Here is a 135,029-nt window from a genome sequence, read left to right as displayed (position 1 = left end):
GCTCGAGGGTTCATGAGAGTTCACCCAACCAGTCCACATGTGCTTTGTGGATCTGGAGAAGGCATTCGACTGTGTCCCTTGTGGTATCCTGTAGGGGGTGCTTCGGGAGTATGGGGTTCAGGGCACTTTGCTAAGGGCTGTCCGGTCCCTGAACGAATGGAGCAGGAGTCTGGTTCACATTGCCGGCAGTAAGTCAGACCTGTTCCCAGTGCATGTTGGACTCCAGCAGGGCTGCCCTTTGTCACCGGTTCTGTTCATAATTTTTATGGACAGAATTTCTAGGTGCAGCCAGGGGCCGGAGGGAATCCTGTTTGGGAACCACAGGATTTCATCTCTGCTTTTTGCGGATGATGTTGTCCTGTTGGCTTCTTCAAACCAGGACCTTCAGCATGCACTGGGGAGGTTTGCAGTCAAGTGTGAAGTGGCTGGGATGAGAATCAGCACCTCTAAGTCAGAGGCCATGGTTCTCAACTGGAAAAGGGTGGCTTGCCCTCTTCAGGTTGGTGGAGAAGTCCTGCCTCAAGCGAAGGAGTTTAAGTATCTCGGGATCTTGTTCACGAGTGAGGGGAGGATGGAGCGTGAGATCAACAGGCAGATCGGTGCAGCCTCCGCAGTGATGCGGTCGCTTTACCGGTCCATCATGGTGAAGAAGGAGCTGAGCTAAAAGGCAAAGCTCTCGATTTACTGGTCAATCTACATTCCGACTCTCACCTATGGTCATGAGCTTTGGGTAATGACTGAAAAAACAAGATCGCTGATACAAGCGGCCGAAATGAGTTTCCTTCGCAGGGTGGCTGGGCGCTCCCTTAGAGATAGGGTGAGAAGCACAGTCACTCGGGAGGAGCTCGGAGTAGAGCCGCTGCTCCTCCACATTGAGAGGAATCGGCTAAGGTGGCTCGGGCATCTCTTTCGGATGCCTCCTGGACGCCTCCCTGGGGAGGTGTTCCAGGCATGTCCCCCTGGGAGGAGGCCCCGGTGAAGACCCAGGACACGCTGGAGGGACTATGTCTCTCGGCTGGCCTGGGAACGCCTCGGTGTTCTTCCCGAGGAGCTGGGCGAGGTGTCTGGGGGGGAGGGAAGTTTTTGGCTTCCATGCTCAGACTGCTGCCTCCGCGACCCGGCCCTGGATAAGTGGAAGAAAATGAGATGAGATGAAATATTATTATTATTGGTGGCACAGTAGTATAGTGGTTAGCTGTGGTGGAAAAGCTTAATAAGACCCCAGGCTTTCAGGAAGAAACAGACAGAATATAAGTTTATTATAGTACTTCTTGCAAGAGGACTTCTCCGAACCCAGATAAGTATTCTCCATTTCCATAGACCCTGTTTTATACTTGCCAAAATAACAATAGCATAACTTGCATATCAGATATCTTCCTAATCTCAGGGTGTTCAACCTTGGTATCCTCTCTATCACTACCTCGCTATCTTCACATGTACACATGTTTACAATAACCTTGCAAAATAAAACAGTGTGACACAAGACTACATTCTTCATCTTATATAAACATGAGACACAGTGTCTGACCTTCTAAGAATCTGAGAGGCACAGATTCTGGAAAAATTACACTTCCCCCATGCAGTGTCTCTGAAGCTTTCTAAAGATCACAAAAGTCATAAGAATTGTCTAAAAATTACATTTTCCTGTACAAATGTCCCCTTTTATCAATTCTTTGATAACTATAATAAAGCAAAAGACTTTCCCTAATACAATTTTCTGTCTCCTGTCCCTCCTATACAGGTTTTTCCAATGGGCACATCATTTACAGGGAAAATAGAAACAATTATACTGCTGTTTTTGTGAGACATAGGCATCTCTACACAAATAGCAAATTAACAGATAAGCAGATTCACATTATATAAATCAAACATAACTATCATGTTATTTCTTCAGCCAGCAATAAGCATAAGCAAAAATATATATAGTTCATAATCGTCCACATTCAAGAAAGGGGGGTTATAACTCTCATACGGCCTCTGAGGCCAGTCCATGAGCCCCTCTGGATACATCTTCACCAGCTGGTTATTTTTCATGACTGCATGCACCATTTTCATCATTGTATCTCTCAAGCATCGTAGAACACACGGTACAATCGGACACATCAAGAACAGTACACACATTACCAGCGTGAGTATGGTCAATAACCAATGTCCCCATCCATTACCCCATTGGAGAAACCATAAGCACCAGGAATCGTTGTTAGGCAGTAGGGCTGTCACTGCTCCTCGCATATGAGCAAGGATGGAGGAGATGCTCTAATAGTTGTCTTAGTAGCTGCCATGCCAGCCTGTTGATCTTGTTTAATGCTGCTGTTGTTCCTCCTCCCAGGAACAGTGACCACCCCACATTCGCTCCAAGTGATGTCCAGGGGTCAGCAAGGACATACCCATTATATCTAGTGGGTGTTGATCTTCTCATCATATGGTGAACTTTCTTTTGAAATGGTTATCTTGACCAATCATTAGGCCAGGGAACACCATGGATGGGTAACAACACCCATTCCAGTTCCAATCTGTTGGAATTCTTGAATATGCATGCGAATCACAAACCCACATAATCAGTGGGTAGGAAGCCATGCTCAACTTTGCCTTGTTTATAGTGATGCTGGAATTAGCAGAGCCGATGCGGCACCTTGCGTCATTCTGGGAGCATTATGTTATGCTTTACATTCAGACATTAAGAGGTGTTGAGCCGTCAGAACATACACACGTGTCTCCTTGAGCATGTAGAACTAGATACAAAACCATGTGTTGCACTGGTTCAGGAGGTCTAGAACAGCTGGGGATTAGGCCATCTGCTGTTTGATGTATACCCTTAGGCATGTTTGTATTATGAAGTAGTTGTCCTATAAAGAGGACTAATCGCATACTTTCACCCACCCAACACTTAGTTCTGTCCTTGTTGAGCTCTCCAGCCATCTCATCATTTAGCAGCACATTGGCCCAGTTTGAATGCAATTAGTGGCATATCCAGCATGAATCACTAATTGATCAATTCTTTGCAGTCTCTACAGCCAGGTGATGGGTGATCAATATTGCAGCACCAAATAGGGAAACACTGATAGGTGCTGTTAGGGGGGAACACTTCACTCTTTTTGACGTATTTTGGTGCTCTGAGTGCAGATAAACCCTTTCGCACTCTTCCCACCTCACCGAAACTCTGTGACACCCCACTAGCCTCACCTACTCACTGTTCTTTTCCTCCTTTGTCTCTGATAGTTTCTCTTCGTTCTCCTCTGTTTCTCCTGGCAATGGTATGCACTTGCAGTGTGAGGCATGAATCCAAGTGGTTCTTCCCCCCAACCTTAACAGTTGTTTCTGTCATCAGCAGCACCTGATATGGTCTCAACCACTGCAATCCTCCTCAGGTCCTTCACCGCAATCCAATCACCAGGCTTCAAATCACGAAGCGGTCTGGACATGCGTCCTTCACCTACTTGTGAGTGATAGTGAGAGCAAAAATAAAAAAAAGAGATCCATACAATAACACAATATTTCATCTATACATAACACAGGGTTTGTGGTTTTAGGCCCTGAGCCCATGCCAGTACTGGGTGGCCTGCCAAACAGAATTTCAAAGGGGCTGAGATTGTTTTTTTTTTTCTCACAAGCATTCTCATATGAAAGAAAACACAATAGGGAGGGCCTTCACCCAATTCAGGTACATATCTTCACAGTATTTGGCCAGTTTATTCTTCAATGTGCTATTCTCTCTCTCTACTGCACCGGCACTTGCCGGGTGATAGGCACAATGGTGTCTTAAGTCAAAGCTCATCACCTCACTTACTTGTTTCAATGCATGATTAACAAACGAGGTACCATTATCACTGATAATTTTCTTTGGGACACCCCAACATGGAATGATTTCAGTCAGCAGGGCCTTTGCTACTACACCTGCTCTTGTCTGGAGGTTGGAAAAGCCTCTATCCACTGAAAGAACATATCGACAATCACTAGACAGTACTTTTTCCCCTCAGCAGGCAAGAGCTCAATGAAACATTAGCACTGTCGCCTCACAGCAAGAAGGTTCTGGATTTGAGCCCAGTGGCCGACAGGGGCTTTTCTGTGTGGAGTTTGCATGTTCTCCCCGTGTCTGCATGGGTTTCCTCCGGGTGCTCCGGTTTCCTCCACAGTCCAAAGACATGCAGGTTAGGTTAACTGGTGGCTCTAAATTGACCATAGGTGTGAATGTGAGTGTGAATGTGAGTGTGAATTGTTTGTTTCTATGTGTCAGCCCTGTGATAACCTGGTGACTTGTCCAGGGTGTACCCCGCCTCTCGCCCATAGTCAGCTGGGATAGGCTCCAGCCCGCCTGCAACCCTGCACAGGATAAGTGGTTATGGATAATGGATGGATTATTATTATTTTATTATTATTATTATTTAAATACACACATCTGACACAGTAATCTTCGAAACTTCAAGACCTCATTTTGGCTGAACAGAGGAGGCTATTTGAATTCATATATACATCTCAGTTATGTCCACTATTTCTGCATCCTTTGCAAACCTTGTGGGTCTGAGAAGTGTAATTTTCACATGATCAATATTAATTTAGCATGGATCACGATAAGTTTTACTAATGTTTCAAACTTTTACGTTCCTTTGTCATCAGTGTTGTTTTTGGCAGCCATTTTTGATTTAGTTTTAGTCTTAGTCTTTTGGACGAAATGCTTATCAGTTTTAGTCACATTTTAGTCAATTCTATCCTTGATAGTTTTGGTCTAGTTTTAGTCGACGAAAACTAAAAGGGTTTTAGTCCAGTTTTAGTCATTCATTTTAGTCGAAAAAATAATAACTTTAAAACATTAAATTAGGCCAATACAGAGATAGGAAATTGTAATTGAGGTTGACAGGTTGTGCATAACATACTCTATATAAACGCTGTCTAGTGTGCATGCTCTCTACATAAACGCTGTCTAGTGTGCATGCTCTCTACATAAACGCTGTCTAGCGTGCATGCTCTACATAAACGCTGTCTAGTGTGCATGCTCTCTACATAAACGCTGTCTAGCGTGCATGCTCTCTACATAAACGCTGTCTAGCGTGCATGCTCTACATAAACGCTGTCTAGTGTGCATGCTCTCTACATAAACGCTGTCTAGTGTGCATGCTCTCTACATAAACGCTGTCTAGTGTGCATGCTCTCTACATAAACGCTGTCTAGTGTGCATGCTCTCTACATAAACGCTGTCTAGTGTGCATGCTCTCTACATAAACGCTGTCTAGTGTGCATGCTCTATAAACGCTGTCTAGTGTGCATGCTCTACATAAACGCTGTCTAGTGTGCATGCTCTCTACATAAACGCTGTCTATTGTGCATGCTCTACACATAAACGCTGTCTATTGTGCATGCTCTACATAAACGCTGTCTAGTGTGCATGCTCTACATAAACGCTGTCTAGTGTGTATACTCTACATAAACGCTGTCTAGTGTGTATACTCTCTACATAAACGCTGTCTAGTGTGTATACTCTCTACATAAACGCTGTCTAGTGTGTATACTCCATTGTTCACAGACTCGTGTTTCTGCCTCCATTTAACATGTCACAATGCGCTGATAGGGCACAAACATGTCATGATGAACACACAACTAGAAGACGACCACGCTGTCCGTTAATGTAAATATGATGGCTAAACATGCTGCTAACGTTAGAGTAGCCAGGTGTGCTGCTGCTCATTTAGACATATTAAGGCACAGCAACAGGGCTGAAAAGCTACATTTCCCCCCGCACGTTTCACAGTAACTCAAATATGGGTCAATATATGACAAAGCATTCAGTTGCTGTCCCACCAAAAATCCCTGCAGGACAAGTTTTACTCATGACATGTTAACTGAATTTAAGTTAGCTTAACCAAGCCAACTTTAGCATGAAGCTAGCAGTCCCATTCATTTTCGCCAGGTCACGGTGTTTTGGAAAACTTCATCGGAAATTCATCACAGACCGATTGTTGAGTGACACTAACCAAAGCTAGTAAACATATACATTATCTGTTAAGGACTTCTTATAACGTTAACTTACCGTCGCAGAAATAGCAGCATGGTGAGCCTTTAGATGCCTCTTGAGGTTGGTCGTATTCTTGCCACGTAGTTTATAGCCACAGCGTGTATCTCTGTCTCCCACTACAAGGCATTCCGTTTTATTTTCTGCTGGATTATGTGTAAAGTATGTCCATAAATCATCATGTCTTTTCCGCCCACCAAGCCCTTGTGCTGGCGTTGCCGCCGCCATGGTCCACGAACTGTGTGTGGCTGCCCCGGTGTGCACTGTGCCCGGACATGCCTGGTGATGGGCGTGACCAAACAAGGACAGGATGCAGGTGCATTGCTGATATTTTCAGCATTTGGCAGACAGATTGCACGCACCATTGGAGGAAACGCCATGCATTTTGATAGTCCTATAGCCAACCCACTAGCATTTTCGTCTCGTCTCATCAACGAAAACAACAGATACGTCTCGTCGTATTTTCGTGATGTGAGGGAAATTTAATGGACGAACATTATTATTCTCTGTGTTTCTGTATGTTGAGTTAAAGTAGCTTAGTGTACTGAGAAAGATGTTTTTCCCATGTTGTAGTCGCCTTTCTGTGGCCTTGGCTGGTGATAAGCAGGGTGCCTGAGTTCTCCATAACTACGCATCCGCCTGCACATACCAGAGCATGCCAGGTGCACGCTTTAACAAAGCTTCATAGAAAATCTTGAGCCAATCACATGAAGATGCAAGCAGTAAGCGAATGCCTTTAGAGAATAATAGATAACAGCCACTAAAACACAACTCAGAGTGCGCGTACTCTCGCATCATCAGAAGTGGTGTCTTCTTCTATTTTTCTCTTTCCTTTCCTATTTTATATATCTGTTTATATGATCTACCATAATAAATGACTGAAAAGACAACTGCTAAGCGTTCTGAAGTGTTTATTAGACATTTCCATTGCAGTGATCAAAGAGTTATGTTTAGCTCGTCACTGTCTTGTTTTAGTCATGAAAAAAAGGTGCATTAACGAAATCATTTCGTCATCGTCATTGTTAACAAAAACAACACTGTTTGTCATCATTTTGATTTTGGCAGATCATCCTGTTTGTGTAAGTTTCTTACCCTCTCAAAAAACTGTTGATGGAATGGCGGTTGCCCTAAAACCAACTCAACAACTTATCAATTTAATTGTCTCGTCTTCATCCGCTTATCCGGGGCCGGGTTGCGGAGGCAGCAGTCTGAGCATGGAAGCCCAAACTTCCCTTTCCCCAGACACCTCAGCCAGCTCCTCGGGAAGAACACCGAGGAGTTCCCAGGCCAGCCGAGAGACATACGTAGTCCCTCCAGCGTGTCCTGGGTCTTCCCTGGGGCCTCCTCCCGGGGGGGACATGCCTGGAACACCTCCCCAGGGAGGCATCCAGGAGGCATCCAAAAGAGATGCCCGAGCCACCTCAGCTGATTCCTCTCGATGTGGAGGAGCAGCGGCTCTACTCCGAGCTCCTCCCGAGTGACTGTGCTTTTCACCCTATCTCTAAGGGAGCGCCCAGCCACCCTGCGAAGGAAACTCATTTCGGCCGCTTGTATCCGCGATCTTGTTCTTTCGGTCATTACCCAAAGCTCATGACCATAGGTGAGAGTTGGAACGTAGATCGACCGGTAAATCGACAGCTTTGCCTTTTGGCTCAGCTCCTTCTTCACCACAACGGACCGGTAAAGTGACCGCATCACTGCGGAGGCTGCACCGATCCGCCTGTCGACCTCATGCTCTATCCTTCCCTTACTTGTGAACAAGATCCCGAGATACTTAAACTCCTCCACTTGAGGCAGGACTTCTCCACCAACCTGGAGAGGGCAAGCCACCCTTTTCCGGTCGAGAACCATGGCCTTGGACTTGCTGATTCTCATCCCAGCCGCTTCACACTCGGCTGCAAACCGCCCCAGTGCATGCTGAAGGTCCTGGTTTGAAGAAGCCAACAGGACAACATCATCCGCAAAAAGCAGAGATGAAATCCTGTGGTTCCCAAATAGGATTCCTTCCAGCCCCTGGCTGCGCCTAAAAATTCTGTCCATAAAAATTATGAACAGATTCAGTGACAAAGGGCAGCCCTGTTGGAGTCCAACATGCACTGGGAACATGTCTGACTTACTGCAGGCAATGCGAACCAGACTCCTGCTCCGTTCATACAGGGACCGGACAGCCCTTTGCAAAGCACCCCCCACAGAATACCAAGAGGGACACGGTCGAATGCCTTCTCCAGATCCACAAAGCACATGTGGACTGGTTGGGCAAACTCCCATGAACCCTTGAGCACCCTATGAAGGGTATAGAGCTGGTCCAGTGTTCCGCGACCAGGACGAAAACTGCATTGTTCCTCCTGGATCCAAGGTTCGACTATTGGTCGAATTCTCCTCTCCAGTACCCTGGAGTAAACCTTCCCTGGGAGGCTGAGAAGTGTGATTCCCCTATAATTGGAGCACACTCTCTGGTCCCCTTTCTTAAAAAGAGGGACCACCACCCCAATCTGCCACTCCAGAAGTACTGTCCCTGACTGCCACGCGATGTTGCAGAGGCGTGTCAGCCAAGACAGCCCCACAACATCCAGAGACTTGAGATACTCAGGGCAGATCTCATCCACCCCCGGTGCCTTGCCACCGAGGAGCTTGCAAACCACCTCAGTGACTTCGGCTTGGGTAATGGAGGAGTCCACCTCTGAGTCATCAGCCTCCGTCTCCTCTATGGAAGACATGACGGTGGGATTGAGGAGATCCTCAAAGTATTCCTTCCACCGCCCGACAATATCCCCAGTCGAGGTCAACAGCTCCCCACCCGCACTGTAAAATCAATTTAATTGTTAATTCTGAATTTGAAAACCTCGTTTTTAGGCTAATGGTTGGATAAGAATAACTGCGGGACAGAGTCATGTATTCCGAGGTCTTTTGTCCTTTAGCCTTAGTTTTATTTGCCCTTTCAAGCTTATCTTACACTTCTGGCATTTCCATCCACTTAAAAGTCAAGGACATCTGAACTACATTATATGAAACACAAAGGCATACTTTAAATTGGAAGACTGCCACCAGTGATGTACGTGAGAGCAGGACAGCCCTTCATTAGCCTCCCCATTGTTCAGTGATTAATAACAACATGGAAGTTAACAGACAGTGTGACATCAGTATGTTCTGACGCTTATGCTCAGGTCTAAGAACCTGACATGATGTCCTACTCTAAACACAGCTTATATATCTCCTGTGACATGCAGGACTCATATTTTTGTGGCTTTTTTAATCTCCTTTAAATTTGCCACTGGATTGTACGTAATGTCTTACACCAGATAAGGACTGTTTTGCAGTGCCCTGTCTTTATAAATCAGGTTCTCATCATGTCTTAATCACAGCTTCATTTATGATTTGAAATGCAGCTTTGAATAGAACTTTAATGTGTGCTATACGCTGTGTTAAATCCATTTCCTGGTTTTGTAACAATGCCTACAGTAGCCTGCTAATTGAGTAGATGTAAATTTGTGTAACATAAAAAAAACCCATGCGTGCTGCCCCAATATTTCAGTATGCCATTTTTCTTTAAACAAAAGTGGCCTGAAATTATAAGCATGTCCATTGAAACAATATACAGTAATAACAATTCCACCATATACAGTTAGGTCCATATATATTTGGACACTGACACAAATTTTCTTTTTTTACCTGTTTACTGAAACATATTCAAGTTATAGTTATATAATGGACATGGACATAAAGTCCAGACTTTCAGCTTTCATTTGAAGGTATCCACATTAAAACTGGATGAAGGGTTTAGGAGTTTCAGCTCCTTAACATGTATAACCCTGTTTTTAAAGGGACCAAAAGTAATTGGACAATTGACTCAAAGGCTATTTCATGGGCAGGTGTGGGCAATTCCTTCGTTATGTCATTCTCAATTAAACAGATAAAAGGCCTGGAGTTGATTTGAGGTGTGGTGCTTGCATTTGGAAGATTTTGCTGTGAAGAAAACATGTGGTCAAAGGAGCTCTCCATGCAGGTGAAACAAGCCATCCTTAAGCTGCGAAAACAGAAAAAACCCATCCGAGAAATTGCTACAATATTAGGAGTGGCAAATCTACAGTTTGGTACATCCTGAGAAAGAAAGAAAGCACTGGTGAACTCATCAATGCAAAAAGACCTGGATGCCCACAGAAGACAACAGTGGTGGATGATCACAGAATAATTTCCATGATGAAGAGAAACCCCTTCACAACAGCCAACCAAGTGAACAACACTCTCCAGGAAGTAGGCGTATCAATATCCAAATCTACCATAAAGAGAAGACTGCATGAAAGTAAATACAGAGGGTTCACTGCACGGTGCAAGCCACTCATAAGCCTCAAGAATAAAAAGGCTAGATAGGACTTTGCTAAAAATCATCTAAAAAAGCCAGCACAGTTCTGGAAGAACATTCTTTGGACAGATGAAACCAAGATCAACCTCTACCAGAATGAATGGAAAGAAAAAAGTATGGCAAAGGTGTGGTACAGCTCATGAGCCAAAGCATACCACATCATCTGTAAAACACGGCGGAGGCAGTGTGATGGCTTGGGCATGCATGGCTGCTAGTGGCACTGGGTCACTAGTGTTTATTGATGATGTGACACAGGACAGAAGCAGCCGGATGAATTCTGAGGTATTCAGAGACATACTGCGTGCTCAAATCCAGCCAAACTGATTGGTCGGCGTTTCATAATACAGATGAACAATGACCCAAAACATAGAGCCAAAGCAACCCAGGAGTTTATTAAAGCAAAGAAGTGGAATATTCTTGAATGGCCAAGTCAGTCACCTGATCTCAACCCAATTGAGCATGTATTTCACTTGTTAAAGACTAAACTTCAGACAGAAAGGCCCACAAACAAACAGCAACTGAAAACCGCTGCAGTAAAGGCCTGGCAGAGCATTAAAAAGGAGGAAACACAGCGTCTGGTGATGTCCATGAGTTCAAGACTTCAGGCAGTCATTGCCAACAAAAGGTTTTCAACCAAGTATTAGAAATGAACATTTTATTTACAATTATTTAATTTGTCCAATTACTTTTGAGCCCCTGAAATCAAGGGATTGTGTTTAAAAAATGCTTTAGTTCCTCACATTTTTATGCAATCATTTTGTTCAACCCACTGAATTAAAGCTGAAAGTCTGAACTTCAACTGCATCTGAATTGTTTTGTTCAAAATTCATTGTGGCAATGTACAGAACCAAAATTAGAAAAATGTTGTCTCTGTCCAAATATTTATGGACCTAACTGTATTTAACCTAAACATCATACAGAACAAATGCAGCCATTGTGGAAACAACATTTTAGCACACTCTTAACAATGCATTTATAATACTGGTAAAGTTATTTACACACACAAAAATATACATACTCTCTGTCAAGTCCGTAACTTTGATATTGTACACACTTTCAGGGAAGCTTAATCTCTGGAACTGGAATATTTAAATGAAGGGAATGCATACTGAATTTTGAGAAGTGGGTTAAGACAGATGGTATCTGCATCAAATCCAACATGTAGCAAACTTGTCAGTGCTACACTATGTATATAAAATACTGTGAAATACTTTTTTCAACATTTTGAACAGTATGATAATATAAACCATGTGAGTTGTCATGAATTTAGCATTAAAATGCAAATAAATATTTAAATTACAGGATTAATTGAAGTATCTTATTCCTAGTTATAGTCTGTATTGCATCTTTCCTATGGAAGCCATGCCCAACTTTCATTTAGTGCACTGGAGGTGCAATTTTCTTGAAAGATCAATAGGAGTGCATGGGAGTTTGTCTTGTGATTGGCTTGGGAGAGTGAGGTCAAAGGTGAACCCACGTGCAGCCTAAGAAACAATGAGGCATTTCTGTGCCACGTTCAGTGGGAATGAATTGTGCTCTATTTGCATGAAGCATAGTGCCCTTTCATTATTCTAATCGACAGAGCTGCACAATACTAAACACAGGGTGGAACCGACCTAACTACCCGTCTCACACCGCCTCAGATTAACAGTCAACCATAATGTACTCAGACAGTGGCTGTGCTTTTCCACTACCTATGTCTGGATGGACGGGGAGACACAAATGTCATGGTCTGGGGAAGCCACACACAGATGAAAGACATATCAAGCTGAGACCATTTACATCTGCACTTGACCTGCACTGTCTGCTGGAAAAGTACTCCTGTCTATGCATGTGTGATTGCTGCGGAGAGCGAACGCAGGAAATGAGAAGGAAAACTCCTTTAATCCCATAGTTATACATAGGCTATAATGCATGAAACATTTCCCACTCAGAATTGCCTCCCCACTCAGAATTATGCTGGCTTTTGGGGTTTTGGCAGCGTTATAAAAAAAAAATAAATCCATCAAAGAGAGGACATCCATGCTGGAATGTGGCTAGAAGAAAATTTCACCAAGCAAGAGCAATCCATGAATGTTTAGGTCAAGTCATTCGTGCTCTCTCTCTCTTTCACACACACACGCACGCACGCACGTACGTACGCATGCACACACACACTACCACCCAGCCCTGAACCCTTACATCAGGACATCAGGGTCAGAAACACAAATATAAAAGATTTATGGTGTTCTTCCCAGAGATTCAGCTCCATGTATACTTTTCAAAGATTTAATTTTGAAGTTACTTTATTGCCCAGGTCTTCAGACGTGGCGTAGGAAAGACTGAGTTACACGCCTGTGCTCTTCTCTTTTCCCTCCAAGGGCTTGCATCCATCAGCTTTTTTGTTCTCTTGGTCAGTCTTTAACCTAAAGACACATTTCACGCATAAAATATATGAAATGCTTGGCACTACTCCGTACTCCACTTGTTAAAGCCATAACTTGTGAGTCATCTCTAATTCATGTCATCTAGCCAGTTTATATAAAAATACATCAACTTGTCAGTCGTTTTTGTAATGAATGTTTCAGCAGGAAAGGCCTGTGTTTGACACCACTTTAAGCTTAATGGTCCGTAAGATTTCATGAAAGATCTGTGTAAGTCACAGCGATGTTGTCCACTGTGTATCTACTACTGTGAGTTCACCACTTCTCAAGGTGACGCTTCATATTTACTTGCTAATAAGTTTTGCACATATGATGAATAGAAGTTCGGTATGAGATGCACAGAAGTGTTATAGTAATTAATACATCTTATGGCATTTTATTTATTTTGTTCCTTAAACATAGATTTTTTTTGTAAAAGATATATGTGCACATCATTAAAATCATCTTTGCAAGTAAAAGACATAAAATATTTTAGGTTGTTAAGGTTATTAGATACAGGTATTAGTTTTTGTTCCTACAAAGGGTTAAAGATGCACCAAAATCCAAAAATGGATCCAAATATTTTTTAGCAACTATTTACATTAAGAGTGGAGACATTTGCCTTTTTTGTTCATGCGTATATTTTCAATTTTGGTTTTGTTCTTGTTTAAATATTGCACTTTATACAGCACTTTGTTCAAGAGACAATAAAGAAAATTGACTTAATTAGGTACTTTAGAATAAACACATTAGGTTCAGTATGTGTTACATTTTCCATTCATTTTGGAGAAGAAGAAGCCTTTATTTGTCACATGCACACTCAAGCACAGTGAAATTCATCCTCTGCATTTAACCCATCTGAAGCAGTGAACACACACCCAGAACAGCGGGCAGCTATACTACAGTGCCTGGGGAGCAGTTAGGGGTTAGGTACCTTGCTCAACACATCTCTATTAAATATATCACACTGAAATTTTAGATTGACTTTTTTTTGTACATTTTTTCCCGTAATACAATATCCTTTATATTAGCCAAATATGTAAATGTGGTGAATATAAAGGATATTGTAATATGGAATTTTAAAAAAAGTTATTAAATTAAGTTAAATTATTTCCTAGCCAAAGGTAAATTATTTCTTTGCCATTTTTGTATTCAGAACAAACTAGATATACCAAGATATGTATGATAAAATAACTTTAAATAATTTTGCTGATATTTCTGGCCCTGTCTCAATAATGTTTGGCTGTATAATAGGGACGTGTGTGGATTTTGGCATTTACATAACATGGCAGACTTTGATGGTATTATTTCATTAGTTTAAGTCACAAGTGGGTCAACAAGTCTTTGTTAGGTATCAGTTAATTACACAGTTACCTTGGGTTTAAATTCACTTCACAAGAAGCCATATAGTGACTTCTAGTGAATTTTACCTTACCTCTTCTTAACAAAGCACCAAATGAGTGTGATGATGAGCAGGATGCCCACCCCAGAGGCCACCACTAAAGAGATCATTGCACCTGTAAGAGTACTGAGTGTGAGTGTATGAGAGTATGTGGTTATGAAACACACTATGACATGAGAGTGAGATGTGTTTAAGTGTGAATCAATGATTAATGATTACACAATAATGCATCTAAAGGCATTTTCTAGAACATACACAGAAGCTGCTTGTCACAAATTGTATTCTGCCTCACTTGTAAGGGAATTTGGATAAAAGTATCTGCTGAATGGTAATTTAGAACAGAGTGGCTTGATCACCTGATGCATGGCTTACAGTACTGTATATAAAAATACACTGCCTGCCAAAAAAAAAACAACCAAAAAAACCCATGATTGTTTGGATTTAAATAAGCAAATGTTTACACGTTTTGATTGGATAATTACTGCAGTGATTTATGTACTTCAGTTGGCAACAATTCTTTTAACCCTAACTGATGCAGTGAGTAGCTTCTCATCTCTTTAACAACCATGTCGTATCCCGTGCTCATGGAAAAGATGTTACTGTGTTTCAGAAGGGTCAAATTATTGGCCTGCATCAAACAAAGAAAACAAGGAGATTGCTGAACTTATAGGAATTGGGTTTAGAATTGTCCAACGCATTGTTAAAACCTGGAAGGATAGTGGTGAATGGCTGACTTTGCAGAAGAAATGTGGTTGGGGAAAAACGTCTTGACTGACCATGATCAGAGATCACTTGAATGCTTATTGAAGTCAAATAATAAAAAAAAAAAATCAACATCAGAACTGCTGTACCCCTATTTCTGACAGTGTACAACATTCTAGGGCAATTAAACTCTGTGCACACTACAGTATAGAAGTACAAACTAACCATTGTCTTTGGCAAATTCAAAATGGGACTTCATACGGCTTTCTACACTTCCATAAAGCTCAGGTTTGTGAAGTGTCCAAGCCAAGGTTGTCTTGTTAGCAACTCCTCTCATCTGAGCTATAGATCTATCCAGCTCCTTCATAGTACCTCTTGGTTACATCTCTGACTAATGCCCTTCTTACACGATCACTGACTTTCTCTGGACACCCAAAGAGTTGAACTTGTGACATATTCTTTCATTTTATTAAATAACGGATTCAATAGTGCTCTGTGGGATAAGGGTTTTTTTTTATTCTTTTTTAAACAAACAAACAAATAAATAAATTCTGAAGTCATATTCGGATCATGACACTTTAATTGCACACACTTGGACTCCAGTAAACTAATTATGTAACTTCAAATGGCAACTGGTCCCAATTAATCCCAATTAAGTCCATCTCAGTTCCAGCTTGTAACTCGACAACACGTGGAAAAGTTCAAGGGAACTTCGCAAAAGTATTCACAAGGGGGTTTAATATTTATGCAAGCCGTTGTAGGTGGCATTGTAAATTAAAGAGACACTAAACATGAAATTTACTTCAATTGCAAGGCATATAATTAACAGCATGTACTTGGACAGAGTGGTATGTACTGTATAGTAAACAAAATAGCTTTGAAGAACCACTGTATGGATTAAAAAAGGGTTTGTTGATTAGCAGTTTGTGTTACTGACCTCACTGTGGTAAGTGCACTGCGTGTAGAGTCATCAAACCATTTATAATTTCATCTTTGAATAAACTAAAACATGTTATTTAGTGATGATTAATGTCATGGTAATGCCTTCTGAGGCACCACCACTTGCCACAAGCACATGTTATGATGGGATGTAAACATTAAATGTGAGTGAAACATGCAAACCCTAAAGCCACTGTGGTATTATATATACACACGTACTTAAAGTAAAAGGTGATTTTGGTTTGGGCCCAGCTCTATGGGGGGGGCCTGGCCCACCAACTCAAGGGGAAGAGAGAGAGAGTATGCCCCCCCAATCTTCCTGGCCCACCCTGTTAGTGAGAGCTGGATCCAGCCCTGTTTTGGTTGGATGCCTTGGAAGTCTGACGAATGTTAAATTAAAAGAGACACAGTTCAGTGGCCATGCATCACTCAGCTGTCTAATACTTCATTCATACACACAGCGCAATAGGTCTTGCATGTCCTTAGAAATGATGTCAGTGAGTGAGGTGAGAGACAGAAGATATAATATTGCTGACGTTAAAACATATCACATACCCCAGCTCCATGGAAAGTCACCTTGGTGAGACAAAAAAAAAAAATCACCTTAGGAACAAAAGAGGAGTATGCTGAACTTACAGTGTTATGCTGCAGAGAAAAAAAGGTTGCAATGTGTAATAATTGTAACTGAATTAACAGATGACTTACAGCACCTCGTGTCCATCATATGTGAAATACTGAACCCGTCTTATAAAGCAAAACTTAAAAAAAAAAAGCATGAGAAGTGAAAATGTAATAAAAAGCAACACATGCAGTTTAAGTGCTTTATTGTATTTTCTTCTACACATTAAGATCAAGATGCTCCATTCAAAATTGTTTGGCACTCCACAAAAGGGCCTTAACTTTTGCTTTTTCTTTGGTCGAAACGCGCATCTAAAGCCACACTTACAGAAAACACAGAAATGTTTATGTAGTCAGCACCGTCATTTTTCATCTTTTGCTACCGTTTTCCCCTTTGTATGTCTGCAATTGTTTTACTATGTAATTATTGTGACACAAATAGACAGAACCCAACCCAATAAAATACAAAAATATCTTCTTTCCAGGAAAGTTATATTCTGTGAATTCTATATACACTGTTTTTGTTTAAATCTTTTCATGTGATCTGCATTTACTTCCTCGTTGAATCAAAATCTGTCTGCTGCAAGAGGCAGGCAATATATACCCAACATATTGCATACATGATTGCAATGTCACACAAATTTGTAAGGGCATTTGGAAGGATTTCTTTGCTAAAACCACACCTGTACATTATAAATATGTAAACGTCTTCAATGCATCAATTGTCACATAAATATCACTAATTCTGTCAATTGTGGTTTTCACTGTCTCTTTCTATAAAAGTAAAAATTTACCTCCTGAGCCCATAAACCCATGGCAGTGTAAAGTACAGTACTACTAACAGTCTGGTTAACTTAACAGAGGTTTTAAAGAACTAAATGTTCAGAGCCTGCAGGATGGATGGTCTTTGATGACTATTATAATGCGCTCTGCAGCCTGTGTTTAAAGCCTCAGTGGGGTTTTAATCCTCCCACTCCATACGCTGCAGTCTATTATTAGCGGGCACCATGTTGTGGCTATTCTTCAGGACAGCAGCTTGGGTCTGCCCTGTTATCTTGGTCAGTGCTGAACCCTGGTACTGTGTCGTGGCTTTCTGTTTATGCCCCTGATTGACTTTGGTCAGGGCCTGATCCAGCTCATTTGCCTCGTCAGTGGGTCTGGAAAGAAGAAGGCATCTGACTGTTTGTAGATCCAAATCAGACCTGCAGTTTAAGTAGCTCTTCAGGTTCAGCTCTGGGAACACAGCTTTTCTCAGAGCTTGGATCATCCGAGCATCTGAATGAGGGCTCCTGAGTGAAACAGATACATTTTTTTCCAGGGACATAAAACATAACACGTCATCATTTGTACCAAACATCCCCATATAGGAGCTTGCATGGGTGTTCTTCCAGACTGATGGATTCTTTCCAGTGGTGTCGATCCCCTTGTTCTTCTGATGTTTCTCAGTGACTTGGCCCAAGTTTTGTTGCTTTGGATTGTTGCCCAACTTTTTAAGAGCCCAAGACTTTCTCTGGAGCTTTGGCAAAAGATGGTGCAGTCCCCCATCTGCAAGATCTGCAAGGTCTCCATTCAGTAGCTGTTGGATGACCAGCCTCCTCTGCATGGGAGATGCCACTGAAGTGGTACCATGCAGCCCCCAGCCTGCACCACACACAAGTTTAAAGAAATTCAAATATGTCATAATCATCTGTAAAGGTGTTCTTCAAGCCATGCGTGTCAGGTTGAGAAAGCAGTAGTGCTGCAGACTGATCATCTTTTCACATAATCACAAAACTCAGCTTCAGAAGAAAGCGAGCGCGCCATGCAGAAAGAACCGTAAGCACCAGTTGAAATTGGGATATGACTAGAAATCATATCTCCATTTGCAGGGAAAAGACACCAAGAATGCAGTAGCTGTTAAGTGATTTTATCTTTCATCATGCCAGTATAATAAAGCTTTTTCACTAGACTACTAACACACACACACACACACACACACACACACACACACACACACACACACACAGTGTTCTCGTGGTTCAAGCCAGAGTTTGAATGGCAGTTTTATGTCCATGGAAGCATCTAATTTGTCATACAAAGCACAGTAGTTCAAGCCACTGAGGCTGGAAAAAGAGCTTGTTGACAAAGAGTACAAGAAAGCGTGCAGCCAGCAGGATATATAACATCCCATAAACAGTGCATGTTAGAGGAGGGGCCTTTGAACAAGCCAAGGCCATTTCAACAGCCCAATTTATACGATCAAACCAAGCAATTCATCATACTACCATTGAGCAGGTGAATTTACCATAAGTTTCCCCAAAGTAAGTATCCTATGCAGTACTCACCCTGCTGGAAGGAGACCAGAACCACTCTGTTGTCCATTCGCTGGGGTTTGCGGTAGTTCCCAAGTAGAGGCATTGGGGCCGATTCTTGAGCACCAGAAGAGAACAGAGCAGTGGCTAAAGCCAGGTACTGTAAAAACACATGACGAACAGAAAAACGGCATTAATCAGAGATGGCTGTAGTACTTTTGTAGTTGAAAATTAATACCTCAATATTAACTTTCTGCATTTCTGTAAAATGCTTTGAGTTATTCATCTTAACTAGAAGATAGAACATTGTTCGTGATGCTCACAATCACTGAAAAAAAGATCTGGTTTCAATGTTTCTGAGAAACTTTGCCCTTTTCTCTTCATTCCCTCTGCTGTGTTATTACAGCATTAAGTAGGAAAAGCTTAAAAATCTCTGCACTTAAGTGTAGTTAAATGTAGGTGTGTCTGGTTTATGCAGTTGGACCTGTCTGAGAGAGATGCTGACTGGATTCCTGAACACTGTCCAGAGCACGCTGGGGTAGCAGGGTGGAGTGGTAAGAGAGCCGTCATAACGGTAATATTCGTCCAGATGAACAGGAAGCAACTCAAGGATGTTAAAGCCTGCCACCTGCACTTTCTGACCTGTGGCATACAATAAGGACAAATGTGAGCTTCGTCTAGAAGTACAGTGTCTTGCAAAAGTATTTAGCCCTCTTGGTGTTTGTCCTGTTTTGTCGCATTACAAGCTGGAATTAAAATGAATTTTTGGGGGGTTATCACCATTTGATTTACACAACATGCCTACAGCTTTAAAGGTGCAAATTGTTGTTTTATTGTGACACAAACAATAATTAAGATGAAAAAACAGAAATCTAGAGTGTGCGTAGGTATTTATATGAAACCCCTAAATAAGAGCTGGTCCAACCAATTCACTTCATAAGTCACATAATTAGTTGATTAAGCTCCACCTGTGTGCAATCAAAGTGTCACATGATCTGTCACATGACATCTGTATCAACCAACCTGTTCTGGAAGGACCCTGACTCTGCAACAGTACTAAGCAAGCAACATGAAAACTAAGGAGCACTCCAAACAGGTCAGAGACAAAGTTGTGAAGAAGTATAGATCAGGGTTGGGTTATAAAATATATCCCAAACTTTGAATATCCCACGAAGCACCATTAAATCTCATTATCTCTAGCTGCTTTATCCTGTTCTACAGGGTCGCAGGCAAGCTGGAGCCTATCCTAGCTGACTACAGGCGAAAGGCGGGGTACACCCTGGACAAGTCGCCAGGTCATCACAGGGCTGACACATAGACACAGACAACCATTCACACTCACATTCACACCTACGCTCAATTTAGAGTCACCAGTTAACCTAACCTGCATGTCTTTGGACTGTGGGGGAAACCGGAGCACCCGGAGGAAACCCACGCAGACACGGGGAGAACATGCAAACTCCCCACAGAAAGGCCCTCGCCAGCCACAGGGCTTGAACCCGGACCTTCTTGCTGTGAGGCGACAGCGCTAACCACTACACCACTGTGCCGCCCACCATTAAATCTATTATACCAAAATGGAAAGAATATGTCACCACTACAAACCTGACAAGAGAAGGCCGCCCACCAAAACTCACAGACCAGGCAAGGATGGCATTAATCAGAGATGCAACAAAAACGCCAAAGATAACACTGAAGGAGCTGCAAAGATCCACAGCAGAGACGGGAGTATCTGTCCATAGGACCACTTTAAGCCGTACACTCCACAGAGTGGGGCTTTCTGGAAGAGTGGCCAGGAAAAAAGTCATTGCTTAAGAAAACACATTTGGAGTTTGCCCAACAGCATGTGGCAGACTCCCCAAACACATGGAAGAAGATTCTCTGGTCAAATGAGACTAAAATTGAATGTTTTGGCCATCATGGGAAACGCCATGTGTGGCGCAAACCCAACACCCTGAGAACACCATTCCTACAGTGAAGCATGGTGGTGGCAGCATCATGCTGTGGGGATATTTTTCATCTGCAGGGACAGGAAAGCTGGTCAGGATTGAAGGAAAGATGGATGGCACTAAATACAGGGCAATTCTGGAGGAAAATCTGTTTGAGTCAACCAGAGATTTGAGACTGGGACGAAGGTTCACATTCCAGCAGGACAATGACCCGAAACATACTGCTAAAGCTACACTGGAGTGGTTTAAAGGGAAACATTTAAATGTCTTGGAATGGCCTAGTCAAAGCCCAGACCTCAATCCAATTGAGAACCTGTGGCATAACTTGAAGATTATTGTACACCAACACAACTCCTCTAACTTGAAGGAGTTGGAGCAGTTTTGCCTTGAGGAATGGGCAAAAATCCCAGTGGCTAGATGTGCTAAGCTAATAGAGACATACCCCAAGAGACTTGCAGCTGTAATTGCAGCAAAAGGTGGCTCTACAAAGTACTGACTTTGGGGGGGTGAATACCTATGCACACTCCAGATTTCGTTTTTTTATCTTGACGAATACTTTTGCAAGACACTGTATATAATACCATTAATGAACTTTTGCAACTATAAGTATTTGAAAATTTGAAAAAGAATTACCTTTATATTTAATTCCATTGAGATACTTGAGAAACCGATCGAAAGCAGGATTGAACTCGCCAATCTTTATTTAAAAAATAAAAAATAAATAAAAAAACACATAAAAATGCAGCACTTTTACACCTTTAGAATAAAAAGCCTTTTTCATGAAATATCAGCTCACCTCAATAAAAACACCCAGCACTGCAAGACCATCAGACTTGTCCACTGCTACTGAGATGTTTGGATACTTGTCAGAATTGAAATGAACCAAATGCATCTGAGAAAATCAGAGAGGAAATGTTAAACAAAGTCATCTTTTCCTGGTGCACTTCATATTACTGAACACAAGGGTATATTTAATGCTATTACATTCCTTGTGAAAAGTTTCTCTATTTTAATGTGCATGTGATCTGCAGCATGCTGATGTGTTAGTGATAACTGATCTAATGTTGGGTGCCATGTCGTCACTGGCAGAAGAACATTTGGCAATTTTCATTTGTGTACAGTCTTAGGAATTAAATCATCAATTAAATGTTTTATGTAGATCCCTACAATACTAGGAGTGTTTCAGTGGCAGAATGAGTTCCAGGTAGTACCCTTTTGGAAGGCTAAGAAGCCTTAATTTTCCAGTGAACTGTTAAAGGTAGACTGACTTTCAGATTTTTCGAGTTCAGGTCATAAAAAGAATTTTCCCTGACACCCAATTATTTTTGTTTAGTGGACCAAAAGCTGCTGAATTCAAATCACAGACTTCCAATTTTATTAGGATTTTTTATAGAACAATTAATGAATTTAGGGCCACATGGCCCTAAATTCTCTGCAATTTTTTCTTTCTTCACAGTGACGCAATACAAGATACTACAACATGCATCACATGGTGGGCTTTCCCTGTTCGCCCAAGGCCTTGTGGAATACAAATTTGAAACACGAAAGGGAAATGGAGGACGTGCGAATGAAACGTGAAAGACCAACTACAGTAATGGAAAGCAAGAAAAAAAGACATGTTGCGAAGGAAAGGAAACGCAGGACCAAACTAATAAATATCGGCAGTCAGCGAGCACCTCGGTGTGATCAGCTGTTCGTTTAGTGACAGAATGATGTAACTGTCAGGTAATGGTCAAAGGTAAGCGTGTGCATGCGCACACCGGACTTCCTCTGTCTGCTGACTGCGCAAAGCAAGCGATTTCATGCACATTATTTGCTTGGAAATCCCCTCAAATTAAAAAAACTTCCCAGCCACAGAATGGCCTGTTTTTTTTTAAGATATTACAGAAATAAACATATATCACAATGACCAAATTTCAGAAGTAACTAAATTTCACAGATTTTATGAAATCAAAAGGTCATCTAGTTTTAAAGAAAAAAAACAACAACCTTTTTTCCCCTAAGAGTGTACTACGGAGAGCTGAGAACAGACGAAAGAATCCTGACAAATCAGGATTTGAAACAATGAACAACTGGTGCAATAAAAGACTTCTAATGTTTGTGGGGTTTTTTGTTGTTGCTTGTTTTGTTTTTACCATGCATTGTGTTGAAGGCAGTCTTCTAAAATTCAAACTTTAAACCATATTCTGGGGGGGAAAAAAGTATTTATAGACTGGCTGTGGGCCTTGGGAAAGGGAAATTCCACCAATTTCGTACGGTGCTAATTTGAAAATGTTCCGCTTCGCTCAAAGCAGAGTTTCTCCATGAACCACCCTGAGAAACTTTATGGTGAACTAGCCAAAGCCAAATATATCCAGGAAGAAAAGCCACCATAAATTACTGGATGACTATACTTTTTCCTGAGAAGACAGACAGACATCACTGATCCTGCTCCATGATGTACTTAAAGATGACGCTGACACGCTCATTCATACCTGAAAACAACCAAATGTGCAGGTGGTGTTCCAAATACTAATATTAGCTTCCTCATGTTCCTAATTAGTCATCCCCAATGCATTCACAAATATTATATAAACAATGCAGGTCAACCTATTTTATAAGAAAACAGTGATGCCTTGTATCATTATACTCTTTCAGGGATAAAGACATGTTTGTGCCTGTTTTCTCAACCTCAAATTACAAATGTCTATCAGCCTAAAATCAAAAAGTTACATATTCTGTTGGGTGAAATATAATCATGGGTTGTGATGGAATCTAAGGTGCAAGACCAGACACCAAATGCACTGTCAATTATAAAGTAAGAACGAGCTCTAAGCTTTTTCTGCCTCGGCTAATGGGTTTATGCTGTGAGAGAGAAAGTAAGTGATTAGTGTCTCACCTCAGCAGCAAACTGTTTGCCGTTGACGGTGTGTTCAGAGCCAGTCGGCATGTTGGAGGAGCCCCAGTGGAAGTGAAGCTGAGCTGCTGAGTAGTGATGAGGCAGACCAGAGAGATGCATCCGGGGTGGCAGAGACAGCTCCACTGTGGTTATTAAACACAAACACACACTTCACCCCTGACTCACACAGGTGCTTCTGTGATATACAGTGATGTCATGATAGGTATGTCGCAATGTATAAAATCAGGAGCTCAAAAGCAATACAGCATCATGAATAAAAGGTTGGAAAAGATACAAAATCTAGTCTGGTTCAATAACAGTCAAACGTTCAGAGTGTCTCTCCCCTACCATCACAAAAGCACCACTGAAACCACAAGGTTGCTATGAGATCATCATCCCTCAGTCACACTACAAACACCTGTCTATTCTAAGCTGTTGAGGAAAGTTTTAATAGCTGCAACCTCAGTACCAGTGTAGGACTGAGTGTGTGCTAAAATATTATAGGCATCCATGTTGCCTGATTAGAAAATGTCCAAGTTTAAAGACAATACACAAAAATAACAATTTACTAAATAAATGCTCACAGAAAGCATGCGGCAGAGAATAAAAATAGGATCCTGTTGCTTATGTGATATTATTTTCTTCTTAACCATGGTTACCAGGGCGATCATTATGCCTTAAGCTTGATATACAACCCAAAATGAGATTGATGCATTTAAGAGATGGCACACACTTTGTTGTTTAACAGATTAGCTGCTGTGTGAGTCACGGCTAAGAACACTCCATACTTTACTTACCTAAAATATAAGCTGATTGTTGCTTTTGCACACATGGACAGTTATCATAATAAGAGGGTGATTACAGAAAATTGCTGTCCCTGACATACAAAATAAAATCATGTTCTCATTCTCTCCATACTGGACTAGAAACGTGGCTTGAGAAGAAAAGACTCTTCTGCATTGTGGCTGATGGACACGTCTCCACTAGTTTAATGGCAGTTCATCATTTCACTTGTCTGTGTATGCATTTATTATGAAAGTGAGAAAGTGTTAGCTTGGAAAGTTAGAATGAATTGAGCATATCATGCCAGTTAAAGGCTTTTGAAGCCTTTACAGTTTACTCGCTGTTGGCAAATAAATACAGTATGAATAAACGAGCCCGTCAATGACGGCGTAACTCACTCTGGCCCCACCTAGTCCAGAAGGAACAATTATAAAGTAGGCCACCTTGCGCAATAAATGTTGCAAGCTATATACACTACATACAAGCCAAATATAGAAGCTATATACTGTTGTGGTCAGAAGTTTACATACAGTGACATGAATGTCATCTTGGATATGAATGTCATGGCAATATTGGGCTTGCACTGATTTCTCCGAGCTGTTTGTTTTCTGTGGCGAAATGAGTGTACAACATATTTCTTTAATAGAAAAAAAACATGAATTTGGTGCATAAGTTTAATTAATTTTGGGTTTTCTGAAATAAACACAGGGTCAAAATTATACATACAGGGTCAAAAATTTACATACACTCACTTATATTATTAATTCAGAAGTGCTGAGACTTCCAAAATGTCTCTTATCTTGCCAAGGCCAAGGCCTCTTAACTTCCTGTTAGTGATCATAATTGACTACAGCTGGTAGCTTCGCTGTGCCTTCATAAAAAGGGTTTGTTGACAGCACTCAATGGATTGACCAACACAAAGTAAAATGGGAAAGTCCAAGGAGCTCAGTGCAGATCTGCGAAAGAGGATCGCAGATATACACAACTCCAGAATATCTCTTGGAGCAATTTCTAAACAACTGCAAATTCCAAGGTCAGTTCAAACTGACCTTGGAAGTTACTGGGAGATGGAGTCACGTTGCCAAGCTACTTTGCTTCAAGAAAACCCAAAGTGTCACCCTCAGCTGAAAGGAAATTGGTTCAGATGGTCAGGAACAACCCAGGCACCACCATGGCACAGCCCTGCCATGAACTGGAAGCTGATGGATCACTGTCTACAGTTCAGATCACCATGGACTAAGAGGTTGCTATCCAAGAAATAACCCCCTGCTCCAAAAACTGACACCTTAGAGCTTAACTAAAGTTTGAAGCTGACCACATGGACAAAGAAAATAAGTCTTCTGGAGGAAAGCTGTATGGTCAGATGAGACAAAGATTGAGTTGTGGCCACAATGACCACCATGTACAGAGGGGCACTGTACCAGCTGATGGTGGTGGCGGGATCATCATGCTCTGGGGCTGTTTTGTTGCCAATGGAACTGGTTCATTGCACAAAGTGGATGGAATAATGAAGGAGGACTACCTCAGAATTCTTCAGCATAACCTCAAACCATTGGAAACCTGAACGTGGTTGGGAGTCACAACAGGACAGTGAACCCAAACACGCATCAGAGCTGGTTGTGGAGGATAAAGCAGGCTAACATTACGCTTAAAACAAGCCCTGACTTCAACCCCACTGAAAATATATGGAGCATGCTTATAAGTTGAGTCCATGCCAAGAAAGAAAAAAAAACAAATTTAATTGAACTCTACCAATTCTACCATGAAGAATCGTGAAATATCCAACCAGAATTCTGCCAGAAGCTTCTCATCTCATCATCTCTAGCCGCTTTATCCTTCTACAGGGTCGCAGGCAAGCTGGAGCCTATCCCAGCTGACTACGGGCGAAAGGCAGGGTACACCCTGGACAAGTCGCCAGGTCATCACAGGGCTGACACATAGACACAGACAACCATTCACACTCACATTCACACCTACAGTCAATTTAGAGTCACCAGTTAACCTAACCTGCATGTCTTTGGACTGTGGGGGAAACCGGAGCACCCGGAGGAAACCCACGCGGACACGGGGAGAACATGCAAACTCCACACAGAAAGGCCCTCGCCGGCCCCGGGGCTCGAACCCAGGACCTTCTTGCTGTGAGGCGACAGCGCTAACCACTACACCACCGTGCCGCCCTGCCAGAAGCTTGTTCATGGTAAACAAAAAATGTTTGGTCAAGGTGAATCTTGCCAAGAGACATTTTACCCAAATATTAGCTGTGCTGTATGTAAATTTTGACCCTGTATGTATACTTTTGACCCTGTGTTGATTTCAGAAAACCCAAAGAAAATTGTGCACCTAATTTTAGGTTTTTTTAAAAGATGCATGCTGTACATTCTGCCACAGAAAAAGAACAGCTCAGAGAAAATCACTGAAAGACCAAATATTGCCATGACATTCATATCCAAGCTGGCATTCATGTCACTGTATGTAAACTTCTGACCACAACTGTACACCCTAGGAATACCGACCTATTTGCCAGAAAGAATCCAAAACGGTGAGGAACTGACAGAGAAGAAGCAATTTTTGTTGAACTGCTCATTAAGGATTAATTAGTCCATAACTGCATTAATAATTGTAATTAAGTAAATCAGGGTAGAAGTTATATGTGCCCTAGGTACCTCTACCTTCATGCCAGAAAGAATCAAAATCAGTGAAGAATTGAGGGAGAAGAAGCAATGTGTGTGGAAACTGCTCATTAGGGATTAATTACTCCATATCTTCATTATTAATTGCAATTATGCAAGTTTGGGTAGAAGCCATATGCACCCCAGGCAGACCTACCTTCCTGCCAAAAAGAATAAAAAATCAGTGAAGAATTGAGAGAAGAAGCGATTTTCGTGAAATGTGGCCACCGCCGGATAGACGACGGACAACACATGATGGCATAAACTCATCGCCTGTTGGCCAGATGAGTGAATAATAATCATCAAGTGTATTTGTATTTCCGGACTTGTCCACACACAGATTTTAAAGGGACTATAAATGAGTGGTTTATTAAAGGAAAGTGCACTTGTTTGGTGAAGCAGTTACTAGAACACTAAGTTACCGTAAGCCTAGACTTGTCTTACACTTAATATCAGAATGTTCACATCAACTCTAAGCCAAATATGCTGTATGTTGCAGGCCTATATGCATTACTAGAATTATGTGCTACAACTTGGATCGAGAATCCCCCCCCCCCCCCCCCCCCCCCGAAATCATTTCTTACTTAGATTTCTAGCCCTATAGTATTTAAATTTCTTGAAGTTGAACCAAAATGTTACTATAAATATTCACTAAAAAACTTAGATATGCTTAACAGAGATCTCTCATACCAGAGTGCCCACTGTTCTTCAGGGTGAGCTGCTCTTTGCTAGACAGGTTGTATTCGTGCAGCTGAATGGGCAGCAGGTTTGGATCAAATCTCAGCAGCTCATATTGGAAGTTTATGGGAGACTGGAATACCCCTCCACAGTATGGGTAATTCCTGGACCAGTGGTGGTCTCCATCAGGCCCTAAAACCAACAGCAGTAAGTCAGAGTTATGCACAGTTTTATCACAATAAGTTATACCTTGCTGCTGTAAATTTTAGATGAAGTTATTTTGTCTGATACTGTGACTGCGCACTTTCTCGGAACTGCTGTTTTTTTTTTTTTTTTTAAAGGAATACGCCACCCCCAAGTGAAATTGAGTCAGTCCCTGCAGTCCCTAGAGTTGGATGAGTGAGCCAAAGCGTTTTGTAGCCGACCCAGCCATTGTCCTGATCTGGAAACGTCCCGGTTAGCTTAGCTTAGCGTAGTCGCTGTAATCCGGCGTGTCCAGCTAGCATTGTCGTTGCAAAAGTGAATCAAATAAGATTTTTTCTAATTATTTCTCATGACCTGTACATTCACATCGAGTACACATATCAATGCAAATTAACACGAAGGGATTTACTAGACCAATTTATATCTGGAACTATTTTCGGCCACAGCACAGGCAAAGCACTGCTGCAGGCGCAAAGACACCACGCAGCACCACAACTTCCGTCAATACACCAGTGTTACCAGGGAAACCAGGGTTTTCAGGTGCTGCGTGGTGTCTTTGCGCCTGCAGCGGTGCTTTGCCCGAAAATAGTTCCAGATATAAATTGGTCTAGTAAATCCCTTCGTGTTAATTTGCATTGATATGTGTACTCGATGTGAATGTACAGGTCATGAGAAATAATTAGAAAAAATCTTGAGTTATTTGATTCACTTTTGCAACGACAATGCTATCTGGATACGCCGGATTACAGCGACTATGCTAAGCTAAAGCTAACCAGGACGTTTCCAGATCAGGGCAATGGCTGGGTCGGCTACAAAACGCTTTGGCTCACTCATCCAACTCTAGGGACTGCAGGGACTGACTCAATTTCACTTGGGGGTGGCATATTCCTTTAAACACTGTTAGACTTTTGGAAAATTGTGTTTTACCTATAACTACTTGTTTCATAAAGCTCAAGGCACCGAGGTTATATAAATGTTTACAAAATGTTGCCCTGTAGAAGAAATGCTCACACAAAAAACAAATAAATAACAGTTCTAAACCAGCATATGTTGCTTGTATATGGTTCGCAAGATGCCCACAAAGATATGCCCAGGCCACGAATATCATGATTCTGAAATGATCTTGTGTACACAAGATGGATTCAAAAATAGGGTAATCTGAAAACTGAAAAAGCTTTGTTTGGATTTTGATCAGAAGCTCTAGAAATTGCTTAGCTATGAGCTAGTTACCCTGCTTAAATTCCAAAATGAATATATAGAGAGAGGATATTACATGGTTGTGTGAAGATATGAACTTTATCTTTGAGTGGTGAACATATTCACAAGTGAGCAAAGCAAACTAATGAAAAGATTTTCAACATGAGAAGATAAACTTCATATCCTCGCACAGCCGTGTAATATCCTCTATATTACATGGACAGATCCACAAATAAATCATGCAAGTTAATCAAAAGAATTTGAATTTTGAACTGGTTCACCATTTTGAAAATGTGTGTCCAGTCAGTGGGAAAACACTGGGAGTGATGTCATCAGAGTGAAATTCATGAATGGATTATTCGTCAATATACTTACAAGTAACATATACAGAATTATTATACATACAAGACACTTTTTTGATGGAATAAAAACATTTATTTTTTTCGCGGTCCGGTTTCCATCAAATGCTGCGCTCTGATTGGCTGGCGAGCGGGTCCGTATCCTATGGTACGGACCCCAGTTACGGACCCCGGATACGGACCTCTTGCGACTCGCTCGTTCACAACAACAAACATAGTAGCAATTTTTGTCAACATTTATTTTCGCATTTCTCAGGAGAATAGCATTAATTTTACAGCATGGATAGCGATAACGACAGTGTTCACAGCGAAAGCGAGTTTTACTGCCCTGAGGAAGAAGAAATAAAAGAAAACATTTCAGGAGAAAGCTAAAAACCTGTAACTGTTGCTAATGCTGAGCAAAAACATGGCTGAATCCTGAATGACTCAATTTTGTCAAAATTGCTCGCCTCAGCTCGGCTCGGTTTCCCGTTTTGGGTGCTCTCGTTTTCTGTTAGAATTTGGTAAAGAAAAAAATAAATATATTATTTACCAGCTTAAGGTCGGTCCGTATGGTGAAATACCGTGACCTAGGCCTTGAATACTGACCTCAGCCCAGAGGGCCTCGCTCAGTACTTTCAAGACCTTGGTCACGGTATTTCATGATACGGACCTCCCAGCTAGTAAATAACATTTATTTTTTTCGCGGTCCAAATCCTGCGCTCTGATTGGCTGGCGAGCCCAGAATGTACGGTACGGACCCCAGTTACGGACCCCGGTTACGGACCTCTGGCGACTCACTCGTTCACAACAACAACAAACATAGTAGCATTTTTGTCAACATTTATCTTTTTTTATAAGATTTATTTATAAGATTTTTATCAAAAATCTTACAAATTTTTGCCAGCATTTCTCAGGAGAATAGCATTAATTTTACAGCATGGATAGCGATAACGACAGTGCTCACAGCGAAAGCGAGTTTTACTACCCTGAGGAAGAAGAAATAAAATAAAACATTTCAGGAGAAAGCTAAAAACCTGTAACTGTTGCTAATGCCAAGCAAAAACATGGCTGAATCCTGAATGACTCAATTTTGTCAAAACTGCTCGCCTCAGCTCAGCTCAGTTTCCCTTTTCGGGCACTCTCGTTTTCTGTTAGAATTTGGTAAAGAAAAAATAAATGTATTATTTACCAGCTTAAGGTCGGTCCGTATGGTGAAATACTGTGACCTCGGCCTTGAATACTGACCTCGGCCCAGAGGGCCTCGCTCAGCACTTTCAAGACCTTGGTCACGGTATTTCACGATACGGACCTCCCAGCTGGTAAATAACATATATGTATTTTATTCCCTTCCCTTCTTTCATTCATTTGGTTTGATAGCATACAATATTGTTATCATATTGCTTATCCTACACATATTACATCACTCTACCCAATGGAGAATGAGCGTACAATATTGTTACAATATTGCATGTTGTCAAGACAACCCGATGTCACACATAGGAGCTCATGTGAATATCCAATGATAAAACTTTTCTGCTGCGCATGTGCACAACCATTTCTTTGTCTGCCAGGGAAGAGAAAGACAAGGTTAATCCAGTGCAACTGCTAGGATTAAGCACTAAATAAATAAACCGAAAACTGAAACTAAAGACGCACTAAACACCCGAAAGGCTACCAAAACGCTGGTTATGAATGTAACCGTGGTTCTATGACTAAGTGGAAGACCGCCAAGGCGGTGCTGAAAGCACTAGTGGAAGGATCTTTGCATCCGCGCGTTTCGAGAGTCGCATACGCTGGTTACGAATGTAACCGTGGTTCTATGACTGGAAGACCGCCAGGGCGGTGCTGAAAGTACTAGTGGAAGGATCTTTGCATCCGCGCGTTTCGAGAGTCGCATACAAAAGTTGTCATCTCATGACGTATGACGTGCATGCCTATATAAGGCAACATCCCACGTCATTTGGCTTCAAGATCATTCTCGCGCAATCCGAGTGACCAAAGACCCTGGCGGTCTTCCACTTAGTCATAGAACCACGGTTACATTCGTAACCAGCGTTCTATTTCCTTCACTCCAGACCGCCAGGACGGTGCTGAAAGCACTAGTGGAAGACGAATACCAACCCAGTCACGAGGAATTCAGAAGAGCATCACCACCTTCTGGAAGAACAGCTGCACACAGCAATGGCATGGACGCAACATTTAGCCTGTAGTACCGGGCAAATGTACATGTATTGGACCAAGTTGCAGCAGCACAAATGTCAGAGAGTGGTACACCCCGGAGAGCTGCCCATGATGTTGCCTGAGCACGTGTCGAATGGCAGCGGACAGGAGAGGGCACAGTACATCCCATAGATTCATAGGCATGGGTGATTGCCTCCACAACCCAATGGGAGAGCCGCTGCTTGGACAGAGGCCTTCCTTTCAGAGCGCCACCAAAACAAACAAACAATTGGTCTGTCGTACGAAAGGCTGCCATCCTATCAAAATAAAACCTCAGAGCCCTGACAGGGCACAACTCAGCACGCAAGTCCGTCCTGTCCGCCGGTATAGCAGTCAGCAAAATCGGCTGGTTGCTAAACTGGGGAGATAAGACTTTCGGGAGAAAAGCTGGGTTAGGCCACAATGAAACACTGTCAAACATAGGGCCCCAACGAAGACAAACAGTACTCACTGAGAGGGCATGTAGCTCACTCACACGCCGGGCTGTTGTGATGGCAAGGAGAAAAGCTGTTTTAACAGATAGCCACTTAATGTCAGCTGCTGACAGGGGCTCATACGGAGGCAAGCAAAGGGATTCGAGCACAGTCTTCAGATCCCATGACGGACTCCGCACAAAATGAGGAGGATTAAGACGAACTGCCCCTCTCAAAAAGGCTACCACCAGCCGGTGGGACCCAAGTGAAACACCTCCAACCTCTGAACGGTGGGCTGTTAGTGCTGCAACATACACCTTAAGTGTAGATGCAGCCCTGCCAAGCTCTAAAAGGTGCTGCAGGAAATCTAAAATCTGTGGAACAGAGCAGCTTAGGGGGTCGATGTTGTGTTCTGCATACCAATCACAGAACACCTTCCACTTGCCTGCATACAAGTGTCGGGTAGATTCTGCACGTGTGTTCACCACAGTGTTCCTGGTCCCTTCTGAACACTCCAGTAGTAGCCCCGGGGCCCCAAGGGCCACACCCAGAGCTTCAGGCGTTTGGGACATGGGTGTTGAATCCTGTCCTCCATCTGCATCAGCAAGTCGGGCCTTCGTATGACAGACCAGCTGCAGCTGACAAGGGGGTCCCACTAGTAGTGACAGCAGGAGCTGGAACCATGGCCTGGATGGCCAATGAGGAGCTATCAATAGCACATGGTGACCGTGATTGTGCACATGGCAGAGAGTCCTCCACAACAGTGGTAGAGGGGGAAAGGCATAAAGGATGGCCCTCGGCCAGTCGTGGGCCAGAGCATCCTGGCCCAACGCTGCCGTTTCTTCTCCCAGGGAAAACCATGTCGGACAATGAGTTGTCTGACTGCTCGCAAACAGGTCCACAGTTGCTCTCCCATAGGTTTTCCAGATCTGTTCCACCATGTCTGGATGCAGTTTCCAATCCCCTTGAGACACCTTACCGCATGACAGAGCATCTGCCACACTGTTTAGGCGTCCAGATAGATAAGATGCCCTTATGGAAAGGAGGTTGTCCTGAGCCCATACTAGGAGACTGTGAGCCACCTGAAGCGCAGCTACAGACCTTGTGCCCCCCTGATGATTGATATAGAAAACAGTTGCCACATTGTCTGTACGTACCAATACATGTTTGCCCCGCAGCACTTCCTGAAAGTGGCGCAACGTCAGAAACACCACCATCAACTCCAGTGTGTTGATGTGGGACGTGTGCCACGGAGCAGGCCAGGTGCCGTTCACACCTTGCCGACGCCAGACTCCACCCCAACCCATGAGGGAAGCATCTGTCCGGATAACCTCCCACTGTCCTGGTGGGGGACCAAGTGGAACTCCACGAGTGAGAAAGTGTGCCTGGGACCAAGGTCTTAGCATGAGCATGCAACGGCATGTTATTCTCACCCTCATGTGCCTGTCTCGCACTGGACACAGACACAGTTGAAGAAGCCATCTCTGAAAAGCCCTTAGCCACAGAAGACTCAGAGGAATGACTACTGAGGCCGCTATGAGTTTCCCCAACAGCTGAAGGAGAGAAACATAATGCTGAGTTCCCCCGACACGAAGGTGGTTCACGCCAGTGAGAATTGAACTTATTCTGTCTGGCGTGGGACTGGCCAGCATAGTGTTCGAATCCAGGGCAAGGCCGATGAAATGTGTTGCCTGGACTGGGCCCAGTTTGCACTTCCTCTGGTTCACCCTGAACCCCAGAGCCGTAATGTGTAGTAGCAACTGGTGAGCATGTTCCCTGGCCTGTTCGGGCAATGCCGCACAAAGAAGCCAGTCGTCCAAGTAAGGGAGCACTCTTATGCCCTCCTTCTGAAGGGGTTCTAGTGCTACTTGGACACATTTCGAGAACACCCTTGGCGCCAGAGAAAGTCCAAAGGGGAGAACTCTGAACTGAAAAATCTTTCCTATGAACGAAAAATGAAGGAAGTGCCTGTGGTCCGCGGCAATGGGTATGTGAAAATAGGCATCCTCGAGATCTACGGTCACAAACCAGTCCTGGTTTGTGACCGCTTGCAGTACATCTGTTGTTCGTAGCATTCGAAAAGGAAGCACCTTCAAGAAATGGTTTAACCTTCTTAAATCTAAAATCGGCCTGAACTCACCATCTTTCTTTGGAACGAGAAAATAAACTGAAAAGAAACCCCCTGGGTGAACAATGGGGTCGACCATCTCTATGGCTCCTTTTTGTAGCAACAACTGAACTTCTCTCGACAAGGCTTCTGCCTGTCTTGGATTGGTTATAACTGTCTGCCTCGCACCCGAATGCATTGGTGGCCGGCGGCGGAATTGCAGGTGGTACCCTTCTGAAAGGGTGGTGAGTAGCCATTGGTTGGTTGTTATTTCGCACCAACGTGCTAGCTGGCTGCCTGTAAAAACTCCTGCCACTGGCCCTGACCCATCAGTGGTCCTTTCTACGTTTTTCGGACGGGATGGGGGGGCGATGACGGCGGGGAGGACCCGTCTGTCGAAAAGGGCGAAAACTCACGTGTGGCTGAGTGCCACCCTGCCTGGCCGAGGGAGATGGGGGATTGGGGGCCTGCTGCTGGGGTCGATGGGGAGACCTTTGTGCAGCTCTAGGGGCCACATGCCTAAAGCATGAGGCAGAAGGGTTTGGCGGAGCTCTGAAGGTGGGTGCTATGCCCACATGATGGGAGCGAGACTCTGTAACAGACACACGTCTGTCAAGGGCCTCTTGTGCTGCTGGCCCAAATACCTGTCCAGGTGCCAGTGGGAGGTGCCTCAGGTTGTTCCTGCATACTTCTGGCAGAGGCGATTGAGCCAGCCACACTTGTCGACGGGCTTGCAGCAAGGTGCCCAAGGTAGTGCCACACTGGTTGGCAATGACGCCCATAGCCTGCAGTGCAAGTTCCAGTACCTCAGCCGCCAGTGGGTCTGCCGATGATGTGTTGAGTGTCGAGTGCAGCATAACAAGCATGTGTGCCAGCGAGTTAGACACCCTGCCAAGAAAGGCAGTAGAGTTGTAAGCACGAGAAAGTAGCTCGTCTGTGCGGCAGCACTCAGCGTTAGGGCAACGCACCTGCTCCCGAAGTGCTTCATCGGGAGACACAATGAGCGAAGCAATGCTTGATTCGACTACTGGCATGCTACCCAAGCCAACAGCACCGGGGTCCTGCATCGCCGCAAGCATGCGAGACATCTGGTCTGGATGGGCAGGTTTCGTAGCAGCCTCCAGGGCAGAGGCCACCACAGAAATAAAGTCACGACACTGTGGAATTACCAGAGAGGCACGCTGAACATGGCGCAGGAACATGTTCTCAGATCCGGTAGGAGGCGCTGGGGTGTCCAACTGCAAACGTGCAAGCAAAGCCTTCAGTGTGGCCTCCACCGAACCCACCACTGAGGCAGACTCCCCAGATCGCCCAGAGGTAACATCACTGCCCGAATCACGGGGCTCAACACCTGGCAGGACTTCGCTTGGTGGCTGCGCCGAGGAAGAAGGCTGACTGAAAAAGGTGTCTGAGGCAGCCACAGACATCACTTCCTCTTGGTCAGGTGGCTGAGAACATGAGCCAACGGATGACAAGGAGGCAGGCGATGCAGGCTGTTCCTCTACAGTACCTACCTGTGCCCCTGCTGTAAGGGGGGGCCTTGCAAGCAGAGGCAGCAGACGCTCCACTGTAGATGAGAGCAGTTCCACTTTACGCTCTAACTCAGAAGACTTAGAGTTTTTGCGCTGTTTTGCATGCACTGGTGGTGAAAGCTTACGCTTACGCTGTGTCTGAGAATCCGAGAGCAGAAAACTGTTAGACGCACGTTCCACACCAGCCAACCGCGCCTGTCTAACAGTAAGCAGCATTAATGCACAGGAAGGGAATGGATCAGACATTGCCTCCCTTAGATGTTGCATGCCAAGGCACTCCGCGCAGTGATCATGTGCATCCAGCACCTCCATTAGATTGGGGCAAGTGGAACACCTCACTGAATCCATCTCAGTGTCTACTCACCCGCAATTTTTTTTTTTTTAGAAAAGAAGCAAGGTGTAGCGCTGCTCGCTAGCCTGGCAACCAAGGCTAGCGAGTTCGCAAGCGCAACTTTACCGCTACAGACAACGATTTACTAGCAACCAGAAAACCGATGCTCACGTAAAGTTGTAAGTACACGTTAACGTTATTGGCAACCAATTCGCTAACTCACTCAACACTGACAAACCTGCCGGCAACCGAGCAGTTTGTGACAAGACCGATATAATAGCCGCCCCTGAAAACTTGGCAGCCAAGATTCAGTGACTATCAATGCATAAAACAAGTTACCTTAGCGACCAAACAGCTCGCGTGGAGTCGAGTCCCACTGAAGTCCTCTTCAGTCACGAGCTGCACTGTAGATTGTCGCAGGTATTCCCACAGTTAACTGATAGCACACACAGAATTCCAATAGAAAAGATGTGATTCCAACGCGAGAAAAAAGAAGAGGCCAAATGATGTGGGATGTTGCCTTATATAGGCAGGCACATCATACGTCATGAGATGACAACTTTTGTATGCGACTCTTGAAACGCGCGGATGCAAAGATCCTTCCACTAGTGCTTTCAGCACCGCCCTGGTGGTCTGGAGTGAAGGAAATAGAACTTCATTATATATTCTTCACGCATATTTACAAGAGAAAAACATGCCAGCGGACATGGAAAAACTGGAAAAGAGACACGTCGAAGACATAAAACTTCCACGTTAGTGAGTGACTGTGACAATCTGTAAACAAACATGGCCTCCAGGTTTGCTTTGTTAAATACGGAAGATTTTGAGAGAATTTTGGCTGCCAGGTCGCTCCGTTGTGTGTAGCTGTTGATGTTGATTTTAAAAGTAAGTAAGTAAATTACACAGGGAAATGAATACTTAAGTATGAGTGAAAAATACTAGGCCGAGTGTGTGTGGAAGAAGAGTCTGGAGACAAAAATCTAACACCACTGCTGAACACTACACCAAATGGAAGCTGAGAATGCTGATATGAAGAGAGTGTATATGTATAATAATAATAATGGCTTTTTTTCATGGTATATCAGATATATTCCATTCAGCTAGCATGATACTGAACTTGTCTTTGACTTGTTCGGTATCATGCTAGCTGAATGGAATATATCTGATATACCACTCAACGCCAGCCAATATTATTTAAATATGTCACTCAGGTCCATGATGTATTTCGTATGAAAAATGTGAGTTTTTCAACATGAAAAGATAAACTTCATATCTTCAAGCCAATGTGTGATGTTCTTTTTGTTATACAGACACATTCACAAACAAAAAAATACCCAAATTTATCAAAACAATTCATCAATTTCCTCATGAGTGACATGTAGAGATTTATGCCATGGTTTTGGTTCTCAATGTCCCGGATGTAGCGCGTATGAAAAATACAAGTAGTGTATTTCCCTGTAAAACACTCATGCCCATATAATATAATATCCAATCTTTTGTTATAAAAGCCACTAAAATAAACAAACAGTTTTGGATTAACTGTGGTATAGAGGAAGAGGAATTTGGTGGTTTGTTCCAAAATGTTTACTAAAATGAGGTATGACAACATAACACAGTAGCATATGACAAACTGTTGCCTTTGCCAAAAGAGGCCATCTCTTTCAGACCCATTCAGTTGCTCAACCACAAAACCAAAAAGACACCTCTGGTGTATGTAATAAGCCTATAGGCCCATAAGCTGCCAACTATATTGTAATATAGGACATCGCTGCTTCCGTGATGGTGGGGTCATGATCACCTGCAAGTATTAAATCCAACTACAAAGAGTAAATGTATCAGTTGGTAATTTCCTAACAAAATATGCTGCAAAATAGTAAAAACATAAAATAAAACTTTTGCAGAAATAAGAAGACAAGATACATAATTAGCTCCAAGTTGCCAGTTGCTGATGTCATTATCCTCGACACAAGTCCTCTTAAATGCAGGCAACCGGGACTATTAAAAGCAACATGCTCTCTTTTGGGTATAATTGCTCACTCTCCATCTCATTTACCAATTTAATTTGGTTTAGCTACAGCACTGTATTCATACAAAGTGCTTGTGGTTAACCCATAATGATCTTTGGTACAGATGACATGGCACTATGAATGCATGAATTCGGAGATCCCTATAAACAATTCCACACACTAAATGAAGTATATACCTCAAAGGATACAAATTATGACAACACAGCAAAAACAACAGTGTTCTTACTGAAGGCTTAGGATTTTGAGCTGTAGCTAAAAGTCTGATGACATAGCATGATGCAACCTTACAGTCACAAGCAGTTCAACGATTTACGTGGCTCAGATATATAAAGCCACAAACTACAAGTTTCCTTTGGACGTTGTCTCCGAGAGATTAAATGGTATTCATCCTGAAAGCTTAAAAGAGAAGTATTTTGACTCATCCGGACTGAGCAGATCCTGAGAGCCAGTAGTCTTAACAAAAATGCAACTAAACTCAACTTGATAAGGAAGGAGAAGATCCCTTTCATGTGTGTTCAAGCCAAGCCTCAGACCATCCTCTCATGGCACAGCCCTTTAGGAACAGTTCACTCCAGTATTGTAAAAGCAACATCCACAACTGTGCAACTGTGTTATACAATCACCGGCTTGCAGATATTCTGTTATGGCATCTTATGTTAACTACGTGGTGAGCAATTGCTGGGTTTCAGTCACATGACTTTTCTTAGCGGTTTTACCGGAAGTGAAATAGCTGGTGGTCTAAACGGCTGCCGTAGTGCAAACAACTAACGATAACTTATCAGAGTATGCTCGTAATCTAGAAGCCACTGCTCGCTTTAGATATATTCAGAAGATTGCTGTGTGTAATGGAATCGACCCCTATGGTCTGGGAAAGAAGGATTTGTCATACGATCTTGAAAACTACCCTTCAGTCAAGTTCCCAGACATCTCGAACTATCTGGTGTTGCAGACGTCCTTCTACACCGCAAAACAGATGAAAGCGTGGAAGAGTATGGAGGCTTACAACTTTTTTGTATGTGGCTGGGTAAAGGACCTCAGTATCAAGTCACTGCTGAATGAATCCTGTATTGTTTTTGCCCGTGTAAGTAGGTTTTTAAGCTTTTCGGTCACGTCTTTACAATGAAACACTGCAAATTGAAGTGTAAACAAACAATGGTTCACTTGATTCTCACTTGTGTTGGCTCTCATCTCTCAGGTAAATCATTCACAAAGATCAAGAGAAACCCCTTTAAAGACCTGGATCTTAGTTAAACAAGACGGAGAAGTGATCACGGCGCATTGTAACTGTATGGCTGGGTAAGAATTTTGGCGCGACCTTCATGCATATGGACTTTGTGAGGAGGAAACAAAGAAACAGCTGGGGACTTTAGCGCTTTGTGACGAAAAAAAAAAGTACCATAAAATAACGACACAAAGCAAGAAAAGTCCTTGGAAAACACTAAGGCCATAGCTGAGAGGGAGATACAAACCTTTCACCAAGTGATCACTGCAAACTCAAGCACGCTTTGACTCGACTCCCTTCGATTTCAGTGAGAGGTTCAAAAGCCACCTTTCTTGACATCTTTTTGTGAAATCCTGTGTTCGTTCACCCTTTTCGATTATGCTGGGCATACACTGTGCGATTTTTGGCCCGATTTTCACTCGTGCGACTATTTTGGAGATCGGGCCGAGTTTTGGCTCAATCGTGCGTCTCGGATCGTGTAGTATACATGGGGTAACGACAAGCGATTAACACCTCACGACCTCCTCCCGATCAATCGGATGAAAATCAAACCTGTTTGAAATCCTGAGCATCGGATCCGAGCATCGCATCCGAGCATCGGGTCGTATAGTGTGAGAACAGGAATCGTAAGCTGCGTGCTGTTTACCCCTGCGATTCACTCGTACAGTGTGAGCAGGAGCTGAATACCGCGATTGAAAAAAAATCGCACAGTGTATGCCCAGCTTTAGTTCACAGGGAATCCTGAAGAAATTTTTCAGTTTCACGGTTTAATCAAATCGAACAACCTAAAACAACGCAAGTGTAAGGCATTTTTCATGCAAGCAATGCACCTTCTTCGTACAAACGTTTTGTCAACTGAGCTTTGGTAGACCACCAGCTAAAGTTTTGAATAACTAATGAGGCGGATGTGACGTCACGTGAAACCCAGCGATAGCAGTGAAAATGACGAATTTTATTTATTATAAAACTTGAAAGGATATTTCAGAAATCCTTTAATTTACCTCATGTCTCTTAGACTAGCTGTGAAAAACAACGTTTCTGAACAGGATTTTAAATCCTGTTGGGTGGCTAAACCCAGTCAATTTAGCTCATGTTAGTGAAAACACTCTCACTAATTTTGTCAGGCATGTTTGCGTTATCTAACCTTAGAAGTAAAGAGCATGTCCATATATGGTGACCACAGCTGAGAAAAAAAAATCCTGTCAGGTTATCTTATTCTAGCTGTGGAAAAATATGTGAGCATATTATATATGATATTACACGGTTGCATGAAGATATGAAGAAGTTTATCTTTGAGTGAATTGCATATATTCATGAGTGAACAAAGTGAACCAGTGAAAATATTTAACACAAGAAGATAAACTTTATACCTTCAAGCCAAGGTGCGATGTTCTTTTTATTATATAGACACATTCACGAACAAAAAGTCCCCAAATTTATCAAAACAATTCATCGATTTCCTCACAAGTGACACACAGAGATTTATGTCATGGTTTTGGTTCTCCATGTCCTGGATGTAGTTTGTATGAAAAATACGAGTGGTGTATTTCCCAGTAAAACACTTGTTTCTATATAATATATGACTATATTACATAGACACTAGTGTTTTACTGGGAAATACACCACTCGTGTTTTTCATACAAACTACATCTGGATGGCAACCATGGCATATTTGTCTTATGTCACTCGTGAGAAAATCGATGAATTGTTTTGATAAATTTGGCTACTTTTTGTTTGTGAATGTGTCTATATAATAAAAAGAACATCGCACCTTGGCTTGAAGACATGAAGTTTATCTTCTCGTGTTGAAAAACTCATTTTTCATATGCAATACATCGTGGATCTCAGGGACATATTTCCCGATATTTCACTCAGATGACGTCACTCCCAGTGTTTTCCCGCTGACTAGACACGTGTTGTCAAAATGGCAAACTGATTCAAAATTAAAATTCTTTTGATTAACGCATTTTTTCAGTGGATGTGTTTATGTAATATAAAGAACATTACACAGTCATGCAAAGATGTGAAGTTTCTTATCATGTAGAAAAATATATCACTCATTCGCTTCGCTCACTCTTGAATATGTTCCCCACTCAAAGATAAACTTCATATCTTTGTGCAACCATGTAATATCCGCTTTGCATATTACTTGCCAAGGCTTCCAAATATGGACATGGCCACATTCCCATTTATAGTGTTTAAGACATTTACACTGCTAAACACCACCATCATTTTCATACATGGACTCCAGCACCACACTAAAATACCCATATAAAGATTAAAAAGACACATCTTCACTGCTCAGACAGACCTTAATTTAATAAGGCAGCACATTCATTTAAAAACTATAAAAAGTCCAGTTATGCCATCAGAGAGAATGCATTTCTCAAAATAAAACAAAGACAGCATCTCATTCTCACAGCTCAGTAGAGTGTTATTAAAATTGTCTCCAACAAGGCCAAGTGCTCAAAGGAACTTTTAATAATCTTAAGGGCAAAACACTGCATTTAATTTTACTTTAGGAGCACATGAACTGACCAAAGGCAGTTTCGCTGGGTTGGCTTAATAGATGAGGGCTTAGCAAAAACCAAAAAAAAAAGACAGACACTATACGGAATGGTGCTTTTAAGGCAGCCTGTGCAAGATTGACCAGGCTCAGAAATTAGAGAACCAAAACGCTATGTGTCCACAAGCAGTGGTTAAGAGAACAGTGAAAACAGCCTGTCAAATAATAATCATAGCACCGAGGGGCAATGAGTGTTGCCCAGAACAGCTTTAGTAAATGAAACTTGTCTTCATATGGTGTATGAACCAGGACCTGAAGTAAAATAAATAAGCCAGTGGGTTAAATGAGAAGAGGAAAGGTTCTTATCCATAGTCTTTATGGTATATTCTGCTTCAATCTTCTATCCCGAGACTGTTATATCTGGTCTTTATAGGGCTAAGCATAATACCATCATCTTTTACTACTATTGTATAAGCATATCAAACAATACTGTACTATTTCACTTACCATCATATGTCCATTTTCCACCTGAGAGAGAGAGAGAGAGAGAGCGTCAATAAAACATTCTGGATCCAAAAACAATCTTAAATGAAGTCTGGGAAAGAGCTATTACACTTAATAAAAAGGTCTTTGTCTCTGATCTACTCAGGTAATGCATAAAGAGACTCATAAATCAGTGAAAATAATGCATTCCAGTGCCAAACCAGTGTCTCTGGTTGCAGCATGAATGCCTGATTAGTGACAAATGTTTCAGACAGTCCTCCTCTCCAGCTGAGTGTCTGACACCCAGTCATGTTCACTGAGAGATCCAAGGTGATTGATGAGAACGTTAACGTAAGGACTGAGATCTGCACTTAGGCATCTCTGCTGAGAGATCTAAACCAATGATCATAATGCTGGAATAAAATAATAATAAAGGTGATAAAGTTAAAAGTGAATCAAAATATCCACATCAGAGCTTGCAAAAAGTTTGAATGCATATAAAACTGCCTCAGATAATTCAAGTCTGTGAGGAGAAAAATGTTTGAAAGACAGGAGTCACACGAGTACAGTGAGCACGGGCGTGTTTTTGAGTGTTGTGGTGAACAATCTCCTTAACTGTTATCATTCCAATTATATTTCTAATATAAGTTTCCTGGGGCAGCACGGTGGTGTAGTGGTTAGCGCTGTCGCCTCACAGCAAGAAGGTCCGGGTTCGAGCCCCGTGACGGCGAGGGCCTTTCTGTGCAGAGTTTGCATGTTCTCCCCGTGTCCGCGTGGGTTTCCTCCAGGTGCTCCGGTTTCCCCCACAGTCCAAAGACATGCAGGTTAGGTTAACTGGTGACTCTAAATTGAGCGTAGGTGTGAATGTGAGTGTGAATGGTTGTCTGTGTCTATGTGTCAGCCCTGTGATGACCTGGCGACTTGTCCAGGGTGTACCCTGCCTTTCGCCCGTAGTCAGCTGGGATAGGCTCCAGCTTGCCTGCGACCCTGTAGAACAGGATAAAGCGGCTAGAGATAATGAGATGAGATGCTTTCACCTTACTATTAGGAAGATCAGAAAAGCCATTATAGTTGAAATACCATGCATATTCTACATTACTACGACTGCTATATTGTTTAATGGAAACTAACACAAAAGTCTCAACTTCATGCTGTATAAGATCTTGTTTCTATGGTTACTAGTTCTACATCAGCACATTCCGAGAATGATCCACAACAACACTTGACTGTTTTGAAACAAAATGTAGTTTGAAGCATGCACAAGTAGACAATGTCAGTCCAAAAGCAGAATACAGCTTAGGTTTAAAGCAGCAGCATCAAGTCATCAGCAATACTCGAGCAGTATAAAAGCATGCAAAACAGAATATCTGAAAATCCCAACCTTGTAAAATAGGCTTTTTTTTTTTTAACTTACCACTTGAGGACAGTGGAAAGGCTATCAGGATCATTATTAGCCAAGGACATGACATGATGCCCATCATGACGAATTAAATCTGTTTCCTCTCTCCTCTGTTTCTTGTCTCATGAGAGGAATCATAACAAAGGTGTCCAGAGGCGCCTTTTATACCAAGCATGATGCTGTCTTCTGTCTCGCCATGACGTCACCGCGATGTCGGCAGACTACTTTTTTTTTTTTTTTTAATCTCAGTGTTGCCTCAGAGTTTGCCCCTCAATTTGATCCAGTCACGACGTGTCGAAGCTCCTCAGGAGAAACAAACTCATTAGTGTTGTAAAGGACAAGTGGAAGTTTGGAGGGCACGACTTCTGCAACCAGCAGGGGGAGACAAAGAGGAGGATATTACTCTCAGGAAAAAATATATTAAACTGTTATTACAGCTTGAAACCTTTTTTTTTTTTTTTTGTCGCTGGGGTGGTACCCTCAAGCACATGGGTTCTCAAACTTTTTTTTGTACTTTTTTTGTACTACTATTGACCTTTAAAGCATTGAATGGTCTCGCACCACAGTACCTGAGTGAACTTCTGGTCCTCTATTGCCCCTTTTCCACCAAAGCAGTTCCAGGGCTGGTTCGGGGCCAGTGCTTAGTTTGGAACCGGGTTTTCTTTTTCCACTGACAAAGAACTGGCTCTGGGGCCAGAAAAACCGGTTCCAGGCTAGCACCAACTCTCTGCTGGGCCAGAGGAAAGAACCGCTTACGTCAGCGGGGGGGGCGGAGTTGTTAAGACCAACAACAATAACAAGGCCGCGAAAGATCGCCATTTTTAAGCGACGAGAAGCAGCAGCTGTACAAACGCGAAGTCATCCATTATTATTATTGTTGTTGTTGCTGCTGCTGCTGCTTCTTCCGTGCTGTTTTTGCTTCGATATTCGCGCCAAGGTTTATGCAGACGTAGCAACGTAACTGACGTGTACAATGACGTAACTGACGTATACAGCGACGTAATGACGTGGCTTCCCTTAGCACCGCGAGCTATGGAAAAGCAAACTGGTTCTCAACTGGCTCGCAAGTTGAACGAGTTGTGAACTAGCACCAGCACTGGCCCCGAACCAGCCCTGGAACTGATTTGGTGGAAAAGGGGTATATGTGACCCGCCACGCCTACTTAGATCAAAAGGTGCAGGCTATCTGCTGGTACCTCGTATAGTGAAGGCTACATCAGGGGGCAAAGCCTTTTCTTATAAAGCCCCACAGTTATGGAACAGCCTTCCGAGTAGTGTTCGGGAATCAGACACAGTCTCAGTGTTTAAGTCTAGGCTGAAAACATATCTGTTTAGTCAAGCCTTTTGTTAATGGTGTTTATGAGGTAAAGGTGTAGATCTGGAGGGTTCTCAGATCTAGAGTGTTTTGGTAAACTAGGATGTATGGATGCTGTCAGTCCCCCACTCGCTTGCTCACTCGAGTTTTTTGACTGTGTAGTGGCTGGCTGCTTTATGTCCCGGGGCTCCCTCATGCTTGTGTTACCTTCTGGCTCTCCCCTTTTAGTTATGCTGTCATAGTTAGTTGCTGGAGTCCCTGCATGTACTCAGTGCAATATTTATACTGTTCCTACTTATTCAGGTGACATTGGGCATACCTAACAACCTGTGTTTTCTCTTTCTCCTCCTCCCCCCCCCCCCCCCCCCCCCCCCCCCCCCCCCCCCTGCAAATCTGTCCCTCTGAGTTATATGTCGGTCCTGGAATCGAGATGCTGGCCTCTTCTGCTCCTCGGACCTGCCTGGTCCATCCTGGTGCCCTGTGTCTGGTTGGAGTCTCATCGCATCGCTCCTGTGGAGGGCGGCCCCATGTGGACAGTTGGGGGTCACGCCTGGAGGACTCTCTGGACTCTTGCAGTGGTGTTTTTGTGGCTGGGGACTGCAGTTGACTTGCTGACTTTAGGACTGCAGTTGACTTGCTGACTTTGGGACTGCGGTTGTCGTGAATGGTTTTGCACTTGGGTTTCCGTTAGTGGGGGGTTTATAGCATCAACGAAGCTGACTTTGTTAGGACTGTTAATGTTAGTCATGTTGTCTGTTGTTGCCCGGATGGGGATGGGTTCCCTTTTGAGTCTGGTTCCTCTCGAAGTTTCTTCCTCATGTCGTCTGAGGGAGTTTTTACTTGCCACCATCACCACAGGCATGCTCATTGGGGATAGATTGGGGATAAAATTAGCTCATATTTTAAGTCGTTCAAATTCTGTAAAGCTGCTTTGCGACAATGTTTATTGTTAAAAGTGCTATACCAATAAACTTGACTTGACTTGACTTGGCACCCCTTGAAGTGTAAAAAAAAAAATCAAGGATATTGTCAGCCCAGATTTATTTTTACAAAGCTATGTACAAAACTATTCAAAAAATGAGGCATAAAATGTGTATCATAATAATAATAGCAACTTTGATAACAGTGGGTTGTGGTTTCCCTCGATGTTACATAAACTAGATAGAAAGAAAGATCCAGAACGGGTTCAATCCTAACTTGGGTGACTGTCTGTGTCTGTGTGGAGTTTCTGTGCATGTTCTTCACATGTCCATACAGGTTTCCTCCGGGTTCTCTGGCTTTCTTCCACCTCCCCAAAACTGGGATGGATTAGCTAAGCTAAATTACCCCTAAGTCTTAAAAGTAGATAAAGAGAACCCAGTTAAACAAGTGAGACAAAAAAAATTGTACTTGGTCATTTATTTATTGAGGAAAATTATCCAATATTACATATCTGTGAGTGGCAAAAGTATGTGAACCTCTAGGATTAGCAGTTAATTTGAAGGTGAAATTAGAGTCAGGTGTTTTCAATCAATGGGATGACAATCAGGTGTGAGTGGGCACCCTGTTTTATTTAAAGAACAGGGATCTATCAAAGTCTGATCTGCACAACACATGTTTGTGGAAATGTATCATGGCATGAACAAAGGAGATTTCTGAGGACCTTAGAAAAAGTGTTGTTGATGCTCATCAGGCTGGAAAAGGTTATAAAACCATCTCTAAAGAGTTTGGACTCCACCAATCCACAGTCAGACAGATTGTGTACAAATGGAGGAAATTTAAGACCATTGTTACCCTCCCCAGGAGTGGTTGACCAACAAAGATCACTCCAAGAGTAAGGCATGTAATAGTTGGCAAGGTCACAAAGGACCCCAGGGTAACCTCTAAGCAACTGAAGGCCTCTCTCACATTGGCTAATGTTAATGTTCATGAGTCCACCATCAGGAGAACACTGAACAACAATGGTGTGCATGGCAGGGTTGCAAGGAGAAAGCCACTGCTCTCCAAAAAGAACATTGCTGCTCATCTGAAGTTTGCTAAAGATCACATGGACAAGCCAGAAGGCTATTGAAAAAATGTTTTGTGGATGGATGAGACCAAAATAGAACTTTTTGGTTTAAATGAGAAGCATTATGTTTGGAGAAAGGAAAACACTGCATTCCAGCATAAGAACCTTATCCCATCTGTGAAACATGGTGGTGGTAGTATCATGGTTTGGGCTTGTTTTGCTGCATCTGGGCCAGGACAGCTTGCCATCATTGATAGAACAATGAATTCTGAATTATACCAGCGAATTCAAAGGAAAATGTCAGGACATCTGTTCATGAATTGAATCTCAAGAGAAGGTGGGCCATGCAGCAAGACAATGACCCTAAGCACACAAGTCGTTCTACCAAAGAATGGTTAAAGAAAAATAAAAGTTAATGTTTTGGAATGGCCAAGTCAAAGTCCTGACCTTAATCCAATCAAAATGTTGAGGAAGGACCTGAAGCGAGCAGTTCATGTGAGGAAACCCACCAACATCCCAGAGTTAAAGCTGTTCTGTATGGAGGAATGGGCTAAAATTCCTCCAAGCTGGTGTGCAGGACTGATCAACAGTTACCGGAAATGTTTAGTTGCAGTTATTGCTGCACAAGGGGGTCACACCAGATACTGAAAGCAAAGGTTCACATACTTTTGCCACTCACAGATATGTAATATTGGATCATTTTCCTCAATAAATAAATGACTATGTATTATATTTTTGTCTCATTTATTTAACTGGGCTCTCTTTATCTACTTTTAGGACTTGTGTGAAAATCTGATGATGTTTTAGGTCATATTTATGCAGAAATATAGAAAATTCTAAAGGGTTCACAAACCTTCAAGCACCACTGTAGGATAGGCTCTGGATTCACCGTGGCCATCCTAACCAGGATAAAGCAGTTACTGAAAATGGATTTGAGTTAGTGAGCGATAAATGTAACTAGGATGACTCAAAAAGATACAGTTTTATACCTTACATTTTTAAGGTACATAATATGATTTTTTTTTTTATGTGAAAGGTACATTTAATTGGTACAAAAGCAAGAATTTCGGAAAGGAAATGCACAACAAGGAAAGGCAGATATAGAATATCATGAAGAAAATGGAACATTTGTGAAATAACAAATGGGAGGTGTCTTGAAAATGTTTTCGAAGACATAGGCTTTATTGTCAACATCCGGATGGGCAGATGTAGGGACAGGGAGGAGCTGAACAAATCATTAACAAATTCATTACGTCAAGTGTATTATCTGACAAAATCTGTCATGATAATGAATGTTCAAAAGCGTACACATAAGAAAGTCTTTATTCTGATTTTTTTTTAAAGAATCAACAATTTACAGTCAGACATCACTGGTTCGGGATTATATATGTTTTACCAGCATGCATTTGTTGAATAAACCAATTTCCTCTTTGTTAACTGTCCATCTGTTTTATTATCATGAAAAGGTACAAAGTTCAGCATGATCTCTGCTCTTTGCAGTTTATGAGCCTTCATTTACTTCATCTTCATCACTACACCAGAGAGCACACCACCATGAGGAACTTCAGCAAGTTTTTGCTCATTTTTGCTCTATTTTATTGCATCAAGGGTCAGACCACAAAACCAGGTAAATTCTTGACCCATTGTCTGAAACATACTCTAAACCATTTCTCTTTGCTTGTATTTAGTCTTTTGTATTATCATTGCATGCATGTTAAAGGTATTGTGCTAAAAGTGTATTTTTGTTTTCCCTGTTTTTGTTATTAGACTGACTGGGTCTATGTTCTATTCAGTTTCAGTTTCTATCCAAGTATTTATTACTCAGAGACAATTCACTTTGTGTGTGTGTGTGTGTGTGTGTGTGTGTGTGTGTGTGTGTGTGTGTGTGTGTGTGTGTGTGTGTGTGTGTGTGTGTGTGTGTTGGAGGGGTGGAAGCCAAATAGACATAAAATGAATATCAGATGTATGTATGTATGTATGTATGTATGTATGTATGTATGTATGTATGTATGTATTTACTTGCTTATTTAACAATCAAAATTACCTTTGGAATTTTTCCTCAGTGAAATGGGTTTTCAAATACCACTTACTAAGAAAAAAAAGATTGATTTCAAAGTATTGAGAAATTAAAAGATATCAAATGGATAAATTAAGTTCACAAGATCAGCAATGAAAGCAAAGTTATTGTGTGAACAATTCACAAAGTTGTATTCCCACCTAAAGTGTGGCTGTTCATTCTGATACAAGATCCTACCGCATAGTTAATACTTTACAGTGCGTGGGCCAGATTACTTAAAGCCATAAAGCACCTGAATTAGGGTTTAAGATCAACTTTAATATTAAGTTTAATCTCAAGCAAATCAGCAGGGATTTACCAGACTGCTTTTCACAAATAGCAACATGTAACAAATATGACTATAGAGCAAATTTATGATTCATAAAAAATTCACTTGCCCCCCAAAATGTCTGTGCACGCCACTGTTTATGAACAGTGTCAAGGTTCAGGAACAAAAGGTTTTGGGTTTTTTTTCTTGTTTGTTTGTTTGTTTGTTTGTTTGTTTGTTTGTTTGTTTGTTTGTTTGTTTAGTGTATGGATAAAAAGAAGGTTTTAATCCTGAAATCCAATGTGCTTTTTTTTCTTTACAAAAATTACACAATACAATCAATTGTATTCCCTCATATTTACGTGTGTGTGTGTGTGTGTGTGTGTGTGTGTGTGTGTGTGTGTGTGTGTGTGTGTGTGTGTGAGAGAGAGATATTTTTGTAAAATTGTTAATCCTCATTAGAATGAAATTATTTAATCAAAACATTGTTGATGTGGAAGTTTACATAAATACTGACTGAATATGTATCGGTTTGAGTCACAGCTATAACACAATTGCTGCCATAACCAAATCAGAGTTTCATGTTCCTAGTTAGTTTATAGACACCATAAAAACTAGGCGTGGGCTGACTGCAAATGCTTTTTTTCTATGTGACTTGCTGACTTAATGCAATGGCACAATTGATTGATTGATTGATTGCTTTATTCTGAACAGTAAAGAAGATATAAAAACAAAAAAATAATAAAAATAAAAAATGCAATCATCAAAACATCTTCATAAACAGAATAGCGTAGCCACAAGGCAGTAACATGTTCGGAAAGGATTAGGAAGAAGTAAATAACTTATCAAATCCTAACCCTCTATACCACCGTTAATCAAACGTCACTTTACGCCATAATAAACTATATATACAAAAGAAAACAAAATCAACAACAACAAAAAAAACCAACATACCAAGACATACCAACATGGTATAATATCGCCCAAATCAAATCATATATATACAAATACTTATGCTGTGCATATATACACACATACAATACATATATACAGTACATACATATACACATACCTATAACTAAACACATCCATACGTACACAGACACCCACATCATAATTATGCATATTATGCTTATATATATATATATATATATATATATATATATATATATATATATATATATATATATATACACACACACACACACACACACACACACAAATACTTCCTATATAATATATCCGTATGTACCCATACCCACATATATACACTTTTATATTATCAATAGCATGTTATTGTAATTCCTCCTCCCTATACGTACCTCATAAAGATCTGTTCCTTATACCTTTTTTTTAACTGGTTTATAGTTGTACATTTCATGAGCTCCACATTCCATCGAAGCTCTTCTCTTTCAAACTATAGATTTCTGTGGCCTGCCAAAAGATGAAGGCACCAAATCAGACAAAGACATCCGAGCCTACTTGTATTACAATAAGACTGCAGATAAGTGCTATCCGTTCCGCTACACGGGAGCAGGTGGAAACCAAAACCGCTTCAATTATGATTCTTACTGCATGAAAAACTGCTCCCCCAGTGCTGACCGACTGTATCCTACAAACAGTGAGTTTTATCTTTATTCACTGCAACAGCCTATACTGCAGTTGCCAAATGGATGCTTTTGATTTGATTTGTTTTAAATTTCACTTCTATTCCTTTGCCTTCCTTCATCATGGTAGAACTTAATTATTGGGATATGACACCACCTACTGGAAATAATAAAGAATGGATAATATCTAATGCATTTCCCCTTCTTTGATAACAGGAACTCAAGCTTGCCTCTTGAAAAAAGCTCCAGGTGACTGTTTGGGCCATTATGTAAGATATTACTATGATGCTGTTAATGGAGAGTGCGTGATATTTTCCTGGACTGGCTGTGTGGGCAATGGAAACCGTTTTTTGGATTTGAAACAGTGCAATGCCACATGCTTTGGAATATTAGGTATTTTAATATTTATTTATTATATTACATATTTATATCCAATATATTTTATATATTTATTATAATATTTTATTATTTATTAAAGTTATTTTATTTTTGTATATTTATTTACACAGTGAATGTAAATGTAATTTATGTGCATCTTAAAGTATTTATGTGTGTCTGCTTTGAATAGATACCAACGGCGATAATAATAGGGACGGTGCTGTGGAAAAAGACACACCAATTGGTGAACACCCCCTTCCCTTTTTTTCAGTGACTGAAATATACAACCTCTGACTGGACTGCTCATTACTATTGTCATTATAATGTTGTTCTTGCTGTGCCCAGGCATCATTTTGGGAGTTCTTTTAGGCGTTATTGGAGCCATCATTCTCATAGTTGTGGGGGTTCTGGCAGTGACGAAGTTAGTGTTTTTTTCAAAACTAATTTACTAACTAATTTCTATTCTCTTTTCATAACCAAATGTGTAATTTTTTTCCATAGTTCGAAAAATGGAAAAGTCAACATAATAAAAGCAAAGAAGGCAAAAGTGAAAGAAGACCCAAAGTCTGTTGGACCTGAAATACCTCTTCAGGTTACTGAAAACGCATAATGGACCACAAAGGAGCACCCAGTGGCAACATTAATACCATACCTCCATAAACTTGGACATCAAAACAAGACTTTTTTTTTTTTTAGAAACAGGGTTCATCAAGGGGTCTTTTTATTGTTTTCTGGGCTTCCTAAAGTGGTTTCAACTTGGAAATATCTGTGACAGAGAAATACTATTGTTGAACAACTACCATTTAGAAACTTTAAGGGTTCTCCCCACCCCACCCCCCAGATGGACAGGACATGGAACTAGGTTTTGAAGTTTACCTTTTTCTCAGGGTATAGGTAGTCACCTCTGAATATTTGGCCAGATTGGAAATGTGTTTATCATGTAAACTGAGTTTCAGGATATTCACATATTTATGTTGAAGAATTAAGAGAGTACAATTATTAATGTTGTCATTTTGATGGTATATACGTTTTATATTGTTCATTTTTGGCCCTAAACTACACTACAAAAGAAAACGATGCTTTCTAATGACTTAAACTTTGTTTTTGTAAAAGGTGTTGATGGTAAATTTTTAATAAAAAAAAAAAACAACTCAAAATTCTGATCACAAATTCAGTTCTAAAAAATGTGACCTCACTAACTTTCATTACAGCCACTTTCGAAAATCAGGGGGAAATGAGCAATTGTTCATTCTACACTTTGAAAATTAGTACACTACTGTTTCATAATTATAATGAGGAAAACATCATTTCATAATAGAAAGAAGCATACTCATTGGTCACTTGTGTTGAAACCCATATTTTTTATGCTGAATAGTATATTTTTTAATGTGGCCATTGGAAAAATGTCCTCACTTTTTTCCTCATCAGGAAGTCCAGATTAATATGATTTGAAATTCCCCTAACTATTTCCACTGGTACACTGGTGTACCAGAAGTCAGGCATCATTATGCATAGGCTGTATTTGCATATTTGGACATTATAAGCTCTTATATTTTATGAATCAAACACTTGCCTGCCACACTAAAGCGGCAGCTACAATTATCAATAGTCCATAATTATCGACACCTTGATTTACCAATTAAAAAAAAAAATTAGGTGAGTTTCAGTTACAACAGTTATTATTGGTTAATTAATCAACCGGAAGACCCCCCTCGCCCTTTGATCTTGTCGTCTGATGACACAGCTCGTTACCTGAGATGGATTTTTTTTTTAGCACGATCAGTAATTTGAGGAAAACCCAGATGTTATCATCACAGGTAAGCATGGTGGAAAGATCATGGACATGTTTTTAATGATCAAATTCATCTATATTTCATGATATCCTGTCTAAACCTACAACCCCAATTCCAAAAAAGTTGGGACAAAGTACAAATTGTAAATAAAAACGGAATGCAATGATGTGGAAGTTTCAAAATTCCATATATTATTCAGAATAGAACATAGATGACATATCAAATGTATAAACTGAGAAAATGTATCATTTAAAGAGAAAAATTAGGTGATTTTAAATTTCATGACAACAACACATCTCAAAAAAGTTGGGACAAGGCCATGTTTACCACTGTGAGACATCCCCTTTTCTCTTTACAACAGTCTGTAAATGTCTGGGGACTGAGGAGACAAGTTGCTCAAGTTTAGGGATAGGAATGTTAACCCATTCTTGTCTAATGTAGGATTCTAGTTGCTCAACTGTCTTAGGTCTTTTTTGTCGTATCTTCCGTTTTATGATGCGCCAAATGTTTTCTACGGGTGAAAGATCTGGACTGCAGGCTGGCCAGTTCAGTACCCGGACCCTTCTTCTACGCAGCCATGATGCTGTAATTGATGCAGTATGTGGTTTGGCATTGTCATGTTGGAAAATGCAAGGTCTTCCCTGAAAGAGACGTCGTCTGGATGGGAGCATATGTTGCTCTAGAACCTGAATATACCTTTCAGCATTGATGGTGTCTTTCCAGATGTGTAAGCTGCCCATGCCACACGCACTAATGCAACCCCATACCATCAGAGATGCAGGCTTCTGAACTGAGTGCTGATAACAACTCGGGTCGTCCTTCTCCTCTTTAGTCTGAATGACACGGCGTCCCTGATTTCCATAAAGAACTTCAAATTTTGATTCGTCTGACCACAGAACAGTTTTCCACTTTGCCACAGTCCGTTTTAAATGAGCCTTGGCCCAGAGAAGACGTCTGCGCTTCTGGATCATGTTTAGATACGGCTTCTTCTTTGAACTATAGAGTTTTAGCTGGCAACGGCGGATGGCACGGTGAATTGTGTTCACAGATAATGTTCTCTGGAAATATTCCTGAGCCCATTTTGTGATTTCCAATACAGAAGCATGCCTGTATGTGATGCAGTGCCGTCTAAGGGCCCAAAGATCACGGGCACCCTGTATGGTTTTCCAGCCTTGACCCTTACACACAGAGATTCTTCCAGATTCTCTGAATCTTTTGATGATATTATGCACTGTAGATGATGATATTTTCAAACCCTTTGCAATTTTACACTGTCGAACTCCTTTCTGATATTGCTCCACTATTTGTCGGCGCAGAATTAGGGGGATTGGTGATCCTCTTCCCATCTTTACTTCTGAGAGCCGCTGGCACTCCAAGATGCTCTTTTTATACCCAGTCATGTTAATGACCTATTGCCAATTGACCTAATGAGTTGCAATTTGGTCCTCCAGCTGTTCCTTTTTTGTACCTTTAAATTTTCCAGCCTCTTATTGCCCGTCCCAACTTTTTTGAGATGTGCTGCTGTCATGAAATTTCAAATGAGCCAATATTTGGCATGAAATTTCAAAATGTCTCACTTTTGACATTTGATATATTGTCTATGTTCTATTGTGAATACAATATCAGTTTTTGAGATTTGTAAATTATTGCATTCCGTTTTTATTTACAATCTGTACTTTGTCCCAACTTTTTTGGAATCGGGGTTGTACTTTGTTTCTTACTCTTTCATTTGACTTTCGCCTTTTTGTATCTAAACGTGCGTTTGACAAGTCACGTGATGTTTCGATCATCGTGATCACTTTCACCAGTGTCCATCATTATCGACACCCTGTAGAATTAGTGACATTTACAGCTGTTACATATCAATCTTTGTGTAACATTGTTGAAGTAGATGAAGTACTTTAAAAAAATAAAAGTGCTGTGATTTATATATTTTTTTTCTGATTCATAACAGAATGGAATGATTATAGAGCATTTGGAATCCTATTGCAATAAATAGAATTAGACCAGAATTAAAGCATATAAAAAATACGTTTGAACTATTCAGATTTTTCTATTCCATTCAGAAAATATTTTTTTGCAGTTTGTTGTAAATATCTACCACATATTACAATTTCAGTAGACTTTTTACATTTTTAGATGTAAAAATATAGTTTTGGTTCAAGGAATGATGTGTGACCTTTGACCTGGATTTTCACGTGATTATAATGTCAGTTTCCTCTTGGCATTTATTGGTAAACTACAAAACTAGAAATTAATACAAACAACAACGAATGATTAACAAAATGTGATCTACGAAAATACTTAGAAAATGGAACAAAAAGATTTTCTGACAGGTTAAACATTATCAGTTAATTTATTTACAAACATTAGAATTACTTCCTCATTTACGTAAACAGACAGATATATATCTATGTAAAAAAATTTTAAATAAAAAACTATGTTTTGTTAACTTAATACCACGATTAATTTTATTTATAAATAACCATCTGGGGCGGCATGGTGGTGTAGTGGTTAGCGCTGTCGCCTCACAGCAAGAAGGTCCTGGGTTCGAGCCCCGTGGCCGGCGAGGGCCTTTCTGTGCGGAGTTTGCATGTTCTCCCTGTGTCCGCGTGGGTTTCCTCCGGGTGCTCCGGTTTCCCCCACAGTCCAAAGACATGCAGGTTAGGTTAACTGGTGACTCTAAATTGACCGTAGGTGTGAATGTGAGTGTGAATGGTTGTCTGTGTCTATGTGTCGGCCCTGTGATGACCTGGCGACTTGTCCAGGGTGTACCCCGCCTTTCGCCCATAGTCAGCTGGGATAGGCTCCAGCTTGCCTGCGACCCTGTAGAAGGATAAAGCAGCTAGAGATAATGAGATGAGATGAGATAACCATCTGGATGTCGATAACTATGGACAAATGTATCGATAACTGTGAACTGGTGTTATGTGATCTGATACGCTAAGTAATCAGGAATCAACTCTTTTTTTTTTCCCAGTGGAAGTTTGAATAATTATTCATGCACAATTTACATCTTGAAAGTCTTTTCTACTTTTGCAATCGCCAAAATATCATTAAGGTGTCGATAATCATAGCCGCTGCTCTAATACAGATTTTCAGCTCCTGTGCATTGTAGTAAAACCGCTGCACTGTCAGTTTTCACACCAGTATGTGGTATAGAACAGAATAGAATAGAATAGAATAGAATATCTTTATTGTCATTATAACATGTACAACAAAACTGGAGTGCAATCCTCATCAGTGCAAAACAAACTAATAAAAGGATTTAAATTAAGCTAAAATTTCAACTATATAAAAATTATAAAAACAGTCAAACTCACAGAGACAAGTAAACTAACGAACTAATAAACTAAAAAACTAATATTAAAAAAAGAAAAAAAAACTAAAACTTAAAAACACTGTAAAAGTTATAAAAACAAACACACACAACTACATTCAACCAGAAACATTGCACAAATCCCTTATCGCACAGGTCCCTTATTGTACAGTATAAAAAGACATGGACACTAAAAGCAGGCTAGTGAACCCTGACCTGATGTGTTGAATTTAGAGCTTGTATGGCAGTTGGGTAGAAGCTGTTCTTGAGTCTATTTATTGTAGCTTTGATGGACCTATACTGTCTGCCTGACGGTATATCCATCCATCCATTATCTGTAGCTGCTTATCCTGTTCTACAGGGTCGCGGGCAAGCTGGATCCTATCCCAGCTGACTATGGGCAAGAGGCGGGGTACACCCTGGACAAGTCGCCAAGCCATCACAGGGCTGACACAGAGACAAACAACCATTCACACTCACATTCACACCTACGGTCAATTTAGAGCCACCAATTAACCTAACCTGCATGTCTTTGGACTGTGGGGGAAACCGGAGCACCCGGAGGAAACCCACGCAGACACGGGGAAAACATGCAAACTCCACACAGAAAGGCCCCTGTCGGCCACTGGGCTTGAACCCAGGACCTTCTTGCTGTGAGGCGACAGTGATAACCACCACACCACCGTGTTGCCCCCTGACGGTATATGTAGTGATATAACTGGTTGCAGCTGCTTGTGGAACATTTTAAGCACATTTTGGAGAAATTCAGGTGTATTTATATCAGAATATGAACCATCAGTTCAAATAAATCAGGGTAACATTACAGTAAAATCGTTTTCCCGAAAGTGTTTTGAGTATGTGGCGTGTATGCACCATGGTGGCACGGTGGTGTAAGTGGTTAGCATGGTCGCCTCACAGAAAGAAGGTTCTGGGTTCGAGCCCACTGGCCGGCGGGGGTCTTTCTGTGCGGAGTTTGCATGTTCTCCCCGTGTCTGTGTGGGTTTCCTCCGGGTGCTCCGGTTTCCCCTACAGTCCAAAGACATGCGGTTAGGTTAATATGGGACGGCCTTGGGTTGAGGTGCCCTTGAGCAAGGCACCTAACTCCCAAATGCTCCCTGGGCGCTGTAGCATAGCTGCCCACTGCTCTGGGTATGTGTGTGTGCTTGCACGGTGGTGAAGTGGTTAGCACTGTCGCCTCACAGCAAGAAGGTCCTGGGTTCGAGCCCCGTGGCCAGCGAGGGCCTTTCTGTGTGGAGTTTGCAAGTTCTCCCCGTGTCTGTGCGGGTTTCCTCCAGGTGCTCTGGTTTCCCCCACAGTCCAAAGACATGCAGTTAGGTTGATGTGATGCGGCCTTGGGCTGAGGTGCCCTTGAGCAAGGTACCTAACCCCTGACTGTTCCCCGGGCGCTGCAGTGTGGCTGCCCACTGCTCTGGGTGTGTGTGCATGTGTTCACTGCTTCAGATGAATTTCACTGTGCTTGAAGTGTGCATGTGACAAATAAAGGTTTCTTCTTCTCATTGCTCATATGTGTGTTCGCTGCTTCAGAGAGGAATTTCACAAGTCTCGTCTCGTCTTCTTCCGCTTATCTGGCGCCGGGTCGCGGAGGCAGCAGTCTGAGCATGGAAGCCCAAACTTCCCTTTCCCCAGACACCTCGGCCAGCTCCTTGGGAAGAACATCGAGGCGTTCCCAGGCCAGCCGAGAGACATAGTCCCTCCAGCGTGTCCTGGGTCTTCCCCGGGGCCTCCTCCCAGGGGGACATGCCTGGAACACCTCCCCAGGGAGGCGTCCAGGAGGCATCCGAAAGAGATGCCCGAGCCACCTCAGCTGATTCCTCTCGATGTGGAGGAGCAGCGGCTCTACTCCGAGCTTCTCCCGAGTGACTGTGCTCCTCACCCTATCTCTAAGGGAGCGCCCAGCCACCCTGCGAAGGAAACTCATTTCGGCCGCTTGTATCCGCGATCTTGTTCTTTCAGTCATTACCCAAAGCTCATGACCATAAGTGAGAGTCGGAACGTAGATCAACCGGTAAATCGAGAGCTTTGCCTTTTGGCTCAGCTCCTTCTTCACCACGACGGACCGGTAAAGTGACCACATCACTGCGAAGGCCGCACTGATCTGCCTGTCGATCTCACGCTCTATCCTTCCCTCACTCGTGAACAAGATCCCGAGATACTTAAACTCCTCCACTTGAGGCAGGACTTCTCCACCAACCTGGAGAGGGCAAGCCACCCTTTTCCGGTCGAGAACCATGGCCTCTGACTTGGAGGTGCTGATTCTCATCCCAGCCGCTTCACACTCGACTGCAAACTGCCCCAGTGCATGCTGAAGGTCCTGGTTTGAAGAAGCCAAAAGGACAACATCATCTGCGAAAAGCAAAGATGAAATCCTGTGGTTCCCAAACAGGATTCCTTCCGGCCCCTGGCTGTGCCTAGAAATTCTGTCCATAAAGATTATGAACAGAACCGGTGACAAAGGGCAGCCCTGCCGGAGTCCAACATGCACTGGGAACAAGTCTGACTTACTGCCGGCAATCCGTTCGTACAGGGACAGGACAGCCCATAGACATATAAACATAGACGCCTCCTTCTGCATAGAATCATACGTCAGCCTCGCTGCCATATTGGATGTGGTAAAGTGGTGATTCTTCAACCGTCTCTGGTATAGCATCTCGACAGTAGCCGAGAATAAAGATGCCTCATTCATGTGCTGCGTTTAACAACAGGTTTACCATCCAAACGAGATCACATGGGATTACCTTTCACAGGTGAGACTGGAAAAATACTTTTCATTGTATTTGGTCAGTATAACGTAATTTTACGAACAGATTTTTCTGACTTTGTGGCTAATATGAAGTCTCGCGCATAATAGCCGCTCGGTGAAACCTGTCTCCAAACAACAAAGTATTTCCTTCGTAACTACGCTGATTGTTGTTAGTTGCTTAGCTAACTTTTCACATACTATGTAGGTTTCCCAAAAATAAAGACATGAAAAAGCAGTGGGAGATGTACTATTATCGGTGAGAATCACGGAGGCGGAGAGTAGCGTGTCCATCAGATGAGTGTACTGTTTATTAAAGCACTTCCTGTGTGTAACCCCCAAACATGTCCCCAGTACACCTCCTCCTTTTAACTTCCTAAATAAAAGTAAATCAAGTCTGAATAAAACATTTAACTTCCTAAATAAAAGTAAATCAATTATCATTACTGGAGTAAGTACCTTTTTGTAAACACCTTTTAGAGTAAATGTCTTGGAACATCTGTAAAACATCTTTTAAGTAAACATGTCAATAGCACATCTTGTCAACCATCTTTTTTTTTTTCCTTGCTGCATCTAACCCAGCAGTGTAGATGAACATTTCACAGTCTCAAAACCTATCCCCCTATATGTCCAGTCTATCTGGGGGTCTTGACACTCTCCCTGAATGGGTGGTGGTGACAGGTTGGGTGTCTGTTTGCTGTGGGCCCGGTTGGGTGTCTGCTTGCAGTGGGCCCGGGTGTGGCTCAGGTGGCGCCTCAGGAGGGTTTCCCACTGCACGCAAGTGAATGCGGTTTCGCCTGAATACACCCCTGTCCGTCTGAACAAGGACGGATCTAGGGGTCTCTGCTTGCCTGACAACCACTCCAGGAATGTTGTCTGTTGTGATCCAGACCTCCTGCCCCTGTGGCAGGTTTGGCAGCGGGTGTGCCAAGTGACGGTGGTTGAAACGTGTCTCCTGTTTAAGACGTCCTTGTCTGTCAGCCTTCTTGAACTCCTCCAAGTTAGGCCATCGTGGGACGAGTGATTTCACTGGCTGTGGGACAGTTGTTCGGAGGTGCCTCCCCATAAGCAGTTGGGCTGGAGAGTACCCATGCTCTAAGGGTGTTGCTCGGTAAGCAAGAAGGGCCTCTGACTGATCAGTCCCATTTTTCCAGAGGCTTTTCACTGTGCCTACTGCACATTAAGCTTCCCCATTCACTTGAGGGTAGCGGGGACTGTTGGTAAAGTGCTGAAACTGGTACGCAGTGGCAAAGTCTTTGAAGGCCTCTGAAGAGTATTGGGGCCTATTATCCGACACCAAGGTATCAGGGATGCCATGCCTGGAGAAGGCTTCTTTCAGTGCAGCTATGACGACCAATGAGGATGTGGCTGTGAGGCGGGCTACCTCGATGTATTGAGAAAAGTAATCCACAATTAACAGGTAAGTGTTCTCTTTCCAGGTGAACAGATCTGTGCCCACTCTCTGCCATGGACGATCTGGAGTGGGGGTAGACTGCATTGGCTCTCTGTGGGGGGTCTGGTGGATCTGGCAAGATTTACAGTTCATAACCATGTCTTTGATTTGCCTTGACAGTCCTGGCCACCACACTGCCTGCTGGGCACGTGCGCGGCATTTAGTGATACCCTGGTGGCGCTTGTGGAGCTGCTGCAGGGTTTCTTTCTGAAGAGATAAATATATCACTAACCTCTTGTCTTTCAGGAGCAGATTGCCGACCAGGTGGAGGTTTCCTCTCTCTGACCAGAAAGGTTTAGCCTCCAGCTCCAGTTCGCTTTTCTCTGGCCATCCCTGAAGACAATGCCTGACCACGCAGGTACATGCCTTGTCTGCCTGCTGGGCTTCGCTTATCTGCTGCAGGCGCGGCTCTGATGCTGGCAGCGCAGCACGCACTGTGTCCACGAACACCTGGGCATCCCTCTCAAGTTGGCGTTCTGCGACTGAAGGTGCGTTCTTGATGGGTGCCCGTGATAGCGTGTCGGCGGTGATGAGCGACTTCCCAGGGACATGCTGAACCTCGTAGGTGAATCTTAGCAGTCTCAGGCAGAATCATAGTATGCACGGAGGAAGTTCATCAAGGCCTCTGGATCCCAGCAGCGGTAGTAAGGGTTTGTTGTCTGTTATGAGTGTGAACCTTAATCCAAGCAGGTAAGAGTAGAGGCGCTCACAAGCCCAGGTGGCGGCCAGGGCCTCCTTCTCTATTCGAGCATAATGTTTTTCAGTTTCTGTTAAGCTCCTGGAGATGTACGTGATAGGCCTCCATGTGTGGTCTGGTTGTTTCTGTGTGAGAACGGCTCCGATGCCGTAAGAAGATGCGTCAGCTGCAACTCTTGTCTCCGCTGTTGGTGAGTACTGCGCCAGCACTTGTGGAGAACTCAAAGCCAGTTTTACCTGTTTGAATGCCTCGACTTGGCTTGTACCCCAACACCACTCGTTTCTGTCACTGAGAAGTTCCTTCAGTGGTGTGGTGATTGCTGCGAGTTGGGGAATAAATTTTGCCAAGTAGTTGGCCATCCCCAGCAGTCTGCGTACATCAGCTACGTTCTTGGGCTCAGGCATGTTCATGATGGCTTTCACTTTTCCGGGGTCGGGCTCGATCCCTGCAGCTGTGACTGTGTGGCCGACGAAGATCATGCTGTCACACCCAAACTCACACTTCTCGTTGAGTGTCAGCCCTTCCTCTTTTGCTTTCTGTAATACTTGATGTAATCGTCTGTCGTGTTCCTCTTTGTTTCTTCCAAAAACAAGGATGTCGTCGGCGTGGCAGAGCACGCCTTCCTGTGACTCCAACATCTGGGACATCCAGCGCTGGAAATGTTCAAGAGCCGACGAGATTCCGAAAGGGAGTCTGTTAAAGCAGTACCTGCCATAGGGAGTTATGAAAGTTGTCAACAGCGCTGACTCCTTGGCCAGAGGTATCTGCCAGAAACCAGACCGGGCGTCAAGCTTGGAAAACACTTTTGCTCCAGACAGTTGCGCCAGAGTCTGGTCAACGGAAGGTAGGATGTGCTGCTCTCGTTTCACCCATTTGTTGAGGTGGGTGAGGTCAACGCAGATCCTTATCTTCCCGTTCACTTTCGGGATGACGACCATCCCCGCGCACCAGTCTGTGGGCTGTGTGACTTTTGAGATGACTCCCATTGCTTCCATGTGCTCGAGCTCCTCGCGGACTTCACCTTGTAGGGGAATTGGAACTCGGCGTGGCGTAGAGAGAGCAAACGGAATGGCGTTCCCCTCCAACTCAATTGTGTAGTTTTCCTTGAGACATCCCAAGCCGCGGAACACTGTCAGGTATGCAGCCTTGTAATCGTCTGGAGTGTCTCTCACTTCCTCGATTCTTTGTACCAGGTGCAAGGCTTCGATTGCAGGTAAACCCAGTAAGGGCTTTGAGAGTCCTGTCACCACATACAACTCCTGTGCTGTGCTGTGGCCTTTCGCCGACAATGTGCTCTTAAAGCAACCTTGGACCTCCAGAATGTTATTTCCCGGACCATACAGGACTTTGCTGGGTTTCGTGAGAGGACCGTCGCGCTCCACTTTGAATAGTTCTTGGGGAATGGCGGTCACTGCCGTGCCAGTGTCCAGTTTGATTGTGACAGGTTCTCCATTAAAGGACAATGTTTCCGTCCACTCTGTCACTGAGCGAGCACTGACTGTGCTGACTGTCACTGACCCGAGGAACTCGTACTCCTCCTCATCGTCTTCCTGCCATCTTTGCTGCGTGACAGCGTGGACTGCTTTCGCGGACCGACAAACTGCAGCGTAGTGGCCCTTTTTTTCGCATTTTCTACAGCTTTCATCTCTTGCTGGACAGTCTTTCCATTGGTGGTACTGTGTTCCGCCGCACCACTTGCACTCTCTCTCTGCACGGGAGCTGTTCCGCTTGTACTGAGGGGGCTTCTCTCCTTTGGAAAATTTCCCCTTTTCTCCTTGAGGTCTTGGCCCCTTTCCTTTGTAATGGATGCTATCAACATTGTGATCGGTATTTTCGCCATGGAGTAGCGACTGCTGTTTCTTCACCATTTCGTTTTGACTTACAGTTGTGATGGCTTTAGTCAGAGTTAAAGTTGAGTCTAGCTGTAAGCGTTCTGACAGCTTTTTGTCCAGGATCCCTACAACTATCCTGTCTCTTATTAGTTCGTCGCGGTGTGCGCCAAACTTGCAGTTTTCGGCCAGAGTGTGTACTGATGTTATAAAGGATTCGGCGCTTTCTCCCTGCTCCTGGTGTCTCAAATTGAATTTTGCTCTTTCATAGATTACATTATGTGTTCCTACAAAATGGGTTTCGAAAGCACTTTTCACTTTGTCATATTTCTTTTTATCTGCTTCTGACAGTGTCAAGACACTTAAAATGTCATCAGCTGCATCTCCTAAAGTATACAGGAGAGAGTTCACTTGGTACTCCTCTGGTTTATCAATGAGTCCTGATGCTATACAAAAGCGTTCAAATCTCCTTATCCATTTTGGCCAATTAGCAGAGTTTGAAAAATCAAAGCTATCTGGTGGTGCAATTTGTACAGCAGCGGTAACCATCGTGTGTATTTGTACTTGTTGGGGTACGCTTACACTCCTCTCTGGCTGGTTGTCCTGTGGCGAGGGTGGATCAACTCTTTCCACTTGACTATCCTCTGGCGAGAGTGAAGCACCACTTTCCTCTTGGTGCTGGTTATTGGCTGGCGATGGAGTATCCATTTACTGTGCTCCCCCTGAAGAATGTGGTCTTTCCTCCACTCCACGAAGCTCCAGGAAACAAACAAGGCAACACAACAAAAAAAATCCGGTCTTTGTCCTTGCCAGCGATGTCGTGAGGGCGCGCTAGCCCGCCAGGTTTTAGCTAGCTATGAACACGCTAACCTGAAGAATGTTCACGTTCGTGAAAGTAAGTCCCATACTGTTACCGATCCTCCTTTTTTTTTTTCCGTCGTGAGGCTCCGGAGTTAAAGTCTTTCCTTTACAAAATTTTACAGGAACACATTTTTACTTCTGACACCATGTACTATTATCGGTGAGAATCATGGAGGCGGAGAGTAGCGTGTCCATCAGATGAGTGTACTGTTTATTAAAGCACTTCCTGTGTGTAACCCCCAAACATGTCCCCAGTACAGGAGACAGCTGTGCGACGGGAAGGGTTTTCTGCTACTCCGTCATCCATGCTCTGCAGTGAACACTTCAGAACGGAGGATTTTGACAGAACAGGTCAGACAGTCAGGATCAGAGAGGGAGCTGTTCCTTCAGTCTTCAGTTTCCCAGCTCATCTTCACCGGGTAGGTGTATAGTTATAAGCAGTGAGAATTAGATAATACAGTGTCACACTATGATGAACATTTTTGAACGTATGATGAATGTTTTTAACCTTTCTGAATGTGAAGGAATCAGTGCTGTATTTTGTTTTGGTATGACGTTAGAACCTGGCCGAACTCGGTTTGGCGGTCATTCAGCTCACTTTATTCAACGAGAGTAGGTCTGTGTGGTGACTCAATAAATAAAACAGTAAATTTTTATTTTCATTCACTATTTCCAGTTTTTCCACTATTTCCATCATTTATCATATTCAGTCTTGTAGGTTGGTTATCGTGGCCTCAGGTTTTGGTAGCTTGCTACGGTATGCTGACTGATTAGCGAGCTATCTATTGCGTATCTGTCGCTAGTTTGCAGTGTACAGGGTATTTCGCACACTATTTATAACCATCACATTAAAAGTTATATATGTTGTTTTGATGCCTGTTTGTTTCTCAGATATATACGTGTGTGTCTTAATGGGTGAATAAAAGGCATCGAGTTAAATATTATTGTAGAAAGGGGCTTTATGAAGTTCAGTCCATTTACTTGCATTGGTTTACGGGGAAGATTTGCCACATCAAATATGGCGGACACTCTGACGTATCCCAGCAACGGGCCACCACTATGGGCCACCAGCTCAATGCGGCGTCTATGTCTATGGGACAGCCCTTAGCAAAGAGCCCTGAACCCCATATTCCCGAAGCACCCCCCCACAGAATACCACGAGGGACACATTTCACAAGTGTCTGATGAATAAAGTTGTGCTTTCTATGAAATATTACCACCAACAGATGGCGCCAGAGTGCAGCGTTTTGACAGACTATTGGTTCATTAAGTGGTTAAGTTAGGTAAAAGCTGCGTCTTCTCCTTCTGCACTGATTTGTGGAACCGCATCATATATTTAATAACCAACATTGTGTTTATGTGTAGATTAACGATAGGAAAGCATTTGGCGGTTTTAAACGGTGTCATTAAAGTGCCATATTTGTCCCGCTTGCTTGTGGACTCTGCGACCCTGCTGAACCCGTGACGTCATTAGACGGCGCCTCTTCCCCATCGGCTCGGTACCGCTTTCTGTGGGTCAGTTTATATTTTATTATAGTGGTGTCACTGACAAGAGAACCAAACAGTTCGGGCAACCAAGTCAGCTTCATTAAATAATTTTATGTAAAAAAAAAAAACTACACCAGGGTTTGAGTGTATTGAGCAGAGTTTGTGCTCGGATCTGTTTATCCTGTGGGTGAAGGCGCTGGACAGTCCAGTCAGCTAACGGCATTTTCTCTGCTCTGTTGAGTTCATTATCTGTCTTGGATCAACAAGTTCGCTTTATCTACATCTCTGGGTGCGGAAAAACTGCAGGTCTAATTTTCTTGGTCTCCTCGCTAGCTCTTGTAGTCATGGAGTGTCCTCATCTTAGCTCCACGGTATGTGTGGCGGTGGATCCGTCCCGCTTCCCGCACGGTTCACCTTCTTCATGGTGCTGCAGCGGTGAGTAATGCAGTGATGAATAACAGCTAAACTCTCCTGATGATCACAATCACCATTAGCATCGAGCTGCTACTTAAAAGACGCGGATACTGCAAGCTAGCTAGCAAACACTTTACTGAGCTAATCTAGCTAAAGTGCTCACCAAGCTAATCCACCGGCGACTTCCACACGGCTAGGTTCCAAACAACTGCTGTTATAATAATATTTAGTTGCAAGGGTTTTTTTTTTTAAATACAAGTGTATGTAAATTGTTTTAACTTGGTTAAAATAGGTGGATAATCTGACGGAGGCGGGTTTGTTTGTTTTTTAATCATGGTGAGAAGCGTGCTGTCCTGCACACCCGGTCCACGTGTATAAGTGCGAGGATCTTTCCTCCAAGGAACCGCAAATTATTATGATTATTTTAATTTGTTTTGCGTCATTTGCTGTTTTTTTTTTTCTAGTAATTGCACTTATTATTAACCCTCAGTTGTTTTCTTTTGGACGCTATTATTATTATTATTATTAGGTGGTTTTCGTCTCCGTTTTTGTTTGTTTGTTCCTAACGTAACGCAAAAAGTGGTGAACGGATTTTGAGGAAAGGTGGGAACAAATAACTGATTAGATTTTAATGCAAATCCGACTATGTGACTTGGCAGAGGTATACACTCTGTAGAGTGCCCTTGTTGTTTTTGTTTGTTATAATAAAATTTTTTTTTTTTTTTTAAAGTAGGAAAACTCTCTGAAATACTACTTTTATAAAAGGAAAATGTTTCTATGTGGGCCTGTATGACAATGCTTAAATGATAACCTGGATTACACTACCGTTCAAAAGTTTGGGGTCACTTTGAAATGTCCTTATTTTTGAAAGAAAAGCACTGTTCTTTCCAATGAATATCACTTTAAACTAATCAGAAATCCACTCTATACATTGCTAATGTGGTAAATGACTATTCTAGCTGCTGGTTTTTGGTGCAATATCTCCATAGGTGTATAGAGGCCCATTTCCAGCAACTCTCACTCCAGTGTTCTAATGGTACAATGTGATTGCTCATTGCCTCAGAAGGCTAATGGATGATTAGAAAACCCTTGTACAATCATGTTAGCACAGCTGAAAACAGTTGAGCTCTTTAGAGAAGCTATAAAACTGACCTTCCTTTAAGCAGATTGAGTTTCTGGAGCATCACATTTGTGGGGTCGATTAAATGCTCAAAATGGCCAGAAAAATGTCTTGACTATATTTTCTATTCATTTTACAACTTATGGTAGGAAATAAGTGTGACTTTTCATGGAAAACACAAAATTGTCTGGGTGACCCCAAACTTTTGAACGGTAGTGTATTTTTGCTCAGAATTTTAAAATTGCAATTAATTTCACAGATTAAAAAAAAATCACCTGTGTTTTTTTCTTTTAACTAGTTTGCCGGTCAAATAAAAGTCCTTGGGTTTGCCTCACCTGTTTGAATGTACATTGTGGAAGGTAAGCATTTGCTTTCGATTTCTAATTGAGCCATTCTCTTGTCTTTTTCTACTTCTAATCTACCGTGAAAATATTCAAAGCTCATTTAATGTTGATATTGTAGTGCATGGCATGTTAAATTTGTGAATATGTATGTATCTCTCTCATATATAATCTCAGGTATGTCAATGGCCATGCGAAGAAGCATTTTGAGGAGGTTCCTTGTTCACCAACTGGACAGAAGAAAGCGGAGAAGTTTCAGCAACATTCTGTGTGCATGGACTGCAGCAGTTATAGTACATTCTGGTATGTATAATCTCAAATCCAATTCCAAATTTGGACATTAAAAGCTGAAGGCGCACACATTTAAATGTGTCATATTTAAACAGACCTGTGTTCTCATAATAACCATCCTCTGTGTAATGTATTCAGTTATCGATGTGATGACTTTGTGGTGAACGACACCAAACTGGGCCAGGTACAGAGGGTGAGGGAGCATCTTCAGAGTTTGGAAAAGTAAGTACTGGGTGGACTCACTGTGGACATGCTGCATAAACACATCATGATTAAGCGTTAAAGCACGTCAATAGCAAATGAAAGATTCAGTGGTAAAGTGCTGTTGATGCGTACCTTGTAGATGATGCTTTGATATAAATGGAATGTGTGTGTAAATGTTGTCTCTGAAAATTTGACCCGTTTTTAAATGTATAACACGTGTGTTTTCTCCGTTTCAGCTCTGTGATGAATTCTGACAGACCGAGGAAGAGAAAACTCTCAGGGAGTTCCTCTCCTGACCTCAGAATGTCAGCAGATGTTGTAAGTATATGCTGCAAAAAGTTAGATTTTATTTTATTTATTTATTGCACTACAGTGTTATATTTTCCATCGGTTTCCTAAAACATTTCAGTTTTATAATATGTGACTTCCAGTGTGTCTTGAATGCATTTGTTAATCATTAGTTGCCTTGCTGGTGTGTAAACAGACCTAGCCATAAATTTTTTTTTTTTTTTTAAATATATACCCGTCTCATTTCAGGAAGGCCTTCCAGCTCGGAGTGCCACTGGCCTCCGCAACCTGGGCAACACATGCTTCATGAACGCCATCCTCCAGTCTCTTGGGTATGGGCTTCTTTGGAATCTGTGGTGTTGCAGGGTTAGCATGGCCTGGCACACTGGAGCTGGAATGCAGTCCATACCTCATTGGAACTGTGTAGAAGGAACGCAGGGACTCTGTCCAGTCAGCTGGCACTAATGGATGGCAAGGATACTCGGCTGACTGCTCACACCAGCCGACTTGTCTGTTAAACCACAACCAGTGCTATAAGCCACATGAGTCATTAAGCTCCACATGAGTCATTAAGCTCATATCGTGATCAAGAACTTAGCAAGGCCGAAACTTGAACGATATTCCAGTGACGGAGTGTTAAAAAAATGTTTCTGCCATAGTGTGCTGTTGGAACATATTGGAGTAATTCTAATTTCTCAGTAATGGAAAAAACTCTCTCCTAAAAGCTTATACTTTGAATGAAAGAGTGTTTGGCACAAAAAGATGTTTGTTTGACTGAGCAGTGATTTTTTTAGTTTATATGCTGCAGTGTGTTTGAGCTTCCAGACGGAACTTCTAACCACTGTCTTTGGTCTGAGATCTCCCCCTGGCTGCGATTGGTCCAAATCACATGGTGTCAGTATAACACCACCATAACTGACATCGTTTGTGCCTTGTTTGCTGTTGCTGTTTTTTGTTTCTCTGTGCAGTTTGACTCGGTTGCCATGCCTGCTTTAAAAATGCAGGCTAAAACAAGCCTAATCCTCTAAATATGCCTCATAAAAACTCCACACACTGCAAGTCTAACAGCATGGCTACTGTTACAAAATCTGTTGTAATGTTTAAAAGTAAGGTCATGCAGTACATTTGAATGAAGCATAAAAATAATGCCATATCAACCTGGCTCGGAGGTTTGGGCTTTTAAGAAGGGGTGAAAGTTCACCCCTGTAAAGGAAAGGGGTGTGCTAGAGTTATAGCACAGGACAAAACGAGAGTGTCTTTGAGAAAAGGAATGTGGCATAATAATTGTTCATCTTGTTTTCATGGTAGTCAGAAGCCAAAATTGTAACTGAAAATAAAATTTGATAAATTGCCCAGCCCTAATCGACAGCCTTAAAAAGTACATTCAGCCTTAATTTGTGCCAGTCCCTGCTTTTCCTACATAACTGATAAATGTGATCGATACCTGCTAACAATGAAAATAAACCCAGCTCAGCCAAATATTTTTTTGACACGATGTAATTCAACAATCTGACCCGTATAAAGCTGCATAAAGATTGTAAAGTACCAAAAGGGGTGATTTCTTTTTAAGACAGGGTCCATAGTAACAGTCTTTAGGGCATCGATAATTGAAAAGTTGGGTACCACCCGAGGACCAAATCTATTTTTTTTTTTTTTTTTTGTAGGTTAAAGTGTATTTAAGCAAAACTGTCAACTTCTAAGGGAAGGACAAACAAATTGCGTATTTTAACAGAACAGAAGTTTATGGATGAATGCCTTTTATATTTTTAAATATTTGTGTTCGGCGGCACGGTGGTGTAGTGGTTAGCGCTGTTGCCTCAGAGCAAGAAGGTCCGGGTTCGAGCCCCGTGGCCGGCGAGGGCCTTTCTGTGCGGAGTTTGCATGTTCTCCCTGTGTCCGCGTGGGTTTCCTCCGGGTGCTCCGGTTTCCCCCACAGTCCAAAGACATGCAGGTTAGGTTAACTGGTGACTCTAAATTGACCGTAGGTGTGAATGTGAGTGTGAATGGTTGTCTGTGTCTATGTGTCAGCCCTGTGATGACCTGGCGACTTGTCCAGGGTGTACCCCGCCTTTCGCCCGTAGTCAGCTGGGATAGGCTCCAGCTTGCCTGCGACCCTGTAGAAGGATAAAGCGGCAAGAGATAATGAGATGAGAAGTTTATGGATGAATGCCTTTTATATTTTTAAATATTTGTGTTCGGCGGCACGGTGGTGTAGTGGTTAGCGCTGTTGCCTCACAGCAAGAAGGTCCGGGTTCGAGCCCCGTGGCCAGCGAGGGCCTTTCTGTGCGGAGTTTGCATGTTCTCCCCGTGTCCGCGTGGGTTTCCTCCGGGTGCTCCGGTTTCCCCCACAGTCCAAAGACATGCAGGTTAGGTTAACTGGTGACTCTAAATTGACCGTAGGTGTGAATGTGAGTGTGAATGGTTGTCTGTGTCTATGTGTCAGCCCTGTGATGACCTGGCGACTTGTCCAGGGTGTACCCCGCCTTTCGCCCGTAGTCAGCTGGGATAGGCTCCAGCTTGCCTGCAACCCTATAGAACAGGATAAAGCGGCTACAGATGATATGAGAGAGAGATTTGTGTTCCTGTTTACATTATTTTTCTTAGTTTGCTGTACAAGTGAAAAGCTTTGTCTGCTAACACTGAATGTCTGGTGTTCTTTAAAGTTGAAACAAATTTTTTTTTTTTCTCTCTTTCCAGTAACATTCCTGAGTTTAGTTGCTATTTTAAAGACTTGCCAGCAGTGGCGCTGCGGAGCGGAAAAACTGCCGGAAGAAGAATGTACCACACCCGAAGCCAGGGGGACAGCAGTGTGTAAGGTCCTCTTCAGTAGATGGGGAGGGGGGTTGGTTTGGTCCTCTTCTTCTATTGTCTGGATAAACCATGAAGAGTAATGATGTCTTGAAAGTTGCTGTTAATTTTAAAATGATAGTAGTATATTAATTTGTTAGTGAAAATTTTTTTTTTTTTCTTTTTATTTCACACCAGAACTGTGCCTTCCTCAGACATCAGTGCAGAACAAGATCCTGTCAGGACTACTTTATTTTTGCATATTCATTAAACCAGCCTTTCTCAATCGGGGTGCCGTCTGGCTTCGTTAGGGGTGCCGTCAAAAAAATTATATATTCTAACATTGAAATAAATAAAATGAATTAAAATTCCAAAAAACGATAAATACACTAATGCAGATCATCGCCGCCTCATGCGTCATCAAAATTTGTCTCACGGTCCCCTTTCCCAGGTCTCAACGTCACTGCCGGGGTCGGCGTATGGTCAGCGTGACTGCGTATATTTTATATAGGGGGCCTTGAGAATTTGCATACTTCTGAAGGGTGCCGTGACTGAAAACAAGTTGAGAAACGCTGCATTAAACAATGAAATGGTAAATGTTAATGTTTTGTACGTTTTGGTTAGGTTTTAAGTAAGGTGACAATGTGCTATGATGAGTATTTTTTAGTGGGTTTTTTTTTTTTTTTAGTTGGGGAAAAAATCATCAAACCTTCTTGGGATTATGACTGACTGAGACTCAGGATGCTGTGACTATATGCCAAACCACCATAAACGTTTTCCTTTGTGTGTGTTTTAGGTCTCTGGTAGAGGAGCTCAGGAAAACCCTTTGTTCCCTTTGGCAGGGAAGTCAGACTGCCTTTAGCCCAGATGCTCTGTTCTATGTCATCTGGAAAATAATGCCAAGTTTCAGGTAACGTGACTCTTGTCCAAGTACATGACCTGCACTACTTTAGGCTTCTTTGTCTTCCTCTGTGACTGTAGGAGTTACGCTATAGTGCAATAGCATTTCTCAGAGTCCTTTTTGGCTGTGCTGCTTCTGTGGTTCTGCCTTGAGAGGATTGAGAAACAAAAGCTGCCTTTTCTTCCCTTGTTTTAATCGTAAATGTAATCAGAGATATCCGTCTGTTATTTCTGACAAAGTTAATAAGTTACCTTCAATATATAGGTGCTTTAATGTATGTGCAAAAGAGGAATTGTCGACTTGCATAAGGCTCTTTTTAGCCAGTGATGGAATATTCTGAAAGGTTTTAGTTATTCAAGTAAGTTCAAGTTAAAACACTGCACTAGCTGAAATGAATTTGAATTTTGTCCCAACCAGGGGTGTGACAGTAAGTCATGATGGTATAGTATGATAAGGAAATGTGGAGAAAAAAAACCCCATGACTTTGTGCTACATTCGTTTAATCATTTACCTTTGCTCGTGTTTGCCAGTTAATTCCTGAGGAGTGAAACAAGAAACTGGTAGAGAGCAAATTTGACGTTCAAATTTATTTTGAAAAGCTCAGTGAATCAAAGATCCCAGAGCAATATTAACAAGAATGCTAGCTTTAAATGTTTATTCTAAAACAAAAGAATAAATATTTAAAAAAAAAAAAAGCTAGATAACTAAAAATGCCAGTGCTGCGATGTGATAATTTCATATATATGGCTGACTATTAATGATTCACTGAGAAAGGAGGGAAGTCATTTTTATGGGGTTGTGTCTTGTGATGTCCTAGAAGCTGTGGCATTGTCCTATTATCCCAGGCCTAGTGCCAACTATTCTCTCTGTGCTGTGCTTTATAATTTCTGCAGGGGCTATCAGCAGCAGGATGCCCATGAGTTCTTGCGGTACCTGCTGGATCACCTCCACAGAGAACTGCAGGGCAGTAAGAATGGTTTGCCCGGGTCTAGCCTGCTCCCAGACAGCCCAAACCTTAACTCAGGAAACAAATGCAGCATGTAAGACCTACACACACTGCATACCTCTAGCAGCACCACCACCATCTCAATGATTTTTACTTTATAGTGCCTAATGCAAACCTGCCACCCATACCTGATTTTGGAAACTTTTCAAGCTGTTAATAATAGCACATGATCTCCGATTATATTTTTTTAGTAACATCTGATGCAAAATTACCTGTATGTCATAAAATGTTTTTATCTGAGTTGCATCATATCATATTCTGCTTTTAAACACAACTTTACATACCTGTGAACTTGGCAGCAGTTAAGCCAGCGGTTTTCCTGCTTGCATTTTAAAGTTCAACTACAAAGATAAAGCAGTTTATCACTCTATTTATACATGCATACAAACATGAAGGAAAAATCTCTTCACAGCAAAAAATGAGTTACACATTTAGACTGGGCTAAAAACACTGCACATTGACATGTTAGCAGTGAGTCAGATATCTAATATGGGCTGACGAGTAGTCCTATTACTTTTTTTTTTTTTGTCTTGTCTTAAATTGACGTTTCATTAAAACGCAAGTTAAAAACACAAATGTGTATCAGAAAACAAACTGACAGGTTAATACTTTTCTACACTTGCAGTTAGTTCTCAGTGAGGACAAATGCTCATAACCTGCAGAAAACCATACACATGCTTGCAGATGGCACTCATACCATACACCAAAATCTTGTGCATCAAATATTTAAAAAGATAGACTTGGCTCAAGCTCTCAAATTCTAGCAGTAATTGTGGTCAGCATATCAATTTGTTCCTGCGTAATAACCGTAATGCTAGCTCTGCACGTACAGTACACTCTGGCCCATACACACAGTCACACTGCTGTTCTGGCAAATCCCACCGCTGGAAGTGGAGCCATCCTGTCGTGATGACATTATCAGTGTTGTGTTAGATACACTGAACAAATGAAGCATGCTCAGAAGCAGTGTCAGTGGGCTGGGTGATTGGATTGCCAGAGTGGCACTGTGTTATGGCGTGGTCATTGATTTGTGTGAAGCGATATGGCAGTGTAATCCTGTTCCTAACAAGAGGATGAAGGATTTTGTGTAGCTATGCCTTACACAATGGCTGTTCTGGAAAAGTGTCCCTATGCTCCTATATACTGGTCGGAATGCTTAGTATAATACTTACTAAGAACGGGTTTGAGTAATGTTTGGTGTATAGTACATAAAGATTAGATAAAACTTTATTGATCCCTTTGGGTGGGTTCCCTCAGGGAAATTAAGAAAGTTGGTTAAAGATAATGATGTACCTGATTGTGTTTCATTCCCTTTTATTTCAGTAATGGGACTCCTACTATGGTCACTGCTGTATTTGGCGGTGTCCTGCACAACGAAGTAAACTGCTTGATATGCGGCACAGAGTCGAAGAAATTTGACCCGTTTTTAGGTGAGCTTTTCTTCTGGTATTTCCCATCTGTAGTTTTTAAAATGCTCTTGGTGAGTGACATTTCTCTCCTTCAGACCTCTCCTTGGACATTCCCAGTCAGTTCAGAGTAAAAAGGACAAAGGACCAGGAACCAGGGCCAACCTGCACTTTGGGTGGTAAGTAACTATTCTGTAAACAGCTGATAACTTCAACAAAATAGACTTCATGTCAAAATTCTAACAAGTTTCCTGGTTGCACTGTTTGACCAGCTAGGACACAGTTATAGAAGTGAGTTATTTAGAAGCGTGCTATCTGTTAGCACTCAAATGACAATGGGTTTCCTTTTGAGGTTGGTTCCTCTCAAGGTTTCTTCCTCCTGTTGTCTCAAGAAGTGGCCTCGGGCTTGCTCATTAGGGATCAGTTTATAAATTCATATGTTTAAAGTTCATATACGAGGGTAAGTCAAAAAGTTCTAAGACAGATGTTATAATTTCAAACGGTGTGAAAGACATCCCCCAGAATTCTACAAAGAAGGAATTCTCTGATGGAAACACTGCTTGCAGAAGTGTTTAGACTTAAATGGAGGGTAGAGAAATAGCTTTGATATTTTCATAAAGATTTTTTTCAATGTGTCTTAAACTTTTTGACTTGGAACTTTTTGACTTACCCTCGTATTTCTGTAAATCTGCTTTGCAACAATGTCTATTGTTAAACGTGCTATAGAAATAAAATTGACTTGATTTATTTTGTTCATATTTTGGTTTGTGTGTGTGATTTTATATAAATAAAGGCTTTCAGCAGACTCATGAGGTATAAATGTAATTGTAGTAAATTGTGGGGGCATGAAGTGTTGCTAATATTTTACTATAGTTTGATTTAAATTGCAGAGGAGTTATTAAAAAGAGTCTGTCTTTATACTCTTCATTTTTCACACTGATGTCTTTTTATACATTGGATGATGGAGCCTACTGTTTGAGTTACTGTACATTAAGTAACATTACTGCTCTGATGTTATTCTCTAACACCCAACAGTTTCCTGCTGTGTGTCCTGTTTTGTAACACAGGAAAAAAAAAAGGAAAGCAAAGAAATTGCATTGTTTGAAAGACGTAGGTTTAATATTGACCACCTTTTCTTTTTCGTAACAGAAAAGCAGTTCCACCACAAGTGACTTGTTGCTTCGTAACATTATTATGTAGTATAAATACAGAGGTGATCATTGGTTGAGAGATTCTCTCTCTCTCTCTCTCTCTCTCTCTCTCTCTCTCTCTCTCTCTCTCTCATTATACACAAACCATTTATGCATGTTTTTATTTTTATATATGAGTCAGAATCTCTTGACCAATCAGTGTGTGCTATTTTCTGTGATCACCTCTGTATTTATACTATTAATCACTGGTGTATTTACACTAAAACAATTATGTCTCAGGCTCAGTGAATATTGGTGAATAATAACCTTGACTTTGTCTCAGTTATTATTAACCAGTATTCACCTCGCCTTTGGGGAATAATTGTTGAATAACTGCAAGCAGCAATGAAGGGGACCAAGCTTTTTCTGTCCCCTACCCCTCAGTGATGGAGGAAGACCAGAAGCCATTGGGACCATCTGCACTTGGTCCCAAGGACGTGCTAAATTTGAAGGCAGAACATCAAGCCTTTGAGATATTGCCTCGCTTCCTGTTTTCAGTAGACCTCCCAAGTTCCAAATCAAGTCTTATTTGTTAACTTCCTATGTCAGTCCTATGAGAAACACTTGTGAAATATAATAATAATAATAATATACAATTATTAAAGTTGCAGAACTTTTAAAATAGTGGCAAGTGTGGAAACTCTTTAGCTTGCCCACATTAATCATCATGCTTAGGAGAAACCCCAACCATGATTATATTCTTTTGAATATATATCTTTTGAATCACTTTATTTACAAGTTAAACATATAGGTGGTGTTTACAGTTTGTGTGGAAAAAGTATTTCAGTCCAGTGTTTGCACATTGCCTTCACTGTACAAACCTCTGCAGAGTACTGAAGAGACATTTCTCCAGCACACAGATGAACTGGTTTTGCTTTTGTCCACTATTTAGCAATAAGAATAATTTACTGTGTTAAAAATGGTACCAATGAAGGTATAGCTACTGTTACACAGTTAAATTGTTGTTATAACATTACTCACAAAATGTAGAAGAAGAAGAATGATTATAATAAAATCGCTATCTTTTCTAATAAATGCATTTAAAATTTTATTTTTTTTTAATATGTAAAACTTGTTAATTTGAAACGATTTGGTGTAACAGAACCTTTTGGCATTGTTTAGTACCTGATGGTCAGTGGAAGGATATGATTTGGTGAAGAAATGTGCTATTATCAGATACAACAGTGCAGCTCAAACAGGTTTCTCCTAGTTAGACTGTGTGGTCAGAGCTAACTGTTGTATGATGTCTGACATTGTGTTTGCCCTTCTCACACTGTTCTTCTTTCTCTCCTTCAACACTGTTGTGTACTTCCTTTTGAGAACTGAAGTATAATACACTTCTGAGGAAAGGTTTCTTGTGCAGCAGCTGAAGTGCCTTTTCCCCTCCTCTCCCCTCTAGACTGCCTTTCTAGTTTCACTGACCTGGAGGAACTCGATGAGACAGAGCTCTACATGTGCCACAAGTGCAAAAAACGACAGAAGTCCACCAAGAAGTTCTGGATCCAAAAACCACCTAAGGTAGGGTGTACCTTCCCAGTATTTTTTTTTTTTTTGCATTTTAGTCTTTATGCTTTGATGGTGTGGCTTATTCTCTCTATTGTAGGTCCTGTGTTTGCATCTAAAGAGGTTCCACTGGACAGCATTTCTAAGAAATAAAGTTGATACTTACGTGGCATTCCCACTGCGAGGCCTTGACCTGAAGTGCTATTTACTGGAGGTGAACGCTAGCCATGTAGTCTGCCTTTAAGGACTTGAGTCTAAACCCTTTAATGTGCAGTTGTTTGTTTCAATATGCGTTTGTGTTTTTAGTCTGAAAACAGTCTTCCTGAGAGTTGCCTGTATGACCTTGCTGCGGTAGTTGTGCATCATGGATCTGGGTAAGTGAATGTCTGTGTTGCTGACCAAGTTTGGGCTTTCATCCCTTAAATAAAATAATTTGTTTAAGTTACTGCGGGAAATCTTTGCCACAAGACAAGCTTTTTATTTATTTATTTAAAATAGTATTATCCTTACTCTTACCTGTAGGTGGTGGTATTGCACCATTAGGCTTTCCTCACAGTTTGTTTCTCACCGGGTGTATTTACATGCTGACAAATAATAAAATAATTATTTCATCTAGGCAATTACCATGTTATTCAGGTGGTCATATAAACAGTGAGTTACATTTGTTGGGTTAAAATCAATGGACAGTTGGATTTTAGTTCACTAACTGGGATCTAAAGTGCATGTACTACTAATGGGGGGTGGGTTTCCCAAAACCATCGTAGCACAAAGATAATTTTTAAATGGTAGAGCAAGCATCACAATGAACACACTCTTCTAGTTAAGATACTCTTGGCGTTAAGGGGCTTTTGAGAAACCCGCCCCTGATATGTTGTGGTTTTGCTACATTTGTGCTTGTCTACAAATCATGATTAAATGAGTTGAAAAACAGAAAAAGCTCTGAGTAGAACATTGTTGTATGTATAAAAATGTGCCAGTAAAGTGATTCCATTAACTCAATTTTGCTGTCAGGTTTCTTGATTCCCATTCTTCTTTTGTGGGATTGTATTGCTGCTTGACGTGCCATGCGTTTTTAGAAATAAATCTAATTCTTGGGGGCGTCGTGGCTCGGGTGAATGGGGCGCCGTGCCGTGGGTCCGGGGACCCGGGTTCGGTTCCGACCCGGGGTCATTTCCCGATCCCTCCCCGTCTCTCTCTCCCGCTCGTTTCCTGTCTCTGCACTGTCCTATCCAATAAAGGTGAAAAAGCCCAAAAAAAAAAAAATGCTTAGAAATAAATCTAATTCTTGAAATGACTGTGTTCAAAATCACTACTCACCATTTCCTACCTTGGAGAATTAGAAACCCTCCCTAAAACACTATTATAGGGAACAGCATTCATAACTGTGTAATGTTTGCATAGACTACTTTCTCTGGGTTTGCTCATTACTATGACAGAAGATGCTTTCCCTCACAAACGTGCGCAGTGTTGGCTAATTATTTGTCCTGGAGCAAACCTGAGGACAGGAACTGAATTGAACCAACTGTAAACCTGAACATATGTGATTTAAAAATGACTTGCTCCATATAGTTGACATTTGAAGAGATGTTGCAATTTCATGGTTTTTCTCAGTGAAGGTAAATAAAACGGAACCCCACAAAGCATTGAGTATTTACTGGGGTATGTTGTTTTTTGTTAGTACACCACCTTTTGCAGTGCATTGTGGGATTAAGATGCACTGGATATTCTTCCATTGTCTGTCTTTTCAGAAACAATGACAAAATGCTGGATCAAGAAAGTGGTGTACTTTATAGGGAATAGTGTAGAGTTTTTTTTTTTTTTTTTTTTTTTTGCAGCACAGAACTTTTTCCATCATCACATTCACTGAAGATATGAATAAGTGTCTACATAGGATTATTACTTGCATTAATTTGTATGTTTCTTTCTTTCTTACTGTTTTATTTTGCTTTTTGAAATGTAAAATAAAAAAGGCTACACCATTGTGTTACTAATCTTACCTTTTCCTGCTGTCTCTGCCAGGGTGGGATCAGGTCATTACACAGCGTATGGTCTTCACGAGGGCAGCTGGTATCACTTTAACGACAGTACTGTGACTGTAGTCAATGAGGAGACAGTAGCCAAAGCCAAGGCCTATATTCTGTTCTACACAGAGCAGGACAACACAGAGTCCGTGACCAAGCCGAAGCTTTAATCAGCCTTACTGTGTACCGTGAAGCCTTCAGAATAATCCACCTTTCCTGCACACAGTTCCACTCTGAGCTTCAGTTATTATTTCACCCATAGTACCACCATCATCACACCTCCAGTAATAAATAAATAAATGCTGCTGTATTCATTATATTAAGAAAACATTCCTAATATTGCCTTTCATTGTTTTTGTCCAAAGGCCATCTTGTGTATTGGTGATCAGGGTTCAGAAACTGGATTAGATGAAATGACAGTGTTGTAATTGTTTAATATGTATATCAGATTATTGGCCTCCTCTTTTACAAATTAGATTTCGCTTTCATATAAAGTTTTTTTTTATGTAAATGAACTAAATTTGAGTATTTTCTTACTACTGTTTGTTGACATTGAGGCATTTCTAATGTGAAACTTGAACAATCATAATTTTGTGTAAAGATGTTTCCTTTTCCCCTTTTGTATTGCACACTTACAAACAGTATCACCTCGTTAATGTGAAAGACATTTGAAGAAAGGGAAACTATTGGGACAACGTCATCTTGATTATTTATACTTTTAACAGGAGTAGTCACACCACCTGCTTTAAAACCTGATTCTACCATCATAACATTTGAGCACTCATGATTTTGTGATTGTTTATGGAAGTACTAAAGAGATGCCAGTTCTAAAAATGCAGTCAGTGTTTATAAAACCATGGTGCATTGAAGTGCAACAATAATCTGAGAGCTTCGGTCTGACATTGGAGTGAAGTTAAAGTCTCCTAACGTCAGTTTAGATTGATCAGGTATTGTCTTCGTCCTGAATCAGAAGGTGAATTTAAACTGGAAAAGAAATTATGAAATCTCTGTCCCATGTGGATCTTGTGATGGGTAAGAGAATGGAGTACTTTGTGTTCAAGTGTTTCTTACTCATGAAAAGCACCCACATCAAAAGTTCATTTTTTTTTCATGATTAAATCATGGGAAATGTTTTTATTTAATGTTGGCATGCATCTTGGTTTCTGCTGTAACACTGTGCTTAAAACGATGCTTGCATCAGTAAACTTTCCAGCAAGTTCCACTCTTACAGCAGTCTTATTGGTCACACGGGTTTGTAGTTAACAAGTAGGTTATCTGTTCTGAGAGAAGATAAATTGCACGTTTTATAAGTGTAGTCATAAAGGAGAGTGTAACTACAGTTGCAAAGTACTTCAGGTTTGAAAATTTGGGTAAGGCAGCAGTATTTTAGTGTGCCTGCACAAGTGTTTCATATGGAACCTTGCCTGTTTATCAAAGACTGGCACTTTTTTTTTTCCCCTCCTGAATGCAGGGCTAATTTCAATACCAATGTAAAATGTAAATCACTCAAAGCCACTGTGTTAGCAAGTGCTCTTGGTAGGCTTTATCTTTTTTTTACCCCCCCCATATCAAACGCTTTTTGCCCATGTCCCCGGCCTGTGAAGGCAATGTGCACACAGAGCCTTCTCTAAGTCCTGGCAGGATAAGCAGTGGTTCTGCTGAGCCAAAGGAACAGGGCCTCCTGTGTTCTGAGGAAGAACAGCTGCTCACTGAATCTTGTTTGACCCTCCCCTGCACATGCACAGGTGCCAGTCTAAGGCTGGAATAATATCCTCATTAAGTGCACAAATTGAGCAGCTGCCTCCTCCAACGTCCTCTCTGTGATAACAGGCTTTCTTTCTCTCTCTCCCTTTTAAACCACCACCCTTGCCTAGGAGCTCAGGTCACAGCTGCTGATAAGCTCACGTTGCCCTGTACTGCTGTTTCATTTGTTCCCAGCATGTTATGAGTCAGTGCGAATGAGTCACAGGGTACAAGCTGTAATTTCACTTCTGCAGGACATTGCTTTGTCATGTCACCAGTGGCATGTACCAGCCTGAGAGGTCAGAGAGCTGTGTGTGTTTTTTTTAATAAGTTTTTTAGCTGTTCCTTTGGATATTCCCTAAATATTTTACTTTTGCATGTACATCATGTGTTGTACTCAGGAAATAAATATATAAAAATGGTTCACAGTGTTCCTGCAATTCAGGTTTGGCCACTAGTACATGTTCTTTTTGTGCCATTTTTGATGGATGTATAAATCAGCATAAATGAGGAAGTGAAACCAAGGTTGGTATCAGACTCTGGGAATCTTTCAAACCAAATTCTCACTTCCACCTACAGCCTGAGAAAGTGACTATGAAAGCCCTACTTTGATTTTTCCCATCAGCTGTAAGCGATAAACACAAGCCACTGCTGTCCAAACATCTGCCCTAACAGATGGACTTGCAGTGTGTGTGCGCGTGCGTGTACATGCTTCACACATTTCCATTTTTGACTTAGCCTGCTGTTGTCCTCTCAAAATAACTCCCATTCTTTCCGACCTTATATGTGCACGGCTACCGTGTGTGAGGAAAAGCCTGCCTGCAAAGGAATCACGTATCCAGGCCTTATAGAACAGACTGCATCCCCAGCCACTGCTGTGTGTCTCAACAGACTAGATCTCTTCCCAGCTTGTTTGATGTTTTTAGTCTCTTTCCAATGTATCTCACAAATCTTAATCAGGAGTGCCTGCTTCATCTTTTTTCATTCTTGGATAAAGAGAGTCGGCGAAACATGTCTCTGTCCTGCAAACGTCTCCGAGCAGCCTTCCTGGACCCTCAGCTCTGGTCTCTGCTCAACTTTTTCTCCCCTAGTGAGCTTACGAGGAACAACTTCATCCTTGGCCCCTTTTTGAGGTACCTGAATATATGTTGGCATTCCAGCAGGGTCAAAGTGTGCAACATTGAAGACTATAAGAAGACGATGTTCCAGAAGGACCTCTGCAGCAAGCATACAAGCTTGGTCAGCCATTTCCTGGCGCGTGTCTGCCACATGTGAGTGCTTTTGTTTTGTTTAAGTGCCATCCCATTATTGTCCACGTCATGTGTTTGATCTTGCCAGATGGGGAGGAGAGAAAACTGACACCAGTGATGATCAATGTCGCTTCTTATGCTTTTATGTTCTCAAATTCTGTTTGTTCAAAGAATATTGGACATGCACTACTCATTTGTCATATGGAGTATATAATAGATCCATTTGTAAGACAGTAAACCATGGGATTAACTGTTGCACCTCCTAGCTGAAAAAAGATCCAAACATACTCAACTGGGAATGCAATTATATATACAGTGGTGCTTGAAAGTTTGTGAACCCTTTAGAATTTTCTATATTTCTGCATAAATATGACATCACCAGATTTTCACACAAGTTCTAAAAGTAGATAAAGAGAACCCGGTTAAACAAATGGGACAAAAATATTATACTTGGTCATTTATTTATTGAGGAAAATGATCCAGTGTTGCATATCTGTGAGTGGCAAAAGTATCTGGTGTGACCCCCTTGTGCAGCAAGAACTGCAACTAAACGTTTCCGGTAACTGTTGATCAGTCCTGCACACCGGCTTGGAGGAATTTTAGCCCATTTCTCTGTACAGAACAGCTTCAACTCTGGGATGTTGGTGGGTTTCCTCACATGAACTGCTCGCTTCAGGTCCTTCCACAACATTTTGATTGGATTAAGGTCAGGACTTTGACTTGGCCATTCCAAAACATTACCTTTATTCTTCTTTAACCATTCTTTGGTAGAACGACTTGTGTGCTTAGGGTCGTTGTCTTGCTGCATGACCCACCTTCTCTTGAGATTAGTTCATGGACAGATGTCCTGACATTGTCCTTTAGAATTCGCTGGTATAATTCAGAATTTATTGTTCCATCAATGATGGCAAGCCGTCCTGGCCCAGATGCAGCAAAACAGGCCCAAACCGTGATACTACCACCACCATGTTTCACAGATGGGATAAGGTTCTTATGCTGGAATGCAGTGTTTTCCTTCCTCCAAACATAACGCTTCTCATTTAAACCAAAAAGTTCTATTTTGGTCTCATCCGTCCACAAAACATTTTTCCAATAACCTTTTGGCTTGTCCATGTGATGTTTGCTGCTTGTCTTCAGTTTGCTAATGTTCTTTTTGGAGAGCAGTGGTTTTCTCCTTGCAACCCTGCCAATGCACACCATTGTTGTTCAGTGTTCTCTGGTGGACTCGTGAACATTAACATTAGCCAATGTGAGAGAGGCCTTCAGTTGCTTAGAAGTTACCCTGGGGTCGTTTGTGACCTCGCCAACTATTACACGCCTTGCTCTTGGAGTGATCTTTGTTGGTTGACCACTCCTGGGGAGGGTAATAATGGTCTTGAATTTCCTCCATTTGTACACAATCTGTCTGACTGTGGATTGGTGGAGTCCAAACTCTTTAGAGATGGTTTTGTAACCTTTTCCAGCCTGATGAGCATCAACAACGCTTTTTCTGAGGTCCTCAGAAATCTCCTTTGTTCGTGTCATGATACACTTCCACAAACGTGTTGTGAAGATCAGACTTTGATAGATCCCTGTTCTTTAAATAAAACAGGGTGCCCACTCACACCTGATTGTCATCCCATTGATTGAAAACACCTGACTCTAATTTCACCTTCAAATTAACTGCTAATCCTAGAGGTTCACATACTTTTACCACTCACAGATATGTGATATTGGATCATTTTCCTCAATAAATAAATGACCAAGTATAATATTTTTGTCTCATTTGTTTAACTGGGTTCTCTTTATCTACTTTTAGGACTTGTATGAAAATCTGATGATGTTTTGGGTCATATTTATGCAGAAATATAGAAAATTCTAAAGGGTTCACAAACTTTCAAGCACCACTTATTATTATTATTATTATTATTATTATTATTATTATTTTAATTTTTTTTCCCCCAGGAGGGTTTTCTAGGGGGATGCAACCCAAGTCAAACAACAAACTGTGCCTGTAGGAATGAATAAAAATATTTCATAATTGCTGTCAACATTCATTCATGTGGACATCTGAATGTGAACAGCATGTGTAAGTCATGTAAGTGTCTGTTTGCATTCGTAAAGTATGCCTTTTGAAGAAAAGAACAAAACAAAATGTTTTTAATACGAATAAACATGTAGAAACTCATCAGAAAAGCTCTTGAGTTGTTTTTTTTCCCAGTCACTCCCACAGTGTAATCAAAAACTTCCTGATATCCAGTGCACTGAAAGGAATATGGAAATGCTTTGACTTGAGACAGCTGTGGATGCTGATTAAATTTCTCACCGTTGTATATGACAGAAGGTCTGAGAAGCAGGAAGTGTTGTGATGAATTCAGAGATTAATTGTTGGCTGGAATTTTAATGAGAGGTCTGCACATGTTATCCCAGGCAGCCTATAATGACTAGACATACTAAAGCCCTGTTTGCCATGCTACACAGCTTTATCTCTGGGTTGAAGCTGCAGAGACAGAGGAAACTTCCCACTGTGCAGTTTGTGATTTGAAGAGAAGAGGTTCTGGCAAACAGCATTTTCACATCGAGATGGGGAGATCTGTCTTTATCTGAAAGCTAGCCAAAGAAAAACTGGAGTGACTTTTGAGGGAAGAGGCAAGAAGTATAATTAGAGAGAAGATCTGAAGTGTCTAGTCCTTCCTCATCTGCTCTTCTCACAAGATTTACACTGGCAGGTGGAGTTTACACTTAACACTTTGGTTGCTACATGGTGGTGCAGTGCTTAGTACTGTCGCCTCACACTAAAAATGTTCTGGGTTCAAGCCCAGTGGCCAACAGGGGCCTTTCTGTGCGGAGTTTGCATGTTCTCCCCATGTCTGCGTGGGTTTCATCCAGGTGCTCCGGTTTCCCCCACAGTCCAAAGACATGCGGTTAGATTAACATGAGAGTGACCTTGGGCTGAAGTGCCCTTGAGCAAGGCATCTAACCCACAACTGTTCCTTGGGTGCTGTAGTATAGTTGCCCACTGCTCTGGGTATGTGTGTGCTCATTGCTCACTTGTGTGTGCATGTGTTTGTTCACTGCTTCAGATGGGTTAAATGTAGAGCGGAATTTCACTGTGCTTAAGTGTAAGTGTGATAATGTTGTTGTTCTTCTTCATCTTAATGTACATCTCTCTCTCTCTCTCTCTCTCTGACACACACAGACTGAGAGGGTCATAACAATGTTTTCTATAAAGAAAAATCTGTAACAATCAAGTGAGGCACCTGGTGAGGTTCCTCATATGACTCCTGAGGTACTTTTCATTTCAGTGTACTGCTACATGTCATTTTACACTCTTAGAAAAAGGGTTACAGCTAAAGAACCCTAAGAACTAAGACAGCCATCTAAGAACTGTTCTTGAATCCTTGAAGAAACTTTTTTTTTTTCTTGAGTGTACAACAGAAATACAGGGTGACTGTTGCAGAGACAAATAATTTTACACTCAGATAGTCCTCTGTGTTTAACAGTGTGTCTTGATCTGATTTATTGATTTACAAGTATTAGTTGCACAATGGGGCAGTACGGTGGTGTAGTGTTTAGCACTGTCGCCTCACAGCAAGAAGGTTCTGGGTTCAAGCCCAGCGGCTGACGGCGGCCTTTCTGTGTGGAGTTTGCATGTTCTCCCCATGTCTGCGTGGGTTTCATCCGGGTGCTCCGGTTTCCCCCACAGTCCAAAGACATGCGGTTAGATTAACATGAGAGTGACCTTGGGCTGAAGTGCCCTTGAGCAAGGCATCTAACCCACAACTGTTCCTTGGGCGCTGTAGTATAGTTGCCCACTGCTCTGGGTATGTGTGTGCTCATTGCTCACTTGTGTGTGCATGTGTTTGTTCACTGCTTCAGATGGGTTAAATGTAGAGCGGAATTTCACTGTGCTTAAGTGTAAGTGTGATAATGTTGTTGTTCTTCTTCATCTTAATGTACATCTCTCTCTCTCTCTCTCTCTGACACACACAGACTGAGAGGGTCATAACAATGTTTTCTATAAAGAAAAATCTGTAACAATCAAGTGAGGCACCTGGTGAGGTTCCTCATATGACTCCTGAGGTACTTTTCATTTCAGTGTACTGCTACATGTCATTTTACACTCTTAGAAAAAGGGTTACAGCTAAAGAACCCTAAAAACTAAGACAGCCATCTAAGAACTGTTCTTGAATCCTTGAAGAAACATTTTTTTTTTCTTGAGTGTACAACAGAAATACAGGGTGACTGTTGCAGAGACAAATAATTTTACACTCAGATAGTCCTCTGTGTTTAACAGTGTGTCTTGATCTGATTTATTGATTTACAAGTATTAGTTGCACAATGGGGCAGTACGGTGGTGTAGTGTTTAGCACTGTCGCCTCACAGCAAGAAGGTTCTGGGTTCAAGCCCAGCGGCTGACGGCGGCCTTTCTGTGTGGAGTTTGCATGTTCTCCCTGTGTCTGCGTGGGTTTCTTTCAGGTGCTCTGGTTTCCCCAACAGTCCAAAGACATGCAGGGTAGGCTAACTGTAAAATTATTTCTGAAAAAAATCTGTGGGAGAATTAATAAAATTGTATTGTTAGGCTAATTGGTGGCTCTAAAGTGAGTGTGAATGGTTGTTTGTCTCTACGTGTCAGCCCTGCAATGACCTGGCGACTTGTTCAGGGTGTACCCCGCTTCTCACCCATAGTCAGCTGGGATAGATTCCAGCTTGCCCGTGACCATGCACAGGATAAGCAGTTACAGATAATGGATGGATAGTTGCACAATGTGGATTTAAATCAAAATAAGTGCATTTTAGATTGTCACAAAAATATCGTAGTAATATCCATCCATCCATCTATTATCTGTAGTCTGTTCTACAGGGTCTCAGACAAGCTGGAGCATTGTCTTAGTAATACTTCTTAGTTTATCTGAAGAATAATGACATGCCTCCAAACAGGCTATTGAGTAAAACAAGAAGACGGAGTCATCTATATCCCCTGCCCTATATACCAACTATATACCAAGTTTCAAGATACACTACCGTTCAAAAGTTTGGGGTCACCCAGACAATTTTGTGTTTTCCATGAAAAGTCACACTTTTATTTACCACCCTAAGTTGTAAAATGAATAGAAAATATAGTCAAGACAGTTTTCTGGCCATTTTGAGCGTTTAATCGACCCCACAAATGTGATGCTCCAGAAACTCAATCTGCTCAAAGGAAGGTCAGTTTTATAGCTTCCCTAAAGAGCTCAACTGTTTTCAGCTGTGCTAACATGATTGTACAAGGGTTTTCTAATCATCCATTAGCCTTCTGAGGCAATGAGCAAATACATTGTACCATTAGAACACTGGAGTGATAGTTGCTGGAAATGGGCCTCTATACACCTATGGAGATATTGCACCAAAAACCAGACATTTAGTAGAATTTAGCTAGAATAGTCATTTACCACATTAGCAATGTATAGAGTGTATTTCTGATTAGTTTAAAGTGATCTTCATTGAAAAGAACAGTGCTTTTCTTTCAAAAATAAGGAAATTTCAAAATGACCCCAAACTTTTGAATGGTAGTGTATTATTTGTCATGTTTTTCAAGTTCTGCTGCAGGAAACCAACCCTACCTCTTTACACTGACCTCAGCAGCCCATGGCATAAGCCCACTGGACCTTTGTTCCAGGTGAGCTAAAAATTAAAATGTTTCACATTTCTTAGTATCAAAAGGCACATATACATTACTTAATCAACACATATATCAACTTTCAAGACCATACCACTCATAGTTTTCACATTCTGCTCCGGAAACAAAACCTACCCCTAAGACTAACCTGAGAGACTAAGTCTGAAATTGTTTCCATAGAAAGATGAAAAATTCAAATTTCTTAGTATGAAAAGGCACGTCTACAGTGGTGCTTGAAAGTTTGTGAACCCTTTAGAATTTTCTATATTTCTGCATAAATATGATCTAAAACATCATCAGATTTTCACACAAGTCCTAAAAGTAGATAAAGAGAACCCAGTTAAACAAATGAGACAAAAATATTATACTTGGTCATTTATTTATTGAGGAAAATGATCCAATATTACATATCTGTGAGTGGCAAAAGTATGTGAACCTCTAGGATTAGCAGTTAATTTGAAGGTGAAATTAGGTGTTTTCAATCAATGGGATGACAGTCAGGTGTGAGTGGGCACCCTGTTTTATTTAAAGAACAGGGATCTATCAAAGTCTGATCTTCATAACACATGTTTGTGGAAGTGTATCATGGCACGAACAAAGGAGATTTCTGAGGACCTCAGAAAAAGCATTGTTGATGCTCATCAGGCTGGAAAAGGCTACTGGAAAAATGTTTTGTGGACGGATGAGACCAAAATAGAACTTTTTGGTTTAAATGAGAAGCGTTATGTTTGGAGAAAGGAAAACACTGCATTCCAGCATAAGAACCTTATCCCATCTGTGAAACATGATGGTGGTGGTATCATGGTTTGGGCCTGTTTTGCTGCATGTGGGCCAGGTTTGGGCTTGCCAAAATTGATGGAACAATGAATTCTGAATTTTACCAGTGAATTCTAAAGGAAAATGTCAGGACATCTGTCCATGAACTGAATCTCAAGAGAAGGTGGGTCATGCAGCAAGACAATGACCCTAAGCACACAAGTCGTTCTACCAAAGAATGGTTAAAGAAAAATAAAGGTAATGTTTTGGAATGGCCAAGTCAAAGTCCTGACCTTAATCCAATCAAAATGTTGTGGAAGGACCTGAAGCGAGCAGTTCATGTGAGGAAACCCACCAACATCCCAGAGTTGAAGCTGTTCTGTATGGAGGAATGGGCTAAAATTCCTCCAAGCCAGTGTGCAGGACTGATCAACAGTTACTGGAAATGTTTAGTTGCAGTTATTGCTGCACAAGGGGGTCACACCAGATACTGAAAGCAAATGTTCACATACTTTTGCCACTCACAGATATGTAACACTGGATCATTTTCCTCAATAAATAAATGACCAAGTATAATATTTTTGTCTCATTTGTTTAACCGGGTTCTCTTTATCTACTTTTAGGACTTGTGTGAAAATGATGCTTTAGGTCATATTTATGCAGAAATATAGAAAATTCTAAAGGGTTCGCAAACTTTCAAGCACCACTGTACATCACCCTGTTAAGATATATACCAAGTTGCAAATCCGTATCATGAATAGTTTTGGATATGTGCTCCGGAAACGAACACTGCTCTTAGAAACTAAGTCAAAATCTATTTTCTATGTAAAAATTTGAAAAATTTTTTTTTTCAAAAATCCAAAATAACCCAAGGCACCAGTTCACATGTTTCTTGATATGTATACAAAGTTTCATGAAGATCTTGAGTAGTTTTAAAGATATGGCCCGGAAATGAAAATGTGACCGGACGGACAGACAGAACCCGTTTCTGTATCCCCCACCAAACTTCATTTAGGCGGCGGATAATGAACTGCAGTGTTTGCAGACATCTGCTGCATATTTCTGTGTTGTGATACTCTTGGCCTGAACATGTCATTATGGTTGACCAGCTTGTGTATATCTTGTGTATGTTACTATCCCAGAAGTCATGACAACATGTTTAGTGGCACATTAGCCATGCATTACCAGTCAATTCATGGAAATTGTGATGATGATGAAAAATGAGATCAGCATATGGCAGTTCTCTAATAAGTCTGTGCATTATTATGGCATTACTTGGTTACTGCAACATTGTGTTTATAGTAGGCCTGGAACAGCTTCCAGTATATACAGTATGTTTCTACATGTTTCTCCTCAGGCCCCATGTGAACAAAGGAATCTATGCTTTGGAAAATATTAGTCATTCCTGTTTCTGGAAATGAAGCCTCTTTCACAATTCAGCAGAAAGTGCTGATAGAGGTGTGTGTGTGTGTGTGTGTGTGTGAGAGAGAGAGAGAGAGAGAGAAAAGGAGGTGTGAACCACCGACATTCAGGCGGCTCCATGGGAAAAATGTCTGCGCCTTTTTCTGAACAAAAGGAAGGCGGTGCCATGGAAAAGGAGGGCATCTAACTGGGAAATAAAGAGACATGTATAGTTTCTTTGTCTCTCATTCATATACTGTAAAATCAGCACATCCCCTGCTGAAGAATGACTGAAATCAACTCCAATGACAACTGGAGTCTTTTCAGTTGTATTCCTCTTTCTCTTCTAACTGAACCATTTTCAGCTTACTCCAGAATGATAAAAGATAAAAAGAAAGACAAGAAGTGGCACGTGATTCAAGTACTCTGCCCCATACCCAGAGTTATTGGGACAAGACCATAATGCTCTGATGCTACTGAAATGTATCAGCTTCACATGTGGACAAGTGGTAAGATTATGTAAGCCTTTATGTAATCCGCATCAGTACACGTGAATGACATTCCAGCTCTGTGAGCGTAGCCAGACATCAGTTGTGTGTGTGTGTGTGTGTGTGTGTGTTTATATACTACTGAGGACCAAATGCCCCCACAATGATAGTAAAATCTGACAGTTTCTACCTTGTGGGGACATTTGGATGGTCCCCACAAGGAAAATTGCTGTTGTTGTGCTTTTTAAACAAAAATTTAAAAAATAATAAATAAAAGAGCCAAAAAGTTTAATTTTCATTACTGAGGTTAAGGTTAGGTGTAGGCACAGCATTAATAAACTGCAATAATAATCATGTCAGTGGAAGGTCCTCACGAGGATAGTGAGACAAATGTGTGTGTGCGCGCGCTTGCAAACCCTGTGCAATTCCATCAGCAGGCTGCAGCACTTCCATTCCCACTATAGTAAGAGAGTGCATGAGGAGGAGCCATATGGCAGGCAAACTTTAAGACTTCTTGAGCCCAGTACTGATTGCTTACAAGTGGCATGTCACAGAACATTAGATAAACAAGATTAATTTTATACACAGAAAACAAGCTCTGTGGCCATTTTCAAGCAGTCTGAGCTGATGCAGAAATTTTTAGCTTTTGCTGGACTTTTTGTTTATATAGAAATCTCTGGTGAACCATAGAGGTTATGGTCAGGTTAGTTTCTATCATCAGAGAAATTGGATTGGATTGGATTGGATATGTTACTAACAGCGTGACTCACCGTCCTATTGAAGTTGGATGGCTGCCACTGTGATGCCTTCACTGATGAAATAAATACTTCAACGTGCATTCAATACAAAGCATGCCATCTCATACCAAAAAAACTATTCAAAAAGAACATAAAAACCTCCTCCTTACAACCACAAATCATCAAAGATTCTGAATTTATGCCAAAGCTCCTCTGGAGGATGCTCTTTTTCATACAATAATTCTTCAGCTCCATAATATGCATTATATATACGGTATTCTGTTATAGAATATGAATTCATTCATTCATTTTCAGTAACAGGACTATCCTGGACAGGGCCGCATTGAATGTGTAAGCTATCCCAGGAAGACTGGGCAAGAGCTACAGTGTAGGTCACCATCACAGGGCACCATGCGCACATATATTCACACCAAGGGGAAATTTAGCCTATCTTCAAATATTTGTATTTGGCCACATTATCAAATACACTCACTGGCCACTTTATTAGGTACACCATCCACCTGCTGTTTGATGCAGTTCTCTAATCAGCCAATCCCGTGACAGCAGTACAATGCATAAAATCATGCAGATACAAATCAAGAGCTTCAGTTAATGTTCACTTCAAATGTCAGAATGGGGAAAAATTGTGATCTCTGTGACTTTCACTGTGACATGGGTGTTGGTGCCAGATGGACTGGTTTGAGTATTTCAGAAACTGCTGATCTTCTGGGGTTTTCACACACAACAGTCTCTAGAGTTTACACAGAATGGTGCGAGAAACAAAAAACATTGAGTGAGCGACATTTCTGTGGGTGGAAACGTCTTGTTGATAAGAGAGGTCAGAGGCAAATGGCCAGAGTGGTTTGAGCTGCCAGGAAGGACATAGTAACTCATATAATCGCTCTTTACAACCGTGGTGAGCAGAAAAGCATCTCAGCATGCAACAGCAGAAGACCACATTGAGTTCCACTCCTGCCAGCCAAGAACAGGAATCTTGGACTCCAGAACAAGTTCCTATTAAAGTGACCGGTGAGTGTAGCTGCACTGACTATATATTACTTTGGTGAGGAATTGTTCTAGGTATAGCAGTGACAATGACAGGGAAGTAAGTAGCATTATAGTGGATGTGGTGCTATTTCACTTCTATGTCATGCTTGTGTTGGGGAACAGTCAAAAAACAAAAAACATAAAAATGCAGGTAACAATGTTATTAATGAATGCTGGAGGTCAAATACCGGACACTTTACATAGAAGAAATGAATTACAGTACATATACAAGGTAGATTTATAATGTCGGTGTGTCTAAAACATCCAGTAAGTCTATAAGATGTGTTAAAACCACAACAATGCTGCTCATACCAGTGGTATTACTTCTGATGTGTAATGGGAATAAGAGCTGTACTCATTTCTCATAGAAGAAATGTGCATTATTTTACACCCATCATGTTTCTGTTCTCACTTCATTTCTAATATGACTGTCCTTTCTCTCACTCTTAAGGTGTCCAAACTTGCTGTCCCTAACCCTGTCTGATTGTGGACACATCACAGATGGAGACGTGATCAACGTGCTGCACAGTTGCAGGCGCCTGCAGCGACTGTGTCTGGAGAACTGCTGCCGCGTGACAGATGCTGTGCTGGAGGCAGTAATAACCCACGGAGGCAGTTTGCAGGAAGTGAGGGTGGATTTCTGCAGGAATATAACACACACAGGGCTGCAGACCTGCAGAGACAAGAGGCCTGGAGTTCAGCTAGTTGCTGAACGGAGTGCAGGGATGATACCGGACACTCAGCCTGAGGAAAAACTGCACATCAGGAGAGCACTACAGAAAGCCCTTATCTTTTCCTGAAAACCAAGGATGGGGATGGGAAGATGAGATGTTTTCTGAGACCTGTGAAATCATAGCACAGTCATCTGATGATTTTGTTTTACTCTGAGGTTAAAAAGTGGGCATTATGTTCAAATTTCTTCTTTTTTTAATTTGAATTTTTATTTCTGAGGTTTCCATGTCATTCACAGTGGTGTGAAGTTTCTACAGCTTTTTCTACAAATCTGTATTTAATACAATGCATTTAAAAGTTTTTTAAACAAGTGTGTCTTAATTTTTCACTTCAAGAAGTGAAGACTCAGCTCATTTAAATCGGCATGTGTCATAATGTAGGCTAGAGAATGTTCCAGACACTACCTGCACTGAAAACATCTCATTATCTCTAGCCGCTTTATCCTGCCCTACAGGGTCGCAGGCAAGCTGGAGCCTATCCCAGCTGACTACGGGCGAAAGGCGGGGTACACCCTGGACAAATCGCCAGGTCATCACAGGGCTGACACATAGACACAGACAACCATTCACACTCACATTCACACCTACAGTCAATTTAGAGTCACCAGTTAACCTAACCTGCATGTCTTTGGACTGTGGGGGAAACTGGAGCACCCGGACGAAACCTACGCGGACACGGGGAGAACATGCAAACTCCGCACAGAAAGGCCCTCGCCGGCCACGGGGCTTGAACCCACCTTCTTGCTGTGAGGCGACAGCGCTACACCACTACACCACCATGCCACCTGAAAACATAGTATCTCAATTAAAATTTCAAGCTTATACACATACACTCACTGGCCACTTTATTAGGAACACCCACATATCTGCTGTTTGATGCAGTTCTCTAATCAGCCAATCCCGTGACAGCAGTACAATGCGTAAAATCATGCAGATACAAATCAAGAGCTTCAGTTAATGTTCACTTCAAACGTCAGAATGGGAAAAACTGTGATCTCTGTGACTTTCACTGTGGCATGGGTGTTGGTGCCAGATGGACTGGTTTGAGTATTTCAGAAACTGCTGATCTCCTGGGGTTTTCACACACAACAGTCTCTAGAGTTTACACAGAATGGTACGAAAAACAAAAAACATTGAGTGAGCGACAGTTCTGTGGGTGGAAACGTCTTGTTGATAAGAGAGGTCAGAGGCAAATGGCCAGATTGGTTTGAGCTGCCAGGAAGAATATAGTAACACATATAATCACTCTTTACAACTGTGGCGAGCAGAAAAGCATCTCAGCATGCAACAGCAGAAGACCACATTGAGTTCCACTCCTGCCAGCCAAGAACAGGAATCTTAGAATCAAGAACAAGTTCCTATTAAAGTGGCCAGTGAGTGTAGATTACGTCAATGATTTAGAAGGACCACCTGTCTTAGCTCACTTTGTCTTTAACACAGGCCTGTTTATATAATTTACTAAATGTCCTTACTTGGATTTGCTCTGCCATGGTGCATTCACTATTTATAGCAGTCTCATTATTTTTCTCTGAAACACTCCACAGTACTTGAACGTACAGAAATAATATTAAGATATTAACTTGCTTCTCGTGTAAAGCTACCTGATCACAATAAAGCTGAATACTAAAGAGTATGTAGGCAACCGTGGTGTTCTAGTTAGTATCCTGCATGCTGTTTCATGCTACAAAAATAAGTGCATGGCCGTTTAAAGCACGGTGTGTTTTGCTTACATGATCACCGGTCTACATGATTCATTCAGCCATGGAGACTGTGGATATTGGACAGGATCCAAGTTCCGGTGGCAGGTTGTTTGCCCAAACAAAACCGGTGGAGTGTAGAGGAGAGTGAGAGTCTCATGTCGCTTTTAATTCAGGGATAAGGCAGAGAAGCGGAGCTGTTGCTTCAGACACGGAGAGCACTGAGCTCATGTCTCAGCATACAAAGGTTAACTGAGGGTGCACTGTTCTGGCTCTGTGCCATAGTTCTGATTAGAAACATTATGTAAAAGAGTTGAAGACAGAACAGCAGTAAGTTGGTTGTGAAGGCTGCACGTGACTGCACTACATTTTAAAAAGTGTTGTACTGGACTCAACCGGTTTCCTGCGAGGGGGCACTCTAGGTGTTTCACCTGTATATAGACTATAGAGGACTTTCACATGGGGCGGCACGGTGGTGTAGTGGTTAGCGCTGTCACCTCACAGCAAGAAGGTCCTGGGTTCGAGCCCCGTGGCCAGCGAGGGCCTTTCTGTGCGGAGTTTGCATGTTCTCCCCGTGTCCGCGTGGGTTTCCTCCGGGTGCTCCGGTTTCCCCCACAGTCCAAAGACATGCAGGTTAGGTTAACTGGTGACTCTAAATTGACCGTAGGTGTGAATGTGAGTGTGAATGGTTGTCTGTGTCTATGTGTCAGCCCTGTGATGACCTGGCAACTTGTCCAGGGTGTACCCCGCCTTTCGCCCGTAGTCAGCTGGGATAGGCTCCAGCTCGCCTGCGACCCTGTAGAAGGATAAAGCGGCTAGAGATAATGAGATGAGATGAGGACTTTCACATAACATCATCGTAACTGCGGATTTGTTTACTTGGCCATATTGCCGGGTAAGCTTTGTGTTGGACAACGACCGGCACAAGTGTATGCAAGTGATTGTAATCCCAATTCAGTAAACATCTACAGATAAACTTGTAGAAGTTACATCAAAAAGAACAATGCCAGAGACCTGGAGTGCTTTTGGATGTAATAACAGACATAGAAATAAGCCTGGTTTAACTTTTCACTGCTTCACGATGAATCCAGAAAGCCAAGAAAAATGGCGAGCTGCAGGTCAACAGGAAGAAAAGCATCCTCATGTGTATGGAGAACATTTTATATCAGGTTAGTTTGAAAGCTCTGTGCAGCGTTCAAATGTATATCTGGAGGTGGGCTATGGACGCGATATATTTTATTAGACCTAATGCTTGGCAAGACTAGCAGCATGTTTGTTATGTACTGATAAGGTAGATGAGGCTAAACACCATAAAATATGCTAGATCTAGGCCCTGGCTTATTTATTACTATGAAAAGTCCACATTTGAGCTTACCTTTTCATAATAAGGTATTTTTCTTTATCGGGAATTTCCTATAACATTCTGGCACGAAACCTACCTACCAAAATATTGGTAGTCATCTGTACTTTTGTCTGCCTCTAGTATCTCCAGTGTATTTGGAAATCCCTAATACTAAATAGTTCAGGATGTCGTAGTGTCCCAAATCCAGTAGCTACAACCCCGATTCCAAAAAAGTTGGGACAAAGTACAAATTGTAAATAAAAACGGAATGCAATAATTTACAAATCTCAAAAACTGATATTGTATTCACAATAGAACATAGACAACATATCAAATGTCGAAAGTGAGACATTTTGAAATTTCATGACAGCAACACATCTCAAAAAAGTTGGGACAGGGGCAATAAGAGGCTGGAAAAGTTAAAGGTACAAAAAAGGAACAGCTGGAGGACCAAATTGCAACTCATTAGGTCAATTGGCAATAGGTCATTAACATGACTGGGTATAAAAAGAGCATCTTGGAGTGGCAGCGGCTCTCAGAAGTAAAGATGGGAAGAGGATCACCAATCCCCCTAATTCTTCGCCGACAAATAGTGGAGCAATATCAGAAAGGAGTTCGACAGTGTAAAATTGCAAAGAGTTTGAACATATCATCATCTACAGTGCATAATATCATCAAAAGATTCAGAGAATCTGGAAGAATCTCTGTGTGTAAGGGTCAAGGCCAGAAAACCATACTGGGTGCCCATGATTTTCGGGCTCTTAGACGGTACTGCATCACATACAGGCATGCTTCTGTATTGGAAATCACAAAATGGGCTCAGGAATATTTCCAGAGAACATTATCTGTGAACACAATTCACCGTGCCATCCGCCGTTGCTAGCTAAAACTCTATAGTTCAAAGAAGAAGCCGTATCTAAACATGATCCAGAAGCGCAGACGTCTTCTCTGGACCAAGGCTCATTTAAAATGGACTGTGGCAAAGTGAGAAACTGTTCTGTGGTCAGACGAATCAAAATTTGAAGTTCTTTATGGAAATCAGGGATGCCGTGTCATTTGGACTAAAGAGGAGAAGGACGACCCAAGTTGTTATCAGCACTCAGTTCAGAAGCCTGCATCTCTGATGGTATGGGGTTGCATTAGTGTGTGTGGCATGGGCAGCTTACGCATCTGGAAAGACACCATCAGTGCTGAAAGGTATAACCAGGTTCTAGAGCAACATATGCTCCCATCCAGACGATGTCTCTTTCAGGGAAGACCTTGCATTTTCCAACATGACAATGCCAAACCACATACTGCATCAATTACAGCATCATGGCTGCGTAGAAGAAGGGTCCGGGTACTGAACTGGCCAGCCTGCAGTCCAGATCTTTCACCCATAGAAAACATTTGGCGCATCATAAAACGGAAGATACAATAAAAAAGACCTAAGACAGTTGAGCAACTAGAATCCTACATTAGACAAGAATGGATTAACATTCCTATCCCTAAACTTGAGCAACTTGTCTCCTCAGTCCCCAGATGTTTACAGACTGTTGTAAAGAGAAAAGGGGATGTCTCACAGTGGTAAACATGGCCTTGTCCCAACGTTTTTGAGATGTGTTGTTGTCATGAAATTTAAAATCACCTAATTTTTCTCTTTAAATGATACATTTTCTCAGTTTAAACATTTGATATGTCATCTATGTTCTATTCTGAATAAAGTATGGAATTTTGAAACTTCCACATCATTGCATTCCTTTTTATTTACAATTTGTACTTTGTCCCAACGTTTTTGGAATCGGGGTTGTAGTTTGCCAAACACTTTTCAAGTGGAATAAATAAATTTGTGGGTAAATTAAGAAGAAGAAACCTTTATTTTTGATACACATGTAAACTCAAGCGTGGTGAAATTCCTCCTCTGCATTTAATCCATCTGAAGCAGTGAACAGAGAAAGAGAGAGAGAGAGAGAGAGAGAGCAGTGTGCAGAATAAATAATAAATGATAAATAAATACACTTGTGGGTAAATTATAATGATCTGTGATGCCTGCATGTTTCAGCTTTTTGATGTAATGTGATCTGCTGGTATAAAATACATTTTTAATCATTTTAGAGGGATTGTACTGACTGCAGTCATCTTGATTTTCATTATTAACTGTCACAGCTGTTTCTTTGCTTGCCCGGCAATATGGCAGACGCTGCATGAAAAACAAAAATCTCTGACGTCAGTGAAAGTCCTCTATATGGGGTTTCAAGGAAGATACTGTATTATACAGTGATTCTACGACTGGGGTGTAGGATCCGTCTCACTGATAGTACAATTTACAATTATATATGTAAAGCAAAGGTAAGTCATATTAGGCATTGGTAAAGTGTCCTTCTACACTACAACACTTTGAAAACAGAATTGTTTTTGCCTCTTCCACTCCACTATAACCAATTATTAACATAAAAAAAATTTATTTGCATGAATGTGTGACCTTATACTTCAGACATCCTTTTTATCGAGTCATCCAATACAGGCACATTTTAATCCTACAATTGTCATTAAACACGCTTAGCTGAACATATCTACTCCTATAAAATATTTGGAATATTCCACAAGTCACATGTTCAACAGGAAGTTGTAACATCCGAATTTCCTGAAGATCATGGGCAGAAGAAAAATACACTGGCTACATCTGAATACCTATACTTCCACACTATTAGTACACAAAAAACAGTATATAGGGTTTCCGAATACTTATTAGGCATTTAATAGTAGTCACACAGTACCCGGATGATCTACTACATCCATAGTATGCAAACGTACCACACTACGCTATCCCATAATTCAGCTGGAGCCTCGGAGTAACTGAAGAAGAAGAATTCCCCCTGGAAAATATAGAAAGAAGATGGTTGTGAAGTGAAGCTGGTTGTTGCAGCGGTGTACAAATGTATCACAAATTGCAGAAATGTTATATTATATAATTCCATGGCATACATGCACTCTTAGAAAGGGTGTGTTAAAACTGACACAAACTGTTAAATTCTTACACATCAGTGGATGAGTTTTGGGACAACACTTGTGTTAAATTTGACACATCCATCCATCCATTATCTGTCGCTGCTTATCCTGTTCTACAGGGTCACAGGCGAGCTGGAGCCTATCCCAGCTGACTATGGGTGAGAGGTGGGGTACACCCTGGACAAGTCGCCAGGTCATCACAGGGCTGACACATAGAGACCATTCACACTCACACTCACTTTAGAGCCACCAGTTAGCCTAACCTGCATGTCTTTGGACTGTGGGGGAAACCGGAGCACCCGGAGGAAACCCACGCAGACACGGGGAGAACATGCAAACTCCGTACAGAAAGGCCCTCATCGGACACTGGGCTTGAACCCAGGACCTTCTTGCTGTGAGGTGGCAGCGCTAACCACTACACCACTGTGCCGCCCTAAATTTGACACATTCACTGTGCAAATGATTTTAACACAAAGATGCATAAACGTGTAATATTAACACATTATATGTTGTCCTTGGCTACACATATTGTGTTAAAAAACATGCCTAAAACCCTACACTTATCAACACGTTTATTATCATGAAGCATTAACAATAAGATTCACTGAACTCAAACTGCAGAATATAACAATACAAATTCATAGAATAGAATTTCATCAGTAATAAAGGAAATATCTGACATGGGACAAAACCTTGCCATGTTGTAAACTAACACATATGTTTTCACTTTATTTATCAGGATGTCCTAGTAATCTTTACAAGGACGATGATGCAGGTTGGGCTCCTACACTGAACTAGATAGATAAGATAATCGTGGCGATCCACGGAAACACAAAAGCAGAGCTCACGAGTTAACAGCACGAAACTGCTTACCCAGCCATGCAGTTACACTGAGCCGTGATAACTTCTCCATCCTGTTTCACCAATACCCAGGTCTGTGGATCTTTGTGAATGATTTACCTGGAAGAGAAGAGCAGGGAGGATTGAAAATTGAGCAGCTGTGGTTTGTTTACACCCAATACTTAAACTTGTAGCATCCTAGCAATCACCGCAAAGATGTGTACAAAGCCCAAAAATGCCTACTTACCCAGGCATAAATGATACAGGATTTATCTTGTAGTGTCTTCATCCCCAGATCTTTAACCCAGCCACATATAAAAAGTTGTACACCTCCATGCTCTTCCAGGTTTTCATGTTTGTCCATGTAGAATGATGTTTGCAGCAACAAGTAGTTTGAGACGTCAGGGAACTCAATGGATGGATAAGTTTCCAACTCATAGGAAAAATCCTTCTTTGATAACATGTAAAGATCTATCCCATCGCAAAGAGCAACTTTCTGAAGGTATCTTGACCATGCATTGGCCTCTAAACTGCGAAAACAGTCGGAGGTGGTTTCACTAGCTCTTTGTATAACTGTGGCCAAATTGGTTTGCCTGACCACCACTTCATTCACTGGAAGTAAACTTGCAAGCAAAAGTCATGTGACTGAATACAACCTATTGTGTCCTGACGACTCGCTCACAGTCTCATAGAACGTACTACAGTTATGGTCAGGTAGTAGATACTTAACCGTCATTAGTGCATACTGAGAATTCGGATGCAGCCATTCTCTCATCATTCGTACTCTATTTTTATTGATATTAAGATGGGTTCAATTTGAAAATACAACTCTGTCATCAAAGTTATGGATGAAAATATAATTATATAATAGTTATTTCTTGATGAGGGATTTGGCTTTCTCTGAATAAATTTATTTCAATTCAAGGTTGGATTTTTCTTATTTTTTCAGGGTGAATTGAAGCAACTTCACCAAAAGGTGGATTTTTTTCAAATCCTTTTCTTTTCTTTCTTGTTTTTAACTGGTCTTTACAAGAGGTGCCAATAATCATGGAGGGCACTGTGAGTTAGTAATTAAAAAAAAAGAACATTTGTGTCCGCTGGCTAATTTTATGTGAAAAGCTAAACCCTTTTACTCTGTAAAATGTTACTCATTTAACAACAAATTCTAACAGCAGTGTGTGCTGTCTCTGATGGAGTGTAACATTTCTGAAAGGTTAGCTGCATGTTTTCTTATATTCACTATAAAAAAGATTTCTAAAGAGCTAAATGGCACCGCGGTCATGAAGCACCCATAAAATATATAAAATGGTGAATGCTACAAATAGAAATTGAGAAATATGGCTTAAACTGCATATTATACACAATAGCCTGAAACCAAATTACCATTGTATGACTAACCTCAGCGCTGTCGCCTCACAGCAAGAAGGTCCGGGTTCGAGCCCCATGGCCGGCGAGGGCCTTTCTGTGCGGAGTTTGCATGTTCTCCCTGTGTCCGCGTGGGTTTCCTCTGGGTGCTCCGGTTTCCCCCACAGTCCAAAGACATGCAGGTTAGGTTAACTGGTGACTCTAAATTGACCGTAGCTGTGAATGTGAGTGTGAATGGTTGTCTGTGTCTATGTGTCAGCCCTGTGATGACCTGGCGACTTGTCCAGGGTGTACCCCGCCTTTCGCCCGTAGTCAGCTGGGATAGGCTCCAGCTTGCCTGCGACCCTGTAGAACAGGATAAAGCGGCTAGAGATAATGAGATGAGATGAGATGAGATGAGATGAGATGAGATGAGATGAGATGAGATGAGATGAGATGAGATGAGATGACTAACCTCAGTGAACCTCACAAGGACAGCCTTCACAGGAACCATCACTTTCAAAATCTAAAATGTTCATCCTAAACGTCCATCCATTATCCATGACTGCTTATCCTGTATAGGGTTGTGGGCAAGCGGGAGCCTATCCCAGCTGACTATGGGTGAGAGGCGGGGTACACCCTGGACAAGTCGCCAGATCATCACAGGGCTGACACATAGACACAGACAACCATTCACACTCACATTCACACCTACGGTCAATTTAGAGCCACCAATTAACCAAACCTGCATGTACTTGGACTGTGGGGAAAACCGGAGCACCCAGAGGAAACCCACGCAGACACGGGGAGAACATGCAAACTCCACACAGAAAGGCCCTCATTGGCCACTGGGATCAAACCCAGAACCTTCTTGCTATGAGGCAACAGTGCTAACCACTACACCTCATCCTAAACATTTTCCTCCTTATTTGTGTTGGGCCTGAAACAGTGTTCTCACATGGTGCATTGCCCATTGAGGAAATATCAGTTGTTTTAGCTCCTGTGACAGGATAAACTATCGACTAAATTAAAGCCATGTTTAAATGAGTAACATAAAGTCACAAGACACAGTAAATTCCCCAACAGTTACCCAATGTGTCTATATGTTTGCATTCATTACATTTTATTTGAAATGTTTTAACAAGAGCCTTTTTTCTGTCAACAATATCCTCAGGATGTGTCAGATCTTTCCTCCGGGGAATACTGCAGCGATGCAGAAAAGCTGTGAGACTGAATAACAAAGGGATTAACATTTTTAAACACTCTTAAAGAACAAGTAAATAAACATCATACATGTGATCTTAGTGGAAGGATACATCAGTAGGTGCTGATATTACAGTAATTCAGAAGGTTGGTGTTGCGCAATAGTTGGACTGTGATTTGGTTATGTAACAGTTGTCAATAAATGCTTCAAGCAAGCTGTTGCTATACTCAGGCACCTTGTATCCAGTGTTGTTTTACAAGCTTGAACACTTTCTTGGATGCTTTTATTATTTACGAAGAATTTCAAGGAACAAGTGGAACATGACAAAGAAATTAATGTACATTAAATTTACTGAACTCTCAGTCAGGAATTTTATTTTGTTGTAGATGCCAGTTCACGTCTAGGAGTTACATAATCAAGCTTTGAGTTGTTTTTGCAAGTTTTTAGTTACTCAGGTAGGACTTGAGAGAAATTACATATTGACAGCCAGAGTGACAGTGATTTTCCAAACTGTCTCCTTGTTGATTTCAGTACACGTGTTACACTCATGACCTCATATGGAATGTGTTTCATGCTCTTTTTGGCAGTTCTCCATGTTTTAAATGCTACTACATCCCAACATGTCTTCACTTTCCCAAAACAGCGAAAGCTAAAAGTGGTAGAGACAGCAATCCTTGTCCTTGAGGCAGGAGACATGATAGGGACAGCTGCTGGTGTAGTGGCTCTTCTCCCACAAGGACTACTTTATTTTTGTTTTAATTTTTTTTTTCTGGCTCCATGGATACCTAGAGCATGTCGAACCTCATGAGAGTGTATTGTGTATTCAACTATTCATGGATATGAATTATTAACAACTGGGGTATTTATAATTCAAAGTACGACTTGTGAGGGATCCACTGTAGCTGTTTCGACTATTTAACCTTATTTGAAGATTGAATTCTGTCTAGGGAATTGGGGATTTTTAAAGAAAGTCTGAAAGCAAATTGCAAGTCAATCCATATTCTGCACTAGCAGAACTATGAATTTCAATTTGGTGCCCCTTTCAATTTTTCTAGAGTCCTTCTGAGTTCTTTACATTTAGCTGACTATACTCCAAACCAAAGGCATGTGTATTTGTGTGTATCAATGTGTGAGACTATGCACTTGGCTCCACCTCATATAGCCTTCCTGGTCTAGATTTGGATGGAAGAGCTATTTCTTTAAATCCTAAACTGGCACATGAGTGAAAATGTGGGCGAGTTCCTGCACATATTTAGTATGTGATGTAAAGTTTCCCTGTAGGCAAAGCATAGCACCACCCATACATTTGCCACATGCATTCAACAGGCTCTATATTCTGTAAATTAATCTTCTCATTGTTTCTGTCCAGAGAAATGCCTCTGTGTTCATTTTATAGTCATAGAATTATAGCGTCTGTATGCAGTATGGATTAATATCAGAAAATACTATTCATGGTTTTATTATCTAGTAAGTTAAATGTTGCATGTAGAAAGGATTATGCGTGAGTATGTGTTATAAAGAGTACACTACACAGCACATATTCTCATTTATTTTTGCTTACAGGCAACATGCTGTGCATATACAATAGTCTTCCCCATTCTCTCTCTCTCTCTCTCTCTCTCTCTGTATTCTGGAGTGGAAGAATGCGAAGGCAGCTGAGGTCACAAGTGTTTTTTCTCCCCCCCCCCCAGAAATGTTGGCGGGAAGTCATATTGTACAGAGCCTCTCAGTCTGAGTGGAAGGGGTGTGTGGAGGCTGATTTATGTCACGAAGGAATCAGTGTTTTTTTCACCCTGTCTTTTTAGACTCCTATAGCTATCTTCATTCTTCTGGCATCTCCCATGCACAGAGCCTCCTGCATATTTCACAAGGACTGTGTGAATCTCACTTTATGTATTCCAGTTTAGTGAGACACATGAACATGCCTTTGTTGTGTGTTTAAGCTGACCCAAGGTAAACTTTACAGGGCAGGTGAGAAGGCTACGTCTTTGTCAATGCAGTCTTTATTGACGTGAATTCGGTTACAGATACTAGATAATTTTGGATAGACGCAAATTTTGATTTTCATAATGATTTCACTGGAAAAAAATATACTGAAAAAGCACCATATTATTATCATAGTGTATTTCAGTTTCATTAGTGCCCCTATTCTCAGTAGTGTAATTTTGCCGTTATTGAAGAAATGTGTGTGCGAAATGTAAGGTGAAATTGTTTCCAGGGTTTTCAGATGACTCAAATCTTCTATGAATCTCATTTTTACTCAGGCGTTCTCAGACATCTCACCCCAACTCTCTGCTTTAGCTTTTACTTTCTTTTCTATTTGGGTTTAACTGATATATCTCCTATATTATGTGTTCTTGTGAAGATTTCTTTTTCAGACATGGCCAATTTTATTTCAGTGGTAAGAGGAAACCAGTGAGTTATGTGCTGTGAGATTAAAAGAGAGAGATTAAGACTGGATGAATGAATGAAGAACCATCAAGAGCATTAGTGTAGCTTTGTGGAAGGATTATACCAATAGAAGTGAGTGGTTTAAGCCAAGTACTTATTATTACCCAAGTAATAACTTGCCCTTTTTAAAGTCATTTATAGCAAACAAGCTGTACCATTTACTCTTACTGTGTAGCAAACGCATTTCCCCAGTTTTCTTTGAATATGCTAAATGCTTGAATGTTCACTGTGTGAAATGACACTTCAGACGCAGTGGTTATGCACATCATTTCTCACTTTCAAAGACTCATTTTCCACATCTGTGTCTTCATTCGAAAATGAAATTACAATGACACAAGCCTCAAGTTGATAGGAAATTATCTGTCCTAATCACTTGTTTTGCAGTGTGCAGTAGAATGAAACGGTGGTTTCATAACTCATATACTTTTGCTGCATTGTGAGCTTGCTCTAACTAGCTTTTTTTGTGATACTCTCGCCCGTACAATAATTTTTCTATCTTCATATGGACTCTCAGATGATGTTATAAGAGTAGAGATAGTCACAAGAGAACGTAGTTTCCGGAGAATAATACTGCAAATGTTAATGCAGCAATATATGTCATTAATCTTAGCTCTAAAATAAATTTAAAAAAAACAATTTAATATACATAATAAAATAATATTGACTTTAAAATATAAAACACATTTCCTTCTTCTTTAGTGTTCCACCAGGCGGCACGGTGGTGCAGTGGTTAGCACTGTTGCCTCACAGCAAGAAGGTTCTGGGTTCAAGCCCAGTGACCAATGAGGGCCTTTCTTTGTGAAGTTTGCATGTTCTCCCCATGTCTACCTGAGTTTCCTTCGGTTTCCCCCCACAGTCCAAAGATATGCAGGCTTTGGACTGTGGGATGGCTCTAAATTGACCGTAGGTGCGAGTGTGAAGTTTGTCTCTATGTGTCAGCCCTGCATTGATCTGGCAACTTGTCCAGGGTGTACCCCGTCTCTCGCCCATAGTCAGCTGGGATAGGCTCCAGCTTGCCCCCGATCCTGCACAGGATACGTGGTTACAGATAATGGATGGATGGATAGTGTTCTGCCATCAAAGCTTCTGCTCTGACGGCTTTAACCATCAAAGCTTCTAGGGAATAATTACAGTCGTGGTTTCCTGTTACCTTCTACTGAATTATTATTCACACATGTGGACAACTTAGAGTAGCTAGTTAACCTAACTTCATGTCTTTGAACTGTGGGGGAAACCTAAACCCACACAGACACAGGGAGAACATGCAAACTCCACACAGAAAGGCCCCCGTCGGCCACTGGGCTCGAACCCAGAACCTTCTTGCTGTGAGGCGACAGTGCTAACCACTACACCACCGTGCTGCCAAAACACATTTTATCCATCCATCCATTATCTGTAGCTGCTTATCCTCCCCTACAGGGTCGCAGGCAAGCTGGAGCCTATCCCAGCTGACTACGGGCGAAAGGCGGAGTACACCCTGGACAAGTCGCCAGGTCATCACAGGGCTGACACATAGACACAGACAACCATTCACACTCACATTCACACCTATGGTCAATTTAGAGTCACCAGTTAACCTAACCTAGCGCTGTCGCCTCACAGCAAGAAGGTCCTGGGTTCGAGCCCCGGGGCCGGCGAGGGCCTTTCTGTGCGGAGTTTGCATGTTCTCCCCGTGTCCGCGTGGGTTTCCTCCGGGTGCTCCGGTTTCCCCCACAGTCCAAAGACATGCAGGTTAGGTTAACTGGTGACTCTAAATTGACTGTAGGTGTGAATGTGAGTGTGAATGGTTGTCTGTGTCTATGTGTCAGCCCTGTGATGACCTGGCGACTTGTCCAGGGTGTACCCTGCCTTTCGCCCGTAGTCAGCTGGGATAGGCTCCAGCTTGCCTGCGACCCTGTAGAAGGATAAAGCGGTTAGAGATAATGAGATGAGATGAGATGAGATGAGTTAACCTAACCTGCATGTCTTTGGACTGTGGGGGAAACCGGAGCACCCGGAGGAAACCCACGCGGACATGGGGAGAACATGCAAATTCCACACAGAAAGGCCCCTGTCGGCCACTGGGCTTGAACCCAGAACCTTCTTGCTGTGAGGCGACAGTGCTAATCACTACACCACCGTGCTGCCAAAACACATTTTAATGTATCTACATTACAAGTATGTATAGTTTGTGTAAAATATATTGTTGTTGTTGTCGTACATTCTTTATCTGATGCATTAAGGACAGGCACAAGCCATAGTATCACTAATTATTTCACAGAACAACTAATCAGTAATGTGAAGACTATGAAGCTCCTGCTGACCTGCTTGCATACTGAGATTAAAGCTGTTAGTGAAGTTCTCTCAAACACATTAAGGCTGCCTTTTCAATTGCCAGGAGATAAATGAAAGGAATAATAGTTACACAAAATGGCTGTATGTGGCCTTTGTCAGTGTTTCCATTTATGTTTATGTATGATGAAAGGAGCAAGAGAGAGAGAGAGTTTCTATGTGTGTGATTATATGTCTATCAGTATGAGCGTGTTGTAAAAACCCCATGTTTGATAGAGAAAGTCTGGCTCACAGAAAGTGCTCTTTTTAACTTGAAACTTGATCGAGGAAACAGGGAGAAGTTTAAAATTTTAAAAAGCCCTGACACATAAAATGTGCATCTCCTTTTAAGCTTGACATGGTATAATCTAGCTATACATAATGATATAATACATATTCTTACCATTCATCTCATGATACCAGAGGACAGGTAATTCACTCCCTCTTCTGTTTTCCCTCAATAGAGGGAAATCTGGGACAGAGCTTTTGGGTTGATGGGGGCACCAGATATTCAGAATCAAGGATACAGTCAAGGTAAATGCGCTATTTGATCCAAATGGTAATTTCAGATGTCCACAGGGACAAGCTTGTCAATACAGGCTCTTTTTCCAGAGCAGGATGCAAAGAGGACATTATGGGAGATACAGAGCATGAAATGTCATCGTAAGCAACTTGTCATCTCATCTCATCTCATTATCTCTAGCCGCTTTATCCTTCTACAGGGTCGCAGGCAAGCTGGAGCCTATCCCAGCTGACTACGGGCGAAAGGCGGGGTACACCCTGGACAAGTCTCCAGGTCATCACAGGGCTGACACATAGACACAGACAACCATTCACACTCACATTCAGAGCTACGCTCAATTTAGAGTCACCAGTTAACCTAACCTGCATGTCTTTGGACTGTGGGGGAAACCGGAGCACCCGGAGGAAACCCACGCGGACACGGGGGAGAACATGCAAACTCCGCACAGAAAGGCCCTCACCGGCCCCGGGGCTCAAACCCAGGACCTTCTTGCTGTGAGGCGACAGCGCTAACCACTACACCACCGTGCCGCCCAGCAACTTATCATATAATTTAAAAGACTTCTTAAATGCGATGATATCTAGAAATGCTTTGCAATTATAAAACTATGCAAGAGAGAAAACTTTTGTTCTGCTTTACTGGTGACAGATATGCGTGTTGTGTACATGATCAACTGTAGACCATTAAAAGCTTTAAGGATGGTGCAGCAGTAGCATTGCTACCTCACAGTTCCAGGGTTCCTGGTTCAGTCCACAACTCTGGTTACTATGTGTACTGAGGCTTGCATGTTCTTTCTGTGCCTGCACAGGGTTCATTCAAGTTCTTTGGTTAGGCTATTCATATGCCCAGGTGCAAATGTGTATGGTGATCTGACTGTGATGTACTTGTGTTCCATCCAGTGGTATATTTCCATCTCACGCCCAGTATCCCTGGGACAGGCTCCAAATCCACCGCAACCCTGACCCGGATAAAGCAGTTACTGAAAATGAATGATTTGCATAAATTTGTTAATGTAATACATTGTTGCCTATAATATGTTATTAGAATATTGTCTTATGGGGATAATTTGGTGCTTTCTTAAAGTCAGACAAAACCCAATAATAAACTCTATTTGCTGATCACAGCAAGTGCCCTGATGCAAGTGCCCCCACACATTTAAATTAAAAATTAAATTTTATAACAACAATTTATCCATTTTAAAAGTTATGATATTGCTAAAGGGGCAGCACAGTGGTGTAGTGGTTAGCGCTGTCGCCTCACAGCAAGAAGATCCAGGTTCGAGCCCCGTGGCCGGCGAGGGCCTTTCTGTGTGGAGTTTGCATGTTCTCCCCGTGTCCGCGTGGGTTTCCTCCGGGTGCTCCGGTTTCCCCCACAGTCCAAAGACATGCAGGTTAGGTTAACTGGTGGCTCTAAATTGACCATAGGTGTGAATGTGAGTGTGAATGGTTGTCTGTGTCTATGTGTCAGCCCTGTGATGACCTGGCGACTTGTCCAGGGTGTACCCCGCCTTTCGCCTGTAGTCAGCTGGGATAGGCTCCAGCTTGCCTGCGACCCTGTAGAACAGGATAAAGCGGCTACAGATAATGAGATGAGATGAGATATTGCTAAAAATAGGCTGACCTGAATGCAGCCATTTGCACTGAAACCGGATATCCACCTGTGACGTAACCGGCACACTAGTACACCGTTTACCTTAGAAACACAGAGCCATCAAATAAAGGCTTCTATTTCTAAAAAAAAAAATTCACCAGACACCACTGTTCTCTCTCTCTCTCTCTCTCTCTCTCTCTCTGTGTTTTCATTGCTTCAGATAGGTTGAATGCAGAGAAAGAACTTCACTGTGCTGTAATGTATATGTGACAAATAAAAGCTTCTAATTCTAAAAATCTAATCAGAAATTTTCTGTAACCATGTGATTTTTCTGGCAACAAAATCCACAAATCAACAGAATTCACTTTTATGAAGTTTAAATCTCACTCAGCTACGGTAGATAACACATACGCAGTACTGACACAGACACTAGTAAACAATCCTGTTGCCAGAGCAATGCAATTCTTGCCATCTAAAAAGATAGCTTTTCTCAGTAAATAGAAACAAACAAAAGCATGACACATAAAATCATCAATGATCAGGCTTATTTTTACACCCAAACACTTGGGCATCTTCAGGGTTGTTTACAACAATTTAGAAGCGATGTATCCACAAGATCCACTAGCCTCGGTAAGTCATGTAGACTGTAGGTGGCATCATGATTTGTACTCAGAGCATGATATTTGAACCTTGGAGAGAGTAAGATGGCAGTGCCCAGGAACAATGGATTTTCTTTTAATAAAATCTGGACACAATATACAGGTACAACAATGAACAAGTGAACACTTGTTTACAGATATTCTCTGTCAGTATAAAGGAGTTTACTTTTTGGGTTTTGTTAATCTTTAAATTGTGCACATTGTGTTTTTGTATTATCTGGTGTTTATCTCCTATATGCATACTTGCACAAGTATACACATCTTCTTCCCTCCTTGTGAATGCATTATATCTTGTATATAATAGGCAGGTTTGAATTTGCTTGCGCTTGCTGCTGAATATTGCTCCTTTCCCTCTAGATTGCCCCGTTAGTGTTCAATCCTAAGGCCAGGTTGTGTCAGTAATCAGCATGTCTGCCTGTCAAACACTTAATGGTATAACACATGCAAATGACAGTCTGGAAATTACTGCATATGGAGTGTTTTTTCCTAAAAACTTCTGGACAAAACCTGCTCTCGTATGTATGAGAGAATGACTGATCACAGACACCATCCATTATCTGTAGCCGCTTATCCTGTCTTACAGGGTCGCAGGCAAGCTGGAGCCTATCCCAGCTGACTATGGGCGAGAGGCGGGGTACACCCTGGACAAGTCGCCAGGTCATCACAGGGCTGACACATAGAGACAAACAACCATTCACACTCACATTCACACCTACAGTCAATTTAGAGTCAACAATTAGCCTAACCTGCATGTCTTTGGACTGTAGGGGAAACCGGAGCACCCAGAGGAAACCCATGCAGACACGGGGAGAACATGCAAACTCCACACAGAAAGGCCCTCGTCGGCCACTGGGCTTCAGCCCAGGACCTTCTTGCTGTGAAGCAACAGTGCTAACCACTACACCACCGTGCCGCCCTGATCACAGACACATTGCATATTAATGAAGTCAACTTCGTTCCCATAGTATCATTATCGAGGGCCTCAGAGAGGTATAGACTCTGCTTTTGGTGAAACGTGTATCTCCTTAAAGACGGATTGGCTCAAATTCTCAGTTGTTTACTTTTTAATCCTTTCATGGAAACCTGAGACACGACCCTCAACTGATCTTATCCTCTTGACTGAAGAAGACGGCCTTTATAGGAGCCAGACATTAACTTGCTTGCCTCGCTTGGTCACATGGAGCTTTGAAGCAAGGATGTGTGTGTGTTAAGATGAAGCCATCCCAAGGACAGGGTAGCTGTGTTGTCTAGGAAGAGGTTGATTGTGCACAAGAACATAACCTGCTTGCCAAAGTATCAGAGCAAGAACAGAAACAAAGAGCCACACAGAAAAACACACTCTCCTCCGTCAGTATAATGTGACACACTGGCAACGTAGCTTGTCAGTGATATGCACAGAACTAATGTGATGTGAATCTGGAGGATAAAATTATGTCTGTAAATGTCAGGTAATTTTGAATGGTAAGGAATGGCAAGTCAAGATAACTGAAGACTTTACTACTCAGGAAAGTCTTCAGCTCATCAACAGAAAATTATTATAAGCTTTTTTTCTGCCAGCAAAAAGCACAGTTGCCATCCTCCATTATCAGAAGCATCTGATGAACTGGAAGAGCCTGACAAGCTAAATATGTATCATTATGGTGATTTAAACCTAGCATTTTTATTTCACATCTAGAGAGGAGATTGGAAGATGTGCTGATCCTGGATCAATCCAAGGCTCATATTTTGGATACTTTAATCCCACTGCTGTCTGAGTCCTGCATGAGGAAGAGCAGAGGAATTGTTCCATTTCCTCCTTATCACTGCCAGGATTTTAGCTATTAGTAACACACATTGACGACTTCTTTTTTTTTTTATCTAACATTTTATAAATTACCTGCTAGATACGCTGTTATTTACAACCCCAAATTAGAAAAAGTAAAAGTAGTGATTTCTAAATTTACTTTGACTTGTATTTCATTGCAGACATCCATCCATCCATTATCTGTAACCGCTTATCCTGTACAGGGTCGCAGGCAAACTGGAGCCTATCCCAGCTGACTATGGGCGAAAGGCGGGGTACACCCTGGACAAGTTGCCAGGTCATCGCAGGGCTGACACATAGAGACAAACAACCATTCACACTCACATTCACACCTACAGTCAATTTAGAGTCAACAGTTAACCTAACCTGCATGTCTTTGGACTGTGGGGGAAACCAGAGCACCCGGAGGAAACCCACGCAGACACAGGGAGAACATGCAAACTCAAACCCAGGACCTTCTTGCTGTGAGGCGACAGTGCTAACCACTACACCACTGTGCCGCTCATTGCAGACAGTATGAACCCAAAAATATTTCATGTTTTATCTGGTCAACTTCATTTCATTTGTTAATTACACTACTATTCCTGTATTTCAGGCCTGCAACACATTCCAATTTAGGGCTAGTAATGAAGTAAAACATTTAAATAATGATGTGATTTGAAACAGGTGATATCAACAGGTGATTGTAATCATGATTTGGTACAAAATCAGTGTCCATGAAAGGCCTAGTCTTTGAAGAGCAAAGATGGGTCGAGGATCTCCAGTTTGTCACCAAATGTATGAGAAAATTATTGAAATGCTTAAAAACAGTATTCCTCAAAGAAAGATAGGAAGGGGATTTGGAAATTTCACCTCCTATTGTGCATAATATCATAAAAAAATTCAAGGACTCTGAATAAATTTTGGTGTATTCAGGGCAAGGGCGCAAGCCTAAGCTGAACACCCATGATCTCCGATCCCTTAGATGGCACTGCATCAAAAACCATCATCTATCTGTAGCTGATTCATCGGAGTTTTGTAAGTGAAATCAGTTAATAATAATAATAATAATAATAATAATAATAATAATAATAAGTCTTATGTCTCTTCTTTGGGCTGTGTTGTGTGTGTGATAATATAATCCTTAGAAATTTAATTTCCCAGCAGTTCTCTACTAACTTCTATTGGCCCCAGGGTACATGCAAAATGAGAGGTGAGTGTGTGCAGAAGTAGCGCTGTATCTCTCCTCTGGGCTGGGGGATGAGTCTATTTCTCTCTCTCTCGCTCTCTCCCTCCCCTCCCTCCTTCCTTCTGTCACTGCATTTGTCACAGACTGTGCCAAGGCTTAGCCTCCAAAGCACATGATAGAGAAACAGTAACTGGAGCACTAGCACAGGGAGAGACGAATTAACACTTTTTCAAGTCAATAAATGATTTTGTGAGCATTTCTGAAAAAAAAAAAAGTTTCCAAGTAGTGGGTAGGCTCTGAGATGTTTGCTCAGTGCCTGCCAATTAAACAGAGCATTTCAGTCACCTGTGGTGTCCCTGGACTGTTGAGTTTTTCAGTCTGGGCTGGAAGCAGGGTGGGTGGGATAGTGAATGCACTCCATGACCGCTCCTCATCCTCGTCTGCACTGTCTCAGACTAGAGGAAAACAGAGCATATGAGAATACAATGTGGGAGGATGAGTAAAAGGCACACTTGCCAGAGACAACACAAACACAAACACATGGGGGTTCCAATGTAATGAGAAGCTTTGATCATCAGGGCACCATGCAGCTTCAGAAGGCTGGTCCCAAGACAGAAGACACTGAATCAGAGAAGGTCACATTGCATATAGTCATTCTATACATGCTGAAGCCTAAGAATTTTAAAGGATTCTTTCCTTTCTACATCATAAACTCTTTTCTCAGGCCCACAGACTGTAGCTCTTTGCTGATTCTCATTTCAACGTCAGTAGTAATTTCTTGTGAGATATTGAGAGATGTTTTTGTTATCATGTTAAAGCTAGGCAGCCTTTCGATTTCATAAAATCAGTGAATTTTAGTTCCCTCTGAAATTTGGTCATTGTGATATATGTTTATTTCTGTAGTATCTCACAAAATATCTGGCCATTCTGTGGCTGGGAAGTTATTCAATTTGAAGGGATTCCCGTGCATGAAATTGCTCGCTTCGTGGAGTCAAGCAGACAGAGGAAGTTCGTGTGCACATCTACAGGTTTATCTTCTTCTTTTGAGTTTTACGGCAGCTGGCATGCAGTGTTGCATTACTGCCATCTACAGGTTTACCTTTGACTGTCCACTGACAGTTACATCATTCTGTCGCTAAACAAACAGCTGATCACACCGAGGTGCTCGCTGACCGCTGATATTTATTAGTTTGGTCCTGTGTTTCCTTTCCTTCGCAACATAACATCTTTTCTTCTCGCTTTCTATTACTGTAGTTGGTCTTTTACGTTTCGTTCGCACACTCACGTCCTCCATTTTTCTCTCCTGTTTTAAATTTGTATCCCACAATGCCTTGCGTGAACGGGGAAAGCCCACCACATGATTCATGATGTAGTATCTTGAATTGGGTCATGGTGAAGCAGGAAAAAATAGCGGAGAATTTAGGGTCATGTGGCCCTAAATTCATTAATTGTTCTATTTAAAAAACAATAAAATTGGAAGTCTGTGATTTGAATTCAGTAGCTTTCAGTCCACTAAACAAAAAATCTGAAAGGCAGTCTACCTTTAACATAACTGTATCCAAGCATTACTCAAAGGAGACAGGCTACAGGGGCAGTGGTATGGAAATCTGACACGTATGCAACAAATCTGTGTTCTACTACAGTGGGCCAACATACACTATATGAATGAAACTTAAACAAAAAAAACAACAACCAAAACCTAGCCCTAATTCAAAGGGAGTCATACTATATTTATCTATTATCTACTTATCAATTTTTATTCAATTAAATGGTTATACTAGGAAAAATTAGCTTCAGCAACATTTTGTTAATATGACTAGCAAGAGGAATTGAACTTTGGTACGATAATTTGTCAAATTTACTAAAAATGTAAAGCACAGCCTGGGATGATTAATAATAATAATAATAATAATAATAATAATAATAATAATCACATCTCATTATCTCTAGCCGCTTTATCCTTCTACAGGGTCGCAGGCAAGCTGGAGCCTATCCCAGCTGACTACGGGCGAAAGGCGGGGTACACCCTGGACAAGTCGCCAGGTCATCACAGGGCTGACACATAGACACAGACAACCATTCACACTCACATTCACACCTACGGTCAATTTAGAGTCACCAGTTAACCTAACCTGCATGTCTTTGGACTGTGGGGGAAACCGGAGCACCCAGAGGAAACCCACGCGGACACGGGGAGAACATGCAAACTCTGCACAGAAAGGCCCTCGCCAGCCACGGGGCTCGAACCCGGACCTTCTTGCTGTGAGGCGACAGCGCTAACCACTACACCACCGTGCCGCCCCTGATTAATAATAATAATAACAATAATAATAATCACATCTCATTATCTCTAGCCACTTTATCCTGTTCTACAGGGTCGCAGGCAAGCTGGAGCCTATCCCAGCTGACTACGGGCGAAAAGCGGGGTACACCCTGGACAAGTCGCCAGGTCATCACAGGGCTGACACATAGACACAGACAACCATTCACACTCACATTCACACCTACGGTCAATTTAGAGTCACCAGTTAACCTAACCTGCATGTCTTTGGACTGTGGGGGAAACCGGAGCACCCGGAGGAAACCCACGTGGACACGGGGAGAACATGCAAACTCCACACAGAAAGGCCCTCGCCGGCCCCAGGGCTCGAACCCAGGACCTTCTTGCTGTGAGGCGACAGTGCTAACCACTACACCACCGTGCCGCCCCTGATTAATAATAATAATAATAATAATAATCACATCTCATTATCTCTAGCCACTTTATCCTTCTACAGGGTCGCAGGCAAGCTGGAGCCTATCCCAGCTGACTACAGGCGAAAGGCGGGGTACACCCTGGACAAGTCGCCAGGTCATCACAGGGCTGACACATACAACCATTCACACTCAGTCAATTTAGAGTCACCAGTTAACCTAACCTGCATGTCTTTGGACTGTGGGGGAAACCGGAGCACCCAGAGGAAACCCACGCGGACACAGGGAGAACATGCAAACTCCACACAGAAAGGCCCTCGCCGGCCCCGGGGCTCGAACCCAGGACCTTCTTGCTGTGAGGCGACAGCGCTAACCACTACACCACCGTGCCGCCCCTGATTAATAATAATAATAATAATAATAATAATATCTCATTATCTCTAGCCACTTTATCCTGTTCTACAGGGTCGCAGGCAAGCTGGAGCCTATCCCAGCTGACTACGGGCGAAAAGCGGGGTACACCCTGGACAAGTCGCCAGGTCATCACAGGGCTGACACATAGACACAGACAACCATTCACACTCACATTCACACCTACGGTCAATTTAGAGTCACCAGTTAACCTAACCTGCATGTCTTTGGACTGTGGGGGAAACCGGAGCACCCGGAGGAAACCCACGTGGACACGGGGAGAACATGCAAACTCCACACAGAAAGGCCCTCGCCGGCCCCAGGGCTCGAACCCAGGACCTTCTTGCTGTGAGGCGACAGTGCTAACCACTACACCACCGTGCCGCCCCTGATTAATAATAATAATAATAATAATAATAATAATCACATCTCATTATCTCTAGCCACTTTATCCTTCTACAGGGTCGCAGGCAAGCTGGAGCCTATCCCAGCTGACTACAGGCGAAAGGCGGGGTACACCCTGGACAAGTCGCCAGGTCATCACAGGGCTGACACATACAACCATTCACACTCACAGTCAATTTAGAGTCACCAGTTAACCTAACCTGCATGTCTTTGGACTGTGGGGGAAACCGGAGCACCCGGAGGAAACCCACGTGGACACGGGGAGAACATGCAAACTCCGCACAGAAAGGCCCTCGCCAGCCACAGGGCTCGAACCCGGACCTTCTTGCTGTGAGGCGACAGCGCTAACCACTACACCACCGTGCCGCCCAATAATAATAATAAACGTTTCACATTGCATTATTTCTTTAAAGGCTTTACTGTGTCATGTATCTTGACTAGAAAATAATGAAATAATTTGATGTCAGTATACAGAATCTGACAGATAAATAAAACTAAAATCTCTGTCTGGCCACTCAACTGTCATTAAATTAAACTCTAAAGACAAACAGACTGATTGAAAGATTGTTCATGTATTTTCCGATTGACACTATGATATAATTAACATATAAATTGATTGACACTACTCCCACATTATTGGCACTAATGAAAGAATGACATGAATTCCCAGCTCCTAAAGTATGTCTCTTTGCTCTGTATGTGCAGTTGTGTGACATAGTTATACAACATTTAAATGTATAAATCATTTAACTGAAAATCAGTACTGGGTTTAACAGCTTCTTGCTGTGTATTGTTGCTGTGGTAAATGATTCAATACAAATGTGTAAATGAATCACTGGAACAAACAGCCTAAAAACAGCTTGGAATAAAAAAATAAAAAAAATCACGTTATTAAAAAACATCAGCGCCTGTTGTTTAAATGCAGCCATGCTGCAATGTGATGTGTGGGAGAATGCGTAAGGTCTGGACTCATGATGTCTTATCTCTCCTCATGCTGGGGGAAGGGCTTGAGGCAGTACCCAGAAACGCTGCTCACCAATTAATCTGATTTAATTCAACTGTAACTGTGCTGTGAAGGATCCAGTGAACCGGCAGGTTGTTTTAATAAATCATTTGTTAGCGAACAAATCTTTAAACTACAAGCACATGTAAAGACTACATCACTTTTCAGTTGTAGACTGTTCACTCTTTCCATAAGAGGGCTGTAATGACAGGAAAGGAAGTGAAGAGGCAGAGGAAGTGAGGACTTTATCACCATCTGTCTTGCACACCCACACAGGCTGTAAGGGCTAGTGGACTGTGAAAATTTTGACTTCAGTCGCCTCAGATCTTCAGTAATAACAGGCTCATTTGTGAGGCATTACGCAGAAGGCTGAGATGGTGGTGACTACTTTCTCAAAGGAGATGGTTTATGGATCGGGGACACATCTATGTTTAAATAGTTTCTCGTTACATCTTACAGAAAAGTGTCAAAAGGTTAGGTCAGTTGGAATTAAACTAAACAGACTTGTTAGAATTATTTTTGGCACAACGAAAGGACATTAAGCACCTCAAAAATATTTTAAAGCTTGTTAAGATGAAACCAGCATGGAGTACCTGAACCGAAGACAAATCTTTTCATCACACTGGACCTGCCAGCAGGACTGAGAGCTCTTGGCACAGTCTCTATGAAAGTGTTCTTGATTACAGAGACTAAGCAAGACCGATATAAGGAGGGGAAAGAGAGGTGATGTGAAACTATGTAAACCAAAAGCATAATCGAACAAATATTGAACATTTTTTCTTAATAATCTCCCTCTGTTCAGCGCAAGTAAACTGATACTAAAATAACAATAACGTTATTATTATTATTGCTGATAATCAGATAATTGGAAGCACTTTCAAATTTAACTCTGATATTTGAAACGTCTCATAGAGTTGGTCCTAGGTTCATAGCAAATGCAAAGTCCATTTAGTTAGATAGGAAGAACCATAATCTACACTCACTGGCCACTTTAAAAGGAACTTGTTCTTGATTCTAAGATTCCTGTTCTTGGCTGGCAGGAGTGGAACTCAATGTGGTCTTCTGCTGTTGCATGTTGAGATGCTTTTCTGCTCACCACCGTTGTAAAGAGTGATTATATGAGTTACTATATCCTTTCTGGCAGCTTGAACCACTCTGGCCATTTGCCTCTGACCTCTCTTAGACATTTCCACCCACAAAACTGTCGCTCACCCAATGTTTTTTGTTTTTCACACCATTCTGTGTAAACTCTAGAGACTGTTCTGTGTGAAAACCCCAGGAGATCAGCAATTTCTGAAATACTCAAAGCAGTCCATCTGGCACCAACACCCATGCCACAGTGAAAGTCACACTTTGAGATCACAATTTTTCCCATTCTGATGTTTGACATGAACATTAACTGAAGCTCTTGATTTCTATCTGCATGATTTTGTGCATTGTGCCGCTGTCAAGGGATTGGCTGATTACTGCATCAAACAGCAGGTGTATGGGTGTTCCTAATAAAGTGGCCATGAGTGTATGTCATTTGTTTATATTTTGGATATTTATTCATCGGTATTATTTAGTTTAATTTGAATGCATAAGTTGTACGTTGCTCTGGATTAGAGTGTCTGCGAAATGCCATGTAATGTAATAATTCTTATAGTAAAGTGAATAATTCACTTTATTATATAATTATAGCCAGTGGATACTTTTATTTTTTCTGATGGCATAGTTTGATGAAAATCATAAAGCCTATTCTTCACTGATTTAATACAGCAAAAGCAAAAAGACTCTTTTTTTTAAGTGTTACAGAATTACAGTGGGCACTATACGATTTTAATGTTTTCTGTATAAAACATCAACTAATCCTGTATAAGTGCAAAAGGCTCTTGTGGTTTTCTCGCCTCTGAATACTTGCTGTGAGGTGAGATTGTCTTTTGGTCAGGAACATTTTTCCTTTTACTGTTTTGTTGTTTGCACATAGCTACACCCACATCAACCCACCCCTACACACACGCACACACACACACACACACACACACACTGTCTTTAGCTCTGGGATTTCCCCACACATGGTCGTAGGCACTAGTGTAAACCCAGTGACCTTGCTAGACCAAAAACTCCTACAGTCAACTTAAAAGAGATGCCACTACATGCCACCAGAAGAACAATACACAAAGGCATGATGTTTTTTTTTTAAGAGTAAAGCTGTCCTAGAGGTTTCACAGGGTTTTGTAAGATTATGCAACATGTAAATCTTTTAGAGGAAATGTTCCTCTGTGAGTACAAAGACATTCACTAGATGTTTAAAATATATCTTCACTGACATTAATGGGGCATCCATAGTTGTGCCAGGGTAAAAGATTTTACTATGTCTCTTTAAGACTCTAAGTTAGCCCACTCAAATGAGTTTGTCTTTGCAGTGCATTTATTTACATGACAGGCAGGGATATCTCAAATTCTTTCCCTTGATTACATGGCAGTTGTAGTTCTAGCTGCTATGGGAAGTACTATCAGAACACATTTTTCTATAGTATTCAGCTTCCAAATTCTACTAAAAGAAGGACTGCAAAAAAAAAAAAAAAGCAGTACAGTGCCTTGCAAAAGTAGACATCCCCCTTTGTATTTGTCCTGTTTTGTCACATTACAAGCTGGAATTAAAATGGATTTTTGGAGGGTTAGCACCATTTGATTTACACAACATGCCTACCACTTTAAAGGTGAAAATTGTTGTTTTATTGTGACACAAACAATAATTAAGATGAAAAAAACAGAAACCTGGCATGTACATAGGTATTCACCCCCAAAGTCAATACTTTGTAGAGCCACCTTTTGCTACAATTACAGCTGCAAGTCTCTTGGGGTATGTCTCTATTTGCTTAGCACATCTAGCCACTGGGATCTTTGCCCCATTCCTCAAGGCAAAACTGCTCCAACTCCTTCAAGTTAGATGGGTTGTGTTGGTGTACAGCAATCTTCAAGTTATGCCACAGATTCTCAATTGGATTGAGGTCTGGACTTTGATTAGGCCATTCCAAGACATTTAAATGTTTCCCTTTAAACAACTCCAGTGTAGCTTTAGCAGTATGTTTAGGGTCATTGTCCTGCTGGAACAGGAACCTTCGTCCCAGTCTCAAACCTTTGGCCAACTCAAACAGGTTTTCCTCCAGAATTGCCCTGTATTTAGTGCCATCCATCTTTCCTTCAGTCCTGACCAGCTTTCCTGTCCCTGCAGATGAAAAACATCCCCACAACATGATGCTGCCGTCACCATGCTTCACTGTAGGAATGGTGTTCTCAGGGTGTTGGATTTGTGCCACCCATGATGGGCAAAAAGTTCAATTTTAGTCTCATTTGACCAGAGAATCTTCTTCCATGTGTTTGGGGAGTCTGTCACATGCTGTTGGGCAAACTCCAAACATGTTTTCTTAAGCAATTACTTTTTTCTGGCCAGTCTTCCATAAAGCCCCACTCTGTGGAGTATACGGCTTAAAGTGGTCCTATGGACAGATACTCTCATCTCCGCTGTGGATCTTTGCAGCTCCTTATCTTTGCTGTCTTTGTTGCATCTCTAATTAATGCCCTCCTTGCTCGGTCTGTGAGTTTTGGTGGGCGGCCTTCTTTTGTGTTTGTAGTGGTGACATATTCTTTCCATTTTGCTATAATGGATTTAATGGTGCTCCCTGGGATATTCAAAGTTTGGGATATTTTTTATAACCCAACCCTGATCTATACTTCTCCACAACTTTGTCTCTGACCTGTTTGGAGTGCGCCTTGGTTTTCATGTTGCTTGCTTAGTAGTGTTGCAGAGTCAGGGTCCTTCCAGAACAGGTTGATTTATACAGACATCATGTGACAGATCATGTGACACTTTGATTGCACACAGGTGGATCTTATTCAACTAATTATGTGACTTATGAAGTGAATTGGTTGGACCAGCTCTTATTTAGGGGTTTCATATGAAAGGGGGTGAATACCTATGCACACTCCAGATTTCTGTTTTTTCATCTTAATTATTATTTATGTCACAATAAAACAACAATTTGCACATTTAACGTGGTAGGCATGTTGTGTTAATCAAATGGTGCTAACCCCCCAAAAATCCATTTGAATTCCAGCTTGTAATGCAACAAAACCAGACAAACACCTAGGGGGATGAATACTTTTGCAAGACACTGTACTAGTATATCCATGGTGGTGCAGTGGTTAGCACTGTTGCCTCACAGCAAGAAATGGCTGGGTTCAAACCTCACAGCCAACTGGGGACTTTCTGTGGAGTTTGCATGTTTGCCTATTCTAAATTGCCAGTGAGTGTGAATTTATTTTATTTTTTTGTCTCTGTATTAGCCCTGTAGTAGTTTGGCAACCTGCCAGGGTGTACCCCACTTCTCACCTGAAGTCCACTAGGATTGGCTCCAGTTTCCTTGCGACCCTGACAGATAAGCGATATAGAAAATGGATGGACGGATGGATGGATGGATAGTACAGTATATCCATAAATTATGCTTGACATGCAAAAATAAAAGACTACCACACAACATGTACAGTGTGAGTAATGTTATCAAATATGCTGTTTATGGAAGCATCTAAAATGGATAACTGTAATGTGTTCTTCCTTAAGGAAATAAATTAAACAAATGGGTACGTATACAAGAATCTCTACAATAATTTCCATCAAGTAAAGAGTAAATTTAGTAAATGTTTAATGTTTTTCCATTTATCCTTTTCAAATACCAAATAATATGTATCAAAAATATGAAATGTAGCAATATTTCACTGGTCCTGAACAGAAAAGTAAATTCTCTGCCCAGATGAATTTCCTACACACAGTGTTGACTTCACTGAAGGGAGTCTGGCACGATGAAATGGTTGGCTAGGAAGCAAGCCACACGTATACAGTTCTGCTCAAAATACGTACATGGAAACATTATATCTTTGTAGGAATACTGTATACTTTCTCACACACACACACACACACACACACACACACACACACACACACACACACACACACACGTCTGGCATGAATCAGTTAGCTCCAGGATACACTCCTGTGGTCAGGTCTTTGGCAGCCTGAACCCAGTGACCCTGCCTAAGAGAAGGTCTCTTGCATTAAATTAAACTGGTTAATCCCATTATTTATTAGAAAGTGAGACAAAATGGCAAATTAAGTCAAAACCACTTTAACTATGATTTGCAGCCTTTTAACCACCTACTGAACTAACTTGTGCATATCTTGTTGCCATCTTATGCCAGCATCATTACTCACCTGTACACATCTACATATATCTACACATATACATATATATATATATATATATATATATATATATATATATATATATATAAAATGTATTCACATTATTCATAACAGTGTAAATTTTTATGCTTGTTATAATCTGGTAATTAATCTATAATCTGTTATAAATTCAATGATAGTACAGGCCAGCAGAAAAAGCACACATTAAAGCTGGCAGTGGAAAGGCGATTATTCTAATTATTAATTAGAGATGCTTGTGATAATCTCTGATTAATAATTAGAATAATCGCCTTTCCACTGCCAGCTTCAATGTGTGCTTTTTCTGCTGGCATGTCCTATCAATGAATTTACAAAATACTTATTTTACATTACTTTATTTTAGTGGTTAAGTTATTCTTTAAAAAAAATGGTGATGGAACCATGTGGGAAGAAGAAGAAGAAGAAGAAGAAGAAGAAGAGGGAGGGGGGAGTGTCAGTCATGTGTCATACTTCAAAATGATTCAGACTTCACTAAGAACATCCTGTTCCACTTGAAAGCAGGAAAGAACATGAGGTTTCTATGAAGCTCATAGGTTCAAACAGTACAGAGTTTCTCGAATACTTTGTGGAAACACTTCACCATCTCTGCACGTATGGCATACAAAGGCTGGATAAATTTGCACCCCATATAAATGCAACTCAGTCATTACCTTTTCTGTGAATCCTAAAGCAATTAGACATATATACCGAACGTAATGAAGGAACCAGATATAAAATTGTGACTGTAGAGCTCTTTGAAGTGTGGGTGGAGCACAGAGGACGGCAGGACAACGCTTCAGGTGCTAATAGGCTTTTTATTGCCAGACTTTTCAGTATAACAGCCAGTTTTTATCCTGTTAGTGAAACACACACACACTGTGTTCTTGTCCCGGGATGAGCTCTCCTCTGCCTCCTTAAATAGGGTGCGGTTACTGGGAAGACACACAAAACACAGGTTAATTACCGTCAGGTGTAGTGATTCTGCCACTCACCTTCCCTGGCTCCGCCCTCCTGTCACAGACTGGCGCTTGACCACGCCCCCGCTGCCACATACCTCCACTGCCCGACTCAGGCCGGGCGCCCGTCCGGCCCGCAGCCGACTCCCCCCCCCCTTGACGGGAGAGGAAGTCCGCCACGACCATCTGCACCCCCGGCCTGTGGACCACCTTGAAATTGAAGGGTTGGAGTGCCAGATACCAACGGGTGATCTGCGCATTGGCATCTTTCATGCGGTGGAGCCACTGGAGGGGCGCGTGGTCCGAACAGAGGGTGAAACGGCGCCCCAGCAGGTAGTAACGGAGGGCGAGGACCGCCCACTTGATCGCCAGGTATTCCTTCTCAATAGTGCTGTAGCGCCCCTCACGCACCGACAGCTTCCTACTAATGTACAGGATGGGGCGGTCCTCCCCCTCCACCTCCTGGGACAACACCGCCCCCAGCCCTCTGTCCGACACGTCGGTCTGCAACACAAAAGGGAGAGAGAAGTCAGGGGAGTGTAAAAGTGGCCCCCCACACAGTGCAGCCTTTACCTCAGAGAATGCCCGCTGACACTGCTCCGTCCACTGGACCGGATCTGGCACCCCCTTTTTAGTGAGGTCAGTCAACGGGCTGGTGACGTCCGAATAATTAGGTATAAACCTACGATAGTAGCCAGCCAGCCCCAGGAACTGTCTCACCCCCTTTTTGGTCTTGGGCCTTGGGCAGGCCGCAATCGCTGCTGTCTTATTAATTTGGGGACACACCTGCCCGTTGCCCAAGTGGAAGCCCAGATACCGTACTTCCACCCGCCCAATCGCACACTTCTTCGGGTTGGCAGTGAGACCCGCCCGCCTCAGCGACCTAAGGACGGCCCTCAGGTGTTGCAGGTGCCGCTGCCAGTCGTTACTATAAATGATAATGTCGTCCAGATATGCAGCCGCATAGGTGGCGTGGGGCCGGAGGACCCTGTCCATCAGCCACTGAAACGTAGCGGGCGCCCCAAACAGCCCAAACGGAAGTGTGACGAATTGGTGTAAGCTGAACGGTGTGGAAAAGGCCGTTTTTTCCCGGGATAATGGAGTCAAGGGGATCTGCCAATATCCCTTCGTCAAATCCAGTGTCGAGTAAAAGCGAGCCGTGCCTAGTCGATCGAGCAGCTCATCAATACGAGGCATTGGGTACGCGTCGAATTTAGACACCGCGTTGACTTTTCTATAGTCCACACAGAACCGGACCGACCCGTCGGCCTTGGGTACCAAGACCACCGGGCTGCTCCAGTCACTGTGGGACTCCTTGACGATGCCCATTTCGAGCATGGTCTGAAGTTCTTCCCGAACCACCTTTTTTTTTTGTGTTCGGGTAACCTGTAAGGGCGGCTACGCACTACCACCCCCGGGGGCATCTCTATGTGGTGTTCTATGAGGTTAGTGCGACCGGGCAGGGGCGAGAACACATCCGAAAACTTGGCCTGCAACTGGGCGACCTCCGTGAGTTGGGTCGGGGAGAGGTGGTCTCCACAGGGGACCAGAGAGGTACGTGATGCCAATGTCCCTTTTTGAACCTCCGGCCCCAGCTCCGCCTTCTCCGGAACTACCGACACCAACGCCACGGGGACCTCCTCGTTCCAGAGTTTAAGCAGATTGAGGTGGTAGATCTGTAGCGCCCCCTCCCTGTCCGTTCGCCTAACCTCATAGTCGACGTCCCCGACTCGCTGTGTGACCTCAAAGGGTCCTTGCCACTTGGCGATTAATTTGGAGCTCGACGTGGGCAACAGTACGAGTACCTTATCTCCCGGAGTGAACTCTCTAAGGCGCGTGCCCTTGTTGTACAGGCGGGCTTGCCGTTCCTGGGCCTGCCACAAATTCTCCTGAGTTAGGTGGGTGAGCGTGTGGAGTTTTGCGCGCAGGTCCATAACGTACTGAATTTCGTTTTTACTCTGTGAAGGTCCCTCCTCCCAATTTTCCCGCAGCACATCTAAAATGCCACGTGGCTTACGCCTGTATAACAATTCAAATGGGGAGAACCCCGTGGAGGCTTGGGGGACCTCTCGCACTGCAAATAACAAGGGTTCGAGCCATTTATCCCAGTTACGTGCGCCCTCACTTACGAATTTTTTAATTATATTCTTGAGGGTGCGATTGAACCGTTCAACTAAACCGTCCGTTTGTGGGTGATAAACGCTGGTGCGGTTTGGCTTAATACCCAATAGCCCATACAGTTCGCTCAGTGTTCATGACATAAACGAGGTACCTTGGTCAGTCAGAATCTCTTTCGGGATTCCAACCCGGGAGATGACGTGGAAGAGGGCCTCCACAATACTGTGTGCTGAGATATTGCGAAGAGGCACCGCTTCCGGGTATCGCGTTGCATAGTCCACCAGAACCAATATAAAGCGGTACCCTTGTGTTGACCGATCTAATGGCCCGACGAGATCCATCCCAATTCTTTCGAACGGGGTCTCGATTAATGGTAGGGGGCGCAAAGGCGCTTTTGGAATGGCCGCTGGATTTACTAACTGGCATTCGCGGCACGCCGTACACCACTTACGGACGTTGCCGCGAATCCCCGGCCAATAGAATCGGGCCATTATCCGGGCTAGTGTCTTATCCTGCCCTAGGTGTCCAGCCATGGGATTAAAGTGAGCCGCCTGAAATACCAATTCCCGGCGGCTCTTTGGAATTAACAGCTGTGTGACTCGCTCTTTCGTCTGAGTGTCCTGCGTCACTCGGTATAATCTATCCTTCATAATAGAAAAATAGGGGAAGGACGGGGTGGCGTTCGGCTGGAGCATTTGACCATCGATTACTCTCACTTGGTCAAACGCATGTCGCAGAGTCTCGTCTCGCGATTGTTCTAATGGGAAATCCGCGAGGGATTCCCCAACAGAAAGAGGAGGAGCCGGCGGCTCCTCACTCTGTCGCGGAGATGACGTAGACGGCTCTGCGACAGCAGCTCCAGCCAAAGCGACACCGGGACCTCCCCCTGTCAAATGGCAGGACCCACTCTGTACTAGGCGCATCATTAAACCCCAAAATCCCGGCCAATCAGTCCCCAAAATTAAAGAGTGGGTAAGGCGAGGATTAACCGCCGCCTTCACTATAGATTTTTCCCCTCTGAAATATATGTGGACCGACACCAAAGGGTAGCTGTGAACATTCCCGTGCACACACACAACACCTTCACCCCCTGTGCTCCCCCCAATGCCTCGTCTTGCACCAGGCTTTGGCGGCTCGAGGTCTGATTGCAACCAGAATCCACCAACGCCTGATATGTAGCCCCTTGGACACTCACCGGTATGCGATACGCTCCGGCCCGATCGAGGGCAGCTTCTGGCGCATCGGGGATCCATACCACCGCGCCCACCTCCATTGCTGCGCACTGTTGTTGCCGGTGGCCCAGCTCCCTGCAGCGCCAGAAAACCGGCCCGGGCTTTCCCTCTGCACCGGTGCTCTGGGGCTCACTCACCTGAGGGGGGGGAGAGACAGACACAGAAGGGAGAAATGGGAGGGCACCACGGGTGCGGCGGGCCGGCTGGGGTGGAGCCGGCCCCCGCCTCCGTGGTGGGGGGAATGGGGCGAGGATGGGACACAGAAGGGAGAGGAGAAAGAGAGAGAGAAGAGGAGAGAAGAGAAGACGTCGTCGGTTGTCCTGCCGCTGGAACAGCCGCCAAATGATCCTCCGCCAGTCCTACTGCCTGATCCAGCGACGCCGGGCGGTGGCACTGGACCCACTCCGCGGTTCCGGCTGGTAAGCGGGCGATGAACTGCTCCAGCACCACCTGATCGATGATTCCCTCGGCGTCGCGATCGTCAGCCCTCAGCCACCGCTAGCAGGTGTCCCGGAGCTGCTGGCCGAACGCGAACGGCCGGCCGACTTCCTCCAACCGCAGCGCGCGGAAGCGCTGGCGCTGTTGTTCTGGCGTGCGCCCCACGCGCTGGAGGACGGCCCGGCGAAGGTCCGCGTAGGCCAGCCGGCGGTCGGCGGGGAGCTGTAGCGCGGCCAGCTGCACCTCTCCCATCAGGAGGGGGAGGAGGCGCGCCGCGCGCTGCTCCATCGGCCACCCCGAGGCTTCGGCGACCTGCTCGAACAATGTGAGAAACGCCTCGGGGTCGTCCTGCGGGCCCATCTTGGTCACGGTGAGGGGAGACGGGCCCGCGGCCGGGGCGCTGGTGGACCCCGCCGACGCGAGGAGATGCCGGAACGCCTCGCGATCTTCCTGCTGGGCCAGCACCAGGGCTTCGAAGCGCCGCTCTTGCTCCTTTCGGAGCATGACGAGTGCCTGGTGCTGGCTTTGCTGAGCCTTGGCGAGGGCGTGGACCAGGTCCGCGAACGGGGAGGATTCCATGGGGCTGCGAGGTAGGTGCTCCACCTTGTCCCGGGTTTCGGCACCACTGTAGAGCTCTTTGAAGTGTGGGTGGAGCACAGAGGACGGCAGGACAACGCTTCAGGTGCTAATAGGCTTTTTATTGCCAGACTTTTCAGTATAACAGCCAGTTTTTATCCTGTTAGCGAAACACACACACACTGTGTTCTTGTCCCGGGATGAGCTCTCCTCTGCTCTCCCTCTGCCTCCTTAAATAGGGTGCGGTTACTGGGAAGACACACAAAACACAGGTTAATTATCGTCAGGTGTAGTGATTCTGCCACTCACCTTCCCTGGCTCCGCCCTCCTGTCACAGACTGGCGCTTGACCACGCCCCCGCTGCCACAGTGACATAAGACCAAACACTGAAGCACTTTTACTTGCACTAATCTTAAGTAAATTAAGATTTCAGTCTGTGGGTACCTCGGTGGCAGCGTTAAATCACTTGGTAGCAGTGCTCAGTTAATTCAGTTCCTGTGATATAGAGCTGTAGGTAGTTCAAACAATATAATATAGTAGGTTTGGAAAGCTACTTGACATGGCAAGTATTTGTATTGAGGCTGAAACACACGCAAACACGGACATTTTGAATCAAGGAATATGTTTGCTCTGTGGACAATGTGTAACGTTGTATTTGGCCTTATTTAATAACAACAATGACGTATGATACTAAGATAATATGGACTATTTTATAGATATATGTTGAAGCACAAACAGAATGTGCTAATATTTTAATTTGAAAAAGACTAGCACAGTTATTTGTGCTAAACTGAGCTTGATTGATGCTAGAATTGCAGTTATTTGTGTAATAGTGGGAAAGGAAATATATTGTGTTAAAATATTCATTTCCATTCCAATTGTGTCATCTGTCTAAGATTCTCCCATCATATCCCTGCTGCCTGACTGGCATGGCACCTCACCCCCATCTTTCATCTTGGTAGTGAGCTCACAAGATATCTCTTCATCAGCATTTCTAATTTACCCTGACTGGGTTACAAGGGTGGGGCAACAGGGGTCATTAGGATCACTTATTAGGATGCAGTGCTGCAGCACAGCAACCTATGGGCTCCCCTAGGGGAGCCCATAGGTTGCAGTGCAAAGCACTGCAACTATTGTTCTTCTACGTATTTCTTCTCCTTCTTCTTCTTCTTCTTAATCTTATTCCTACGCAAATTTTGATTTCGAATAACTCAATAACCGTACGTCGCACACAGACAAACAATATATCAAAACGTGCGGCTCGATCGGACTCGCTATGCTATTACTTTTCTCTACAGATTACGATTTTTTCGCGACGTAGTCGCGAAAAAATCGTCCAAAAAACCCCCATTCATTTCTATGGAATTAATTGAAAAAAAAGCACTTTTTCAACGTTTTTCAAACGTCCGCTGCTCTGGCATGCTTTCACCTAGAGACGTGATTCAAACTCTAAAACGTAGGAAAACTTCTCCTCTGTGGATCTGGCATTCAACTTTTCTGCTAGGTTCTACACTTTCGGATCAGTCCCAGCTCAAACGCCATGTGGGTTCTGGGAGAAAATCCGGCTTTTGAATGGGTGTCTATTGCGTTACACACCAGTGGACCTCGTTAAGCTCAGAGTGGAGAGAGGTTAAAAAAAAAGGTCAAACTTTCTCGCTTAAACTGTGTTTTCAGCTACAAATTTCACTCTACAGACATGATTTTCTCAAAAGTAGTAGGAAAACTTGTCCTGATTCACACAATGTGTCTACCTAAACGATAGGATTTACGGTTTTTGAATGACAAGCGTCAAACTGAGGACAGTGCAGCTGACAGGCTTCATTGACATCCATTATAAACGTGATAGAAAAGTCACTCGTTTTTAAATCGCTCTAGTGTCGTTATTTTTAAGACTACAAACAAAAAAATACATCATTTTATTCAGGAGACCCTTCTAGCGCTCACTGTGAAAGAATTTTGTGAATAGCTGCTTCCGTTGTCGAGTTATTTGTCATTGTTCGAGGCCTGGTCCATAGCAATTTACAGCAGACACCTGATAAAATCTTGTGTGTGTCTTAACCTGCTCAGGCCTGTCACCATGCTTACTGGCTTCAGTAAGCGAGCACAGAGGGGAGGGGCCGGCTGTCTCAAGCACACACATAAATCATGGCATTGTAGCTTCATAGCAGGTCACACAACCGTACGTCGCACACAGACAAACAATATATCAAAACGTGCGGCTCGATCGGACTCGCTATGCTATTACTTTTCTCTACAGAATACGATTTTTTCGCGACGTAGTCGCGAAAAAATCGTCCAAAAAAACCCCATTCATTTCTATGGAATTAATTGGAAAAAAAAGCACTTTTTCAAACATCCGCTGCTCTGAGAAACTGAGAAGAGGGCAGCCGACAGGCCTCACCTTAGCCGCCCACTTTATTAGGAACACTCCTGTTCGTACATACAAACTACAAACACTCTTCTTAGAGTTTATTTTATTTTTAAAAGGGACAGTGCACAAATTAAACATTATCCTTGTGGTAAGGACAGATGTCTGTCCCAGGTTAAAGCAGTACATGCTAATTTCCGCCTGTAGTCACTTTGTTTATACTGTTGAATAGCTCTTCTTCATGACGGCTGCTGTCTCAAGCACACACAATCATTGCATTGAAACATCATTGCGGGTCACACATTCACGGCCAGCGAACATGCGTGACCGAATTGCTTCGCGCACTGCATCCTCTCACAATTTCCCCTGGGGAATTGTCCGGTCTAGTTTTACCTCTGCCCTCAAATCTGTTCATAAAGTGTGACTCCATGCCTTTCACCATGACAAGGTTTTGAATCACAAGTAGCGTGTTAAAACATTACATACCAAAAAACTTCTACAAGTGTGCAGTATTGCTGGGTTTCAGTCACATGACTTTTCTTACCAATTTCACTTCCGGCAAAACTGCTGGTGGTCTAGCAAACCAAAACGGCTGCCATAGTGCAAACAACTAGCGATAACTTATCAGAGTATGCTCGTAATCTAGAAGCCACCGCTCGCTTTAGATATATTCAGAAGATTGCTGTGTGCAATGGAATAGACCCCTATAGTCTAGGAAAGAAGGATGTCATACAGTCTCGAAAACTACCCTTTAGTCGAGTTCCCCGACATCTTGAACTATCTGGTGTTGCAGACATACTTCTACACCGCAAAACAGATGAAAGCGTGGAAGAGTATGGAGGCTTACAACTTTTTTGTATGTGGCTGGGTAAAGGACCTCGGTATCAAGTCACTGCTGAATGAATCCTGTATTGTTTTTGCCCACGTATGTATGTTTTTTTAAGCTTTTCATTCGCGTCTTTACAACGAAGCGCTGCAAGTTGAAGTGTAAACAAACAACAGTTCACTTGATTCTCACTTGTGTTGGCTCTTATCTTTCAGGTAAATCATTCACAAAGATCATCAGAAACCCCTTTAAAGACCTGGATCTTAGTTAAACAAGATGGAGAAGTGATCACAGCACATTGTAACTGTATGGCTGGGTAAGAATTTTGTCGCGACCTTCATGCATATGGACTTTATTATTCGTGGTTGTTTTGATCGCGAGGACTTGCTGAAAGACTTGTTGAAAAAACCGCTAGGACACCCTGTTAAAGAAAATGAGACATGCATTGTTTTCAGTATGACGGCCATCGAGTGAGGAGTAAACAAAGAAACAGCTAGGGACTTTCATGCTTTGTGACTGAAAACAGTACCATAAAATAATGAGATATAGGCCACATCCACACGACAACGGCAACGTGATGTTATTTAAAAAAAATATCGCCTCCAAATGGGCAACGATCAGTAGAAATCAGGTCCATATGGCAACGCAACGCTTGCTGAAAACGATGCAATACACATGCCACACCTCTAGGGGCGCTGTAAGACGGTCCCTTCGGACACACCAGAACAACCCATACGAAAAAGAACAGTAAAGAACTTATAAGAGTTTACCACTGTCTTAGTAGTAAATCCTTATAAATATAAATAAATATATATGCCATGTATGATTTACTCCTGAAAGTGGCCCATTTTGCATTTTCCTCATACAAATTTTTTATGAAAATCTAGTATGTATGAAGTGAACATTGTGCATGGTTTTTACAGATAATGTGTATGATGAATTACACTGTCTTTGTATGCTTCATGTAATGTTTGTAGTTTTAAATTATATTTTACAGTTTAAAATGTACATGCCTTTTATATGTAAATCCAACACAAACATATGTGGATTTACATATAAAAGGCATATACATTTTAAACTGTAAAATATAATTTAAAACTACAAACATTACATGAAGCATACAAAGACAGTGTAATTCATCATACACATTATCTGTAAAAACCATGCACAATGTTCACTTCATACATACAAATTTTTTATGAAAATCTAGTATGAGGAAAATGCAAAATGGGCCACTTTCAGGAGTAAATCATACATGGCATATATATTTATTTATAAATCCTTATAAGGATTTATCCTTATATTTATAAGGATTTACTACTAAGACAGTGGTAAACTCTTATAAGTTCTTTACTGTTCTTTTTCGTATGGGAATAGAAGTAAGGACGCATGCGCATAAACTATTATGCGCGAGACTTCATATTAGCCACAAAGTCAGGAAAATCTGTTCGTAAAATTACATTATAATGACCAAATACAATGAAAAGTATTTTTCCAGTCTCACCTGTGAAAGGTAATCCCATGTGATCTCGTTTGGACGGTAAACCTGTTGGTACAGTTAAACGCAGCTAATCTTTATTCTCCGCTTTGACCTTTCCAATATGGCGGCGAGGATGACGTACGCGGAAGGCGGCGTCTTTAATGGTCCGGAATAAATTGAATACTACACGTTGATGGATTAATTTGCTGTTTCTCACCTGTGAAAGGTAATCCCATGTGATCTCCTTTGGACGGTAAACCTGTTGGTACAGTTAAACGCAGCTAATCTTTATTCTCCGCTTTGACCTTTCCAAAATGGCGACGAGGATGACGTACGCGGAAGGCGGCGTCTTTAATTGTCCGGAATAAATTGAATGATACACGTTGATGGATTAATTTGCTTTTCTACGCCCTTTTTTGAGGAATGTACTGTAGGACTTAAACCATCATCTGAAGAGGTGAGATCGCTCCTTTTTTCCCCTTATTTTTGCTGGCGGGATTGACTCTGCCCTAAGGGCTATTCTCTCTCTCTCTCACTTTGCACCAGGCATTACACAATAAATATTCACAGTGAAAATATTTTGTAAGCGCGTTTCATGAACCAAGTTATAGGATTTCTTGACAACTCGCATCGCATCGCAATGAGATCATTGGCACTACTGGTGTTAAGAATCAGACCATTTTATAAATGAATATTTTGCTGTAGAGCTGCAGTGTTTGTACAATTGCATGTTTTTGCTTCACTATTACTGTCACTATTCTGCTTCTTGCATTACTACTGTGAACTAACACTGAACATAATAATAATAATAATAATAATATCCAAGCTCGTGTTTCACTCTCACTAGTGCTCTGTAAGGCTTTTTCCTGGTGATATTCGTTACACTTCTACCCGGCGTGAAGCATTCAGTCATGTGGTTGTGACGTCATCGTAAACAAATCCGTTTTACTCATCCAGACGACTTCACAACGGCAACGTTGCCAGATCTTTCCACTCTGGAACCCGTTCTCAAAAAGATTGCGTTTTGGGCACCCAAAACGCCGGCGCCGTGTGGACGCCAGGCCTAAACGATAAGCAATTGTATCGGAGTCACCTGAATCCGTTGCCGTGTGGACAGGGCCATAGCAAGAAAAGTACTTGGAAAACACTAAGGACATAGCTGAGAGGGATATACAAACCTTTCATGACGTGATCACTGCAAACTTGAGCATACTTCGACTTGGCTCCCTTTAATTTCAGCAAGAGGTTCAAAAGCCACCTTTCTCGATGTCTTTTTGTGAAATCCTGTGTTTGTTCACCCTTTTTTATTAGTTCAGGGGGAACCCTGAAGAAACTTTTATCAGTTTCACGGTTTGATCGATTTGAACAACCTAAAACAACGCAAGCGTAAGGCATTTTTTATGCAACCAAATGCACCTCTCCCTGCAAAGGCTTTGTTGACTGAGCTTTGGTAGACCACCAGCTAAAGTTTTGAATAACTAATGAGGCGGGTGTGACGTCATGTGAAACCCAAGAATACTGTATTTTTAAGTACAGATTAGTAGCAATTTAATACAAATTAGACAAAAGGTGAAAGCATAAGTATATGATAAGCAACATAAGCTATTCATTCCTGCTTCAGTATACTTTTTCACATGGGTTTCCATCTCCACCTTGGACATCCAGGCTCAAACACCAGTCAGCCATGGCCTCCAGTAGTCTCTTCCTCATTCTACCCCACTCGCAAGATTATCCTCACAAACAGGTTTGTGCTTGACCTGGTAAGTTCTTGAGCAAGGGTTGTGATGTGAACACACATAAATACTCAAGGTTCTTCTGATTTTTAAATAGGAACACAGTCTCACAGTCTTGCAGCTTGTGTCCCAGTGTCTGTCCTCACATATAAACATGAAGTAGATTTGTGGAAGCATTTCTGTGTTGTTCCCAAAACAGTGGTGACCAAGCCTAATGAAGTCAAGGACAGACAGTTGCATATCAAAGGGTTTGAAGACCAGCACACACACACACACACACACACACACACACACACAACCTAATTCCAAGATCGCTAAAACCAAGATCAGCACTGTAGTTTCTAATATACATATGGTGTACATTATAAGAGTAAACATATTCCTAGCTGCAAAAGCACAACTTGCTCTTATTTGTCATATGCTTTTGAGTGTTTGCATGTGTGTATGTGTATATTTGCATGCATGCATGCATGCAGTCATGTTAGTCATATGGTGAGGAAGAGGGTGGCACGGTGGTGTAGTGGTTAGCACTGTCGCCTCACAGCAAGAAGGTCCTGGGTTTGAGCCCAGCAGCCGGCGAGGGCCTTTCTGTGTGGAGTTTGCATGTTCTCCCCCTGTCTGTGTGGGTTTCCTGTGTGGGTGCTCTGGTTTCCCCCACAGTCCAAAGACATGCAGGTTTGACTAATTGGTGGCTCTAAATTGACCGTAGGTGTGAATGTGAGTGTGAATGGTTGTCTGTGTCTATGTGTTAGCCCCGTGATGACCTGGCGACTTGTCCAGGGTGTACCCCGCCTCTCTGCGACCCTGTAGAACAGGATAAGCAGCTACAGATAATGGATGGATGGTGAGAAAGAGGAAGGAGTGTGATACAAAGGAAACAC

At 42.2% G+C, this 135,029-nt stretch overlaps 4 protein-coding genes across 4 annotated transcripts; 3 read left to right on the top strand and 1 right to left on the bottom strand.

The window, feature by feature from the left end:
* Positions 1–16,616: 16,616 nt before the first annotated feature.
* Positions 16,617–43,759, bottom strand: ca12 (carbonic anhydrase XII). The gene is made up of 9 exons (XM_060909444.1): positions 43,673–43,759; positions 42,283–42,303; positions 27,688–27,867; positions 23,546–23,688; positions 21,464–21,559; positions 21,301–21,364; positions 19,203–19,360; positions 18,752–18,878; positions 16,617–18,068 (listed from the first exon to the last, which is right to left on the bottom strand). Exons 1-9 carry the CDS (start codon positions 43,737–43,739, stop codon positions 17,389–17,391), a joined length of 1,536 nt encoding a protein of 511 aa, XP_060765427.1. The 5' UTR covers positions 43,740–43,759; the 3' UTR covers positions 16,617–17,388.
* Positions 43,760–48,512: 4,753 nt separating this feature from the next.
* On the top strand, positions 48,513–60,082 carry si:dkeyp-73b11.8 (BPTI/Kunitz domain-containing protein). Its single transcript, XM_060903357.1, has 5 exons — positions 48,513–48,585; positions 50,706–50,903; positions 51,106–51,282; positions 59,865–59,918; positions 60,048–60,082. Exons 1-5 carry the CDS (start codon positions 48,513–48,515, stop codon positions 60,080–60,082), a joined length of 537 nt encoding a protein of 178 aa, XP_060759340.1.
* A 5,263-nt stretch (positions 60,083–65,345) lies between these two features.
* On the top strand, positions 65,346–80,165 carry usp3 (ubiquitin specific peptidase 3). Its single transcript, XM_060914892.1, has 16 exons — positions 65,346–65,492; positions 65,799–65,900; positions 67,298–67,358; positions 67,518–67,643; positions 67,770–67,853; positions 68,072–68,153; positions 68,373–68,455; positions 70,821–70,934; positions 71,707–71,820; positions 72,705–72,851; positions 74,141–74,247; positions 74,322–74,402; positions 76,813–76,931; positions 77,017–77,130; positions 77,223–77,290; positions 78,936–80,165. The coding sequence occupies exons 2-16, from the start codon at positions 65,810–65,812 to the stop codon at positions 79,105–79,107; spliced, it is 1,563 nt and encodes a 520-aa protein (XP_060770875.1). The 5' UTR covers positions 65,346–65,492; positions 65,799–65,809; the 3' UTR covers positions 79,108–80,165.
* A 1,439-nt stretch (positions 80,166–81,604) lies between these two features.
* On the top strand, positions 81,605–92,840 carry fbxl22 (F-box and leucine-rich repeat protein 22). Its single transcript, XM_060909435.1, has 2 exons — positions 81,605–81,951; positions 92,449–92,840. The coding sequence occupies exons 1-2, from the start codon at positions 81,617–81,619 to the stop codon at positions 92,795–92,797; spliced, it is 684 nt and encodes a 227-aa protein (XP_060765418.1). The 5' UTR covers positions 81,605–81,616; the 3' UTR covers positions 92,798–92,840.
* The last annotated feature ends 42,189 nt before the right edge of the window (positions 92,841–135,029 follow it).

The sequence above is a fragment of the Neoarius graeffei genome, chromosome 2, assembly GCF_027579695.1.
Source record: "Neoarius graeffei isolate fNeoGra1 chromosome 2, fNeoGra1.pri, whole genome shotgun sequence".
NCBI lineage: Eukaryota > Metazoa > Chordata > Actinopteri > Siluriformes > Ariidae > Neoarius > Neoarius graeffei.
Note: the sequence above shows the minus strand (reverse complement) of the source record. Positions and strands in the feature narration are given on the sequence as shown.

Coding starts and splice junctions, on each gene's coding strand:
- usp3 (XM_060914892.1), top strand. CDS start 65,810: ATGGAGTGTCCTCATCTTAGCTCCACGGTATGTGTGGCGGTGGATCCG. Junction 67,644..67,769: donor AGCAGTTATAGTACATTCTG/GTATGTATAATC, acceptor TAATGTATTCAG/TTATCGATGTGATGACTTTG. Junction 77,131..77,222: donor TGAAGTGCTATTTACTGGAG/GTGAACGCTAGC, acceptor TTGTGTTTTTAG/TCTGAAAACAGTCTTCCTGA.
- ca12 (XM_060909444.1), bottom strand. CDS start 43,739: ATGATGGGCATCATGTCATGTCCTTGGCTAATAATGATCCTGATAGCC. Junction 21,365..21,463: donor TGCTGGGTGTTTTTATTGAG/GTGAGCTGATAT, acceptor TTTTAAATAAAG/ATTGGCGAGTTCAATCCTGC. Junction 19,361..21,300: donor CAATGGAATTAAATATAAAG/GTAATTCTTTTT, acceptor TGTATGCCACAG/GTCAGAAAGTGCAGGTGGCA.
- fbxl22 (XM_060909435.1), top strand. CDS start 81,617: ATGTATCTCACAAATCTTAATCAGGAGTGCCTGCTTCATCTTTTTTCA. Junction 81,952..92,448: donor CTGGCGCGTGTCTGCCACAT/GTGAGTGCTTTT, acceptor CTCACTCTTAAG/GTGTCCAAACTTGCTGTCCC.
- si:dkeyp-73b11.8 (XM_060903357.1), top strand. CDS start 48,513: ATGAGGAACTTCAGCAAGTTTTTGCTCATTTTTGCTCTATTTTATTGC. Junction 51,283..59,864: donor CACATGCTTTGGAATATTAG/GTATTTTAATAT, acceptor GTCTGCTTGCAG/TGGGCCCGGGTGTGGCTCAG. Junction 59,919..60,047: donor GGGTTTCCCACTGCACGCAA/GTGAATGCGGTT, acceptor CCCCTGTGGCAG/GTTTGGCAGCGGGTGTGCCA.